Below are 144,179 nucleotides of genomic sequence, written 5' to 3' on the forward strand. Positions count from 1 at the left end.
TTCTGCTGCTGACCGCTTGGTATGAGGCATCCAGTTTTATGCAGAGAGAATGAACCTCATTCTGCGATATGTCCACCTCTGTCCGGATACTGTTTACCTCCTGGCGAGCAACATCCAGCTCTAACTTGAGTGTATGGACTTCTTTCTGGAAGATCTCCTGCTCGGTACCTAGGCTGTGAAACTTTCTGGGAGACTTCCAGCCCGGCACGGAGACTGCGAATCTCTGTTCTAGAGACTTCGAGGTCCGTACTGAGGGGTCAACTTCCTTTCGAGAGCCTCCAGGCTCTGCACCGAGACTGAGAGACACCTTCTGATATAGTCCAAGCTCTACACTGAGACAGAGGGCCTTTTTTTAACCTCCTCCTGTTTCTGCTGCAAGTCAACAATAATTTTGTCCGAGCGGGTGTGTTTCTTGACCATTGCGGAAATAACAGTGTTCGCTGTCTTCATCTCAGTCACCCGGTCCACTAAGTCACTATGTAAGCGACGCTCCAGGTTCATCACTGAGGCTTTATTGCCTGTTCCTTTAAATAATACAGTAAACAACAACATACATAAAACAATAAACACCTATCCCTTCTGGTCTGGTCCCCTTGTGTCTTGCTCTCAGAACACAGCTCTCCTTTTCCTTATGGCAGCTCCTATGTGAGCTAAAGAATCTTTTTCCTGTTTCTCAGACCAGGCTTTTTCTAAAAGTCCTAATCAGCCAGGTGGAGTCTGGTTGATTGCATGTGACCAATTAACCAGCCCACTGCTGGATTTAGAGGCAGTTTCCCTCAGATAGTGATACGTCCCTGTTACAGGATCCCAGCGCACTGTTTGGACCTGCTATGGTTGAGGGATAATGATTTGAGTGAGTAGGTAAAATCTCCAGTTGCACTACACAGGGACAACTGCCCCTCATGGGCTCTACAGGATATGGCTGAGTCCAGGGCCACACCATCTCCCCCCAATTACCCTTAATAGGGGGGCCAGGTGTACTCAATTGCCCTGTGTGGGCTCCGCGAGTGGTCTACACTTGGGTAGTTTGGGTTGCATGGAGAGTAGTTCACCTGCATCAACTAAATCAGGGGTGCTCAAATCCAGTCCTCAACATACCTCCCCCCTCCCCCCAACATGTCAGGTTTCAGGATATCCCAGCTTCAGCACAGATAGCTCAATCAGTGCCTGATTCAGCACAGTGGCTAATCAGACCCTGCTTCAGCACAGGTGGCTCAATCAGTCCCTGTTCAGCACAGGTAACTCAAATAGTTTCTGCTTCAGCACAGGTAGCTCAATCAGTCCCTGCTTCAGCACAGGTAACTCAAACAGTCTCTGATTCAGCACAGGTGGCTCAATCAGTCCCTGCTTCAGCACAGGGGACTCAATCAGAGGGGGGGGGGCTTGAGGACTGAAGTTGAGTTCCCCTAACATAAGTAACCAGTGAGTCTGGCTTTAGTAGAGGATTCTAAAGACGGTGGAAAGTAACTTGGAATCACACCAGCTATTTCCCTCCCTGGCACGTTTTGACCTGGCAGGCTCTCAAGGGGATGACATCTCTGCCTGTGACGAAGCAGCATTGCAGACGTTGCACAGTGATCGCGTTTCCTGCCTCAGCTGACTTTGCTCTTGCATACACTGCATACAGCCACACATTAGGCTGCGGTCCCAGTAACAGCCTGTGCGCACGGCGCGGCGTGCGCTGTGCGTGTGAGCACCGCCCCTGAATGGGGCTGGGCCCAGTACGCACCGTCACGCAGAAGGTGCAGCCGCGCATTGAGTTCAAATCCCAGACCACGCCCCCTCCAGTAGCAAGCTCCCCTCTCCCTGTCAGACCGCAGATCGCGGTTAGCGCTGTGCACGTGCCCCCCCCCCCCCCACACTGGGCGCGCGTGTCAAAGACATTACTGGGACCGCAGCCTTAGTTGTATGGGTCAAGGTCGAATACATTCCAGGTGGCAAAAGAGGTGCCACCGTGCTGTAGCAGTATTATCCTGATCACCTTGCCCTACCTCAATAATACTGGTGTTTTTTTTCTAGCTCTACAAGGGCAGAGTCATCGGTGTGTCAGAACATTCCCTGCTCATTGTTTGACTTTTCCCTGGTTTAGAACTACTACTAATAGTAGCAGCCGAAACAGGCACATCCTGTTGCTCTGCCTCCTCTGACACTGAAGTTACAATTCTAAGAATTATGGTGTCACCATCCCCAGTCTTGCCAGTGAACCTGGGCTATCGTTAGTCAGAGGAAGTCGAGCGCTTGGTGGATTTCTGGGTAGAGGGCGCCTCATGGCTGCATATTGTTATTCTCTTTCCCACTGCGGCTTCTGTGTTTAAATGTCCTTTTTTTGTCACTGCGGCACTCAGAAGCTTAGGCTTCGCTTTGTGGGTGGGCGTCACTTGCAGGAAATGTACTACCAGGAACAGTTTTCTGCTACTTGTCTTTGTAAGGGATCGGGGGACACGTTCCTCACGGTGTGTCCCCTTCGCTCCGGCTCCCTGCACCACCGCACACGCCGTGCGCCCTGCCCGCCGGCTCCTTACCTCCTTCGGTCGGGCGCCGCTCCACTCCTCTGCGGCACTCGCCGTCTCCACCCGCACACTGCCGGGTCGCGCGCGCGGGAGCCTTACAACCGCGCGCGCGCGGGAGCCTTACAACCGCGCGCGCGCGGGAGCCTTACACCCGCGCGCGCACCCGATCCTCTTTTCCTGCCCCCCGCACGCCTGGCTCCGCCCCCCGCCGGCCGCAGGACACCAGGTCTATCTCCTCCACTTACCTGGCTGACCCCCCCTCTAGGTACCTGAGCCTGCTTGGGCACACCTCCGCTCCACCTCTTCCCCCAATTGGTCCACCCAGATATATTACCCCAGTCTGCCCTCTCCTTCCTCGCTCTGCATAGTTTCTTGTGGCTCTTGCTGTTCGGAGTTCTATGCCTGGCCCTCTTGTGTGTTTCAGCTCCGGCTCCAGTACCTACCCTCCCGTATACTACCTTTGGACTTGATCTCGGCTTCCGTTTTGACTACGTGTACCTCTCTACCCCCCGGACCCGGCTTTGGACTCGACTACGCTGTTCTCTCCTATCCTCGACCCACGGCTTCTTGATATCACCACTCGGACCTCTGTCGCCCCGGACTCAGCATGGTAGCCTAATGGTCAAATTCACAAAAACATTGTGGAATGCTCAACACATAGGCAAGTAGCTTAACAAGCATAGAAGTGATAAAGTTCCTTAGCTAGAGTACCCTTACGGTATCAGGTAATAAGGCAAATCTCACATGAAATCAATTCAACTGGTAGTATCCCACATATATGATAATATAGTGTAATGAATGATAATTAGATATTTCTCAAGGACTCACATGTAGTGCAGCATCCTTGGGTGGTGATCCACGTCCTCAGGTACAGGTGTGCTTCCGTCTTTCCTCAGGTACAAAAACAGGAACAAAAAAGACACAGCACTACTTCCCAATAGGATAGATCAAAAAAGGAGAGCGTTCCTCCAAAGTGGAAAAAAGACTAATTTCATGGTAGAATTTAATGGTAGAAAAAAACAGCATACACAGGCAGGAGGCCCACACCTACGCGTTTCAAGCGTTAGCTCTTTACCAAGGTGTCTCAAATACTGCGTTCCACTGGTGCTAGGGTTATCGCACATGTCAGAAGGAATTGGAGGCGCATTACACTGTGTAAAAAAGGATCTGAATGTGCCTTTGAAATGCTGCCTGACCCAGACTATCAACAAATACACAAAATTGTCTTTCAATTATTGCAACACAACTTTTACTGTAGAACTTAAATAAAATACAAAAACGCGAACTCAAGTGTAGCTTGAATACTGCAATCGTAAACTTAATGTTACTGACACTGTGTTAAACTCACTGGCACTGATTGGCTACTATATGTAACGGGTGCTCACCACAAACAGGATGGGGCCGCGAGGCTGAGGAGGAGATGTTAGAATACACCGACCAACAACCGCGTAACCGCGTCCGGATTGCAGAGTCGTAGTCGTGTAGCCTGGTCAGGGTAGGAGAGGTTAGAATGGTCGGGACACTCGCCGTGGTCTGGGGTTGGAGAAGTCGGATAGTCGTGGTACTCGCCATGGTCTGGGGTTGGAGAAGTCGGATGGTCGTGGTACTCGCTGTGGTCTGGGGTTGGAGAAGTCGGATGGTCGTTGTGCGTAGCCGGGGTCCAGGAATGCAGAATGTGGGTGTCCAAATACAAGCCGAGGTCAAGGGTCAGAGAAGGCAGAGGTCCAGGTACAAGCAAAGGTCAGTATCACGAAAAGGCAGCAGGCAGGAATCACAAGCAGCAGCAGGATGCTTGAGGCAAGCACAGTTACAAAACAAAGGTTAGCTCAGCCAACTTGGAGGAGGGCTGGCTGAGCATATTTATTTATTTATTTATTTATAAAATATTTTACCAGGAAGTAAGACCATTGAGAGTTACCTCTCGTTTTCAAGTATGTCCTGGGCACAGAGTAAAACAAATAATACATGGTTACAAATACAGATACATAAATGAACAAGGTATACATTATATACAAGACATTGCATGCACAGTTAAAGAAAATATATATTATGAGCGTATGAAACAGTTACAGACCAGATTAAAATGTGAGACAGCCTTAGTTTTGAAAGAACTTAAACTGGTGGTGGATGTGAGAGGGACGGGCGAGGCTCGCTTCCCGCCGTATAAACACACTATATATAAAACATATATATAACATATATACACGCTCACAGGTCTAGCTGATCACCCGTGGCACTTCCTGCTCAGTGACCTCTAACCCCATCAATGCCCACATAGAGGGGTAACTACCAGCCAACTGACCCCTTACTGACCTGCAGTTAGGGGGCAAGTGTCAGATACGCAGAGGGGGCTGATAAAGCCAGCAGCGCATGCACAGCATCTGCCTCCGCTTGGGAGTGACAGCCAATGGCAGGGCTGCTCCAGACTGTGAGCAATGAATCAGACATATTCTGTCCACTGGTAAACAGGAGCGGAGTGTACCACAGGTGTGGGGTAATTGGAAATTGCATTAACCCCTTGCGTGCCCCATGTGATGCGATGCAGGAGCGTAGGTGCGTGAGCATGAGGGATGTTCCCCGTGGCGTCACGGGACGTGTCACGGGGGCGGGGCCTAAGCCCAATCCGTGCAGTGTCTTCACGCCTGGGTGCACGGCGCAATCCTCACAGTACCCCCCCCTTCAGGGGCGACCTCCGTGTGTCTTAGGGATGGCTTGGAGGGAAACCTGTGATGGAAGGCCCGAATGAGCTTTGGAGCATGAAGTTGGTCCCAGGGGATCCACAAGTGCTCCTCAGAACCAAAGTCACTCCAATGGACCAGGTATTGGAGCTTTCCTCTGGTTAACCTGGAGTCCAGAATGGTCTGGACTTCGAATTCCTGCTGGCCTTCAACCAGGAGAGGCTCAGGAGGTGACGTCAAAGCAGGGAACTGGGAATCCTGGATAAAGGGCTTGAGTAGAGAGGTATGGAAGACCAAAGGAATCCTCATAGATGCTGGCAACCGCATTTGGTAGGCCACCGGATTGACCTTCTCGATGACAGGAAATGGGCCAATAAACCTGGGTGCCAATTTTGCAGTGGGAGCCTTCAATCGAATATTTGTCATGGACAGCTATACCTTTTGCCTTGGAATGTAAATTGGTGTCTCATGACGATGACGGTCATCCTGTTTCTTCAGCAAAGAGACTGCCTTTCTGAGATTTTGCTGAATCCTTCCCCAAGAGACTTGCAAATGCAGAATCCTATTATCTGCTAATGGTACCCCTGATCTAGATCCTGCGGTAGGGAGAGCCAAGGGATGGAAGCCGAAGTTGGTAAAGAATGGTGAGTCCTGAGTCGACTCATTGCAAAGATTGTTATGGAAGAATTCGGCCCAAGGCAAGAGATCAGTCCAGTTGTCCTGGCGATCTGAAATTAAGCAGTGGATGAACTGTTCAAGTGATTAATGGTCAGACAAAGCGGTCGAATCAGTCTGAGGATGATAGCCGGAAGAGAAGTGAAGATAAATCCCCAGTTGTTTGCAAAAGGCCTGCCAAAATTTAGAGATAAATTGAGATCCTCAATCCGACACAATAACTTGGGGAACCACATGAAGACGGAAGACTTCCTTTGATGAAAATTTCAGATCATTTGAGGACGTTGGGTAGACCTTTGAGGGGAATGAAATTGGCCTGCTTGGAAAACCGGTCGACCACCACCAGAATAATATTCCTGCCTTTGGATACGGGTAATTCCACGATGAAATCCATGGAAAGATGAGTCCATGGCCGATCCGGAATCGGGAGGGGTTGCAGTAACCTTGATGGCCTGTTATGGGGAGTCCTTGTTTTGGGCACATGTCGAACATGCAGTGACAAATTCCTTTATGTCCTTATGTATCCCGGGCCACCAAAAGGTCCATTCTAGGAGGTTGATAGTTCTCCTGGTACCTGGGACTCCGGAGCTTTTAAATGGGTGACCCCATTCCAGCACCTTTCTGCGATACGCTGGTGCGGTGTAAAGGCGTCCCTCTGGAACTTCTAGGCCCTACGGAATATCAGACTGACCTTGCGCGATGTCTTCTAAAGTGTCAAAAGTATTGGCGGAGATTATACAAGATGGGGGAAGTATGGCTTCTCAGTTCTCAGCGTTGTCTTTCACGAGAAATTGACGAGAGTGAGCGTCTGCCTTCACGTAAATATGAAATATTTAAATATAAAAGTGACCATCGGGCTTGTCGCGACCCTAAGTGACGTGCGCCTTCAATGTAATCAATGCACAGTCTCAGAGATCCATCCTTTATCTAACAAAAAAAAAACCTGCACCTGCTGGGGACGAGGACTTCCGGATAAGTCGAATGACTAGTGGGGTGGCAACACCTCGGATTGAACCTTGTTGAATACGGTCTGAAATTCAGAGTAAATTGTAGGTAGAAAAGAAGTTACCTGGTTGGGTAGTGAAACCCCGCATAGGCCTTTTTTTGTTTCCAATTTTTTTATTAGGCAATCATACAGTATACATTGTTACACAAAACTCTTAGCCTAATACAGTATTTTTCCCTTTTTGTGATAGGGGAGAAAAAGTCTCCGCACGTCCCCGGCCTGTTCTCATAGGCCAAAGGGACTTGCGAGAGGGGGGGGGGGGAAACAGAAAGAGAAGAGATGAGAGGGGGGGAGGAGGAGGGTGGAGGGAGGGAAGGGGGTGGGTCCCGATCTCCTCAGTTTCTCATTAAGGTTTTAGCCTATATCTCTTCTATGGCCTGTTAGGAGTGGGGTATTTTTAGTCTGCTGTTTGGGTCAGCCATGGCTCCCATATCTTATAGAAGGACACCGTTGTCCTTTTCAGAAATGCTGATAACTTTTCCATCAGCATTACCTCCTGAATTCTTTTCTTGACTGTTTGCTTGGGGGGGGGGGGGAGACACCTTCTTCCATGAGGCGGCCACCGCACACCTTGCCGCCGTGAGTATGAAGGAGATTAATTTTCTTGTTGATCGGTCAATATTCTCTATCGGCCTGGCCAACAAGTAGGTCAGCGGATCAATAGGTATTGTGAGGTCTGTGACCTCTCTAATTATAGAGGAGAGAGGGAGTAAAGACACTGACTGGCACTGAGTGTTTGAAGCAGGGGAGCCTGGTTCAATTCCTGGTGTCGGCTCCTTGTGACCTTGGGCAAGTCACTTTATCTCCTTGTGCCTCGGCACCAACAAATAGATTGTAAGCTCCACGGGGCAGGGACCTCAGCCTGCAAAATGTCTCTGTAAAGCGCTGCGTAAAACTAGCAGCGCTATACAAGAACATGCTATTATTATATTATTATTATAGACTGTATGGTTTCCCAATATTTCTGAATTTCCGGACATGACCACCATATGTGAGCCATGTCTCCCTTTTGTCCGCAGCCTCTCCAGCATAGGTCGGAGGCCAGAGGGTAGATTTGATTTATTCTGACTGGAGTAAGATACCAGCGATACAGTATTTTATAGATATTTTCCTTGATTGTGGTACATATGGAAGTTCCTGAGGCTGATTCCCAAATACTTTCCCAGTCCTCTCGGTCTATAACTATGTTCAATTCTGCTTCCCAATTCAGCATATAATCGTGGGTGGGGGGGGGGGGGTCTGTCGCCCTCTCCAATTCCGCGTAAATTTGTGTTATAAGACCTTTTTGATGGGCCGTCTCTCTGCACAGCCTTTCGAAGCTGGTGAGAGGGGGAAATTCCAATGTTGGGGATAACGATTGGATAAAGTGTCGAATTTGGAGGTACTTGAAAACGTTCAGTCCTGCCATTTCATATTTGTTTTGTAATCTTTGATAACTCAGGAACTGCCCAAAGCTCAGGAGGTCGGCAACTACCCTAATATTCTTAACTGTGAATTGGTCAAATTGTCTTGGCTCACAACCAGGTGGGAATTTGGTGTTTTTGAGGATTGGGATGAGTTGAGATTTAGGGGTCGTGAGCTTGAATTTGAATTTACATTTCGTCCAGATCTCCCATGTATGTCTCATCGGGCCTAATTTAAATTTACAAGTCTGCATGTCTTCCCTGCTCAGGGACCAAAGGCAATCTGACAGTGAAGGCGTGCCGGGGTATTGTGATTCTATGTCCAGGCAGCAATATTGGCCTGGGTCTGCATTCCAGACTATTACTTGTCGCAACTGGGTGGCTTGATAGTATCTAATAATATCCGGGACTCCAAGGCCCCCTCTCCCCCTTGAGGCAAGCAGAACTGCTCTGGCGATTCTAGGTTTTTTACCCTGCCAGGTAAAGTGAAAGATTTGTTTTTGGATGTTCTTTAATTGTGAGCCAGGGATGTGGATCGGGAGCGTCTGGAAGTAGTATAACAATCTGGGGAGTATGTTCATTTTAACCGAGATCATTCTCCTGATCCATGATATTTGATATCCTTCCCATTTATCTAAGTCTTGTTTGATTTTCCGGAATAGGGCCGGATAGTTATGCTGATATAAGGATTGGTAGTTCCTCGATATCTGTACTCCCAAATATTTGATACAAGAGGAACTCCACCTATAGTTAAAATTTAGCTTGAGGAGTTTCACCTCTGGCTCGGGCAGGTTTAAATTCAATGCTTCAGATTTATCACTATTTATTTTGTATCCCGATATTTGTCCGAAGTCTCTGAGTTCTTTTTGAAGGTTGGGGAGGGAAATTTTGGGGTTGGAGAGTGTTAAGATGATATCATCTGCGAACAGTGATATCTTATATTGCTTCTGTCCAATTGCGACTCCTTGAATGTCTACATTGTTCCGAATCGTGGCCGCCAGGGGTTCAATAGTGAGTGCAAAGAGGAGAGGAGACAACGGGCATCCCTGCCTTGTGCCGTTTTTAATGTTAAATCTCTGGAGGCTGCCCCCTGGTAGTTTTACCATTGCTGACGGGTCTTGGTAGAGTCTGCGGACCCCTTCTAGGTATGCGTCTTTGAAGCCAAATTTACGCCTGGTTTGCTCTAGGAAGAGCCAGTCTATTCTATCGAACGCCTTCTCTGCGTCTAGGCTTAGAGGTATTGCTTTGGTGCCTGTGAGGTGGACATGGTCTATAATATTGATTATCTTACGAGTATTGTCTGAGGCTTGCCTGCCTGCGACAAATCCTACTTGATCTATATTTATAATTCTCGGTAAGATAGGGTTTAGCCTATTTGCTAGTATTTTGCTATATAGTTTGAGGTCATTGTTGAGAAGGGAGATCGGACGGTAGCTTCCACATTGCATCGGGTCTCTGCCTTCCTTATGAATAATCGCTAGGTTGGCGAGAGACATTGAGGTTGGGGTTGGGTTCCCTTCCATAAAATGGTTGAACATTTTTAATAGATGCGTGGATAGTATTGGTAAGAATCTCTTGTAGTAAACATTGGTGAAGCCGTCAGGACCAGGGGACTTAGAGAGTTTGAGCACCTTGACCGCCTCTTCCAGTACCTCTTTTGTGATTTCAGCGTTGAGGACTGTGTTTTCCTCCTCTGTTAAAGTTGGGAGGTGGCAACTGTCTAGGTATTTCTTTATGGATTCTGATGCTATTGATTCGGGTCGGCCATTTTTTGATCTTAGGTTGTATAGTTCAGTATAATATTTTGTGAATTCTGCCGCTATTTTGGCATCGCTATATTGTATCTCACCAGATCTATTTTTGATCGCCGTTATTTGGGATCTCTTCTGTACTCCTCTCAGTCTACTAGCCAGAAGTCTATCCACCTTGTTGCCCTTATCATAGTATTGTTGGTTTGTCCACTTAAGGGCCTTTTCTACATCCTCGAGCTGGGCTTGTTTAAGTTTTGATCTGGCTATAGTTAAGGTTTTGTACGCTCTTTTTGAGGGGTTACTTTTATGAGCTTGTTCCAGCGCGATAATGTTATCTGTAAGCTCTTTGATCAATTTTTGCTTGGCTTTTTTCCTATGGGACGCAATAGAGATATATTTGCCTCTTATTGTTGCCTTATGGGCCTCCCAAAGGGTTGCTGGAGAAGAGACTGAGTCTGAGTTAAAGAAGAAATAGTCCTTAAGTGAGGTTCTGATCTCTCTCTCTATCTCAGGATGGTTCAGCAAGGAATCATTTAGTCTCCAGGAGTAGGATGTAGTTTTTTTCGAATGGTACTGATAGGGTCCAGGTAATGGGGGCATGGTCTGACCAGGTGATCGGGCCAATGTCTGAATTAGCAGAGGCCTCTAGGACATTTTTGGTTAGTAGAAAGTAGTCTATACGTGAATAGGTCTGACGAGGCGCAGAGTAGAAAGTTTAGTCCCTCTGGCCCTGGTGTTGGGTTCTCCATACGTCTACCAATGAGAATTCATTCAGTATTCCTCTGAGCCTTTTCCCAATGTGTTGGGGGGGGGGGGGCTGTACGAGGGTGACTGACCCACCGCAGTTGATCTGTCCTCGGTGGGGTTGGAGACCATGTTTAAGTCACCGCCCACTAACATCGACGACAGATATCCAGGGTCAATGCCCTCGAGAACTTTTGTTAGAAACTCTGTTTGATTCTCGTTAGGGGCGTATACGTTAATCAGGGCAATTGCCGAACACATCAGTGAGCCATATACCACCAAAAATCTACCCTCTGGGTCCGCTTCTGTTTTGATATGATTGAATGGGGTGCCTTGTTTAATTAGTATGGCCACTCCCAGCTTTTTACTACTAAATGAAGCGAAAAAGCACGTTGGAAAAACTTTTTTGAGTAAATTTGGGGGGTCTTGTGATGTGAAGTGGGTCTCCTGCAGGAATATGATGTCTCCCCCTGATTTTTTCATATCTTGGAGAGCCAGTCTCCTTTTTCTGTTATTTTGCAGTCCTTTGACATTTAATGATAATATTTTAATTGGGGCCTTAGTAGCCATTTGGTTTGTTTGTATCATGAAACCTTAGGGCCCCTCCTTTCCCTCTGGGGGGGTCTTGATTTTGTAGTCTAGGGATTTGCATAACCCCAGCAAACATTTGGGACTTGTGTCCTTTTTCTGCGAGGTAAACCCAGTATACTGAGGAGGCGGGGGGTGGAGAGGGTGGGGTAAAGATCCGCTGGGACAGGGTCAGCGGATAGTAGATAGTAGTGATTGGGTCCAGTTTGGGACCTAACAACAAGTCGCCAGGTCCATGGGCGACCGGCATTTGGGCAAATGTGCCCTTTGGGGGTATTTCCGGCGTCAACAACCGGAGGGCATCAGAGGGGTTCAGACCCTCTGGTGCCTATGCTAAGCACTTTCCCCCCCTTTGCCCGCATTGTTATCTCCATTTCCCACTATAGGTCCTTTGGGGATAAAGGGGAATAAGAGAAAGGGGGGGGGGGAGGGGCGAGATGATGGGTGGGGGGGGGGTAGAGTAGGGAGGAAAGATTCGAGATTCTTAAACATATCTTTTGAACCTTAGATTCTGCAACAATCAACAATATTTAACCGTTTTGTTCCCTCTATCGCATGGAGTGAATTTTCCAGCTAGGGAAGTTAACATAACATCATCTCGTCCCTTGAGTCTGGGATGACAACATGAATAACAGGGAGGCCAGATTCTATTCAATGAGTTAAGCAGTGCCTTCTATTTAGCCTCATGCCATGTTTTCTGCTGCTGGACCTTATGGTCTAACTTAGGGGCTTGTGGGCTGATTTTGGCGAGTTATGTTGAGCTGGGGGGGGGGGAGAGGGAGGAGGGGGAGGAGAGGCGGGGGGAGAGGGGGGGGGGAAGGAATGGGAAGGGAGGAAAAGGGGGGGGACAGGGAAGGGGGGGAGAGGGGGAGGGAGGGGATGTTTCAGCTGTTGTGACGGGGGGATATGGTGGGAGCTTGCCCCTATTGTTCTTTGGCCTGCAGGGGTGTCTATGTCGAAGCCCTCTGTGAAAGGGTGAAACGCGTTGAGGGGGAGACGTTGGTGCAGCCCTTGTGTGTGCATAATAAAGTTTTTTGAAGAGACATCCGGGAGCTTCATTTCAGACATGCGCAGTTGCGCCGAACTTCCTCCACTTCCCTGACGTTCTTGACGGTGGCACGCAGGAGTAGGCGAGGAGAGTGGGTCCCAGACCGGAGGAGTAGGTGATGTAACACTATTATCCCCCTGCACCGGTCAATTCTGTGGCCCTGCTTAGCTCCCTCATACCTACTCCAGTGTCAGATAATCTTCCATACCTGTGTATTACACCGAAGCGCACGACAGACTCCCTGGTACTTGGTACTTTTAGTAACCAGGGTGGGGGTGGGGGGGGGTCGGGGAGGTGGAGGGGGGAGGGGGGAGTTGGAGGGGGGGAGGCGGAAGGAGGGGGGGGGAAGGGAAGGGGGAGAGGGGATATCTCAGCTGTTGTGACGGGGGATATGGTGGGGGCTTGCCCTTATTGTTATTGGTCTATAGGGGTGTCTATGTCCACTCCTCGGAGCGGGCAGGGCTGCGTACATGGGGGTTTGTGTGACTGCAATCCCCCCTGTTGGGTTTCGTGTTACGAGTAATGTCATATATAGCATTCATGGCATAGTGGATATCACTCTTAGGACTCTTGTAGTAAAAGCATAACATAACAGCAACTCGTGTAAACATTTCAAGCATAGCACACCTTAGCTATCATTATACATTGTTTAGGCCCCGCGGTATCACTCATCTCAATCCCGTCGCTTATTCCTTGATATGGCTGCTTTTAGTAACCAGGGAGGGGGGATGGGGGGGAGGTGGAAGGGGGGGGTGGTGGGTGGGGAGCCGGAGGGGGAGGGGGAGGGGGGTAACGGGGGGGAGGAGGGGGAATGCGGGGGGAGGGGTGGGAAAGGGAGGAGGGGGGGACGGGAGGAAAGGGGGAAAGGGAGGAGGGGGGGAGGGATGGGAGGAGGGGGGGAACGGGGGGATGGGGGGCGCGGGAGGCTTTTGGGGGCAGGGGGGATCAATATTGGTCACATTGATTACATTTACTATAATAACCATGATAGCTGGTAAATCCTCGGCTTTAGGCCAAATGTAGGAGTAATGTTTGTCTGTGAGTATCGCAAGGGTATACCGTCATACACAGTTTGTGGACTTATCGGTTGCCTTGTCTCCTTGGGGCTCAGAGGCTGCTCACGGGGTGCCTTTCGCCTTTAATGTTAGGAGTCCAGCTTAGTGGGTTAAAGTACTCACGGTTAAGGTGGGGTTTTTACCCTGGGTCTCTGCACAAGGCTGCATCCCTCGGTGGCCGTTTGCGGACCCGCCAGCCTATATTCCCGGAGAGTGCCGCGCCAGCGGGGGGGGAGAGGGAAAGAAAAAAGGGGGCAACAGCTCTTTCACAGTCGTTCTCTCCCTCCGCACGCCGAAGGCACTGATCCTTCATTCTCTTGCCTCTCCGCACAGGCAGATCACAGACAACTGCTCCGGGTCCTTGGCTGAAGCTCGGGCGGGTCGGTGACTTTATCCCCTTTCTGCATCTCGGCGGATGTTCCTCGATTGCCGTCCTCTGTGGATCTGGAAGCGTGGGAGTCAGGTCTTTTGTCGACGGCTGTGATGCTTGCTTCTGGGGTTCATCTGTTGTGGATCCTCTGTGGTCTTGGCTTGCTCCTGCTGCTGCTGGGTTTCTCTTGACTCTCAGGACTTCCTCCGTCAACGTGACTGAGTATAACTGTGGAACAACTGTGAACTGGGATGAAAGTAATACAGGTTAGTCAGAGTTCTTTATCTTCTTGGTTGTTGTTTTTGGCCAGCCAGTCTCTGCGAGGCTCTAATCGGTGGTTCTTCCGTTTCTTGGCCTTGGGGCCCGGAGATGTCGGAGTCCCACGTCGGAGGAGGGGTGAGACCCACCGCTTTGGCCAGTCGGGTCATCTCTGCGAGGTGTCTTATAGAGTGGAACTTTCCGTTCCTGTTCACTATTAGTTTGAATGGAAATCCCCATTTATATTTGATCCCATTTTGTCTCATCATTTTAGTTAGCGGTTTTAACTCACGTCTTTTGTCGACTGTGAGCTTTGCAAGATCGTTATAGACTTGTAGGTGGTCGTCCCGGAATGTGATAGGCTCCTTCATTCTGCAGGCCATCATTATTTTTTCCTTGACAGCGTATCTATGGAGGCGATCTATGACGTCCCTTGACTGTTCGGGTCGTCCGACCGTGGTCCCGGGGAGCGATGGGCTCTGTCCATTTCCACGTCTTTAGCCTCCAGGTCCTCACATACTGAGGAGAAGAAGTCGATGAGGTAAGGTTTCAGCTGGTCAGGGAGGATCGATTCAGGTATTCCTCTTAGCCTGATATTCTGCCGCCTATCGCGGTTCTCGTGGTCCTCCAGTGTATCTTTCAGACTGCTGACCTCTAGCCCCAATCTGAATATTTCGTCCTCCGCGGCCATTTGAGCCTTCAGTGTCTCCTCCATTTTAGTTTCCAGAGCGGAGGTGCGTTTTGTCAGGCCTGTGATGTCCTGTCGGAGCTCCGTTACAGCCGCTCGCTGGTCTCTCTGGATCGAGACATGTAGTTTATCCAGCATGGCTGTCATCAGATCCTGCATATATTCCCTTGTAAGGGTTGTTTCAGGGCTCTGTGTTTCGTCTCCTCGCTCTCGCTCTGGGGCCTGCTGTTTTGTGCCGCGTGCGCCTGAGGAGCCGGCGCCATCTTGGATTTTAGAGGCCGCTTCGGTGCCCTTTTGCGAGGGAGTGAAAAACTTTGTTACCACATGAGCAGGCAGCGTTTTTTGCTTGTTCGCCATCTCTGCTTGTTTGGACATCCAAAGTCAGCACCTTGGGGTCCGAAAATTGGGGGAAAAAGTGCTTTTAAATAAGATTATTCACGAGGGTCTGTGGAGCTCTCCTCTCACACGACCATCCTCGTTGACGTCCTGGACACGCCCCCCCGCATAGGCCTTTTTAACGGCACAGAGCAGTTCTCCAGGCAGTGAGGACTCCATTGTGAAGGTTGTGCTTCTGTCCAGTCTACAGATGCAGCGGCCGTTATTCAAACATTTACCTGGGTATATTTTGCGTTGTGCCGCGTGTAGGTTGAGATATATTCACAAGTTTTGCTGGAACAGACTATAATGGCCCATCGGATTAACACAGCAGAGGTCACTGCTGTGTGAGTCCTACCGGGGTCTGCCTCTCTGTAATATATGCACAGTAAGAGATAGGCTGAATCAGTCACTCTAACTGCACTCTAACTGCACGCCTCTCACAGGCGATCGGGGGGGTTAATTTCATTTTAAAAATTACAGTAATGTAGCAGGGTGTCTACGGAGCTGAACCGCATTGATTTCAGGTCCTGGGACCCCAACATCCCAAGATACAGGCCCCGTTATGGGGTGCCGGTATCTCCTATGCATTGAAATGTCCCGATCACGTGACGCGAGACATTTACATAATGGGGCCTGTATCTCGGGAAGCAGGGTGTCCCTGGACCGCAAATCAACAAGATTTTGCTCCGAACCCCCTGCTACAATACACTAGTAATAAAATTAAAATATGTGATAACCACCAAAACACAACCCACCCCTTGTACCCCTACATAAAACCATATTTTATTTTTTTGCACACAGGATTAATACCACAGGCCCTCGGGGGTCCACGGGTGGTCCGTGTGGGTGTCTGGGGTCCCCGGGTCATCCCCACAGGTGTCTGGGGGCCCTCGGGTGGTTTCCATGGGTGTCTGGGGGCCCTCGGGTGGTCCCCACGGGGCCCCCACAGCTGTGGGGCCCCCCAGTTATTCCCAACAGGTGCCCTTGGGTCCTCAGGTGATCCCCATGGGCGTCCAGGGGTCCTCGGTTGTCCCCGTGGGTCCCCGCTGGCCTGCGGTACCATTCCTGTATTTAAAAAAAATAAACATGGCCTACATTTCAATAAATACACCTCCCCCTCCTACATTTCAATAAATACACCTCCCCCCTCCAAACACATACAGTCCAGTAATGGGCAAAAAAACTATTATCCAGATATGTATAATAGATCATTTGCCCATTATAAAACACAACATTAGCCAGGCAGCATAAATAAAGTAAATAAAAACCGTTCTACTTACCCCTGGCAATATGAAGGGCGTCCTCGTCAGCATACTGCAGGTCCATGTCCTCCGTTGCCAGAAAGCATACATAGCAAAATACATTCTAATGGCCCCTAGCTTCTTAATCACCTTAGCGGGTTAATAATATAGGATATCCCCTAAGCCTGAAACCAGACATACACACCTGATTTCACCAATGCCTCCCTGTCATCTCTTCCCCTGTAAAGTGTGTTAAACCTCTCATTTTAATACTGGCTAACCTTAAAACTTGCCCCACAAATCAAACATCCCAATAGCCTGACCTCGTGGTTACCGTCCCACACTCAGTCACTCCTACAACCCATTGTGACCAAGCACTGCCATCTACAGCACTTATTCCCTCACCTGCTGTCTCTGTAAGTTCCCCATCAAACCTCTTAGATTGTAAGCTCTTCGGGCAGGGATTTCCTTTCTTATTGTCTGATTTTGCTGCACTTATTGTATTATTATAATTCCCTGTACTGTATTCTTTGTGAAGCACTGAGTACACTTTTGGCGCTATATAAATAAAGACATACAATACAATAACTGCTATAGTAATTAAGGGGTTAACCCACCCTATCCAGCTACCCACCCGGGAGGCCTAACCACCCTGACCAGACCCACAATACCCACCCCGTAACCATTGATTGTTATAGACGTACATCATACCCATATAATATGGGCATAAGCTACTATAGCAGTCAATGGTCACCCTAATACAAAAGCCCGAATGTCCAAAATACACAATACAGGCATACCCCGCATTAATGTACGCAATGCGTCCAGAGTATGTATGGAAAGCGAAAATGTACTTAAAGTGAAGCATTACCTTTTTTCCACTTGTCGATGCATGTACTGTACTGTAATCGTCATATACGTGCATAACTGATGTAAATAACGCATTTGTAACAGGCTCTATAGTCCCCCCGCTTGTGCACAGCTTCATTACAGGTAGGGAGACGGTATTGCTGTTCAGGAAGCGAGCTTCCGTTTGCTTACTGGGCAATATGTCCTTACTCGCGATTGTACTTAAAGTGAGTGTCCTTAAACCGGGATATGCCTGTAATAAAACGTATACAACAAGCACCTAAACCTCCAGAAACAAAAATTAAAAGCACTAGCCAACCAAGCAATTACCTAAATAAAACCACTAGCCAATCAATTAAAGAAATGAAACCACTAAGCATTCAATAAAATAATTAAAACCACTAGGCAATCAATTACATAAATCATACCACTAGCCAAACAATATATTTAATACATAAAAGCAGTAACCAACACAACAATTCATTAATACAACCACTAGGCAACACATAAATTAAAACCAGTAGCCAATACAATACATCATTAAATAAAAACAAATGTAAATGTAAAAAATAAATAAAGAAACAAGCCATCACAATTCAAAACAATTTTATCTAAATAATAAACAGAAATAGAGAATAGAACAGTCAATAGAAGAAATGCATTTGGCCAAAAATGCATTGGCTAACACTGTATTCATCTGTACCCTGAACAGGGACCAACCGAGGCCCTCCGGATACCCATGTATATATGGACCTTGCAGGTACATATACAATATAGTCATTATCTCATTGGCTATTGGTTGTACATTTTTTAGCAAACCATTTAATTCCCAGGATATAGATTGTGCTCAGTTTTATGTTATTGCATAGAACAGTTTGACCATTAGAACTGTCATCCTGCACACCAAGTGCAATCATTATAATCCTTATCTTAAGGCTCAACTTTTAAAAACACAGGGTTAGATACTGTATTGTATAATACGCATGCATTTCTCAATAAAAGACAAGTTATAAAAAAAAAAACACACACGGGGTGGTCTGCAGAGAGCACAATTCGTTGTATACATTTTGCCTTATACAGTGCTAATCCTGTGTTGAGTCTAGAAACTCACAGGACCTATAGCTACCACCTAGTCTATATTGATGTACATGGTTCATGTCTTTTACTATCTGAGCACACACAGTGGAAAAGTCACAGCCAGTTTCACTGGGCTTAGTGTTGTCTATATCAGTCAACCCCCTTGCAACTCGGTGTACCACCATATACCACCAGTGGTTTGGTAAGCGCACTCTATTTCCTTCCCCCATCCCCCATACTGCTATATACGCCCGTGGGGAACACCTGGGGACCCCCGCCGGCCTATATTATCAATCGTGTGTTTTATGTGTGGGCACAGGGGGGTGGGTTGTGTATTGGTGCTTACTACATATTTTAATTTAAATTTTATTACTAGTGTAGATGTGCAGGGGGTCTCCGGAGCTGAACCTTGTTGATTTGAGGTCCGGGGACCCCCTGCTTCCTGAGATACAGCCCTCCCGGAATCTCCTATGCATGTAAATGTCCCACGTCACCGGGACATTTCAATTTATAGGAGATACCGGCACCCCATAACGGGGCCTGCATCTCGGGAAGCAGGGGGTCCCCGGACCTGAAAACAATGCGGTTCTGCTCCGGAGACCCCTGTGCTCATCTACACTAGTAATAAAATTTTAATTAATTTTTTTTAATTTCGTCCGAGATTTGTGCAGGGAGAGGCGTCTCTCTCTCTCTCTGCAGCAGAATCAACTCGCCGGGTAAGCCCTTTTCAGAGTGGCCGATCATCTCATCGCCGGCTACTCGCCATGTTTGCAAATGTTACTATCACAGGTATTCGGGGCTTTCTGCATACCGTGATAGCAACGCTGCCAAAAGTGGCGATTTAAAAATCGTGGCGATTTTTTCTATCGGACTTTACTGCATGAGGCCCATGGTCTTTTGATATCCAGTGGAATACAATTGAGTACCATCTTTTTCAATTATGGTAATTTCTTCTTGCAATATGTCCGACCCGCTGCCATTTTAATTTCTTCACCCATGTGATGGTGTCACAGACTTTTGTTTGGTTTTAAACGCGTTCATTCTTTTTCCTGTCTCTTAAGGTACTGTATTAACCAGCATACAGTACTGTACATCTCTTTACTTATTTTAGTTGTTTGAATGGATTATATCTAATGTAGTGTGACCTCATGACTGCAGATTATCAGGGACAGTCTCAGACAGTCCTGGGTTTATATCTAATGTGGTGTGACCTCCTGACTGCGGGTTATCAGGGACAGGCTCAGACAGTCCTCGGTTTATATCTAATGTAGTGTGACCTCCTGACAGCAGATTTTCAGGGACAGGCTCAGACAGTCCTCCCAGGTTATACCCGAGGTGGCTGCATGCTCTCGGAACCTGCTTACTATATCCCACATTTCATAGGGTCTACCCATTAGGTAGCTGCACACTGTCAAAAGTATCTGGTACATCACAGGCAGTACCCTAGACATGGCTGCACACTGTCAGAACTAGGCAGTTGTGAATCCCATGCCTCACAGGTTGTACTCCAGAGGTGGCTGCACGCTGTCGTTGCGCACGCAGGGCTGCCACCTTCTGCTGAATGATAACCTGGAGACTTTTTTACAAAAAGGAATTTTATTTATACTGTTTTACCTTCTCCGGCGGCGGCGGCGGCGGCGGCATCTCCCCCGGCATGCTCCCGTCAAAATGGGTTTGTGACATCATATGGCGTCGCGTTGCCATGACGATGGAACATCACGTGCCGTCACGGCGCTATGAGACGTCGCCGAGCCATTTTGACGGGAGCATGCAGGGGGAGATGCCGCCCGAGATGTCAGTGAAGACTTCCGGGTCGGACCGCTGGGGCGTGCTCCTCCCCGGCCGTCCTCCTCTGCCGCTCTGCGCAGCTCCCGTCATCCAACTCCTGTGACTGCCGCCCTGTGGCGCTATGGTGGTCCTCAGACCTCTTCTCCCGCCGCCGCCGCCCCACAGTTTGCTCACCTCGCCCGAAGATTGGTTAGTGAAACCCGTAGTCTCCGGGTCAAACCCCGGCGTGGTGGCAACCCTGTGTGCACGTGACAGCTCACATAGTTTCTTCCTGGCTCTGCACAGCACAGATCCGGACTGTCTGGTTTTTCCCCACTCCCAGTGTGGGATGTTAAATATGCAGCCACTATACTGGAGTTTCAATGAGGCAGTCGGCTAATGCAACACCCTGCTGTTTTACATAAGTATTTCATGTATGTAAAGTATGTTTGACAACTTTCCAAATGTAGACATTACAATAATAAATGTAATATAACGTGCAACACATGCTGCTATTGGTATGGGGCTGCGGCGTTTCCAATGGTGCGGAGATCAGAGCGGGTGTGAAAAATTCCCAACGGCCATCATTAACATGCCCTGGAAACGACACCACATTTTTACTGTCTGCTTATCAGTCTATTGCAAAACACCTACAGTATGAGGATGACACAAGTAAAGGATTCTGGGAGAGGAACTACAGAGTCTGCTCAATACTCTGCTCAATCCGTAGCCCCTTTAAGGACACAGAGGCTTGCAATGTGTCGTTGCAACGCTCACAGGCAGCAAAGGGTTAAAACAAAAGGATGTTTAGAAATCATTTACTTTACAAAAGTAATTGTTTCTTTTTTAAAGAGGGATTGCCCCGTAAAAAGGGTAAAAGAGAGAGAATAATAATGCAAAACAATGATCACGTTGCCTATCCCTTTATATATCCCTATAAAGTACCCGTGGTTAATGGGGTTTTTCATAGGGAAAGATTTATGAATGCATCTACTCTAAATGGGATTAAGGTAATGCTAAAGGATCCCCCCCACCCCCCCGGGATAATGTGTATGACTTTGGGATAATGTTTATGACTGTGCACATCCACAGGTCAAGAGGAAGGGGGCTAGCAGAGACCAAGAGGGTTACAGGGGAGGCAGGTTCCTAATTCATTGTCCTGCTCCTATCTCATGTTAATGTGGCTCTTCCTCATCCCTGCGGGGGATCCCATTTCTATTCCACACTGCAGGAGAAACAGAGCCTCGGACCCCCTGGGCTAGGGGAGATAGTGTGGTTTCACTCACTGTACATCGCAATACCTCCCCACCCCCGAGCGGGCTCTGTATATACCACCCATAGATGCAGATACACACAGGCCCTCCAACATTGGTACATTGGTACACTTCCTGTTTCCTCTTTCCTTGTGGGATACAAGAGCTTCAAAGCAAGTGAGTACCTCCTATGGAGGCTCCATCACACATGCAATGTATTACATGTGTAACCCTTGTTCCCCCACAACTAGAGGGGCTACCGGTACTGCCGTTACCTGTAGGCTCACAGAAGGCCTGATCCTCCGCCACTGGAGCCTGGGGTGATTGTGTGTCCGCCTCGGTGCAGAGCCTCCACCTAAAAGGGATCCTAGCATAGCAGGATAAGCCCCTCCCAGGTACAATCCAAGTAATACACACATACTCAGGTGTATGTGTATATATATATATACTAGCTGAGAGACCCGGCGTTGCCCGGGAGTCACACTGTTACCCCCCCCCCCCCCACACACACTGTCTCCCCCCCCCACACACACACTGTCTCCCCCCCCACACACACTGTCCCCCCCCCCACACACACTGTCCCCCCTCCCCCACACACTGTCCCCCCCTCACACACACACACACACACACACACACTGTCCCCCTCCTCCCCCACACACACACTGTCCCCCCTCCCCCACACACACAGACTGTCCCCCCCTCCCCCACACACACACTGTCCTCCCCCACACACACAGACTGTCCCCCCCTCCTCCACACACACTGTCCCCCCCCCCCCACACAAACACTGTCGTCGTCCCCACACACACACACACACTGTCCCCCCCCCCACACGTAGGCCGCGGCCTGTAGAGGGTCTGCAGTTGTGGAGGGAGATCTGTGGCGTGCGTCCCGGTCCGCGGGTCGTAGAGGGTGTGCGGTAGCGGGAGGGAGATGTGTGGCGTGGTGGGCGGTCCGTGGGCCGTACAGTGTGTGAGGTAGTGGGAGGGCGATCGGTGCCGCGGCCTGTAGAGGGTCTGCGGTTGCGGAGGGAGATCTGTGGCGTGTGTCCCGGTCCGCGGCCCGTAGAGTGTGTGCGGTAGCGGGAGGGAGATGTGTGTCGTGCGCTGGCGTTCGGAAGAGCTCCGTGCGGGCCGCTGTCGAAGTGAGTAGGCTGTGGCGATGTTGTTTAGCGGGAGATGGGAGGGGCGCGGTAGCGGGAGGGAGATCTGTGGCGTGCGTCCCGGTCCGCGGGCCGTAGAGGGTGTGCGGTAGCGGGAGGGAGATCTGTGGCGTGCTGGTCGGTCCGCGGGCCGTACAGTGTGTGAGGTAGCGGGAGGGCGATCGGTGCCGATGGTGTTTGACTGTAGGCCGCGGCCTGTAGAGGGTGTGTGGTTGCGGAGGGAGATCTGTGGCGTGGACCGGGGGGGGGGGGGGAGTTGGGGGTGGGCGAGGGTGGTGTTTTGAAGAGGCAGTCTGCAGTGTTTGGTGTTGTGTGAATGTTGTGTGAATGTGTGTGTGTGAGTGCAGTGTCTGCAGTGTTTGGTGTTGTGTGAATGTTGTGTGAATGTGTGTGCAGTGTCTGCAGTGTTTGGTGTTGTGTGAATGTGTGTGTGTGCAGTGTTTGGTGTTATCGTGCGTTGTGTGTAGGTGTTGTGTGTAGCTGATTCTGTACCTGATTGGGCAGTCTGTGGTAGCAGACGGTGAGGGTTTTGATAGCTGTGAAGCGTGGCATGCAAAGCGTTCCCAAAGCTCAGTGAGGGGTGGGACAGTGTGGAAGTATTAGCTCAGTGAGGGGTGGGACAGTGTGGCATTGGTGTTGGACGCAGGCCAATGAGAGGTGTGCGGGGGCGGGCATTGGACGCAGGCCAATGAGAGTCAGTGAGGGGTGGGACAGTGTGGCATTGGTGTTGGACGCAGGCCAATGAGAGGTGTGCGGGGGCGGGCATGGCCTGAGCCGGAGTGACAGGCCCAAGGTCCTATGCTATTGGCCCTTGGGACGCAGACATACAGTGCTTTCTGAAATATATAGTAGATATATATATATATATAATCAACTTTTACTATACACAATAATATCGGTACCCTGTACCACACAATAATATAGGCCCCAACCTGATACCACCAGTGAGTGTTCCCAAAGTACATAGGGTGTCAGGCACCAATATCCTGATGTCCCTTTTCTCAATGTCAAGGCCCACCCAAAGTGTAAGAGATAGCGCTATCCCTAGGTGCACTTAGTTGAGGTACCTGCCGGGTACTGCAGTACCCGGTGTGGGCGTCTTAGCAGCAGGGATCTGCTTGATCCAGTGACGTCGTCTCCCGAGAAGACGTCCGCTTCTGTGTGGGGTGAATTCCAGCGTGGATAATATCACCTTTTGAGAGTCTCTATACTTAGTGGTGGTCTGGTCCCAGATCACAAGCCGCAATCACCATGCGGCGTCTTAACTGTGTCCCTGACACTAGACAGTAAAATGGGGAAGCGTCCCTATCTAAGGGGGCCTTCCCTGAAGCAACCACAAGCTATTGTGAGTCGGGGCCTAGCTGGTGCCTAAGGGGGATATACTAGGCCACAGGCTCTGAGACACTACCTGCTTGATCCAGCTCCCTCTTCCAATTGGCGTGGCTCGCAGCACGCCAAAAGTATCAATCCCAAAGTGCAGGGGAATCCGGCCGTGTGATTGGCTGCTTCGCACCATGTGGTGTATCGCCCCTATGCATTCTGGGGGCTGTAGTTCCCTGTAGAGCCCTCTGTGTAATGGCCGCCGCTCCTGTACCCTACTGTGGATGCGCCGATTCTCGCGCATGTGCGAGCCTACGCAAGATGGTGGTGCCCTGTGTAGTCGGGCTGCCGCTGAGCCACCGGAGCGCTTCCCCTGCCTGCCGCAACACTTCCCCCTGCCTCACCGAACTCTCTACCTCCCGCTGAGTGTCCGCGTGCCTTGCAGCAGCACCCATGCTAGTCGCAACCTCCCGGCCGCATCGGAGGTAGGTGGGATGGCCAAAGGGAACATAGAGGGAGACTTGGCCACATTCTCCCCCTGGTGAAAAGACCAACGTCCCCGCTTGGAAACATGGTAATAACACATAACATTTATATAACTGAAAATGCAGAATATATAATACAACTTAACGGTGTGCATTGACTCTACACAATATTGTACATTTCTATGAACATACAGTTAGGTCCAGAAATAATTGGACACTGATACAAGTTTTGTTATTTCTGTCTGGAGTTGATTCCAGGTGTGGCATTCGCATTTGGAAGCTGTTGCTGTGAACCCACAACATGCGGTCAAAGGAGATCTCAATGCAAGTGAAACAGGGCATCCTTAGGCTGCAAAAAAAAAGAAAATCCATCAGAGAGATAGCAGGAACATTAGGAGTGGCCAAATCACCAGTTTGGTACATTCTGAGAAAAAAAAGAATGCACTGGTGAGCTCTGCAACACAAAAAGGCCTGGACGTCCACGGAAGACAACAGTAGTGGATGATTGTAGGATCCTTTCCATGGTAAAGAAAAACCCCTTCACAACATCCAGCCAAGTGAAGAACACTCTCCAGGAGGTCGGCATATCATTATCCAAGTCTACCATAAAGAGAAGACTTCACGAGAGCAAATACAGAGGGTTCACCACAAGGTGCAAACCATTCATAAGCCTCAAGAATAGAAAGGCCAGATTAGACTTTGCCAAACAATATCTAAAAAAGCCAGCCCAGTTCTAGAACAGCATTCTCTGGACAGATGAAACTAAGATCAACCTGTACCAGAATGATGGGAATAAAAAAGTATGGAGAAGGCTTGGAAGGCTCATGATCCGAAGCATACCACATCATCTTGTAAAACACTAGTGTTTATTGATGATGTGACAGAAGACAGAAGCAGCCGGGTGAATTCTGAAGTGTATAGGGATATATTGTCGGCTCAGATTCAGCCAAATTCAGCGCAGTTGATTGGACGGCGCTTCACTTTACAGATGGACAATGACCCAAAACATACTGAGAAAGCAACCCAGGAGTTTTTTTAAGGCAAAGAAGTGGAATATTCTACAATGGCCAAGTCAATCACCTGCTCTCAACCCGATCGAGCATGTATTTCACTTGCTGAAGACAAAACTTAATGCAGAAAGACCCATGAACAAACAACAACTGAAGACAGCTGCAGTAAAGGCCTGGCAAAGCATCACAAAGGAGGAAACCCAGCGTTTGGTGATTTCCATGCGTTCCAGACTTCAAGCAGTCATTGCCTGCAAAGGATTCTCGACAAAATATTAAAAATGAATATTTTATTTATGATTGTGTTAATTTGTTCAATTACATTTTAGCCCCTGAAATAAGGGGACTGTGTATGAAAATGGTTGCAATTCCTAAACGTTTCATACGATTGTTTTGTTCAACCCCTTGAATTAAAGCTGAAAGTCTGCACTTCTATTGCATTTCGGTTGTTTAATTTCAAATCCATTGTGGTGGCGTACAGAGACAAAATTATGAAAATTGTGTCAGTGTCCAATTATTTCTGGACCTAACTGTATTTATAACTGAGGCCAGCTTTTCCTTAACCGGCTGCTGATACTCATAGTGGGGTGCCCCTAATTGATCATAAGCCACTCTAGTGGGAGGGCATCTCACTCTCTGAATCCTGCGAGTCTCTGCTGCAGTATCTTCCACTGTGGAAACTCTATCATAGTCCTGAAGTCTTGACCCATCTGTGATTGGCCATGCGGTATCATTAAAGTCTCTATTAGGCACGAATCTTGGGCTGCTTAGGTTCAACGGTCGGCTTGCTGAAGCCACGGGTGACGGTACTTGAGGCCCATTACCTGGTGCTCCTTCGGGAGTTGCCCACCAGCCTCCATTGGAACCAGCGGAGGTTCCTTCCAAAGGATCTTGGCTGGACTCGATTTCTGAAGCAGGAGTCTCAGGGGACTCTTTTGGCTCACTGGCTGATATTAAAGTATCTGGTTCAAAGTCACTGTCTCCCACTTGTAGGATGGGCAACAAATGGTTTCTGTGCCAGACCTTTACCTGGCCATCTGTAACGCCTGTATGCCCGCAGACCTGGCCAGTCCCCAGTACTGAGGTGGGAAGGGTATTACCACGCACCCACAGCAGTGAGGGTGTGCCCGGAGTGTGGTATGGTGTTGCCGGGTCTGTAGAGAGATGGTTAGTAATACTTGCAACGCCTTTGGGGTTCAGAGTAAGAGTAGTGATGTCCGTGTGCCAGAGTCCAGGGATATAGAGATCAGGATCGTAATGTTCGTAAGCCAGAGTCCAGGGATCACAGAAGTCAGCAAAGTCGTGTCCGTAAGCAGGGTTCAAGGGCAATAGCGAGCAGAGTAATCCAGTACAAGCAGAGGTCAAGCCAGGGAAATCCATGGGTAAGCAGGAGCAGGAACAGAAGCTGGAAAACACAGGAGAGCCAAGCATAGGACTGCACACACAGAGGTTACAAAGAACTATGCAGAGTAATGAGAACAGTCACAAAAAGCTGTATGGTGCTCCAACGTGAGCCACTGGCTATATAGCCCAAGGATATGAACACATAATATAGTAACCCTGGAGGTCCCAGACAGTCCAGACCAAACCACTCCAACCCTGCAATAAAACCACTTCCACTAGATACCGAATTGCTGGAAAAAATCCCACTGGAATGATGTGGGACCTTCACTGGCTAGTGACCAGACAAAAACATCGGTTGGGTAAGTATAGGTACATACAGGTAAACAGGTTGGAGTAACTCACATTTGTGGGGTCTTCAATGGAATTTCCTCCGTGGGTGCGTGCTGCCGTTACTCCACAATGACCGGATATCCAAAGGAAGGAGAGATGGAGCACAGCTGGTGACAAATAAACTACTAAGGAGAGTGGGACCCAGATAAAAATTGTTTGTTTAATGGATCAGTGCAAAATTACAAAAAACGGAGCCCTCAGGCCCCCACCAACGCATTTCGAGCTCGTGGCTCTTTCTCAATGTGCATTATCCAGGGGTAAGCAGGAGCAGGAACAAAGCTGGAAAATACAGGAGAGCCAAGCATAGGACTGCACACACAGAGGTTACAAAGAACTATGCAGAGTAATGAGAGAAAGGACAGACAGGGGTTATAAAGGAGGGAACACCAATGGGACAGAGAGGAGGAGCAGAGGGTGAAGTGGGAGACAGCAGGGATAGGTGAGGAGGAGAAGAGGAGGAGACAGGTGAGCCAGTGAGGGAGATAGCCTGCAGAGCATGAGAGGAGGAGCCAGGAGTCTGAGAGAGCCTACAATAGGAGCGTGTGCCCTCTGTAAGGTTAGAGTGCGCGCGCACAGGCTGCGTCATGAGGCGCACGGAGCGCCGCGCCGCGGGAGCACCCGCCGAGGATGAGGGACAGACAGAAGGAGAGACCACAGGAGGTAAGGGGACTGGAGCGGGAACCGAGGGGGGCCGTGAACAGGGGGCACCGCAACGGGGAACGGAAGACCGAGAGGGTGCGCGTGTCTTGCGGGGAGCGCGCGCCGATGCTGGGATGACATCAGAGGCTGCTGCAGAGGGACAGCTGCGGGAGGAGGAAGGGAGAATAGCAGGGGAAGGCAGGGAAGGAACAGAAGAGGCAGGCAGGAGCGAGCGTCAGGGACACATGGAGGGGAAGGAATCCCCTGAACCGTCACAGTATCCCCCCCCTTGAGGATCGATCTCCGAGCGATCCAGCCATGGCTTCTGGGGAAATTTTAGATGGAACTGCTGGAGAAGTTTGGGAGCATGGATGTGACGTGCTGGAACCCATGAACGCTCCTCCGGGCCATACCTCTTCCAGTGGACGAGGAACTGGAGCTTGTTTCTTGACCAACGAGAGTCGATTAACGAGTGAATCGCGTACTCCTGTTGTCCTAGAGTAGACACTGGGTTGGGTATTCGGGAAGGATCCGGGAAGTGCGAGCTCTGGACAAAAGGCTTGAGTAGGGACACATGAAATACGGAAGGGATCCTCATGGTGGGAGGTAGTGCTAGACGGTAGGCGACTGGATTAATCTTTTCTGTTATCTTGAAAGGACCCAGAAATCTTGGGGACAGTTTGGGAGATGGAGTTTTAAGCCTAATGTTCTTTGAGGACAGCAACACTCTGTCACCAGGCTTAAATGAAGGACCTGGTTGGCGACGACGATCTGCTTTAGTTTTTTGTCTAGAGCCGGCAGATTGTAGGGACTTAAGGATCCTTTTCCAAGAATTCTGCAGGGTCGTAACATGGGAGTCTGCTGCGGGAACGCCAGAAGGGGGGGAGGAGAGGGGAAGACTGCTAGGGTGAAAACCGAAATTGATGAAGAAAGGAGACTCTTGTGTAGACTCATTCTTAAGAGAGTTGATCGCTAATTCGGCCCATGGTAACAGGTCCACCCAGTTGTCTTGTGACTCAGAGACGAAACATCTGAGATATTGCTTTAAGGTTTGATTCATCCTTTCAGTCTGACCATTGGTCTGAGGATGGTATCCGGAAGAAAAAAGAAGAGAAATTCTGAGTCTCTGGGAAAACGCCCGCCAGAACTTAGAGATGAATTGAGACCCTCTGTCAGAGACAATTGAAATGGGAACGCCATGTAATCTGAAAATTTCCTTGGAAAAAATATCGGCCAAAGTAGCAGAATTAGGAAGACCCTTGAGGGGAATAAAGTGTGAGTGTTTAGAAAATCTGTCTACTACAACAAGAATGGTATTCATTCCTTTGGAATTGGGAAGTTCGACAATGAAATCCATAGAGATGTGTTTCCAGGGTTGCTCCGGGATGGAGAGAGGCATGAGAAGGCCAGAAGGTTTGTGATGGGCCGTCTTACTCTGGGCTCATACCGGACAAGCACTAGTGAAATCAAAAATGTCTTTGTTCATCTTAGGCCACCAAAATGTCCGTTTAATAAGGTCCCAGTCCTCTTGAAGCCTGGATGACCGGCAGATCTAGAAGAATGTCCCCAAAGTAAAATCTTGTGGCGAAACCGTGGAGCTGCGTATAAGCGTCCCTCTGGTACCCTGAACCTGCTGGGAATGTGAACCTGAGCTTTGTTGATTTCATCCAACACATCAAAATTATTGGCAGAGATTATGCACTTGGCAGGAAGGATTGGTTCCGTGGATTCATTAGATTCGTTTTCTGTGGCGAACTGGTGAGAAAGAGCGTCCGCTTTGATATTTTTGGTACCAGGAATATACGAGATTGTATAGTTAAAACGGGGAAAAAAAAGAGACCAACGGGCCTGACGAGATCCCAACCGTCGGGCCCCCTCGATATACAGCAAATTTTTGTGATCAGTGAGGATGGCAACAGGTTCCTTGCTGCCTTCTAGAAGATGCCTCCACTCTTGAAGAGCCAATTTAATGGCCAAAAGCTCACGATTACCAACATCATCATTTCTTTCGGCAGACGAAAATTTCCGAGAAAAAAAATCACAGGGATGGAGTCTTTCTTGGGGAGAGGATCTCTGAGAAAGGACTGCACCGGCTCCCACGTCCGAAGCTTCAACTTCCAATGTGAAAGGAAGAGAGGTATCCGGGTGACGTAGGATGGGTGCAGAGACGAAGGCTTTTTTGAGAAACTCAAATGCATCAATGGCTTCAGGGGACCAAGACGTGGGATCGGCACCTTTTTTGGTCAAGGCAGTGATGGCGAGAGCAATGGAAGAAAAATTTCTGATGAATTTCCTGTAATAATTGGCAAAGCCGAGAAAACGCTGCACGGCCTTGAGAGAATTAGGCAGCGGCCAGTCGAGGACAGACTTCAATTTCTCTGGGTCCATAGAGAAACCTTGGTTAGAGATAATATAGCCTAGGAAGGCAGTAGAAGTCTGGTGGAACAAACATTTCTCCATCTTGGCGTATAGGCAGTTAGCACGGAGCCTAGACAGCACCAGTTTAGTATGGTGAATGTGTTCATCTAAGTTTTTAGAAAAAATGAGAATGTCATCCAAGTATACGATAACAAATGTTCCTAATACATCCCGGAAGATGTTGTTCATGAACTCTTGAAAGACGGCAGGAGCATTGCATAAACCAAAGGGCATTACTAGATACTCATAATGTCCAGATCGCGTATTAAACGCGGTTTTCCATTCGTCCCCTTCCCTTATGCGAATGAGATTATAGGCCCCTCTTAAATCAAGCTTGGATAGAGGCTCCCTGGAGACGATTGAAAAGTTCAGAGATTAAGGGAAGGGGGGTACCGATTCTTTACCGTGATTTTGTTGAGTCCGCGAAAGTCGATACAAGGTCTTAACGATCCATCCTTCTTCTTCACGAAGAAGAAGCCTGCCCCAGCGGGGGAGGTCGAATTGCGGATGAATCCTTTCTCCAAGTTTTCTTGTAGGACTTCGACTTTGGGAGAATGGTCCCTGGAATTAAATCGATAGGACAATCGTATGGACGATGAGGAGGTAGAACCTCAGCCTGTACATTGTTGAACACGTCCAGGAACTCATGGTACACGGTCAGAAGAATTGAGAGATTGGAAGGGACGGAATCCAGGCCGGCAAGCACCACAACAGGAGAAGCTGTGGAAGCAGACTCAGCGGAGGAAGGCCACTGGATAGGCATGGTGCCGGTCCAATCAATGCGCGGATTGTGGAGTTGAAGCCAAGGCAATCCTAAAATAAGTTGAACGGTAGGAGAATGGAAGATATCAAACACTATTACCTCTTTATGACCGTCGGCCAAGGTCAGTGTGAGAGGAATGGACTCCCAGATGATAAATACTGGCTGGGGCGGGCGACCGTCAATGGCCTCGAGACCAATAGGTGCTTTTCTCTTGACCATAGGAATTTGTTTCTCGGAGGCGAAGATTTGGTCCAGAAAGTTACCGCCAGATTCAGAGTCAATGAAAGCCTTTACTTCCAATAGGAGGTCAGGGCCCTCCAGAGTAGCAGGAAGCATAAACTTCTTCGGGAGATCCTCAGGGAGAGAAGGGCAAGGAGAGACAGTACCCAGTAGAAGCCCCTCTACCTTTACTGGATGTTCCCGTTTCCCGGCTTCAGGGAACAGTTCTGGAGGCAATGTTCCAAAGAACCACAGTAGAAACAGAGTCCCTTCTGACGGCGTCACATTCTCTCCACGGCCCGAAGTTGTTGGCTACCGATTTGCATCGGATCCGGGGCGTCCAACGCCAGGAGAGGCAAAGAGGGCGACCTGTGTGAGACAACAAGGGAAGAAACAGAAAGAGAACAGTGTCTCTCGTGCCGTCGTTCCTGGGTGCGCTGGTCCATACGTACACTGAGAGTAATCAACTCCTCCAGGGAAGAAGGCCGGGCATGAGTAGCAAGATCATCCTTTAAGGTGTCAGAGAGACCATGCCAGTATGCGGCGGTGAGTGCTTCATCATTCCATTGCGTCTCCACGGCGAGGGTACAGAATTCTATCACGTACTTGGCAGCAGATCTTCAAGCCTGTGAAATATGGAAGAGAGTGAATGCGGCCGTCTCGCGCCGTGCGGGAGTATCAAATACTTGCTGGAATTCACGCCTAAATTTGGGGTAATCCTGGGTTAATTCACTCTTATGTTCCCAGAGAGGAGAGGCCCAAGCGAGGGCATCGCCGGTGAGCAAAGCGTAGATGTATGCCACCTTAGAACGGCCAGAAGGAAACTGAGAGGGAGACATTTCGAATTGCATCTCGCATTGGTTTAGGAACCCGCGACAAGCGAGGGGTCCCCATCATAGCGGTTAGGCGGTGGAATACGGGGTCCAGCGTTAGCATAAGTCATAGCAACGGGAGGTGACAGAGCCATTGGCGTCTCCTGAAGGGAGAGGTTAGCAAGTTGATGGGAAACTGTGGTCAGCTGATTGCTCACAAATTGTAAGTGCTCAAGAGAAACACCTGTACCCACCTCAGGGGGGTCTGCATTTGTTGGGCTCTGCATAATGTAACGCCTGTATGCCCGCAGACCTGGCCAGTCCCCAGTACTGAGGTGGGAAGGGTATTACCACGCACCCACAGCAGTGAGGGCGTGCCCGGAGTGTGGTATGCTGTTGCCGGGCCTGTAGAGAGATGGTTAGTAATACTTGCAACGCCTTTGGGGTTCAGAGTAAGAGTAGTGATGTCCGTGTGCCAGAGTCCAGGGATATAGAGATCAGGATCGTAATGTTCGTAAGCCAGAGTCCAGGGATCACAGAAGTCAGCAAAGTCGTGTCCGTAAGCAGGGTTCAAGGGCAATAGCGAGCAGAGTAATCCAGTACAAGCAAAGGTCAAGCCAGGGAAATCCAGGGGTAAGCAGGAGCAGGAACAAAGCTGGAAAATACAGGAGAGCCAAGCATAGGACTGCACACACAGAGGTTACATAGAACTATGCAGAGTAATGAGAGAAAGGACAGACAGGGGTTATAAAGGAGGGAACACCAATGGGACAGAGAGGAGGAGCAGAGGGTGAAGTGGGAGACAGCAGGGATAGGTGAGGAGAAGAGGAGACAGGTGAGCCAGTGAGGGAGATAGCCTGCAGACCATGAGAGGAGGAGCCAGGAGTCTGAGAGAGCCTACAAGAGGAGCGTGTGCGCGCGCCCTCTGTAAGGTTAGAGTGCGCGTGCACAGGCTGCGTCACGAGGCGCGCGGAGCGCCGCGCCGCGGGAGCACCCGCCGAGGATGAGGGACAGACAGAAGGAGAGACCACAGGAGGTAAGGGGACTGGAGCGGGAGCCGAGGGGGGCCATGAGCAGGGGGCACCGCAACGGGGAATGGAAGACCGAGAGGGTGCGCGCGCCGATGTCGGGATGATGTCAGAGGCTGCCGCAGAGGGTCAGCTGCGGGCGGAGGAAGGGAGAATAGCAGGGGAAGGCAGGGAAGGAACAGAAGAGGCACGCAGGAGCCGAGGGTCAGGGACACATGGAGGGGAAGGAATCCCCTGAACCGTCAGACCATCTACGTCTACTATGCGGTAGACCGGGAGGCCTGGCATCTGGGACTCGACTTCAAATTCCCCGTTGCACCAGCGGTCAGCCAGCTTGTGTTTTCCGGGGATTCCTAGGTTAGGTAGGAGAACGGCATCCCCGGGCCTTAGCTCCCGATATCGGACCTTGTGATCATACCGTTGCTTATTGTTGGCGTTCAGATGAGCTGAGGCCTTTTCTGCTAATTGGTACACACGTTGCAGTCTAGCTTGAAGTCACTGGGCGTATATGAAATGCGCTGTGTTGGGTACCCCATCGGTAGATACCCGAAGATGGATGTCCACAGGCAGCCGTGCTTCTCGTCTGAACATCATAAAGTACAGAGTGTACCCCGTGGATTCCTGTCGGGTGCAATTGTATGCATGTACCAGCGCTTCCACGTGCTTGCTCCATTCAGTCTTTTGCAAGCCTTTTAGGGTGCCTAGCATGAGTTCGATTGAACCTCTCTGGCAGAGCATCTCCCTCTGGATGATATGGAGTGGTTTTAGACTTCTGAATGTTGAGCAACTTAAGCAGCTCCTTGAAGAGCTTACTCTCGCAGTCTCTGCCTTGGTCAGATTGCATCCGATTTGGAAGGCTGTAGTGGATGAAGTATTTCTCCCACAGCACTTTAGCTACTGTTGTCACCTTCTGATTTTTGGTGGGTAACCTATAGTGGTCGGTTACCACCAGCACGTTCCCGATGCCTTTTGAATCGGGCTCGATGCACAAAAAGTCCATTCAGACCGGATCTAAGGGGCTGGAGCTTTTTAGGTAGCCCATTAAGGCTGCACGGATGGACAGTGTCTTCCGCTGGTCGCACCGCAGACACTTCCGGCAGTACCGCTCTACTGACTCCCGCATTTATGGCCATAAAAAACGATCTCTCACTAGGCCGAAGGTCTTGTCTATGCCCAGATGCCCATGCTCATCATGCAGCGATCGTAGAACCTGGCCCTCCAGATATCGGGGCAGTACTAATTGTCTTCAGTCAGGATGGTTATGGTACTGGACAATCCTGTAGAGAAGACCACGATATGGAACTTGTCCCACTCTCTCCCACCCAGCATCTCCCACCTCTCTCTCTCCCACCCAGCATGTCCCATCTCTCTCTCTCCCACCCATCATCTCCCATCTCTCTCTCTCTCCCACCCAGCATCTCCCATCTCTCTCTCCCATCCAGCATCTCCCATCTCTCTCTCTCCCACCCAGCATCTCCCATCTCTCTCTCTCTCTCCCACCCAGCATCTCCCATCTCTCTCTCTCTCTCCCACCCAGCATCTCCCATCTCTCTCTCTCTCCCACCCAGCATCTCCCATCTCTCTCTCTCTCTCCCACCCAGCATCTCCCATCTCTCTCTCTCCCACCCAGCATCTCCCATCTCTCTCTCTCTCTCTCCCACCCAGCATCTCCCATCTCTCTCTCTCTCTCCCACCCAGCATCTCCCATCTCTCTCTCTCCCACCCAGCATCTCCCATCTCTCTCTCTCTCCCACCCAGCATTTCCCATCTCTCTCTCTCCCACCCAGCATCTCCCATCTCTCTCTCTCCCACCCAGCATCTCCCATCGCTCTCTCTCTCCCACCCATCATCTCCCATCTCTCTCCCCACCTGCATCTCCCATGTCTCTCCCCTCTGCATCTCCCATGTGTCTCCCATGTCTCTCCCCCCCTGCATCTCCCATGTGTCTCCCCCCCTGCATCTCCCATGTGTCTCCCCCCCCTGCATCTCCCATGTGTCTCCCCCCACCCTGCATCTCCCATGTATCTCCCCCCCCTGCATCTCCCATGTCTCTCCCCCCTGCATCTCCCATGTCTCTCCCCCCCTGCATCTCCCATGTCTCTCCCCCCCTGCATCTCCCCCCATATGTCTACCTCAGGCGGCTGGGGTTCGGCGGAGGTGGCTGCGGAGGCGGGTTCAGGTAGGAGGCGGTAAACTCTGGCACGCGCTCACTAACAGTAGGCACCGGAGGTGCCGCACTGCTAGCGAGCGGCTGGGGTGCCGGTCCGGAGGGAGGGACAGCCAGGGACCGGGGGGACTGCCGGAGTGCTGGGGGGAGTGCCGGGACCATAGGGAGAGCTGGGGACTGGGGGTGAGGGCCGAGGGGGAGGGCCGGAGTGCGGGCCGGAGTGCCGGGACTGGAACGAGGGCCGAGGGGGAGGGCCGGAGTGCCGGGACCGGAAGGAGGACCGAGGGGGAGGACCGGAGTGCGGGCCGGAGTGCCGGGACTGGATCGAGGGCCGAGGGGGAGGGCCGGAGTGCCGGGACCGGAAGGAGGACTGAGGGGGAGGGCCGGAGTGCCGGGACCAGAAGGAGGACCGAGGGGGGAGGGCCGGAGTGCCAGGACTGGAAGGAGGGCCGGAGTGCGGGCCGGAGGGCCGGCACCGGAAGGAAGACCGAGGGGGAGGGCCGGAGTGCCGGGACCTGAGGGAGAGCCGGAGACCAGGAGGAGTGCCGTGACCAAAGGGAGAACCGGTGACCGAGGGCTGGAGTGCTGGGGGGAGGGAGAGCCGGGGAAGGGCCGAAGGGGCTGGAGTGCCGGGGGGGGGGAGGGAGAGCCGGGGAGAGCGGGCAGCCAGGCGGTCGCCCCTGAGACTGCTTTTTTTGGCAAAGTCCCGCATCCTCTTACCTTCAGCCAATCCCCTGCGGGCCGGCATTCAAAGCCCCGCCCCCGCATCCTCCATCCAATCCCCTGCGGCCCGGCGGCATTCTAAGTCCCGCCCCCGGCATTCTCCTTCATGCAATCCCCCCGGCAGCATTCATTCATACATACACACACACAGAAAATACTTACCGACCGCCGCATTCTCCTCACCGCCACTGCCCCGCAATACCGGGACCCGGGACAAAAACCGGGACAAAACCGGGACGGACATGAAACTGGGACAGGGCAGAAAAAAACGGGACTGTCCTGGCAAAAACAGGACAAATGGTCACCCTACTAGGGTATCTTGTTATGTCAGTTACCTCCCCCTATTATGCTCCCAATAGCAGGCTTATACGATCTCTTCTATTATTTATTAAGTTGTGTGAAAAAGAAAGTACACCCTCTTTGAATTCCATGGTTTTACATATCAGGACATAATAACAATCATCTGTTCCTTAGCAGGTCTAAAAATTAGGTAAATACAACCTCAGATGAACAACAACACAGGACATATTACACCGTGTCATGATTTATTTAACAAAAATAAAGCCAAAATGGAGAAGCTATGTGTGAAAAACTAAGTACACCTTATGATTTAATAGCTTGTAGATCCACCTTTAGCAGCAATAACTTGTAGTAATTATAGAATTCTCCCGACATCCCACCTGGTCCTGGGGCTTTACAAGTTTTTTAAGTGGATATTGCCCCTTCTACATATTCAATTGTTATGGGTGAGTTTAGTGTGTCCGAATGCTTTTTGTTTAGCGTGGGGAGTTGTATGTGGGACCAGAAGGACCAGAAGGCTGTTTGGCTCATGGTATGGTTTCTCTGCGTATAATTTTTTATAGAATTCCTCAAACACTTCCAATATCTCTTTGTTTTTTGTTGACCTTTTCCCTGTGTTATCTTTAATTGCCGTGATTATTGTTGCTGTATAGCTTTCTCCCGATAATACTGCAAGAGGTTTACCTGCTTTGTTTCCGTGTTTGTGGTATTTAAGTTTGCTTAGGGATGCAGTAAATTCGAATTTTTTTCTGTATAATCAGTTCATGCTCTCTTTGCTAGCAGAAATGTATCTTTGTTCCCTTTTGAGGGGTATGTTTTGAAGGTTTTAAGGGCCTTTGTGAGTGTCGTTGCAGCTGCTAATATTGATTAATTTGCCTTCTTTTTATTGAAACGCACATAGCTTATAATGTTCCCTCTTAATACTGCTTTGGCGGTTTCCCAGAATAGATTTCCCTGCTCTGCATGTTGTTTGTTATTAGTAGCAAAGTCCTTCCATGCTGTCTGCAAAAAGGACTTCAATTGTTTGTTTGCTGCCAAAGTAGCTGGAAATCTCCCTCCGCCCTGGGAGGTAAGTTCTTTATTCCATCTTATCATACAGAGCACTGGGGCATGGTCCGAGAGGGTTAGGATTCCTATTTCCGCTCTGCTGACCTAATTTACTAAATTGTTATAGATCAAAAAATGGCCTATCCTAGAAAAGGACATGTGTGGATGGGAGTAAAAGGTAACATCCCGCTCTGTGGGATGCAAATGCCTCCATATATCTGTGGTGCTGAGCGTATGACTAAAAAATGTTAGGACTGTGTTTTTCTGGTATTTGATTTTGTCATCATTTTTGTTACTCTTTCTGTATTGTATTGTATGTCTTTATTTATATAGCGCCATTAATGTACATAGCGCTTCACAGTAGTAATACATGTGGTAATCAAATAATTAACAGATAATATAAATAACAGGTCATGGGAATAAGTGCTTCAGACATAATGTTACTGTTAAGGAAGAGGATTCCCTGCCCCGAGGAGCTTACAGTCTAATTGGTAGGTAGGGAGAACGTACACAGACAGTAGGAGGGAGTTCTGGTGAGTGCGTCTGCAGGGGGCCAAGCTTTATGTATCATGTGTTCAGAATATCCACAGTGCTATTCATATGTTTCTTTAAGCGAGTGTGTCTTAAGGTGGGTCTTAAAGGTGGATAGAGAGGGTGCTAGTCGGGTACCGAGGGGAAGGGCATTCCAGAGGTGTGGGGCAGTCAGTGAAAAAGGTTTAAGGCGGGAGAGGGCTTTAGATACAAAGGGGGTAGAAAGAAGACTTCCTTGAGAAGAACGCAAGAGTCTGGATGGTGCATAACGAGAAATTAGGGCTGAGATGTAAGGAGGGGCAGAAGAGTGTAAAGCTGTAAAAGTGAGTAGAAGAATGGAGTGTGAGATGCGGGATTTGATCGGAAGCCAGGAGAGGGATTTCAGGAGGGGAGATGCTGAGACAGATCTAGGAAAGAGTAGAGTGCTTCTGGCAGCAGCATTTAGGATAGATTGTAGGGGAGACAGGTGAGAGGCAGGAAGGCCGGACAGCAGGAGGTTACAGTAATCAAGACGGGAGAGAATGAGGGCCTGAGTCAGAGTTTTAGCAGTCGAGCAACAGAGGAAAGGGCGTATCTTTGTTATATTGCGGAGGAAAAAGCGACAGGTTTTAGAAATGTTTTGAATGTGAGAGGAGAATGTGAGAGAGGAGTCGAGTGTGTCTATTCTATTCTGTCTATTTTTTCATCAAAAAACAGATTAAAATCCCCTCCCACAAATAGAGGAACCTGGTCTGTAGTTTGGTTCAATATAGTTATTTTCATCAATATTTCAGAAAAGAAACTTGCGTTGAGGTTGTTCGGGGCATATATGTTAGCCACGATGACCCTCTTTCCTGCCAGCGTAACATCCACTATAACATATCTACCCTGACAGTCGCTGTCTACCTTATTTACACTGTAGTGCAACCCTTTCCTGGTTACAATAGCAACTCCCTCTTCTTCCCATCGAAGGCGGCCAACCAGCATTCCTGCACCCATTGTCTTTTTAATTTTTTGTGTTATGATTCGTCTAAGTGGGTTTCTTGCAGAAACGCCACATCTGCCTATAAATGTTTTAAATGTTGTAGTATCTTTGCTCTTTTTATACAGTAGGTGAGTGCACCCCCTTCACATTCCATGTTATAAATTTAAGTTTACTCATAATACCGGTGTACTATGTGATTGGGTATTGTTATGGTGTGTGCTTTGCGAGTTTTATACGTAAATGTCTGCATGCGCGCCGTCAGCCTCCTTCTTCTGGGGTTTCGTCCTCCGTACATTTTCTCATTCTGCCACTTTAAAGTCATAAATTCTCTGGGATTCCTCGTTTTCTCAGGACCGCCTGAATTGTATTGTCGAGATCGTCTGTAACAAATCAACGTTAATAAACAGTAACAAATAACAAACAAACATGGCAATTTCTTAATTCTTGTGATACTGTATATAATCACAAATCCTGATTCATCTATTTGCTTTTAGATGTTTTGGTTCCTCACAGCCCAGAGGGGGGGGGGAGGAGAGAGGAGGAGGAAGAAAGGAGGTAGGGGGAAAAGGGGGGAGGGGGGTGGAGGGAAAGGGAGGGGGAAAGGGGGGGAAGAAAGAGGGGGCGGGGCACTGGCTCATCCATAGTCCCAATGTTCCTCTATTTTGAGCCTTCAGGGTAGCAATTAAGGACTTCTCAAACTTGGTAGCTCTAATTCTTTTGTCTTTTAGGTATCTTCCGTGTCTTTGCCATTCTTAAGCTTAAGTACAAACTCTTTTGCTTCTGCTGGACTGTTCATAAATACACTTCCTCTGTCGGTTTGGATCCGTAGCTTGGCTGGATATAGGAGTGCAAATGTGATCCGTTTCTACTATAGTTCGGTGCATACTTCTGAAAATTATTTTCGTTGTTGTGACCCCTGTGTAGAGAAATCTTGGAAGATCAGGATTCTAGTCCCATCTACATCAATTGACCCTTTGGATTTAAAGGCTGTAAATATTTTGTTCCTCTCTGCCCAGTCCAAAAAGCGAGCGATCACAGGTCTCGGTCTGCTCCCCTGTTCCATTCTGGGGGGTCCTATTTGGTGGAACCTTTCCATTTTGAAAAGTGTCTCCTCTATATTCAAACCTAAATGTTCCGGGATCGTTTTGGCTAGCAGTGTAGCTAACTGATTTCCCCCAATTTTTTCTGGGATTCCGATAAACTTCACATTGTTCCTCCTGGACCTGTTTTCTTGATCTTCCATTTTGTCTTTGAGTGTCTTTTGTGCTTCTTCTAATTGTTGGATGTTGTGTTGTACTGTAGTTGTGTAATGGTGTCCTCCGAATTCCTAATTCTTTGTTCCGCTTCCTTGATCCTCTTTTTCTGCGAGGTTAGTTGTCCCTGTATACTTTGTAGTGATTTTTGAATGGGTTCTAGTTTTGCCTCCAGTATTGGCGTGATACTCTTAATCGCTTGTCTTGCGATTGCTTCAATTTGGTTGACGTCAAGGTCTTGCTCCGTCACTTTATCTTGCTTGGGGTGTTTTGGAGCCATATTTTTTGCCGCTTTGGTAATGAATTTATCCATGTATATATGTTGGGTTTTTTTTCTGCAGATTGTGTTTAAAAGTTTTTCAAGCGGTGAGTGTTTTGCTTACGGACAACCAGTTCTTCAGCTATTGGGCTTAGACAGGAGCCTCATGTCCCCCTCTGCATCATTTTAATAATGACCAGGATTCATATTGGTGTGGGGTGTGTTCTCATTCTCCCATCTTTGCTGTGCCTGGTGTAGTGTGGGAGGGCATATGGTTCTTCAGTGAGGGAAAGCTGTTACTTGGGCTCCTTTTGTAGTTACCCCATACTGAAGGGCCTCTTATTCCTCTTATGTCTCCTATGTCACTCACCCCACCATGACAACGGGTGCTGTATCCTCAGCAATGTTTTAGTGTGTTTGCCTGTGGTTCACCTTTTCTTTTGTGCAGGGGGGGCTCTCAAGCAAGTTTTCTTTATTTTTTTGTATGTTTAAAGCTTAATGTTTAATGAGGGCTCCTCTGGTTCTCCCTAGGCTTCCCCCTGCTATTCCCGCCTACCGCAGCTCACACTCCACTTTCTGTATGAGTCCTGTCCCCCAAGCCCTTCTCCGTGAGCTTTTATGCTGACCTGGCGGCCATCTTGGATTTGTAGGGAGAGATATGGGGAGCTGAGCTGGTGCATGAGCCAGGCGGCCCCCTCAACCCTCTCCCCCCCGCTTGTCGCTCTCACAGGCAAGGGGCCCGCTCAACTCCCTAGACACTCGGAGGATCTAATCTGCGGTCGGAGGGGGGGTAAACTCACCCGACTCACAAGCGCTCCGTTTCAAGATGGCCGCCGTCTGATCCTTCCTGGGCACAGGAGCTCCGTATCTCCTCAATCCGGCGCTCTCCTTCCTTCCCCCTCAGACGAGATTGAGAGGGGGGTGCTCCCGAGGTTGTTCTAATGGGGGAGCGCTCGTTTTGGGGGGCCAGATGGGTCCACTCCCTTGCTGCTTGGACGGAGCTCGCTCTGCACACGTCTGCCCTGCTCCACATCCCCAACAGACCATGAGGAAGTGTTTTGAAAGACACAAGAAGCTGCTAAGCATAGAGACTGTTTTCCCCAGAGAAGGGGTTGATAGAAGTGGTCCCCAGCTGCGGAAGCTGGTACAGAGGAGGTCTCTGGGCTAAAGGTGGGGCTGAATTCCCCTGGGAAGAAAGGACGCAAGGCCATGCAGAAGCAGTGACGCCTACTCCAAAGCACTGACAGATAACCATAAACACTTTGGGCCTTATTCAGTAAAGGTTGATTAAAAATGATCTCCATGGCATTTAAATCGCCGTTTTTTTTAGCGTTGCTATCACGGTATTCAGCAAGCCTTCATTACCATTCATAGCAAAATTCCCAAAACGAGCGATTTGCTGCCAGCGATAGCATCGACCCTCTGAAAAGGCCTAAACCGGCGATACATGTCTGCTGCAGAGAGAGCGGCTCTGAGAGAGCCGCCTCTCACAGCGAAAATGTCGCCCACAAATTATGTTTTTTAATATACATTTCTTTCATAGTGTAGATGTGCAGGGGGTCTTCGGAGCTGAACCGCATTAGTTTTATGTCCAGGGACCCCCTGCTTCCCGAGATACAGGCCTCTTTATGGGGTGCTGGTATCTCCTATGCTTTGAAATGTCCCGGTCACGTGACACGGGACATTTAAATGCATAGGAGATATCAGCACCCCATAATTTGGCCAGTATCTTGGTAAGCAGGGGGTCCCCGGACATAAAACTAACGCGGTTCAGCTCCGGAGACCCCCTGTACATCTAAACTATGAAAGAAATGTATATTAAAAAATATTTAATAAACATCAATACACGCCCCCGTGTCCCTCCATAATGTAAAACCATGATTTATTTTTTAACATACAGGATTCATACCCCAGACCTACGGTAGTCCCCGGTGGTCCCGACGGGTGTCCGCAGGCCCCACAGTGCACCAGAGGAGGGGGGCCCACAGGGTATGGAGGCCTACGGGTTGTCCCCGGTCAGGCGCCATGGTCCTCCAGGTGGTCTCTGCGGGTCACTGTGGGCCCCAAATGGGGTCTCCACGGGTGGGCCCGTGGGTGTCTGGGGGCCCTCAGGTGGTCTCTATGGGTCCGCGGGGCACCCACAGCTGTGGGGCCCCCAGTTCTTCCCCACAGGTGCCTCCCGTGGGTCCACAGCCTTGTACCCGTGGGCATCCGGGGAGTCCTCAGGTGTGCTCGAGAGGTCCCCGCAGACCTAAGGTACCAACCCTGTATGTTATGGCACACCTCTATGGCACTCAATGGGCACCCTAATCACAATACATTAATACACCAAACACACAATAATAAAACATTTAAAAAAACTCCAAAAAACTCCAAAAAAAACACACTTCACTAAATAGAAACAGTAGCAAGCTAATCCAATGAATACGAGCAATAACAAGATCACCAATTAATTAATTAAACCATTAGCAAATCACAACAATTAATTCATAAAACAACTTGGAATTATTTCAAACAGTAACCAATCAAACAACTCGAAATTAATAGTAACAATAACCAATGAAACCAATTAATTAATACAAAATTAATGAATTAATTGAAACATTAAACTACAAAAGAAATCAAATAAAAACATATAAGAAACAACCATTAAACGCATTAGCCAACACAATACATCCTTCATTAAAAAAGAAAAACAATCGCCAACATTTTATTTCAATCAAGCTGATAAATATCAAACAATTACATCCACATAATAAACTAACATTGCAAAAAACAGCAGCAATACAAAGCGACAAATGCCCCCCAAATATTGTCCTAATAATGTATTGATCTGTACCCTAAAGTGGTACCGTTTAATATATTATCAGTCAATGATTCCCCCCCCCCCAAAAAAACCCACATCCAATGAAGAAACCTGTAAAAAGAGACATTTACAAACATTCAATATATTACTTACCATTAGAAGCGTTGGCCCTCCGACTCCCGGGGAAACAGGAAGCTCACGTACCTTGAAGGCCTCCAACAGCATCCGATGCCATCCGCCATGAAGATCCGGATCAGGTACCCAAATCTTCTTTTTTCTTTCTTTAATCACCTTCTTCTATCTTCATCTGTCACCATTTCATGATCTTCTTTATCTTCTATCTTCATCTGTCAATCCAAAAGGCCCCACGGTAGATCCCAACTGATGTTGTCTCGTCGTCTTCTTGGGCTCCAATGAGGCGTCACTGCCTTAAATAGGACTTGTGGCGTCACATTTTGTCTCCAAATGATTTAACAACCACCTGATTGGCTGTTAAAACCATGTGCCGACTTTAATTTTTTTTTTAAATGACGTCACTTAAAGGGAATGATGCCAGCCAGTCAGAATGGCTGTGCTTCATTTGCCTTTAAGATGACACCACGAAACCGGCGTCACGTGTTATTTCAGCAAATCAGATCATGGGAACCAATTCCACAATCTGAGTGGCTGAAATACCATGGGACGCCGGCCATCTTGGATTTAGTGACGTCCTCTTAAAGGCAAATGAAGCACAGCCATTCTGATTGGCTGGCATCATTCCCTTTAAGTGACGTTCCCCTGGTACCCCGCGCTCCCTTACCTCCCGGCGCGGTCGCGCCTAGTAGCGGAGGCAAGGACAGGTGTGGGCGGCACTGCTGGAGGCTCAGGCAGCTTCCTCCGCAGGGTGCCGCCATCTTGGGCTATGTTGCGCATGCGCGAGGTGCTGCGAGGCGCGTGAGGCGCAATGGTCATATTAGGCTCCGTGGGGTACTACTATCCCCAGCAGCCCCTGGGGCTGCTAACCACATGGGCAGCAGCAGCCAATAGCGCAACCGGATTCCCCTGCTCACCCTTGGATACATTTTGCATGCTCAGACCACGCTAGGCAGTCGGTGCTGGGACAGGATAGGGGTAGGAGCTACGTGCAGGGGTCTGTGACCCTCTGCACTAGGCCAGATATGCCCCTACGCCCCAGCTAAACCCCGACTCCTATATCCAGATTGTGGCTGCTACAGGGACAGGCCCTTAGGTAGGGACACTGCCCCATTAGTTGCTTGAGATTAGGGACACAGCCACAACGCTGCGCAACCCTGAGGATTGTGATCTGGGATTAGATCATCCTGCTCAGTATAGAGACTATCTGTATGTGGGACACTCCAGCTGGACACCACCCATGCAGAACCAGACTCATCGTGGATGACATCGTGGGATCGGCGGATTCAAATGTTCCTCCAGTCAGCGCGCCCGGGTGCAGGAGCACCAAGCAGGTATCTATACACCAAGTGCACCAACCATTGCTACACTTCATCTAGTGGGCCGCGCAGTCTCACACATTGGGGTTGGGTGTGGGACTCTTGGGACACAGTGTGGGTTACAGGGTGGTGGATTACAGCCGTGTGAGGCGTGTGGGTAGTTGTACCTCTTAGTCATTATAGAACTAATAAGATATCTATGTGTTGCAGTAAAGGTTATTGTTATAATCTGTGTGTTACCATTATTTGTTCCTGCACGGGGTTATCCCACTTAGTTAGGATCTCGTACAGGTGGAGGCGCTGTCACCTATCGAATCAGGTACACCCCAGGCTCCCAGCGATGGAGGTTCAGGCCTCCTGTGAGCCACAGGTAAAGCACCACATACACCGTAGATGCCTTATCTCCCAGGGGGTGGGGAAAAGTGTGCAACATTTGGAGGCGTTGCTGAGATTTCAGACCTGGAGTGCCCAATTTAAATTAAAAGCAGTTCGCTCGGTCTAGGACCATGTCCATACCATTCCGCAAGAGCGTCCATGAGTGAGCCCTGCGGTGCCACACGTCTCCTCACCACGTGGTCGCTGTCAGTTAAGTCCCAGTCTCCCTGCCTTTACCCAGCTTACAAACTGCCCTGAGACAGATACCAGGGTTCTCAAATGCCCGTGTGGTAGATGCTAAATGGGACACCGACATCCAGTGGAGTACCCTCCTGGTTGATTGTCGCAGTGACATTATGAGGGACAATGCCCCGCAGTTCTTACAGCTTCCTGACGCCCGCCTGGTGGGAGTCCACTTATCTACCCTAGAATAAGCACCAGAGCAGAAGCCTGCAGAGCGGCCCCTAGCATGGAGGAGTACCAGATGCCCCTAGCCATCTCTCCCCCAGGGAGCGATGCCAGCAGCTGCCGATCCCTACTAAGCCATTACTGGGCCAGCGACTCAGGTGAAGCTCAGTTATTCCCGTGGAGGCCTTGCACAAACTTACTGAGAAGATAAGTCAGCTGGCTTCAACCCCAGCCTAGCGCAAGTTGAAGGCTTTCTCTGGTACTCAACCCACACCCATAGGAGAAGAAGCGTTCGAAGAATGGTGGAACCATGCAGTTCAAGTTTTGTGGACGTGCACGAACGCGGTTAAGAGACAGAGAATTATGGCATGTCTGCGGCCACCAGCTTCCCATCTCTTACAGCTGTATCGCGACGACCATGAAGAGGCTGAGGTTAATGAACTGATACATGCGCTGACCAAGGCCTATGGGCAGAAGCATGACCCAGGCGCATTGTGGATGCAATTCTATGCCCTCAAACAGAAGGAGGGAGAAGACTTATCTGACTTCCTGCGCCGGCTACAATTGATGTTGTGGACCTTGACCCGCAAGAAGGTCATCTCAAAGGCCGAAATCGATACACATAGAACCAAGCAATTCTTGCGTGGAGCGTCACTCATTCGCCCCCTTGTGTCTAGGGTCTGCTGCAACATCTCTATCACTAGACCTCCCAATTTTGAGGATCTAATGGAACAGATCAATGAACAGGAGGCTATTCTGAGGTTCCAGGCCCCCAAGGCCTCCCGAGATTCCCCAATGGGGAGAACAAGGAAACTCCAGGCAAACTGTCTAGGACTAAAGCGAAGACTGAAGATCCTACTCCTCAGTGGCAGTATCAATCAAATTCTCTGCCGCCTTGAAGATTAGCGCTTCCCTCCACCGCAGGCGAAGGTCAAACCAACCGTTGCTATAGATGTGGTCAGCCGGGACACTTCGCAAATGAATGCTCAGAAGAAGGAAGCAGAACACCAAAAACAACTTCAACTAGGCGAAACTTTTATCAATCCATGATCTGCAACGTACAGACTACTGAAACCACATCCCTCGAACCTTCCCCTGAACCAAGGTCCAACGATGGAACTCCACCCTTGGATGCTGATCTCCGGGTAGGACCCGTGGCCATCATACGTGTCATCATGGACGGTGTTTATTCATCCACCTTGTTGGATACTGGGTCACAGGTGACCATCGCATACCGAAAGTTCCATGATCAACACCTCAAACAAGACCCCTTGCAATCAGCGGAGCACATGAAGGTGAGGGGGCTAAGCAATGAGGATTATCCCATTGATGGGATCGTGAAGGAGATTGGAGATACTCCAGTTGAATACAGGCAAGTCGCACCCCATGGATGTGGAAGCCGTGGTATGCCCCGAACCCCAAGAGCAGCGCAAGTACCCAATTATCCTGGGAACCAACACCGACATAGTGCGGGCCATAATCAGGGCCTACCTACAAAAGACCGGTGAACTGCATCTATCCAGCCTAAAACTCCATCGTATTCTGCGGGAGGAGTGCAACAAGATATCTGCCTTAGACCGTCACAGGGATCTCTACTACCGCCGAGCCGGGTTGGCGGAGATTCCACCAGGTTGAGTGCAGCGCCTGGCCGCATGGTGCTACCCTGACCGAGACGAGGCCGACCATCTCTTCTCTCTGGAGAGCACGCCAGAAGAAGATGCTCAGCGAGGATACAAGCTGATACCAGAGGTTCGAGAATGGCCTTCCAAGATCCCTAATCAAATTAACGTGTTTGTACAAAATATCTCTCCGTACACCATGGCCTTCGATCAAGGGCGAAGATTGGGGCGAATAAACCCTGTCACCCCCATGGAGACTATGCCACATGTGAGTACAGCTGCGGTTGCAGAGCACCCAGCGGAGCTACCTTTCAATTTCGGGGACTTGACCCTATCGGCCGAATGGAAAGACCGATTGACGTCCAGATTGGAAGAACGCCAGGCTGTATTCTCCACAGGCTAGATGGATGTGGGCTGCAGCCGGAGTGCCCAGCACACTATCAGGCTCACGGATGCCACTCCCTTCCGAGAACGTTCTCGTCGCATCGCCCCTCGGGATGTAGACGATGTAAGGGATGTTTTAAAAGAAATGGAGACAACGGGGATTTTGACCGAATCCCGGATTCCTTTTGCCTCGCCCATTGTGGTGGTGGTGAGGAAGAAACAATATCCAGGATCACTCCTAAGAAAAACTGATGCTACTAAATGATAACTAATCAGTCCTGCACAGAAAAGCCAAATCCATAAACCATAGGTTATTAGTCCATAAGCTTCTCCTCCGTTCACTGCACCACACGTGTAATGATAATGATTGTGACACCCCCTAGGAGTACGTGGCTGCTGACTATCACGGATAGGGGCTAGTTGTAGTAAGGAGGAATAAATAGCAGTGATACCTCCGTGTCTCCTAACAAGGAAGCACCGGCTAAGTACACCGCTACCCTCCGCTACTGCCCTCCTACACCCGGTGTCGGCCACGCACTCATAAATCCTCACACGGAGGTAGGGGAAAGGAGATTACTCACGGGCTTGACTCGCCGAGCTCCGATCTGCGATGACGTCACTGGTTGAATGAACCGGAAGAGGAAACAGCGTGCTCCAGCCCAAAGGTAAATAATTCAAAAATAGAAAGTTGCGAGGCGGTTCACTGCTGCCGCCGGGGTATGAATGTAGACACGCAGTAAATAATAAAAGGTATTTATTGGTGCATAATACACAGGGATGCGCTGCAGAGCCAAACTCTGACGCGTTTCGTTCCCAGCAGGAACTTTGACAAAGTTCCTGCTGGGAACGAAACGCGTCAGAGTTTGGCTCTGCAGCGCATCCCTGTGTATTATGCACCAATAAATACCTTTTATTATTTACTGCGTGTCTACATTCATACCCCGGCGGCAGCAGTGAACCGCCTCGCAACTTTCTATTTTTGTGGTGAGGAAGAATAATGGGTCGGTCCTATTGTGTGTCGACTACCGGACATTGAACAATCATACAATACCAGACCAGTACACTCTCCCTCGCATTGAAGAGATACTCAACGCGCTAAATGGGAGTCAGTGGTTCAGTGTCCTGGACTTACGGTCCGGGTACTGTCAAGTACCGATGAATGCAGAAAATTAGGAGAAGACTGCCTTCATCTGTCCCTTGGGCTTTTATCAAGTCACGCGTATGCCCCAAGGCATCTGCGGAGCTCCCGCGACATTTCAGCGCCTAATGGAGAAGACCATCGGTGACATGAATCCACGGGAAGGCTTGGTCTACCTGGACGATATTATCGTTTTTGGCAAGACTCTGGACGAACATGAAGAAAGGCTACTGAAAGTACTGGACCATCTGAGTCAAGAAGGCTTGAAATTGTCCCTTGACAAGTGCCGGTTCTGCCACACCTCTGTGACCTATGTGGGACACATTGTGTCCGCTGATGGGATCACTACAGATCCGGCCAAAGTGGAAGCTGTGGTGAATTGGCCGCGACCTGGGAATGTTGTGGAATTACGCTCTTTCCTTGGGTTCTGCAGCTACTATCAACACTTTTTGGAAGGGTATTCAAGCAAGCCCAAGCCTCTCCACAATCTCCTCAAAATATACCCTGAAGACACAGGGCGCAGGGCCTCCGCTCAGCAACCGTTCGAGGATAAGTGGACAACCGATTGTGAGCGGGCCTTCCGGGACCTGAAGAGGAGCTTAACAAAGGCCCCTGTCCTCGCTTATGCCGACCCAGAGCAGCCCTATTTCCTCCATATAGACGCGAGTCTCAGCGGTCTAGGTGCAGTCTTACACCAGAAGCACCCCGGAGGGCTCCGACCAGTAGTCGACCTGAGCCGCAGTCTGACTCCCAGCGAGCAGAATTATCCTGTACACAAGCTGGAGTTTCTCGCTCTCAAATGGGCAATCGTAGATAAACTCCATGATTACCTGTATGGGGTTACTTTCGAAGTAAGAACGGATAACAACCCGCTGACATACATTTTGACCTCAGCCAAGTTGGATGCTACCGGCCACTGATGGCTGGCTCTATCAAATTAACAGTTTACTCTCAAATATAAACCAGGGCCTATGAATATCGGAGTGTGTGCCCTATCCCGAAGACCTGGACTGAGCACCCCTCCAAATGAGGATCTCTGGGAGGAGATCCCTGGACCCGGGATACGAGCTATGTGCAGCACTGCAGCTATCTTGGGCACTAATGTGGTCTTTTCAGAATTAAGAGTCGTGGACTCCTTAGGATGTCAATCGAAAGCCATCCCCACCACTTACTGTGACCCAGAAGGGATGAATATCACACACGACAAGATCATAATGTGGAAGTATATGATCCGATAACAGACCTGGGATCCCATAGCTGGAATCATTTGCCAAGCCATCCTGAAGAAAAAGCCTGGCCTTCTAAAAGTGCTCCCGGGACATGGTCGCCATTCTCATGTGGGAGGTGGATAAGTTCGAGATTGACAATGAGTTAGTCTATCGGGTGGTGCAATACCATAATCACCCAGATAGAAGACAACTGGTTCTTCCCAGGAACCTACAACATATGGTCCTGAAAGCCTTGCATGACGAGCATGGACATCTTGGTGTGGAGAAGACCCTTGGCCTCATCAGAGACCGGTTCTTCTGGCCAAAAATGCACGTGGCGGTGGATCGACACTGTAGGCGGTGCTCCAGGTGTATTCAGTGCAAGACTCTCCCTACTCGAGCCGTACCAATGGCTCACCTGAAGAGCTCGGGCCCCATGGACTTGGTATGCATGGACTTCCTGTGTATTGAGCAAGACAGCCGAGGTATCGGTAACGTACTTGTCATCATGGACCATTGCACAAGATATGCCCAAGCTTTCCCGACCAAAGATCAGAAGGCCATCACAGTGGCAAAAATACTGTGGGAAAAGTACTTCATGCACTATGGCTTGCCCACTCGCCTTCATTTCGACCAAGGCTGGGATTTTGAAAGCAAACTGATCCGGGAGCTACTCAAAATCCTGAACATTACTGTAACAGGGGACTTATCCAGCAGTGTGGTGGTTAACTGCTGGTAGGCAATTAACTAACCCCACCTACCTGATTGCTTAGAAAAGCCTGTCTTCTGAGACAGGAAGTGACTCCTTAGCTCACTTGTGAGCTGAACTTTGGAGACAGAGCAGTGGTTCTTGAGTCTCCCAGGAGAGACTGACCAAGAGAACACAGATCTCTGGAGCTGACAAATAAGACTTCTAAACCTGGATGCTGACATTTTCTGTGCACACACGGGTGCGGTTCCAGGAGACCAGAGAAGCTTACTCTACAGCAGCTAACAGATAAGGCTAAGGCCCCGCTCCCAGAGTCAGCGCGCCCGCACTGCAGACAGGCGGGGCGCTGACATACACAGACCGCGATATGCGGTCTGTAGGGAGTGGGAGCCGGAGCAGGAGGTGGACGGGAGTGGGAGGCTTGAGCGGGAGGGGGGGCATGGCTTTAGCGGAGGGACCCGCTACTCTCCCCCCCTCCCTCCATGGCTCGGGTAAGTAAAGCAACACACACACACAGACAGAGGCAGGCACTCATGCACTCAGGCACACACATACACACACACACAGACAGGCACGCACGCACTCAGACACACACACAGAGGCAGGCACTCACGCACTCAGGCACACACATACACACACACACACAGACAGGCACGCACTCAGACACACACACAGACAGGCACTCAAGCTGCTGTCACTCCACACTCCTCCCCGCTCCCCGAAGCCTCTCCTCCTCCCGAAGCCTCCCCTCCCCATTGGCTCACAGCCACACCACGTGACGCGTCAACGCTAGGGAACACCATTCTCTTGTATCCCATAGCGGCTGACGCGCCACAGCGTGTAGTAAGCTGTGCAGCTAGGGGGGACTGGGACCGGCTCCGCAGGATTCCCCTGCTGGTGGGGATCTCGCGTGTGGCTGCCCGCGCCACCGAGCGCAGCGGGACCGAGGCCTAAGACTTTCATTCTTAAGAGACTTCTTATATCTGCTTATTTCATGCTATGTTGGGGCTGGGAGAAATGCTTAACTAAGGGAGATGTGAATTAATTGCATAGGATTTCACTAGAAATACTCCCAAGTGAATAGAAGCTTTGTTCCCCCCCCCCCCCCCTCCCCTGTGTTTGGATGGTTTCCTGATGAAAAGGAAAAGGCACAATAAAGCCTTGTTATAATTTCACCTTACAAAAAGTCTCCAATTGTGTACCTCTGTGAACGTCCGTCTACATATGGTGTCCGAAGTGAGATGAGAGGTGTCTTTGAAGTTAAAAAGGACCGGAGATTTTTATGTGAAATTTTTTTTTATGCTTTTTGCCTACAAACAAGTCTGAGCAACTTAGAAAAAAAAACCTCATGCAGCAGAGATCAGAGTTAAAGGGATATTCACCACTGAAACTTACAAAACCACAGATGGACTCTTTGCCCCAATCCCAAGAGGAGAGAGACTGCTGAAACAGCTAAAACTTATTTGCCTATCACAAAGTGTAATATGGTCATTGAAATAGGGGTTTTGCCTTCCAGCCATAGTCAGGGTTCAAGAAGTGAGTCAGCCATTAAAAAGGGATAGGTGTTTGTTGTTTTCAAAAAGATTCGCTGAAACAGTGAATACAGATGGTGACCCATGAGTGGTACTTATTTTCCAAATAAAGGTTGCCACACCGCATAGGGCTATCAGCTGTGAATGGAGTATATGCAGAAAAGTGTGAAAATTGATACAAGACTGTGCTGAAGCAGGGGAATTTTTAGCAAACAAATGCTGAGTGTAAAATTGCCCTATAGGGGGAAAAGGGATTACTGAACTGTGTAAAAGGTATTTCAAAAGCCAATTGCTGAGTGTTGAGTCACCCTGCCGGGAATGAAAGAAATAGTCCACTGCAAAGAATGTTTTTTTTTTCTGCAAGTAAAAAAGTCTGCCTATATATATATCTTGGGAGCAAAACCCAAAGTGTGAAGTGTGAATGCCATAATACCCAAAGATGAGACTGAAAATTACTGAACTCAGGCAGAAAACCAAATTCTGTTGCTGAAGTGGAGAGATTGCACCTAGCAAGTAAATGGTGTAAAGCAAACAGAAGTTTTTTCCTAGCAACTACACATTCAGCATACCTAATGAGAGATTACTCCTAGCAAGTAAATGGTGTAAAGCAAATAGACTTTTTTTTACCTAGCAACTGCACATCTTGTATACCTGATAAGAGAAAATGCATGCACAGTACTGCTGATATTGAAATAAAAAAATTATCCAAGAAAGAAAAGTCTACAGAGATGCCTGTGAGAGCTACGACCTCTACCAGCAAAATATGCCCATCTGTAGGACTACCACAATTGGTTGTTCTAGCAAATACAGTAGCAACAGCTGCAATAGCGCCCCCTGAGGTCAGGAAGAAAATTACACCTGATAGCCTAAAAATGGAGGACAAGATGCAGCGTTCCTGTAATGAACCCTACCCCACGGAAGAGTGGCCCTTCCAGTCCAATAAAGAGGAAGACATCTCTTACGGGGAACCCGAACCGAGTCATACCCACAAAATACCCCAAGAATGGTGGGGGTGCCTGAACTCGGCACGAACAGAAAAGACCGCTCCCTTTGATGACGAATATGAACAGCAGGAGACAGAGCGGGAGCAGTGGATCACCGAATATTTCCGTCAGCTATTACAGTTGCAAGAAAAGCCGGGTGGATCCAGTGACGCTGCTAAAATTTCAAATGAAGATGGAGACCCCAATATCCTTGAAGGGACGGTGTCATCCAAATCAAAAAGGCGGAAAAAGAAAAGCGGTTCTTCACTTACCGTAGAAGGAACAGACACGTCCGCAGATCCTGTGGAGAAAAAGGGGGACCGAGTTGCCCTGTAGCCTAGAGAAAATGGAAAATTCGTTCCGCGGATAACCGAATATCCAGAGGGCCCAAGGCAGAAATCGTGTACCCCAAAGAAGTGTCTGTCCGGTGCCAACAGTGAGGAACCCTCAACCAACCATCCCAGGGAAGTGGAGCCGGAACCAGTGAGTGACGATCCCTTGACCAGCCCTGAAGATGCCCTGAAAAATGCCAGGCATGACTGTGATATACTCCGTGAACAATTGAAACAAAAGGAAGATGGTTACACAGATCTACAGAAAAATAACGTGAAGCTACAGGAATATGTGCTCGCAATGTACTCTTTAGCCAGGACAGCCATTGGACGATCTCAAGACTGAGCTAGAAACTGCAAAGGCTACTATTTCCGCCATGGATGAAAAGCAGAGCCCATCTGATGAAATGGTGGCTACGCTAAAATGGAAGTATGAGGAGGCACTGAAGCAGATGACAGTCTTCCAGAAAGAGGTTCAGACACTCCGCAGAGCACTGGATGCCTCACATCATGAGACCAACAGCTGCCGCACAGACCTGGAAGTTTCCAGAAAAGAACTACACAGTCTCACTGAGGAGCTGGACATTGCTAAAGAAACTACTGTCAATCTTGATACAGATCTCAAAGTCTCTCAGAAGGAGCTTCAGACCCTCAACCTAGAGAAGGAAGTCTCACGCCAGGAGATTGTCATTCTCAAAGCGGATGTGCGTAAATGGAAGGAGGACTGCAAAGAGGCCCTGAAGAATACAGAGACTGAAAAAGGAGAAAATTCAAGATTAAAAAGAGAAAACTTAAAACTGAAAGAAGAAAATTTTCAGTTGACAGAAGAAGTCAAGGAAAAGTTTGAAGCAGAGCACCGACTGCAGAACCAACTGCAAGGTCTGCGTACACACCTCCAGTATGCTGAGGAAAAGCAGCACACGCTGCAGGAACGTCTGAATACCCAGTACGTCCCCACAGAGCAGTATGAGGAGCTAAAGGCCACGCTGCATGTCTTCAGAGCATCATTGGAGGCGGAGCTTCGATACCAGGTGACTCTGTCTGAGAGGGAGCGTGAGAAGGCTCAGAAACTGGAGCAAGAGCTGGAGAGACAGAGAGACTGTTCCATTCCCTTGAGTCAGTATACCAAGGAGAAAACAGACGCAGCGGCAACCTTAACAACAAAAATTACAGAGCTCCAGAATATGAAGGAGACACTGATACAGACTCAGAGAAAGCAAACTGCGCAGAAAAATTCCCTGAGAAGAGACTTGCAAGACGCACTCAAACGCACTCAAACAGGTTGAGACTCTGCAGACCAGTAACTTACAGATTCCTCCAATACGGAAAAAGGTATTGGCTCTGCCCAAGCACCAGTATCCCACAGTAACTAATGCCGTGAGGACAAGGGTACAGTAAGAGTTGGGGACTATACGCATCTTCAAAACAAGATTATGAAGTTTGAGCCACCTAAGAAAGCACTAGCCAAATCTACAGCTGCCCAACAGGCAACAAACAGAGGTAGGAGTGCAGAATCAAAGCCAGAGGAATCCTTAGCTGAGGAAGCTGAAAAGATAGGACGTTCTCTGAAAAGGGCGGTGGAGGTGCAACTCAGTCCCAAAGAAGCTGAACTGGCGACTCCGTTGTGTGGAGGAGGTGCAGAAAGACCGCTTCAAAAGCGGAAAACTCTAAGGGCTAGTCCTAACTGCTCTACAACTGTTGCCATACAGACTTTACTTGGGAAAAGTCCTCCTCGAGCGACTGAGGAGTGCTGATCTCAAGCACCTTCGGGAGGAGACAAAAATAAACTGGAGAAAGGGCTCCAATCCCAGCGGGACAGAGGGTTCTCTTCCTCCATCCACTCTCATTCAAGTCACAGAAAGATCTCGAATGAGAGTGGAAGGATGGGCTTTGGCCGTGGTAAGCCCAAGCTTCCCACAAACAGGGGAGGTATGTAACAGGGGACTTATCCCTGTTCACAAATGTGCCTCTAATCCAGCAGTGTGGTGGTTAACTGCTGGTAAGCAATTAACTAACCCCACCTACCTGATTGCTTAGAAAAGTCTGTCTTGTGAGACAGGAAGTGACTCCTTAGCTCACTTGTGAGCTGAACTTTGGAGACAGAGCAGTGGTTCTTGAGTCTCCCAGGAGAGACTGACCAAGAGAACACAGATCTCTGGAGCTGACAAATAAGACTTCTAAACCTGGATGCTGACATTTTCTGTACACACACGGGTGCGGTTCCAGGAGAGCAGAGAAGCTTACTCTACAGCAGCTAACAGATAAGACTTTCATTCTTAAGAGACTTCTTATATCTGCTTATTTCATGCTATGTGTTTGGGGCTGGGAGAAATGCTTAACTAAGGGAGATGTGAATTAATTGCATAGGATTTCACTAGAAATATTCACAAGTGAATAGAAGCTTTGTTCCCCCCCCTGTGTTTGGATGGTTTCCTGATGAAAAGGAAAAGGCACAGTAAAGCCTTGTTATAATTTCATCTTACAAAAAGTCTCCAATTGTGTACCTCTGTGAACGTCCGTATACAATTACCAAGTCTCGAATCACTCCGTACCATCCGGAGGGGGACGCTCTGCCAGAGAGATTCAACAGAACATTATTGGACATGCTCAGAACGTTGCAAGGTGCGGAGAAGACAAAGTGGAGCCAGCATGTGGAAGCTTTGGTACATGCGTATAACTGTACCCGACATGAGTCCACAGGATTCTCACCCTACTTTCTTATGTTTGGACGAGAAGCCCGGCTGCCTGTGGATGTACGGCTGCATATCAATCGATGGGATACACAACACGACGTACTTCAAATACGTGCAAAGACTCCAGGAAAGCCTGCAACAGGCTTACCAGCCAGCTGAGAAGTCTGCGGCTCGACTCAACGCCAGCAACAAAAGGTGCTATGACCACAAGGTCAGATACCGGGAAATCCGTCCGGGAGATGCAGGACTTCTCCGCAATTTAGGAATTCCCGGGAAACATAAACTCCCTGACCGTTGGCGTGACAGTGTTTATGAAGTAGAGTCACAGATGCCGGGCCTCCAGGTCTACTGTATAAAAGACACGGATGGTCGGGTAAGGGTCTGGCACCGTAACCGTCTTCTCCCCATTCCAGAAGTGGGGGATGATGAAGCAGAAATACCGGCTACACCCCTGGATGGTGAGCCGGATCAAGTAAACGATGGCCCCGAAACTATCTCTGAGACCACTAATGATCACCCAGAGTGTGAAGAGACTATTAATGATTCAACTGAGAATCCTATGGAGTGACCCACTCAAAGGGGACCCCAAAATCCTGGAGCACCTCCCGGAGGAGCTATGGGTAAGGGGCCCCGATGACAAACGCCTTCTAGGGTGGCTCCAACGAGTCAGCCTCTGGATCCACAAAGCTTTGTACCCCAAAGAGACTGTTCAGAGACATTATTCCCCTCAAGGGAAGAGGCTGAGCCTCAGGACTTTACTTATTACTCCCCCGAGGGAGTTGCTGAAGAACAGCTCAGATGGAGCCAAAGATACAGGCCTCCCCCAACAAAGATAACCTATGATCAAATTGGGGCACCCCACTATGAGGCTCAGCAGTGGTCTCGGAGCAAAATCCAATTTGTGATTGTGATCCTCCCAGAATTCTGCAACATTGTTTAGAGTCAATTCAATGTGATAAGTTGAACATATTATGTCTTGCATTTTTATTGTGTAACTTATGTATATAGTTATACTGCTGTGCGATGCTGTTCCCAAGCGGGTATGTTGGTATTTTCATCAGGGGAGAGTATAGCAGGGTTCCCCTTGTGCCCTGCGCTCCTTTACCTCCCAGCGCGGTCGCGCCTAGCAGTGGAGGCAGGGACAGGTGTGGGCGCCACTGCAGGGGAGTAGGGAGCGTCGAATGGCTCGCCAGAGGCTCCGGCGGCTTCCTTCGCAGGGTGCCGCGATCTTGGGCTATGTTGCGCATGCGCGAGGTGCCGCGCATGCGCAGTACAGGTGCGCGAGACGCAATGGTCATAGTAGGCTCTTTGGGGAACTACAATCCCCAGCAGCCCCTGGGGCTGCTAACCACATGGGCTGCAGCAGCAAATAGCGCGACCGGATTCCCCTGCTCACCCTTGGATACATTTCGCGCGCTGAGACCACGCTAGGCAGTCGGTGCTGGGACAGGATAGGGGTAGGAGGTACATGCAGGGGTCTGTGACCCTCTGCACTGGGCCAGATATCCCGCTAGGCCCCAACTAAGCCACGACTCCTATATCCAGATTGTGGCTGCTACAGGAACAGGCCCTTAGGTAGGGACACTGCCCCATTAGCTGCTTGAGATTAGGGACACAGCCACGACGCTGCGCAACCCTGAGGATTGTGATCTGGGACCAGATAATCCTGCTCGGTATAGAGACTATGTGGGACACTCCAGCTGGACACCACCCACATGGAGGCGGACTCATCATGGATGACATCGCGGGATCGGCGGATCCCATCGTTCCTCCAGTCAGCGCGCCCGGGTGCAGGAGCACCCGGCAGGTACCTATACACCAAGTGCACCAACCATTGCTACACTTCATCTAGTGGGCCGCGCGGTCTCACACATTGGGGTTGGGTGTGGGACTCTTGGGACACGGTGTGGGTTACACGGTGGTGGATTACAGCCGTGTGAGGCGTGTGGGTAGTTGTACCTCTTAGTCATTATAGAAGTGATAAGATATCTATGTGTCGCAGTAAAGGTTATTGTTATAATCTGTGTGTTACCATTATTTGTTCCTGAACGGGGTTATCCCACTTAGTTAGGATCTCGTACAGGTGGAGGCGCTGTCACCTATCGAATCAGGTACACCCCAGGCTCCCAGCGGCGGAGGTTCATGCCTCCTGTGAGCCACAGGTAAAGCACCACATACACCGAAGATGCCTTATCTACCATGGGGTGGAGGAAAGTGTGCTACATACAGATACATACATTGCTCTGTGTATAATACAGATACATACATTGCTCTGTGTATAATACAGATACATACATTGCTCTGTGTATAATACAGATACATACATTGCTCTGTGTATAATACAGATACATACATTGCTCTGTGTATAATACAGATACACGCTGCTCTGTGTGTAATACAGATACACACACTGCTCTGTGTATAATACTACAGATACATATATTGCTCTGTGTATAATACAGATACACACGCTGCTCTGTGTATAATACAGATACACACAATGCTCTGTGTATAATACAGATACACACACGGCTTTGTGTATAATACAGATACACACTGTATAATACATATACACACTGTGTATAATACAGATAGTGCTGTGTATAATACAGTATACAGATACACTGTGTATAAGACAGATACTGCTGTGTATAATACAGATAGTGCTGTGTATAATACAGTATACAGATACACTGTGTATAAGACAGATACTGCTGTGTATAATACAGATAGTGCTGTGTATAATACAGTATACAGATACACTGTGTATAAGACAGATACCGCTGTGTATAATAAAGATACCGCTGTGTATAATACAGATATCGCTGTGTATAATACAGATACTGCTGTGTATAATACAGATACTGCTGTGTATAATACAGATAATGCTGTGTATAATACAGATACAAACTGTGTATAATACAGATACACTGTGTATAATACAGATACTGCTGTGAATAATACAGATACTGCTGTGTATAATACAGATACTGCTGTGTATAATACAGATACACTGTGTATAATGCAGATACAAACTTTATAATACACTAGCTGATAAACCCGGCGTTGCCCGTGATTGCTGGGGCGGGGGGCGTGGAGAGGCGGGGAAGGGCAGGGAGGGGGGCGAAGGGCAGGGAGGGGAGCGAAGGGCAGGGAAGGGGGCGAAGGGCAGGGAGGGGGGCGAGGGGGCGAAGGGCAGGGAGGGGGGCGAAGGGCAGGGAGGGGGGCGAGGGGGCAAAGGGCAGGGAGGGGGGCGAGGGGGCAAAGGGCAGGGAGGGGGGCGAGGGGGCAAAGGGCAGGGAGGGGGGCGAGGGGGCAAAGGGCAGGGAGGGGGGCGAGGGGGCGAAGGGCAGGGAGGGGGCGAGGGGGCAAAGGGCAGGGAGGGGGGCAAGGGGGCAAAGGGCAGGGAGGGGGCGAGGGGGAAAAGGGCAGGAAGGGGGGCGAGGGGGCAAAGGGCAGGGAGGGGGTCGAGGGGGCAAAGGGCAGGGAGGGGGGCGAGGGGGCAAAGGGCAGGGAGGGGGGGCGAGGGGGCAAAGGGCAGGGAGGGGGGCGAGGGGGCAAAGGGCAGGGAGGGGGGCGAGGGGGCAAAGGGCAGGGAGGGGGGCGAGGGGGCAAAGGGCAGGGAGGGGGGGGGGCGAAGGGCAGGGAGGGTGGGGGTGAAGGGCAGGGCCGGAGGGGGTGAAGGGCAGGGCCAGGGGGGATGAAGGGCATGGCCGGGGGGGGAGGGCTGAAGGGCATGGCCGGGGGGGGGTGAAGGGCATGGCCGGGGGGGGGGTGAAGGGCATGGCATGGGGGGGTGAAGGGCAGGGCCGGGGGGGGAGGGTGAAGGGCCGGGCCGGGGGGGTGAAGGGCCGGGCCGGGGGGGGGTGAAAGATCCCTTCCCCTGCGGTTACTTACCTCACACCGGGCCGCGCTCCTCCTCGGGTTCCTCGGCGGTCTCCGTTCCCCCCGGCAATGCGGAGCTGAGACGCTCAGGTGAGGAGGTAGTGTGGGCAGCCGGCCCGTACAGCTCCCGACTGAGAGAGCCGGAGCAGCGCTCGCGGGGATGGGGGGCGCGGCCTCTAGGTCTGAAGGTGAGAGCGGCGAGAGCGTGCTCTTGGGGGGGGGGGGGAGCGGTCTGTGGGAGGGAGCACAGGGAGAGAGGGTGAGCACCGGGAGAGAGGGTGAGCACCGGGAGAGAGGGTGAGCACCAGGAGAGAGGGTGAGCACCGGGAGAGAGGGTGAGCACCGGGAGAGAGGGTGAGCACCGGGAGAGAGGGTGAGCACCGGGAGAGAGGGTAAGCACCAGGAGAGAGGGTGAGCACCGGGAGAGAGGGTGATGTTGAGGTCCCGCGGAGTGGTGATAGGGGGGGTTCCGTTGTTGCGGGCCAGCCGCCGGGAAGGGCGGGGGGGGGGGTCAAGGCCGGGCAGCCGTTAAGGAGGGTGAAGTGTGTGTGTGTGTGTTGAGGAGGGTGGAGTGTGTGTGTGTTGAGGAGGGTGGAGTGTGTGTGTGTTGAGGAGGGTGGAGTGTGTGTGTGTGTGTGTGTGTGTGTGTGTGTGTGTGTGTGTGTGTGTGTGTGTGTGTGTGTGTGTGTGTGTGTGTGTGTGTGTGTGTGTGTGTGTGTGTGTGTGTGTGTGGCCCGTCACTCCGCCTCAGGCCAATGAGAGGTGTGCGGGGGCGGGCGGCCCAAGGGACCAATGAGATTTCCCCTAGGGACACCGGACATCCAGACAGGCAGGCAGGCATACAGTGCTTTCACTAATATAGTATAAGATATACTGCTGTGTATTATACAGATACTGTATTATACACAGTGTATCTGTATTATACACAGTGTATCTATATTATACATAGCAGTATCTGTATTATACACAGTGTATCTGTATTATACACAGCGTGTATCTGTATTATACACAGCGTGTATCTGTATTATACACAGCGTGTATCTGTATTATACACAGCGTGTATCTGTATTATACACAGTGTATCTGTATTATACACAGTGTGTATCTGTATTATACACAGCGTGTATCTGTATTATACACAGCAGTATCTGCATTACACACAGCAGTATCTGTATTATACACAGTGTATCTGTATTATAAACAGCGTGTATCTGTATTATACACAGCGTGTATCTGTATTATACACAGCGTGTATCTGTATTATACACAGTGTGTATCTGTATTATACACAGTGTATCTGTATTATACACAGTGTATCTGTATTATACACAGCGTGTATCTGTATTATACACAGCGTGTATCTGTATTATACACAGCGTGTATCTGTATTATACACAGCGTGTATCTGTATTATACACAGTGTATCTGTATTATACACAGTGTGTATCTGTATTATACGCAGCGTGTATCTGTATTATACACAGCAGTATCTGCATTACACACAGCAGTATCTGTATTATACACAGTGTGTATCTGTATTATACACAGTGTATCTGTATTATACACAGCGTGTATCTGTATTATACACAGCGTGTATCTGTATTATACACAGCGTGTATCTGTATTATACACAGTGTGTATCTGTATTATACTGTACACAGCAGTATCTGCATTATACACAGCAGTATCTGTATTATACAAAGTGTGTATCTGTATTATACACAGTGTACAGTATCTGTATTATACACAGCATGTATCTGTATTATACACAGCAGTATCTGTATTATACACAGTAGTATCTGTATTATACACAGCAGTATCTGCATTATACACAGCAGTATCTGTATTATACACAGTGTGTATCTGTATTATACACAGCAGTATCTGTATTATATACAATAGTATCTGTGTTATACACAGCAGGATCTGTATTATACACAGCAGGATCTGTATTATACACAGCAGGATCTGTATTATACACAGTGTATCTGTATCATACACAGTGTGTATCTGTATTATACACAGCAGTATCTGTATTATATACAATAGTATCTGTGTTATACACAGCAGGATCTGTATTATACACAGCAGGATCTGTATTATACACAGCAGTATCTGTATTATACACAGTGTATCTGTATCATACACAGTGTATCTGTATTATACACAGGTTTATCTGTATTATACACAGTGTATCTGTATTATACACAGTGTGTATCTGTATTATACACAGTGTATCTGTATTATACACAGCGTGTATCTGTATTATACACAGCGTGTATCTGTATTATACACAGCGTGTATCTGTATTATACACAGTGTGTATCTGTATTATACTGTACACAGCAGTATCTGCATTATACACAGCAGTATCTGTATTATACAAAGTGTGTATCTGTATTATACACAGTGTACAGTATCTGTATTATACACAGCGTGTATCTGTATTATACACAGCAGTATCTGTATTATACACAGTAGTATCTGTATTATACACAGCAGTATCTGCATTATACACAGCAGTATCTGTATTATACACAGTGTGTATCTGTATTATACACAGTGTGTATCTGTATTATACACAGTGTGTATCTGTATTATACACAGCAGTATCTGTATTATATACAATAGTATCTGTGTTATACACAGCAGGATCTGTATTATACACAGCAGGATCTGTATTATACACAGCAGGATCTGTATTATACACAGAGTATCTGTATCATACACAGTGTGTATCTGTATTATACACAGCAGTATCTGTATTATATACAATAGTATCTGTGTTATACACAGCAGGATCTGTATTATACACAGCAGGATCTGTATTATACACAGCAGTATCTGTATTATACACAGTGTATCTGTATCATACACAGTGTATCTGTATTATACACAGCAGTATCTGTATTATACACAGTGTATCTGTATTATACATAGTGTATCTGTATTATACACAGTGTATCTGTAGTATACACAGCAGTATCTGTATTATACATAGTGTGTATCTGTATTATACACAGCAGTATCTGTAATATACAAAGTGTGTATCTGTATTATACACAGTGTGTATCTGTATTACACACAGCAGTATCTGTATTATACACAGCAGTATCTGCATTATACACAGCAGTATCTGTATTATACACAGTGTTTCTGTATTATACACAGTGTGTATCTGTATTATACACAGCAGTATCTGTATTATACACAGTGTATCTGTATTATTCACAGCAGTATCTGTATTATACACAGCGGTATCTGTATTATACACAGCGGTATCTGTATTATCTGTATTACATGCTTTTCCTGGTAATGTACAGGTTAATAAGAGCTTCAATCAGACTTAGAACTATGCAACGAATTTTGACAGATTTATTATAAATCATTCTTCCTGGTAATGCACAGGTTATTAAGAATTTATATTATTGTTAGGTACCCTTGAGATGTGGTCTGCCTTGTAGTGGCTCAAGGGCTGACAACACTTTGGCCAAAATGTTAAACTATTTTATTTAATAGATGTCTATACATATATATTTAGGCACTGTACCGTGTATAAGTTTCACTGGATGTGCACTGAACTCTGTCTGTATTTCATGTTCTGTCTCTGGTTTTAAATATATATTGCCATGCTCAGTAGCACTCCTCTGTGACACTTATATGCTTATATATATGTTGTGGTTATTTTGGGGGTTCAATATGAGCTTGTAGGTGTCCTGTATGTTTTATAATTCTTGTTCAGCTGGTCTTAGCTGATTGAAGGGTGGCAACCTGCTACCTAATTGTAGCTCACCCCCTCCCACATTTAAATGGTTAAAAGCTCACTCAATTGCATCTCCCACTCTCAGGGGAACTTGCTTGCTTGAAGTTTGATTGTGACAAATCTGATACAGAGTGCTTTTCCTGGTAATGTACAGATTAATAAGAGCTTCAATCAGACTTAGAACTATGCAACTAATTTTGACAGATTTATTATAAATCATTCTTCCTGGTAATGCACAGGTTATTAAGAATTTATATTAGTGTTAGGTATCCTTGAGATGTGGTCTGCCGTGTAGTGGCTCAAGAGCTTACAACACTTTGGCCAAAATGTTAAACTAAAAGACCATTTTATTTAATAGATGTCTATACATATATATTTAGGCACTGTTACCGTGTATGAGTTTCACTGGATGTGCACTGAGCTCTGTCTGTGTTTCATGTTCTGTCTCTGGTTTTAAATATATATTGCCATGCCCAGTAGCAGTCCTCTGTGACACTTATATGCTTATATATATGTTGTGGTTATTTTGGGGGTTCAATATGAGCTTGTAGGTGTCCTGTATGTTTTACAGTTCTATAATGATTAAGAGGTACAACTACCCACACGCCTCACACGGCTGTAATCCACCACCGTGTAACCCACACCGTGTCCCAAGAGTCCCACACCCAACCCCAATGTGTGAGACCGCGCGGCCCACTAGATGAAGTGTAGCAATGGTTGGTGCACTTGGTGTATAGGTACCTGCCGGGTGCTCCTGCACCCGGGCGCGCTGACTGGAGGAACGATGGGATCCGCCGATCCCACGATGTCATCCATGATGAGTCCGCCTCCATGTGGGTGGTGTCCAGCTGGAGTGTCCCACATAGTCTCTATACCGAGCAGGATTATCTGGTCCCAGATCACAATCCTCAGGGTTGCGCAGCGTCGTGGCTGTGTCCCTAATCTCAAGCAGCTAATGGAGTGGTGTCCCTACCTAAGGGCCTGTCCCTGTAGCAGCCACAATCTGGATATAGGAGTCGTGGCCTAGCTGGGGCCTAGGGGGATATCTGGCCCAGTGCAGAGGGTCACAGACCCCTGCACGAACCTCCGACCCCTATCCTGTCCCAGCACCGACTACCTAGCGTGGTCTCAACGCGCAAAATGTATCCAAGAGTGAGCAGGGGAATCCGGTTTGCTATTGGCTGCTGCAGCCCATGTGGTTAGCAGCCCCAGGGGCTGCTGGGGATTGTAGTTCCCCAAAGAGCCTACTATGACCATTGCGTCTTGCGCACCTGTACTGCACATGCGCGGCACCTCGCGCCTGCGCAACATAGCCCAAGATCGCGGCACCCTGCGAAGGAAGCCGCCAGAGCCTCTGGCGAGCCGCTCGACACTCCCTACTCCCCTACAGTGCCGCCCACACCTGTCCCTTCCTCCGCTGCTAGGCGCGACCGCGCCGGGAGGTAAAGGAGCGCAGGGCACAAGGGGAACTCTGCTATACTCTCCCCCTGGTGAAAATACCAACATACCCGCTTGGGAACAGCGTCGCACAGCAATATAACTATATACATAAGTTACACAATAAAAATGGAAGACATAATATGCACAACTTATCACATTGAATTGACTCTAAACAATGTTGCACAATTCTGTGAGCATTACAATCACAGATTGGATTTTGCTCCGAGACCACTGCTGAGCCTCATAGTGGGGTGCCCCAATTTGATCATAGGTCATCTTTGTTGGGGGAGGCCTGTATCTTTGGCTCCGTCGGAGCTGTTCTTCAGCAACTCCCTCGGGGGAGTAATAAGTGTAGTCCTGAAGCTCAGCCTCTTCCCTTGAGGGGAAAAATGTCTCTGAACAGTCTCTTTGGGGTACAAAGCTTTGTGGATCCAGAGACTGACTCGTTGGAGCCACCCTAGAAGGCATTTGTCATTGGGGCCCCTTACCCATAGCTCCTCCGGGAGGTGCTCCAGGATTTTGGGGTCCCCTTTGAGTGGGTCCCTCCATAGGATCCTCAATTGACTCATTAATAGTCTCTTCACCCTCTGGGTGATCATTAGTGGTCTCAGAGATAGTTTCGGGGCCATCATTTACTTGATCCGGCTCACTGTCCAGGGGTGTAGCCGGTATTTCTGCTTCGTCATTCCCCACTTCTGGAATGGGGAGAAGACGGTTACGGTGCCAGACCCTTACCTGACCATCCGTGTCTTTTATACAGAAGACCGGGAGGCCCGGCATCTGTGACTCTACTTCATAAACACCGTCACGCCAACGGTCAGGAAGTTTATGTTTCCCGGGAATTCCTAAATTGCGGAGAAGTCCTGCATCTCCCGGACGGATTTCCCGGTATCTGACCTTGTGGTCATAGCACCTTTTGTTGCTGGCGTTGAGTCGAGCCGCAGACTTCTCAGCTGGCTGGTAAGCCTGTTGCAGGCTTTCCTGGAGTCTTTGCACGAATTTGAAGTGCGTCATGTGGTGTATCCCATCGGTTGATACGCAGCCGCACATCCACAGGCAGCCGGGCTTCTCGTCCAAACATAAGAAAGTAGGGTGAGAATCCTGTGGACTCATGTCGGGTACAGTTATACGCATGTACCAAAGCTTCCACATGCTGGCTCCACTCTGTCTTCTGCGCACCTTGCAACGTTCTGAGCATGTCCAATAATGATCTGTTGAATCTCTCCGGCAGAGCGTCCCCCTCCGGATGGTACCGTGTGATTCGAGACTTGGTAATGTTCAGAATTTTAAGTAGCTCCCGGATCAGTTTGCTTTCAAAATCCCAGCCTTGGTCGGAATGAAGGCGAGTGGGCAAGCCATAGTGCATGAAGTACCTTTCCCACAGTATTTTTGCCACTGTGATGGCCGTCTGGTCTTTGGTCGGGAAAGCTTGGGCATATCTTGTGTAATGGTCCGTGATAGTGGATAGGAGAAGAACTCAGGCGGTGCATCTGCTCCCGAGAAGAAATGCTGCAGACCGGGACTCCTTACTGGTCAAATAACTTTAGTAAGGAGTCCCGCATGGGCGCCTGCAGGGGGGGGATCCTCGCATTAATTTAATAAAATATGCTGGGCCGCGGCCCGGGATTGGATGGGAGGCGGGGCTTTAGCGAAAGTAGACAGCAGCAGTCACGCAGGGGTGGGGGCCGCCACGCTCTCCCGCGCTTTTGCACACCAGCCAGCACCTCGATCGAACCGTCTGTTTCATTCCAGCCTCACCGTCCGTCTGAACCCGTGGCCGCATACGGTAGGGACCCGTGGGACCAGGGAGAGATGGAGATGCGGGGGAGAGAGGGAGATTGGGGATGGGGAGGTTGGGGGGGGCAGGGGTGGGGGCCGCCACGTGCCCTCCCGCTCTCCCGCGCTGTAACTCCCCATCCAGCACCCAGACTCTCCCTCTGGCCCTCCCTCCTGCACCCCGGCACCCCTAATCACTCTCACCGTGAGATGGGAGATGTAGAGGGGGGAGAGATGGGAGATGCAGGGGGGGGGGGTGAGATGGGAGATGCAGGGGGGGGAGTGAGATGGGAGATGCAGGGGGGGAGAGAGATGGGAGATGCAGGGGGGGAAGAGAGATGGGAGATGCAGGGGGGGAGTGAGATGGGAGATGCAGGGGGGGAGTGAGATGGGAGATGCAGGGGGGGAGAGAGATGGGAGATGCAGGGGGGGAGAGATGGGAGATGCAGGGGGGGGAAAGATGGGAGATGCAGGGGGGGAGAGAGATGGGAGATGCAGGGGGGGAGAGATGGGAGTTGCAGGGGGGGAGTGAGATGGGAGATGCAGGGGGGGGTAGAGAGATGGGAGATGCAGGGGGGGGGAGATGGGAGATGCAGGGGGGGAGAGATGGGAGATGCAGGGGGGGAGTGAGATGGGAGATGCAGGGGGGTGAGAGAGATGGGAGATGCAGGGGGGGGAGAGAGATGGGAGATGCAGGGGGGGGCGAGAGATGGGAGATGCAGGGGGGGGAGAGAGATGGGAGATGCAGGGGGGGGGAGAGATGGGAGATGCAGGGGGGGAGAGAGATGGGAGATGCAGAGGGGGGAGAGATGGGAGATGCAGGGGGGGGAGAGATGGGAGATGCAGGGGGGGGGGAGAGATGGGAGATGCAGAGGGGGGGAGAGATGGGAGATGCAGGGGGGGGAGAGATGGGAGATGCAGGGGGGGGAGAGAGATGGGAGATGCAAAGGGGGGGAGAGTGTGTGTATGAATAATGTGGTGCAACTGCATGCAATGGTGTTTTTTTAATATTTAATATTGCTTTATTAACCTTCAAGCTTTCTCAAATTTGCTTGAAAATGCACCATTTGCCCACTTTCTTTTCAAAATTTTCCCGGGGGGGGGGGGAGGGGGAACCCCCCTTATGCTGGTCGGGCTCGCTCGCCACGGTGCACTCACCACCACTTTCACGCCGGGCACTGGTCATTAAAATTATGCCCCCCCCAGAAAAAATTTCTGTGGACGCCCATGGAGTCCCGGTCTGCAGCATTTCTTCTCCGGAGCAGATGCACCGCCTGAGTTCTTCTCCTATCTTCTATCCACGTTTATCCTGGTTGGAGCACGCTGACGTCCAGGAGCCCTTCCTCTCAAACAGTGAGTTTATTTCATTCATAAGTTTACCCCATGCAAGATATTCCTCGGGCCAGAGGCTATTGGGGAGACTTTAACACTGTATTATTTATTTGTGAGACAACATGGGGTTAAAATCCACATATGGGACGTCCCTGAGAAGTACTATAAAGAAACAATTACAATTGTATTTCTGCTGGATTCGGCTGAAGTGCGCCGCTAGGGAGTTTGATACTCCAATATTTCTTATAATGGTCCGTGATGACAAGTACACAGCGTGTATCTGTATTATACACAGTATTATCTGTATTATACACAGTGTATCTGTATTATACACAGTGTATCTGTATTATACACAGTGTATCTGTATTATACACAGTGTATCTGTATTATACACAGTGTATCTGTATTATACACAGCGTGTATCTGTATTATACACAGTGTATCTGTATTATACACAGCAGTATCTGTATTATACACAGCGTGTATCTGTATTATACACAGCGTGTATCTGTATTATACACAGTGTATCTGTATTATACACAGCGTGTATCTGTATTATACACAGTGTATCTGTATTATACACAGCAGTATCTGTATTATACACAGTGTGTATCTGTAGTATACACAGCAGTATCTGTATTATACACAGCGTGTATCTGTATTATACACAGCGTGTATCTGTATTATACACAGCGTGTATCTGTATTATACACAGCGTGTATCTGTATTATACACAGCGTGTATCTGTATTATACACAGCGTGTATCTGTATTATACACAGTGTATCTGTATTATACACAGCAGTATCTGTATTATACACAGCGTGTATCTGTATTATACACAGCGTGTATCTGTATTATACACAGCAGTATCTGTATTATACACAGCGTGTATCTGTATTATACACAGCAGTATCTGCATTATACACAGCAGTATCTGCATTATACACAGCAGTATCTGCATTATACACAGCAGTATCTGTATTATACACAGCGTGTATCTGTATTATACACAGCGTGTATCTGTATTATACACAGCGTGTATCTGTATTATACACAGCAGTATCTGTATTATACACAGCGTGTATCTGTATTATACACAGCGTGTATCTGTATTATACACAGCGTGTATCTGTATTATACACAGCGTATATCTGTATTATACACAGCGTGTATCTGTATTATACACAGCGTGTATCTGTATTATACACAGCGTGTATCTGTATTATACACAGCGTGTATCTGTATTATACACAGTGTGTATCTGTATTATACACATCAGTATCTCTATGATACACAGCGTGTATCTGTATTATACACAGCGTGTATCTGTATTATACACAGCAGTATCTGTATTATACACAGCGTGTATCTGTATTATACACAGCGTGTATCTGTATTATGCACAGCGTGTATCTGTATTATACACAGCGTGTATCTGTATTATACACAGTGTGTATCTGTATTATACACATCAGTATCTCTATGATACACAGCGTGTATCTGTATTATACACAGCGTGTATCTGTATTATACACAGCGTGTATCTGTATTATACACAGCGTGTATCTGTATTATACACAGCAGTATCTGTATTATACACAGCGTGTATCTGTATTATACACAGCAGTATCTGCATTATACACAGCAGTATCTGCATTATACACAGCAGTATCTGCATTATACACAGCAGTATCTGTATTATACACAGCGTGTATCTGTATTATACACAGCGTGTATCTGTATTATACACAGCGTGTATCTGTATTATACACAGCAGTATCTGTATTATACACAGCGTGTATCTGTATTATACACAGCGTGTATCTGTATTATACACAGCGTGTATCTGTATTATACACAGCGTATATCTGTATTATACACAGCGTGTATCTGTATTATACACAGCGTGTATCTGTATTATACACAGCGTGTATCTGTATTATACACAGCGTGTATCTGTATTATACACAGTGTGTATCTGTATTATACACATCAGTATCTCTATGATACACAGCGTGTATCTGTATTATACACAGCGTGTATCTGTATTATACACAGCAGTATCTGTATTATACACAGCGTGTATCTGTATTATACACAGCGTGTATCTGTATTATGCACAGCGTGTATCTGTATTATACACAGCGTGTATCTGTATTATACACAGTGTGTATCTGTATTATACACATCAGTATCTCTATGATACACAGCGTGTATCTGTATTATACACAGCGTGTATCTGTATTATACACAGCAGTATCTGTATTATACACAGCGTGTATCTGTATTATACACAGCGTGTATCTGTATTATGCACAGCGTGTATCTGTATTATGCACAGCGTGTATCTGTATTATACACAGTGTGTATCTGTATTATACACATCAGTATCTGTATGATACACAGCGTGTATCTGTATTATACACAGCGTGTATCTGTATTATATACAGCAGGATCTGTATTATACACAGCAGTATCTGTATTATACACAGTGTGTATCTGTAGTATACACAGCTGTATCTGTATTATATACAGTGTGTATCTGTATTACACACAGTGTATCTGTATTATACACAGTGTATCTGTATTATACACAGCAGTATCTGTATTATACACATCAGTATCTGTATTATACACAGCAGTATCTGCATTATACACAGCAGTATCTGCATTATACACAGCAGTATCTGTATTATACACAGTGTATCTGTATTATACACAGTGTGTATCTGTATTATACACAGCAGTATCTGTATTATACACATCAGTATCTGCATTATACACAGCAGTATCTGCATTATACACAGCAGTATCTGTATTATACACAGTGTGTATCTGTATTATACACAGCAGTATCTGTATTATACACAGCATTATCTGTATTATACACAGCAGTATCTGTATTATACACAGTGTATCTGTATTGCTGTGTATAATGCAGATACTGCTGTGTATAATACAGATACACGCTGTGTATAATACAGATACTGCTGTGTATAATACAGATACTGCTGTGTGTAATACAGATACACACTGTGTATAATACAGATACTACTGTGTATAGTGCAGATACACACTGTGTATAGTGCAGATACACACTGTGTATAGTGCAGATACTGCTCTGTGAATAGGCAGGCGTAAGGCTGTGCATGTGCATTAAGAGACTCTTCCTGAGACTGGACATGCGAAATTACATAAGAATCCCCCTCTCCCCCCTATAGTTTGGAGACAAAGAGGCTTTCACAGGACATTAGGTGACATCTACCCTGGGGAGAGACAGAGAATAGAGACTGGGAGAGAGCATGTGACAGAGAGAGGGAGGGACAGGGATACACAGGATGAGAGTGAGACACACAGGAGACAGCATGTGGAAGACATAGAGAGACAGTATGAGATAGATAAGTTGTATGTATATATGTATACGTATGTATATGTATGTGTATATATATATACACACACACAACAAAATGATATGTACATACTGTATAATTATGATATGTATGCATTATATACATTCATTGACATTCTTTGATATATTTGCCGGTGGTGTGGGGGGGTTGAGGGCAGTTACATGCATTTATTTGGGGCTCTAATATAAAGTGGTAAATTACAGTCAATTCTTCTCCCTGTATTGTATCTGTATTAGAGTGTCAGCTCTTCACCCCGTATCTGTATTAGAGTGTCAGCTCTTCACACCGTATCTGTATTAGTGTCAGCTCTTCACTCCGTATCTGTATTAGAGTGTCAGCTCTTCACTCTGTATCTGTATTAGAGTGTCAGCTCTTCAATCTGTATCTGTATTAGTGTCAGCTCTTCACTCTGTATCTGTATTAGTGTCAGCTCTTCACTCTGTATCTGTATTAGAGTGTCAGCTCTTCACTCTGTATCTGTATTAGAGTGTCAGCTCTTCACTCTGTATCTGTATTAGAGTGTCAGCTCTTCACTCTGTATCTGTATTAGAGTGTCAGCTCTTCACTCTGTATCAGAGTGTCAACTCTTCACTCTGTATTGTATCTGTAAGTGTCAGGTCTTCTCCTTGTGTATCTGTATTAGCATCCGCTCTTCTCTCTGTATTGTATCTGTATTAGAGTGTCAGCTCTTCACTCTGCATTGTATCTGTATTAGTGTCAGCTCTTCACCCCGTATCTGTATTAGAGTGTCAGCTCTTCTCCCTGTATTATACCTGTATTAGTGTCACACATTCTTTCTGTATTGTATCTGTATTATAGTGTCAGCTCTTCTCCCTGTATTGTATCTGTATTAGTGTAATCTCTTCTCTCTGTATTGTATCATTATTAGAGTGTCATCTCTTCTCTGTATTGTATCTGTATTAGCATCCCCTCTTCTCCCTGTATTGTATCTGTATTAGAGTGTCAGGTCTTCTCCCAGTATTGTATCTGTATTAGCATCCCCTCTTCTCCCTGTATTGTATCTGTATTAGAGTGTCAGCTCTGCAGTTCCCAGCCATGAGACATATAGCAGTAGCTGTAATATGACAAAGATCAGAGCTGTGTGGTGTTTTGTTTTTTTCCCCTTTAGGGCGGGGGTCTAAAAAGACAAAAGATTTCCCAAGGAATGAGATCCCATTAACAGCTTAACACCCCCGTAATACCTCCCACCCCAGCCAGCTGATATGACAGACCCCTCCCAGAGACACACACAGAGGGGCTTTTATTCGGAGTCTTCCACACTCTCACACAGCCTGAGCTCTCTCTCACACACACAGCCTGAGCTCTCTCTCTCTCACACACAGCCTGAGCTCTCTCTCTCTCTCACACACAGCCTGAGCTCGCTCTCTCTCTCACACACAGCCTGAGCTCGCTCTCTCTCTCACACACAGCCTGAGCTCTCTCTCTCACACACACAGCCTGAGCTCGCTCTCTCTCTCACACACAGCCTGAGCTCTCTCTCTCTCTCACACACAGCCTGAGCTCTCTCTCTCTCTCACACACAGCCTGAGCTCTCTCTCTCTCACACACACAGCCTGAGCTCGCTCTCTCTCACACACACAGCCTGAGCTCTCTCTCTCTCTCTCTCTCTCACACACTGGGAGACTCTGTGTACAGGACACATCCACCAGCCACCTGCTTGGAAGATGCTGAGCAGGCACAGGAAGCTGACACTGGGGACGCTATGGAACGGAGGTGAGGGGTTCATGGAGCGATATGCTGCAGGTCTCTGGCAGGGAAGGGGTTCATGGGGTGCCCCTCTGCAGGTCTGGCCAGGGTTAATGGAGTGCTGCTATGTATTTTATTTATTTATAAAATGTTTTATCAGGAAGTAAGTACAGGATCCAGGGCACTTCGGATTTGCAAAGAAGAATTTATTCTCTTAGTGGCACACTCAATTCTTTTTTGCAAATCCCGGAGTGCCCTGGATCCTCTACTTACTTACATGTATCCTGAGAATACACCAGACAGCTTTTTTCCTGAACCAAGGAGCACCGGTGCTTTAAACGCAAGTATATTGCTAATATTATAGCATTTATGGTGTGCAAGACTAAAACCTCTGACCATATTACCAGGAAGTAATACATTTGAGAGTTACCTCTCGTTTTCAAGTATGTCCTGGGCATAGAGCGTGTATATCTCTCTGGCAGGCAAGGGGTTAGTGGTGCGATGCTCTGCAGGTCTCTGGCAGGGAACAGGTATTGTTCAGATATTGCTCTGCATATTTCTGCCAGAAGAGAGGTCACTCATGGGATTTACCAATCCATTGTCAGAGGTTTAGGCCAGAATCAAAGTCACTCGTCTATGTATTTAGGGCCAACACCTTAACCACTACACCTGTGTCTACATTAGCATGTGTAAAAGTCTGCGTTTCGGCCGGGGATAATACTCTGTGTTTAGTACAGTCGCTGTACTAATCTGTAACGTCTGCCTCAGTCAGCGCGCCCGCACTGCATGCAGGCGGTGCGTTGAGAGGCAATTGACCGCTACCTTCACTCTGTAGGGAGCGGGAGCTGTAGCGGGGGGGGGGGGGTTGAGCGGAGGGCTGCAGCGGGGGTCTCCCGGGCTGCAAGAGGGTGCAGCGAGCCCCCACATATGCCCTCTGCCGCTTGCTCTCCATGCTGCCTCCCCCCCCCCCGGTCCATCCGTCTGTGCGCACGCGGCCGTCCGCAGCGGGTCCTCAGCCTACGTCCCCGCGAGCGCTGATCGGGCTGATCAGGCAGCGCTTGCGGAGGAGACTTACATATATTGATATATGTAAAACAAATATAATCACTGCGCTTCTCCATGTAAAGAGCATGCAGCTAGTGAAGGAAATGGCCATACAAATGTGCAAAACAGAAAGTGAATCCCTGCGCTTCTCCCATAGGGATAGCAATCAATGGGGAATATATATATATATATATATATATATATATATATATATATGTGTAAATAACTATAAGAAAAAAGGAGACTTTTGGTATACATCCTTTGATCAAAGGATGTATACCAAAAGTCTCCTTTTTTCTTATAGGTATTTACACTATATATATATATATATATATATATATATATATATATATTCCCCATTGATTGCTATCCCTATGGGAGAAGCGCAGGGATTCACTTTCTGTTTTGCATATATTGATATATGTAAGTACCCGCTCACGCGGTGCGCGCGGCGCTCGTGCGCGTGCACACACGCTCAGCCGTGATCGGCGCTTAGGTAAACAAAAAATCTATACTTACCCACGCGCTGAACTACCCGCAATGCACACCCCCTCTCCTCCGCGCGCGTACAAGCCGGACACCCGGCGCTCACGCTTGGAGCGCTCTCCAAGCATGAGCGCGCTCAGCGTCAGCGGGGACTCAGCCTTATAAGATACTTACTGGGTATTCAGCTTTCACCTGAAAAAATGGGGCAAAAAAAGAGCTATGACAAATCCCACAGAATATTCCATGTAGTAACACGGGAGGGAGAAGGGGGCACCATGCTTTTTCTTGGACCAACAAGTACTTCATGCAGCTTTGCAACCTCTCGGCTCCTTTATCAGGTCTGAGAGGTTCGAAAGCTTCTAACATATCAACTGCTTGTTGGTCCAATAAAAGGTCTCATACCCCCTACTCCCTCCCCCTCCCGTGTTACTACATGGAAGAAAGGACCAACACGGCCACCCCCGCCCTTCTTTACAGAAGATACTATGCATGCTTAGGCCTAGGACAAAGTAAGCACTTATGTGCTGCTGCTCGCTCTCGCTTGCTGCCGCTCGCTCTACCGGGAGTGTGTGTGTGTCACTTGGTAGCTGTCAGTGTGTGTGTGTGTCACTTTGAAGTGGTGTGTGTGTGTGTGTGTGTGTGTGTGTGTGTGTGTGTGTGTGTGTGTGTGTGTGTGTGTTATATAATATTTGTAAATTTAAAAAAAAAAAGACGTGAGAATAAATTATTTATTAACATTGTGCAACTTTGATAAATATATTCATGCACGCACCACACAGACATACACATACATACACGCACACACACACCACACAGACATACACACACCACACAACACACAGACATATACACACACACACATACACATACATACACACACACACCTCCGTGCTGCCTCTGTCTTGTCTGGTAGTTACAATGCCGGACCGGCTGCAGACCCATTGGATGTGAGCGGTCACGTGACCGCTCCTCCGCTTCCCCGAGCGGCAAATTTCAAACTTGCCTGTCTCGGGGAAGTTTCTCAGCCTCCGCACGCACCAGCACGCATGCGGAGGGAGAAACTATAGCCGCGCTGATTACAGATGCAGGGGCTTTGTGCATCTGTTCAGCGCGGCTCAGCCACGCTGAGTGCACTATGTCCTGGGCCTTAGGCTTTGTCCCCGCTAGTGCTGAGCGCGCTCATGCTAGGAGAGCTCTCCAAGCATGAGCACCGGGTGGCCTTTAAATTTTTTCAAGCGCTTGCGGGGGGTGGGGGGGGGCTCTGCAGGGGAAGCTGAGTGCGCTGGTAAGTATGAAAATGTTATTTACCTGAGCGCCGGTGAGTGTGTGTGCACGCACATATCGCGTGAGCAGGGACTTGCATATATATGCAAGTCCCCTCACCAAGGGGACGCAGCCTAAGGGTCTTCTTAAGGGGTCAGCTGTACATATGGTAGTCTGACTGCAGTGATCTCGAACCTGGGCTTACTTATTGTGGGGAATGCTCAAAGACGGCCATATTTAAAAGCCCCTGCAGATATATGATTGTGATTTGACTCCGGGGATAGAACTTTAAGGTTTAGGATGAAAAAGGGAGAAGGTCGCGGGTATTTGTCAGAATGTAAATGCATTGTAAGGTGTGTAAGTGAGCGTATGTTGATACATTTCCTAACTTTTTAAGGTTAACAGCAGCGATATTTAGGAAGTCCAAGCAGGGGGGGGGGGGGGGAAATGGACATCGATATTTCTCTGTGTTTGGAAACCGGGCGAAGGGTTTGAGTGGGGAGTTTGGGTTTAGGGAAAGTGGATTTTGAAAGGGTGTGTATATGGAAGAATGTGAGTGTATTGGGGGGGAGTGTAACCTAACCTTGTTGCTGCCAGAGGGGACTGCATTAGATTGCTTTGTGGCAGTGAAGGAGTTATCCGGTGGTCCCTGCTGCGGGGGGGGGGGGGCGGGGGGGATGTGTTTCAGACTAAAACATTGGGTGTGTGAGGGTCAGCTCTTTGTCTGTCTGCTAGCAGACAAGCTGCCTGAAAGAGACTGTCCTGCTCTGGTGCAGACGTCTCAGACTATGGGTGGGGTACAGGTGCCGAAAAGTGATACACACAGAGACACTGCCTGTGCTAAGGTTTCCTGGCTGCACAATCAGTGCAAATGTGATTGTGTTTATTTGATGCATCTGATGCTGGTCTCTGCACTGTCGTTACAGCCAGAAGCCTTTATTAATTGCACCGCACAGGGTCTGTATGTCAGAGAATACGTGAAATAAAGCGCGCAACTGAAATCAAACTCAATAATGACCACTATAAAACCAAGTGAAATAACATGATAAATAAAACGATAGCAATATTACGTGATCCTACAATGTAATTGGAAGAGAGCGTCTGCAGCCGTGGAAACGGGTGGCTCAAACACCCCCTGGAACTAAAACAGAGCAAAACACAAAACACAGCGCACAACGCTCATAGTGCATTAAAGATATATTAATCAGTTACATAATACAAGGTAAGTATTAAGCGTACATCAAAGGTGAATTATAACAGCATTTCAAGGGTTAATGGACAATGTCTGCAGTGTGTTTGGGGTTCTGTCGCCAGTCCTGTTAATGCAGGTGGAAATGTCCCAACAAAGTTGCTATTGGATAATTGTAAGAATCCCGTTGGCTGGCGGTGGTTCACTGTATGCCTGCACCCACCCGTCTCTGCGTCTCACAGTCAGTGACGTCACTCGGCCGCGACAACAGGTATCGCGCGCCTCCATCTCCTCAACGGTCAGGAATTCACACCAACAGCAGATTTTTGGATGTGCTAGTTCACTTAAGTCTCGTATCGCAATATATTCCAACGCGTTTCGAAACCACAGGGTTTCTTCATCAGGGAATGTGAGACGCAGAGACGGGTGGATGCAGGCATACAGTGAACCACCGCCAGCTGTCACTGCCACCAACGGAATTCTTACAATTAACAGGACTGGCGACGGAACCCCAAACCCACTGCAGACATTGCCCAAGGGTATTAGAGGTATACCCCAAGATCCGGAGGCACAAACCTGTGGTAACACCAGATGACACCTTGCTGGAGACACCTGGCTGGCGCTTGGGTAACATTAACCCTTGAAATGCTGTTATAATTCACCTTTGATGTACGCTTAATACTCACCTTGTATTATGTAACTGATTAATATATCTTTAATGCACTATGAGCGTTGTGCGCTGTGTTTTGTGTTTTTCTATGTATGTCAGGGCTGCAAAATGTGGGTAACACACAGTACGGGGGGCGCAGTCCGCAGGTAGCTGTTCGCGTCCCGCGCCCCCGTAACATTAACGTCTGTGGAATGTGCCTCTGTGATTCTGTGATTTGGTACATTCCACAGAGTGGAAATCATCCAAAGCACATAGCACACCTACACACAGTAGTGTGTGTGTGTGTGTGTGTGTAATATATATATATATATATATATCACTGTCTGTGTATGTAGTGTGTCTTATCTGACCGTTTGGCAACTGACTGATGGGAGTTATGGAATGTGGCTATTCCAGTTTTGCCGCATTTCCCCGTATCCCGGAAGCATTGTGTCAGTGTGTGAGCTACAAAAAGAATCCCTCTTATAACAATGCCACCTTTTTATAAGGGAGGGGGCAAGGCCAGGTGACAGGGGGCAGGAACAGGACGGTTCTGTCTGGGAAGATACAGGCACAGCATAGGGTATAGTGTGGGAGGGGTGGTTCTCTAATACCCGGATAGACCTGTCCTGTGTGCTCAGTACTCACACACTGAAAGGTATGTGTATATGTTACCTCTGTGTCTCTATATGTGCGTCTGTTACCACCTCTATATATGTGCCTGTTACCTCTCCGTATCTCTATATGTGCCTGTTACCTCTCCGTATCTCTATATGTGCCTGTTACCTCTCCGTATCTCTATATGTGCCTGTTACCTCTCCGTATCTCTATATGTGCCTGTTACCTCTCCGTGTCTCTATATGTGCCTGTTACCTCTCCGTATCTCTATATGTGCCTGTTACCTCTCCGTATCTCTATATATGTGCCTGTTACCTCTCTGTATCTCTATATGTTCCTGTTACCTCTCTGTATCTCTATATGTTCCTGTTATCTCTCTGTATCTCTATATGTTCCTGTTACCTCTCCGTATCTCTATATGTGCCTGTTACCTCTCCGTATCTCTATATGTGTGCCTGTTACCACCTCTATATATCTATATGCGCCTGTTACCTCTCTGTATCTCTATATATGCGCCTGTTACCTCTCTGTATCTCTATATATGCGCCTGTTACCTCTCTGTATCTCTATATATGTGCCTGTTACCTCTCTGTATCTCTATATATGTGCCTGTTACCCCTCTGTATCTCTATATATGTGCCTGTTACCCCTCTGTATCTCTATATATGTGCCTGTTACCTCTCTGTATCTCTATATATGCCACTGTTACCTCTCTCTATCGCTATATTTGAGTGTGTGTGTGTATCTAGGATTGGATTTGTAACAATTTTATTCATGCAGTTTTAATATTTTTGTTATCTGTGTATTTTTTGTTTCATAATTTTGTGATTAGCGCTGTTTTTTCTGATATATAGATATATATATATATATATATATATAGCAACTGTAAATATTCCTGTATATTCATTTGCATGTCTTAGACAGGTCTGCAACCCTGTCTTTCACGATTATCACCCAGCACACAGCACTTCCACTGCAGCAAGGGATTCTGGGAAATGACATGCAAATGAGCACACAGTGCCACCTTTTATCTCTTCCTCACATTACATGAGCAACCCTTAGCCAATGCGTGCTGCTTTAAACACAGCTTTTAAGCAAGGGCTTGGGAGATGCAAAGCCAGTAAACCCACTCACAGACATGTTTCAACCTTGATGGGTATCATCAGACTCCTGTTGAGGTGAACGGCCGAGCCTCCCACACTGAGCTGTATCTCGGTGCCCCCGAGCGTTATTATCACTGTGTGTCTCGCTGCCGCTGAGCGTTGTTATCACTGTGCATTGTGTGACACATGCTGTGTTGTGTTTTCGCAGAGCGCTCCGAGGGCTGTCTGTTTCTGGGCAGCACTGCAGTGTACCGGCGGCTTATGGACCCCGTCTCAGAATGCGGTGGCCCTGTGGTCTCTGGGTTTGCTGATGATGAGGATGGTGATGGGGGGGACAGAGACCCTGCTCTGCCACGGGGCCGTTTCGAGAAGTCGGAGTCAGAGGATTCGGGAATAGAGCTGCCCCCTTCTTCGCCATTTGGATCTGAGAGCAGCTACACCCCTGAGGAGCCAGAGAGCCTAGAAGTCTCCACCCCTGAGGAGCCGGAGAGCCTGGAAATCTCCACCCCTGAGGAGCCAGAGAGCCTGGAAATCTCCATCCCTGAGGAGCCAGAGAGCCTGGAAATCTCCATCCCTGAGGAGCCAGAGAGCCTGGAAAGCTCCACCCCTGAGGAGCCAGAGAGCCTGGAAAGCTCTGCCCCTGTGAAACAATGGAGTATGAAAGAACCTTTCCCTGAGGGGACAGATAGTCTGGAGGTCCACATCCCTGAAAAGCCAGAGCGCTCACATGGCCCAACCCCCAATGAGACATCTAGATTGGAAGTCTCTGCCCCCAATGAATGGGAAAGACACAGGCCAGGGCTCCCTCATAAGCTGGAGCAGGCAGTGCTGAGGAGCAGGAGGCAGAGGGCCAGCAGCCGGGGCACCCCACTGTACCCGGGCTCCCTGAAGGGACAATGTAGGGTGAAACCACCTGCCCGCTGGTCAAGGAGTCCACCCCGACCACTGCAAGAGGAGGAGGTGAGTTGGGCACTGCAGGGACGAACGTTAATGTAAATCACAGAGAGGTGTGTGTGTCCACTCTATGAACAGATACAGACCATAGAAATGTCCTATTGTATAAATGAGATATATGATGGAGGTACCGTCCTATAAACTAAGATACAGACCAGAGAAAAACCTTATTGTATTAATGGGATACACTGTGGAGGCTCCATCCTATACACTGACACAGACCAGAGAAAAGTCCTATTGTATAAATAGAATAGACACTGTTCTATTTCTTTTGAGAGACCGTCCCTGGTCTGCCCTGTTCTCACTATGTCTCTTCTTCCTAGGAGAAGGACCCTCTGCCTCTCCCCGGGGATGGCCTGCGGTACCTGGACAGTCTGTGTCACATGCTGGAGCAGATAGCGGAGCTGCAGCAGAGAAATCAGAGGCTCCAGTGTGAGAAGAGAGAGGCCGAGGAGAGACTGTGCAACCGAGAGGGCAGAGTAAGTGTCGCCCTGCGCTAGGAGAGACAGACTGCATAGGTCACATCTCTTCTGCCTGGATTGGGAGGCACAGACTCCTTGTCTGTGTGATTGTACCACCTTGGAGGTGGGAAGGACGGCGCAGGTCACAGGTTCCTTCCCTGTGTGTCACCGTCACCCTGCATTGAGTCAGACAGGCTTGCTTGTTTAGAAAGTGCTCACCTATCCATTGCTGTCTCCCATAGGTGCTGTTTATGGACGCCTGTGTGTGTGGCAGCTCTCGCCCCCGTGGGTCGTCAGACCTGGAGCCTGCTGGGGTCTCCCTGCCTGAGGTGAAGCCCTGGGTGCCCCCATCTCTTCGAAAGAGGTCAAGCTCCCACACAGAGGTGCTGCTGAGCCTGACCAGGCATCCAGGTGAGAGGACCCCAAGATCTTACTTCTAACACACTCAATATAAGGGTGATAACCAGTGGCTGGGAGTCACCTCTGACCCGCAGAGCTTACACTCTTATACAGACACCATGGAGGATTAGACAGAAAAAAGTTTTTCTGGCAGGGGAGGTGATAATGGAGCGATGCTCTGCAGGTCTCTGGCAGGGGAGGTGATAATGGAGCAATGCTCTGCCGTTCTGGCAGGGGAGGTGATAATGGAGCGATGCTCTGCAGGTCTCTGGCAGGGGAGGTGATAATGGAGCGATGCTCTGCAGGTCTCTGGCAGGGGAGGTGATAATGAAGCGATGCTCTGCGGGTCTCTTGCAGGGGAGGTGATAATGGAGCAATGCTCTGCAGGTCTGGCAGGGGAGGTGATAATGGAGCGATGCTCTGCAAGTTTCTGGCAGGGGAGGTGATAATGGAGCGATGCTTTGCAGGTCTCTGGCAGGGGAGGTGATAATGAAGCGATGCTCTGCAGGTCTCTGGCAGGGGAGGTGATAACGGAGCGATGCTCTGCAGGTCTCTGGCAGGGGAGGTGATAATGGAGCGATGCTCTGCAGGTCTCTGGCAGGGGAGGTGATAATGGAGCAATGCTCTGCAGGTCTGGCAGGGGAGGTGATAATGGAGTGATGCTCTGCAGGTCTCTGGCAGGGGAGGTGATAACGGAGCGATGCTCTGCAGGTCTCTGGCAGGGGAGGTGATAATGGAGCGATGCTCTGCAGGTCTCTGGCAGGGGAGGTGATAACGGAGCGATGCTCTGCAGGTCTCTGGCAGGGGAGGTGATAATGGAGCGATGCTCTGCAGATCTCTGGAATAACTGAAGGTTTTATCTTCATAGAGCATGTCCTGACGGGCGCAGAAAAGAGGCAGCCTCAGTTTGCGAGTGTCCCAAACCTCCAGGATGAGGGAGACAGGTCAAGTCGGGCCCAAAACAGCAAGGTGAGGCCTCGTAACACACACACACACACAGCCACCTGTCACCGTGCTATCTGTCACTCACACACAGCTATCTCTGTCCCCGCAGGGCAAAGCCTCCCAGTGGAATAAGGTGAAGTTGCTGATCTCCAGACTGGCACGGAAAGCTGCATGGACCTCAGAGGTGCAGGGCTCCCCCTGCAGAGGGACGCAGAGCAGCAACTACAGGTAACCACCGGGGAGACAAGCGCAGGCAGTGGGCCAGGAGAGGGTGGCAGGGCCGAGGAGAGAGGGTAACATGAGAGGTGGGAAGGGGGCACAAGAAAGATCAGGGGAACCATTAACAGAGCAATACTCTGCAAGTCTCAGTGTGTGGGTTAAAGCAGGTTCCTTTAGTATGTCCCTCTCCTCCCGCAGGACTCAGACTCTCCTGGGCAGCTCCTCTCACCCTCCCAAGAGACTGTTCCTGCCCACGTTGGTCATCAGACCTCACAGTCAGAGCCGGGCGTTCCACTGAAGGGATAACGGAGCGGCTCTCTGCAGGGAAAAGGCTCAGAGAAGGATGCTCTGCGGGGAACAAAAATAACGGCGCAATGCTGTGAGCGAGAAGGGTTTCATGCCGTGATCCGATCCGGGCCTTCCACCGACTGGTTACTGGAGGGATCCCCTGCACTGAAAAGGATAAACCGTACGCTCAGAGCCAGGTGTTTGTGTTAATGGAGAGACGCTGGGTGGAGGAAGAGAACAGCAATGCTCTGCAGTGGAGGTGAAGACCGAACTGATGCTCTGCAGAGGAAGGGGTGTTAACTCCCTAAAAACCCCTGTCTAACCTCTGCACCCACGGGGTTCAGACAACAGTGACGCTCTGCAGGGAAAGGGTTCATGGAGCAATGTGCTGCAGGGGAGGTGTTAAAGGAACAATGCTCTGCAGTGGACGTAAGAGAAATGTGCTGCAGTGGAGGATTTAACAGAGCAATGCTCTGCAGGGCAAGGAGTTAACAGTAAGGATAGTGTCTGCAGCGCGGTCAGAAGAGCAAAGCCTGAAAAGCAAAATGTATAGAGGTACTCGCCCTCACTACAGTATATACACTTTTGCTTCCGGAAGTGGTCCCATAGCATTGTGTTTATTCACTCACTGAAGATGTAAAGACATACTTGGTCTCATTATACAGTGCAGCATAATGAGGAGATTCAGCTACAGTAAGCTGTATGTGTATTTATATGCTTTATTATATATGTGTACAAATAATATATATGAGAATTAAAACCGTCTTCAACCACTGGGTCTAAATCAGGGGTGGGGAACGTCAGGCCCGAGGGCCGTATAAGGCCCTCGAAATCATTTGGTCTGGCCCTGCTAAGGCAACTGCTATAACCGGGGTCACGCTAAAAAAAAAAAAATTAAATGGCCGGCGCCCGATCGGGAGGAGGTGGTGTGAGGCGCCGGCAGCCATACACGATCCCCAGCAGCCACCGTACTTCCCCCGCAGCATTCCTCGCACTTCCCCCATGCTTCTCCAGCAGTTCCCCCCGCACTTACACCAGCATCCGCCCTACACAATCCCCCCCAGCAGCAGCAACTACCAGAGGTAGGGGGGCGGGGTTCTGTGTGCCTGCATTCCTGCTGTGTGCCTGTCTGTCTGTGTCTGTATGGCCCGCGAACGATGTTATAAATATCCAAATGGCCCTTGGCAGAAAAAAGATTCCCCACCCCTGGTCTAAAGGCTAAATCATCATACACAGCTCTCTCACCACATCCTATAACTGTCCTGTACCTATCACTCATTTACAGGCGCCCCCCCCCCCCCCCACCCCCACCCTGTAACTGTCTATCTCCTATCACAGGGACACCTCACCCTACAGGTTATAAGTAACGGTTCTGTACCTATCACAGAGAACTGTTGCCCTATAGCGGTCCTGTACCTATCGCTCCTCTAATACAGGACCTCTCACCCTATAACTATCCTGTCCGTGTGTTTGGCCAAGGGAGGAGGGGTGTATTGAGGGAGCGGGATTGAGTGATAGCAGGGGGGAGGGGGTAAGAGGAAGAGTGAGACGGGGGGGGGGGGGGTGGGGGAGAAATACAGGTATGAAAGAGGGGGCTCACAAGGAGAGGGGTAATCTGCTGCCGCCCCGTGTCTCTGTCCTCCATCAGCCCCCTGCTATCACTTGAGCTCCCAGAGGAATATCTGCCAGGGTCACAAGATAAAGAGTCATCACATGTCTGAAGATCTCTCCGTCCCTCCCTTTTTATCCCTGCTCCCACAATATCCCAATTCTCTTCACCACTTGCTATTATACCCATAATTGAGGTGGAGATTAAGATATTGGCAATTCTCTTGGCGGAGGATAGTATTGAACACGGGGGGGGGGGGGGGAACTGTTCATTATTGAAACTCAGCCGTGGTCAATAGAAGCCTGTCCTGCCATACTGTGAGACTTAGCGGAGGATCAATGCTGGGGGATAGGACAGGACTGGACTACCACTTTCAATCATTTTCAGTATTTATTTTCTAGATTGGTTACTAATAAAAACTAGGTTTTATTTGACTTGCTCCCTTCATGCTTTTGCTAGAAGTCCCAGGGGATCTTTTTGTGGGTGCATTGTCCCAACTGATTTCTTTTCTCTCTGCAATTGGTATTGGCTATAACCCAAAATCCTACCCTTGCACAACTCCAATACAGGCATACCCCGCATTAACGTACGCAATGGGACCAGAGCATGTATGTAAAGCGAAAATGTACTTAAAGTGAAGCACTGCCTTTTCCCCACTTATTGATGCATGTACTGTGCTGCAATCACATATACGTGCATAACTGATGTAAATAACGCATGTGTAACAGGCTCTATAGTCTCCCCGCTTGCGTACAGCTCGGTACAGGTAGGGAGCCGGTATTGCTGTTCAGGACGTGCTGACAGGCGCATGCGCGAGCTGTTCCAAAAAAGGAGGCTGCGCTTGTCCGCTGTCTTCAGGGGAAATCCTTGAAACGAAAAACTTGCTCCCGCTGCTCCTTCACTCTCCGGTGATCAGCCGGGCCAACATGCACTCCAAATAAAGGGAAAAAAAGGATAGGAGCGCAGAGAAGAAGAAATTCCAGAGTTAAAGCAAGATCAGATTATTTATTGGTACACTATATACTATACCTTACAATAAGGTACAACAGCAAGCACGATGGAGCTCCCACAAATGTCTATAATCAGCACCGTCAACCACCTCGACCCAGACCGTGATCTCCTACTTCAGATCCCCACAGGGTTCCCGACCCGGCACCGGAAGTCTATCCTCTTTAGAGTGGTGGGAGGGCTCGCGCCAGCTAGGGCAAAGGCAATGCCAATAACTGACGTGATAATGCAGGATCAGGACAAAAAAGGGGGTGCCCGCTACCGTGCTGCTATAACACTCATAAACGGTCATGCGCGAGCTGCCCTTTGCAATTGGGCGATATGTCCTTCCTCGCGAGTGTACTTAAAGTGAGTGTCCTTAAACGGGGGTATGCCTGTACATAGAAACAAAAAGAAAACAGCGCACAACGCTCGTAGTGAAGTAAATCAAGGATAAAAATGTATTAAATATCCAAGGATAGGTAATGTGCGTACATCAGGGAAATAGTAAAACAGCATTTCATGGGACAAGTTAACCATACACCACACCAACATGAAGATCTGGACAATCACGGATCATCAGTCATCAGGCTCCACAGGTAAGGACAATCACAGGTCACCACAGTGATGAAGCTGATCCACAGGTGGGGTGCGGTGAGGGCAGCAATCAAGTCCCAAAAATCAAAGTCCCCCAGAGGCAAGTCTCGGTCCATCTCTACCACGGCAAACTGACTCCACGTGTAGCTCTGGGGCTTCGGTCGGCGCTCGAGTGACGTCACTAAGGGGCGTTGCGCCGAAATTGGCGGATCCGCAAGGGGGAGCAGGGTGAAATGATAGGAGCTTGGGGAACTAGATGTAAACTCAGTATCTTGAATAAAAAGCTGATTCCTAACTCATTTGCAGGGCCTCACACTATATAAATGTCCTGTAAGCACTGCTCTATAACTAGTCCCCCTCACCCTATAACTGGCCTGTACCCATCACTGCTATTGTAGCTCTCCTTGCCCGGCTCCGGGAGAGTTGATATCATTGTGCAATGCTTGGCTACTCAGTATGGATTCAGGCGGCTGGCGATGCGGTTGCAATAATAATGGGCGCCAGGAACTTTTGTAGTACAACCAGGGTTGCCAGTGCTATTGAAGGCTAAACCCGGAGACATTTTGCAATAAATATGTTTGCATTCATCTTATTTATTTCTCTTACCGGTGGCATCTCCTGGCATCATCTCCCCCTGCAATGTCCAGGCAGCATGGCTCTGCGGCAACAAATAGCGTGCGTTGCCATGACAATGTGACATCACGCGGCATCAAGTTGCCATGACAACGGAACGCCTTACGGTGCAGACGTGTCACGTGATGCCCCTTTATCATGGCAACAGAACCCCGCGTGACATGTAGCATCCCGTTATGGCAACGGAACGCCATTTGACGTCGCGCAGCCATGTTGATGGGATTTGCAGGTGGAGATGCTTCCGCCGCCCAGAGGTTTTTTGGGTAAGCCCGTAGCCCGGAGATACATGGCCGAAATCCGTAGTCACTGGGTCAAATCCGGAGTAGTGGCAACCCTGAGTACAAGTGCCATTTATTCATGTCCCCAAATATAGGGACCACATACATATTGACAATGTTGTACGGTGTTTTTATTGTAGACGTATATGAATACGATGCTTTCACTAGTGCCCGCAACACTCAAATGGAGGTACTTTGACTTGGTTGCTCTGTATGGGATCATCATCAATATTATCCCAGTTACACTAGGCCCATACAGAAGTCCTGGCTGGTCCTTCTCAAGTGACCCAATACCTTTGGCCTGTTTAGGAACTGCCACTTCCATACAGACTGAGAGGAATATTAATGCAGATCCGTGGTTAGAGCTGATCCACCGACACCCGGCAGCCCTCATTCCTAGGGCCCTCTGTGGCATGCCATTTTCCTATCCCATAGATATTCAGCACTCCATTAGCCTCCTTCTGGGACCCTAATTTAAAGGGGCACTGTCCCTCTCTATAACATAAAAAAACAGGGGGCCTGGTCTGTGCTATTACTTTAGGATCATCCCTATCAACTCTTCCCGAGACTCTTGTCCTCCGAGAACCTAACCTTCTCAAACCTTCCCCTCCTTTGTTTACTCTCCGTGATGTCATGATCCCATGGCAGCACAGGATGGGGCCTGATTCACTCCAACCCTCTAGTAACCCCTTAGGAGAGGGGTTACACAATATTACAGGATCTGTCACAAGAACATATGTCTCTCTCCCCTCCCCTGATCACTGGGCCTTGTTCGTATAAAGGGATGGGCGTGATCTAACATTTGTGGGACAGAAAGGGCCTGCTAACCTTAAACTTCCTTACACCCCCATCCTCCTCCAACATATTACTAATGATCTAATCAGCAGATTCTGAGTGATAAAACATTAACTCTTTGTAGGGACGCTCTGCAAGATTATGAAGAGGTATTTATAGATGTATTAAAAGATATACAGGAGAGGTGGGTGCAGCGTGAATGAACAATCTATCTTAATATCTCCCCAGTAACCTCTGATAAAAGTGGTGGACCAAGTTGCTCAGTTTAAATGATTATTTATCCGATTGAAACAATAACAGGACTTTTCTATGGTCTGTATCTCCATTCAATAGTCTCCGTATATCCCATAGATAAAATTGCACCTTTCTACAGTCTGTATCTCAGTGTATAGGACAAGGCCTCCATCATATATCCCGTTTATACTATAGGACTTTTCTCTGATCTGAGTCTCGGGTTATCAGACCGTCTGTATTGTATATTACATTTTTATAAGAGACTTCCAAGTGCAGTAAACAGAGTAGATGAGGTTGAAAAAAAAGACATGCGTCCATCAAGTTCAAACTATGCTAAATTTAAACGACAGATACTTTATCCTATATCCGTACTTACCATATATTGATCCAGAGAAAGGCAAACAAAAAACCCCAGTGACATATCATCCAATGATATCTCACAAGCGGGAAAATAAATTCCTTCCTGACTCCAAGAATTGGCAATCAGATTACTCCCTGGATCAACATTCTTCCCATGTTTACTTATTTGGTATATCCCTGTGTAGCCCTGTTTCCTAGTGAACACAGACCGCTACCATATGCTGTATAACCTGTAGGCTGACAGGGCCTAAGCCTCCGCCACAGAGAGCCTGGGGCACGCGTAATAATAGATAATACCTTATACTTGGTGCAGCGCCTCCACCTGCGATGGCTCCCACCAGACGGAGTGGTTCCTCGCAGGACAATTAGATATCAATACGCATATAAACAACCGAATGACTTTACTTGTCTGCAAGGCTTAAACATATATATACAGTGGTTGACAAATCACCAAAAAATCTACTCGCCACACAAAAAAATCTACTCGCCACCTAGTACCAAACGTGTGCTGCTTGGGCCAATATTTACTCGCCCGGGGGTTAAATCCACTCGCCCGGGGCGAGCAAATGTATAGGTTTGTCGAACACTGTATATATATATATATATATATATATATATATATATATATATATATATATATATATATATATATATATATATATATATATATATATATATATATATCAACAGGTGTCCCTCCCTAGAGGAGACACTATCTACTGCGTCTCGCAGGACGCTTCCTTCCCCTCCTTCACCGGGTGATCCCACCCCGTGTCCAATACCCCAAACACAATATGTCCCTCCACCCTCAAGTGAGATAACGAATATGTATGGGTGACAGCGCAGCCACTATGTCCTGTATGAATGGTGATATAGTTGGTGCACTTGTTGGTTACCTGCTGGGCACTCCAGTACCCGGGCCTGCCAAGGATCTTCACAAAGGGTCAGATGCGAGGTGGCTCCAGCAATTAGGCGTCCGGGGCGATCCCACCCAGACGAACTGCAGCAACAGTAACAGGGTCTGCGCCCAGACCTCCTGCTAGATACACACTGTCTCTTTAAGCGATTACTGAATGGCACAATAAGGGAACCGGAACCTGTCTAGGGCCAGTCCCTATCTCTGCTCCACACTACCGGGACTCAGGGCCTAACTGGGCCTGGGGTATACGGCCTAGGTAGGGGCTGAATGCCTCCCTACACCTGGAGCTCCGTCTCCTTCCTCCTCCCGCTAGCTCTGAGCAATGTGCGCGCCCTCCGACCCCTATATCCTTCTTCCTTCCTTCCAACCACCCGATCGGTCCCCTGGCGTCACATGGTCCCACGGGGGCTGCTGGGACTCGTAGTTCCCTATGCTCCACCCTATGGGAGCTACTCCTCCTTCGCGGGCTTTGGCTGCTAAGCCCGCGCATGCGCGACCACCTGCTCCACCCCTTCTGCGCCTGCGCCAACTCCCAACATGGCGGCGCCCTGATAACGTGGAACCTCCGATATACCGGAGCGTTCCCTGCTCTGCTGCAACCCTCCCACCCGACAACAACAAATGCGGGTGAGCGGAGCCCGGCTACATTCTCCCCCCTGTGGATTCCAACATCCCCGCTTGGACGATACCTTTGAACTGGTACAACATTTATATAATGAAAAATGCATAACATACGACATCCTCTAGATAAGATTATACATCTCACTGAACATCACGATTACTGACTTTACTCGGTTGCGAGCCCACTGCTGAGCCTCATAGTGGGGTGCCCCGAACTGATTATAGGTCATCCTCATTGGAGGTTGCCTATTTCTTTGACTTCGCCTAAACTGCTCTTCAATCATTCCCTCGGGAGAATGACTATCCTGGTCGTGAGGTTCAGCCTATTCCCTTGTGGGGGTTACAGTCTCTATATGATCATTACACGGTACAAAAAATGGACTCTGTGGGTCCAATGTAGAATTTTCCGGAGCCACCCCATTGGGCGTGTGCTCCCCGAGCCCTTTACACGTAGCTCCACCGGGAGATGCTCGCTGTTGAGGGCCCCTTTGAGAGGTTCCCTCTTGGGGGTCTTCATGATGAATTGCAGTCGGTCTCTGGATCATTCTCACCCTGTGTCATTTCACCATCCAATGAGGTTGCAGGCCATTCCACTTCCCCCTCCTCTACTTGTGGGATAGGAAGTAAATTATTTCGGTGGCATACCGTCACCCGACCCTCCGAGTCCTTGATGCGATAGACTGGAAGACCAGGCATTTGTGACGCTACCTCATACACTCCTCTCCACCTGTCAGCCAACTTATGTTTCCCAGGTACTCCCAAATTGCGAAGGAGTACTGCATCTCCCGGCTGAATGTCTCTATGTTTGACCTTGTGATCATAACGCCTCTTGTTTCCTGCGTTCAGTTTTTCTGTAGATTTTTCTGCCTGCTGATAGGCCCGTTGCAGGTTCTCTTGTAACCGCTGCACATATTTGAAGTGAGTGGCATTATGAACTCCGTCAGTGGAGACTCTCAGACGTATGTCCACGGGCAGTCGAGCTTCTCTCCCAAACATCAGAAAGTATGGAGAAAATCCGGTGGAATCGTGTCTAGTGCAGTTGTAAGCGTGCACTAATGTTTCCACATGTCGGCTCTACTCAGCCTTTTTCACTCCCGTCAACGTACCCAGCATGTCCAGTAATGTGCGATTGAATCGTTCGGGCAATGCATCCCCTTCCGGGTGGTAAGGAGTGGTTCGGGACTTAGTAATGTGTAAGATTTTTAGTAATTCTCTTATCCATTTGCTTTCAAAGTCTCTGCCCTGGTCAGAATCTAGTCGTTGAGGGAGCCCATAATGTATGAAGTATTTTTCCCAGAGTACTGTGGCAACCATGATGACTTTTTGGTCTTTCGTCGGGAAGGCCTGGGCATATCTCGTGTAATGGTCAGTGATGACCAGCACATTGCCGATGCCCCGGCTATCTGGTTCAATACATAGGAAGTCCATGCATACTAGGTCCATGGGCCCAGTGGTTTTCAAGTGACCCATTGGGGCGGCCCTGGTGGGCAGTGTCTTCGTTGAACACACCACCGACAGTGATGCTCTACGGCTTCTCTCATCTTTGGCCAGAAGAACCGATCCCTCACCAATCCAAAAGTCTTGTCGACACCCAGATGGCCATGTTCATCATGTAGGGACCGCAACACCAGGTATTGTAATATTTTAGGTAGTACTAGCTGTCTCCTATTCGGGTGGTTATGGTACTCTACAACTCGGTATAGTAAATTGTCCCGTATTTCAAATTTATCGGCTTCCCGCATCAGTATGCCTCCCACATCGCATGGGGCATGTTTGAGGAGATCTGGGCGTTTTTTCCGGATAGCGTAGCGGATGGCTCCCGCTACCGGGTCACGTACCTGATAGCGCACCATATCCTTCCAGGCTATGATCTTGTCAGGGGTAACGTCCATACCACTGGGGTCCCTATATGCTTCCGGGATGGCTTTGGACGTGCACCCTAGGGAGTCGGCCACTCTTAATTCGGAGAAGGCCACTTGATCATTGACAATGGCGGTGGTGCAACACAGGGCCCGGATCCCAGTATTTCTTCCCATTGGTCGTCGTCGGGGTTTGCGGCCAGCCCCGGTTGTCTAGACAAGGCGTCTCCCCCAACGTTCAAGGGACCCGGTTTATATTTCAATGTGAAGTTGTAGTTGAAGAGGGCTGCTAGCCAGCGGTGTCCTGCCGCATCGAGTTTAGCTGGTCATGATATAGGTGAGCGGATTGTTGTCTGTACGCACCTCGAACGTGACCCCATAGAGATAATCATGAAGTTTGTCCACGATGGCCCATTTCAGGGCAAGGAACTCGAGCTTGTGCACTAGGTAATTTTGCTCACTGGCTGTCAGGCTGCGACTGATGTAGGCCATGGGTCGTAATCCTTCTGGATACTTTTGATGCAACACCGCCCCTAATCCACCTAGGCTAGCGTCCACATGTAGTATATACGGTTGTTCGGGGTCGGCATAGGCTAACACTGGGGCCGCGATCAAACTCTGCTTCAAGTCCACAAAGGCTTGATCGCACTTTGCGGTCCATTTGTCCCCAAAGGGTTGTCGGACAGGGGTGGCCTTCCGGCCTGTGTCTTCGGGATATATTTTGAGGAGGCAGTTGAGGGCTTTGGCCCGACGGGAATATCCCTCCACAAACCTGCGGTAGTACCCGCAGAACCCCAAGAATGAGCACAACTCCACCACATTGTCAGGTCGGGGCCAGCTTACTACGGCTTCTATTTTAGCGGGATCAGTGGCAATCCCTTCCGCGGACACTATGTGTCCCACGTAGGTCACAGCCGTCCTACAGAATCGGCATTTATCCAGAGAGAGCTTGAGCCCCTCTCGAGCTAACCGGTCAAGCACCTTCAGGAGTCGAGTTTCGTGTTCTTCTAATGTTCGCCCGAAGACGATGATGTCCTCCAAATACACTAGGCATTCTCGGGGGTTTAAGTCACCTAAGGTCTTCTCCATTAGCCGTTGGAAGGTGGCGGGGGCCCCACATATACGTTGGGGCATGCGAGTGAATTGATAGAACCCCAGTGGACAAATGAACGCCGTTTTTACTTGATCCTCTGGGCTCATGGGTACCTGGTAGTACCCAGACCGGAGATCCAACACACTGAACAATTTACTTCCATGGAGGGCGTTCAGGATTTCCTCTATGCGGGGAAGATTATACTGGTCCGGCACCGTCCGATTGTTCAGTGTCCTGTAATCCACACATAGCCTCACTGTCCCATTCTTCTTTCTCACCATCACTATGGGTGAGGCGTAAGGGCTTCGTGACTCCGTGACGATCCCGGCTTCTTCCAGCTCTTGGAGGACGACCCGTACATCATCTACGTCTCTAGGAGCGAGCCGGCGGGAACGTTCCCTAAACGGCTTCGTATCATTCATCCGAATAGTGTGTTGGGCACTGCGGCTGCACCCCACATCCATCTCTCGGGTAGAGAATACATCTCGCCTCTCTTCCAATTGCACTCGCAGTCTCTCCTTCCATTCCTCTGGTAACCCAGACGAGCCAAAATCGAAGTCCAGCCTCGCGCCGGGGTGTTCCACTCGGGTAGCATTGACTTGCACAGCTTCATCCACAGAGCTGAAGGGATAAATTCTCCCTATTCTTTGTCCCGCGTCGATGGCCATGGGGAATGGGGATAGATTCTGGACCATCACATAGATGCGGCGAGGGATGGTGGCCGGCCAATCCCGGAATTCGAGTACTAGCCGGTATCCTCTGCTGGTGTCTTCCGGCGTACTTTCTAGGGAAAAGAGCTGCTTCATGTCTTCCCGTTCAGCGTATGCGCACCAGGTGGGCATGCTCTGTATCTCCCCGGGCAAAATTTTGGTCAGACCCGCTCAGCCACAGAACAACAGCCCATAGTCTTCCGAGGCTGAAGGAGGGGGACCCGGACTCGTCTGGACAAGCTGCAGCTGGAGACTGGACATGGGCAATTCATTGGTTTCTTGTAGATAGGCCCTGATAACTGCTTGTACAATGTCCGCATTAGTGCTCAGAATGTTTCGGTATTTAGGTAGGTCTTTGGGTTTCGGACACACCAGAGCATCTACGTTCATGGGGTGAGACTTCCCGGTGTTGAGCTGCTGGATTTCCAGAGACATTGTCACTATGCCATCAATGGGGTAGTCTTCGTTGCTTAGCCCTCTTACTTTGATATGCTCGGCCGACTTCAGTGGCCGATTCTGGAGGTGTTGATCATAGAACCCTCGATATATGATGGTCACTTGAGATCCCGTGTCCAATAGGGCGGAGGAATAGATGCCGTCTACTAGCACCTGTATAAGGGCTACCGGCCCCACGCGGTTATTCTCATCCTTGGGATCTTCGCCACTTGGGTTGGGGACTGGGTCTTCTCCGCTGGCCGCGTAGACACCACATACCATAGCGTAGGCGTGAACGTCTTGGGCGAGGGGCTGCGGTCACGGGACTCTCCCATCCGGCAATCATAGGAGATATGCCCCTTCTTCCCGCACTTGTAGCAGGACAGATCCCTCGGCGGAGTGCGGCGATTGTACGGAGGCGAGGTTCATCCGGTGTATTTCGGTCGCTCGGGCCGGGTTTATCCGGGGTCTTCCTTTTTCTCATTACCCCCTTTGTTTTTGGAGTTGACGGTTACTTTAGCTTTCTGGGGAGAATGAAGCATTAGATGTGCCTCATGTTCTTTGACTTGCTGTAATAGCTTGGTGAACGAGGGGGGGCTCCCTCGAGTGAGATTATCGCGGATCATGTTCGCAATTAGGTGGTTGGGACTGGATCCCCGCAGGTATTGCTTGCGAAGGTATTCGTCCATTTGCGAGGCTGTTACATACTTATGGTGGAGCAAGGGCCCTAACGCAATTTGCACTTGGTGGATGTAGGCAGATAAGTCTTCTCCATCTTTTTGGTTGATTGCATAGTATTTGGCCCACAGGGCCCCATCATCCTCGGTCACGCCGTAGGCTACGGTTAAGAATTCGACCATCATCCGAGAGGCCAGATCAGGATGCTGTTCTCGGTGAATACTGATCAGAGTGGACGCCGGGGTCCTCAAGCACTCCATGAGGCGTTGACGTTTCACGGCGTCTGTACAGGACCATTCTTTCATCACACCCCGGATGTGCTCCTTCCAGGGGTCTATCCCATCTTCTCTCGTCGGGAAGGGTAAAGTCCCGGAGAAGGCCTTCAACTTCCGGTAATTCTGAGAATGCGTGGCCAGAGTGAGGGCTTCTACTAACGGAGGTAAACTGGGTGGGGCGGTTAACTGGCCTACCTTGTCATTGAGTTTCTGCAACATCTCACTACACAAGCCAGCTTCTTCTGATACGCTTGACCCTTGATAGCTAAATCCTGACCGACAGCTGCCCGATTCACTAGCCGGGTAGGGAGCGGAGGTTAGGGTAGGGCAGTCGTCACCCAGTCCCTCAAAGGGGGGGTCTCGAAGTGGGTAGACAAAGGGGCTTCCGTCGGGCGGGGAGTTGGGAAGCTGCAGGTATTGAGGGACGGCGGGCTCGAGAACCACCAGATCTCGGCGACAATCAACTAGCAAGGTGTTCCACTTAGCGTCTTGGTCTATGAGGACATCTACCAGACGGGCTTTGGCAAAACCAGGTAGTTGTCGTAGGGCCGTTTGCAATGTCTCTAAGGGTAAGGCCATAGGTACTTGGGTCACGGCCACCACGCGGCGGGCGTTTGCATTTGCCGCGCCCAATCGCGCACTCTCTGACGCGAGGGGAGGGCCATGGTGGGCAGGTGGCTGTGTGTGTATAGTCGTGGGGCACCCCAGGTCTAAGATCTCAGCAGCGCCTCCAAATGTAGCCCTGTTTACTAGTGAACACAGACCACTACCATATGCTGTATAACCTGTAGGCTCACAGGGCCTAAGCCTCCGCCACGGAGAGCCTGGGGCACACGTAATAATAGATAATACCTTATACTTGGTGCAGCGCCTCCACCTGCGATGGCTCCCACCAGAGGGGCAGTGGTTCCTCGCAGGACAATTAGATATCAATACACACACACACACAGCATATAAACAACCGAATGACTTTACTTGTCTGCAAGGCGTATACATATACATACATATATATATATATATCAACAGTCGTCCCTCCCTAGAGGAGACACTATCTACTGCGTCTCGCAGGACGCTTCCTTCCCCTCCTTCACCGGGTGATCCCACCCCGTGTCCAATACCCCAACACAATATGTCCCCCCACCCTCAAGTGAGATAACGAATATGCCACTATGTCCTGTATGAATGGTGATATAGTTGGTGCACTTGTTGATTACCTACCGGGCACTCCAGTACCCGGGCCTGCAAGGATCTTCACAAAGGGTCAGATGCGAGGTGGCTCCAGCAATTAGGCGTCCGGGGCGATCCCACCCAGACGAACTGCAGCAACAGTAACAGGGTCTGAGCCCAGACCTCCTGCTAGATACACACTGTCTCTTTAAGCGATTACTGAATGGCACAATAAGGGAACCGGAACCTGTCTAGGGCCAATCCCTATCTCTGCTCCACACTACGAGGACTCAGGGCCTAACTGGGCCTGGGGTATACGGCCTAGGTAGGGGCTGAATGCCTCCCTACACCTGGAGCTCCGTCTCCTTCCTCCTCCCGCTAGCTCTGAGCAATGTGCGCGCCCTCCGACCCCTATATCCTCCTTCCTTCCTTCCAACCACCCGATTGGTCCCCTGGCGTCACATAGTCCCGCGGGGGCTGCTGGGACTCGTAGTTCCCTATGCTCCACCCTATGGGAGCTACTCCTCCTTCGCGGGCTTTGGCTGCTATGCCCGCGCATGCGCGACCTCCTGCTCCACACCTTCTGCGCCTGCACCAACTCCCAACATGGCGTCGCCCTGATAACGCGAAACCTCCGATATACCGGAGCGTTCCCTGCTCTGCTGCAACCCTCCCACCCGACAACAACAAATGCGGGCGAGGGGAGCCCGGCTACACCTGTATACCATTCTAAAAAGATGTCCAACCTTTTTTTGAACATATCAATTGTATCTGACATCACAGTCTCCCTGGGTAATGAATTCCACATTTTAACTGCCCTTACTGTAAAGAACCCTTTCCTTTGTTGCTCGTGAAATCTCCTTTCCTCCAAACTTAAGGGAGGCCCCCTAGTCCTTTGTACTGCCTGTGGGATGAATAGTTCTTTTGAAAGCTCCCTGTACTGTCCCCGAATATATTTATATATAGTTATCATATCCTCTTAGACTTTGTTTCTTGTGGTCAACGTAGGTGTGAAATTGTCACTGCCCCTGGGAGTGAAGAACAAGGTATTGCCCTCTTGTGATTAACAGGCGGAGCAGGAACGAGGTGTATCCAGACCAGCACACAGCACAGCACCTTCATTTTACACACCCAGCACGGAGCACGAGCTCCCTCCTGTGGTCACAGACAGAACTGCACAGCAGGTAGTCTGCTTGCTGCGGTGTGAAGAATGCAAAAATATTCCGATTTCTACTGCCCAGGATCCTACCGAAAACCCAACACAGACGTTCGTTAAAGCACGATTACAAATTACTTAGTAGAGAACGAACACTAAATCTGTTACTAACAAAGGGTTTGGCTGTTGTCCTTTCTAAGAAAAAATTGTTGATCCGTTTCGATTTTTACATTCACTTAAAACGTTAAATATTTTCCTCAACCGGAAATCCACAGCAATTAAGATCAGTGGTGAAGTAACCGATACCGCTGATCAGGTGGTGCAGAGGTCGCTTACACTGAGGAATAACAGTAGGTTCTGTCCGCAAATGAAAAATCCCACATTTGACATTTTTCAAAATATGGTATTAAGGGATATTAATAGACTGCGTTTTCAAAAGCCTAAAAACAATAATCTCACTGCACGAGAGCGACGTTGCCTTAGAGATCATTCTGTCATTATAAAACTAGCAGACAAAGGGGGTGGGGAGGGGGGTTTCAATAGTGCCTTGCGATATACAGAAAACGTGTAGCTGAAGCAATACAACACACTAAGAGGTTAGGGTTTCCAGGTGGCTTCTCCAAAAATACTGGACTCAAATGGTGAAAGGTCCGTCAGGTCACTATGTCCAGGGAGGAAAATACCGGACACACACATGTCCAGTATTACAGTACCTCTCATTTTTCACTGGACAGAGAATCCAAATACAGGACAGTCCGGTTCAATACCGGACACCTGGCAACCCTATAAGAGGTCCTCCCATCGGACCCTACGGCCAAACCTAAACAAGAAACAGATAAAGACAGACCGGGATTTAATCACTAAAAATATGAATGATTTCCCGAAGACAGAACGTTCACTTGTTCCTTACACTATAACCGTTGCCAAAAGATACACAAAGATCTGAACAATTATCTCTGATCGCACTTCTCCATTACACAACCTTTATATACATTGATAGCTCCCTTCGCCCTTTAGCTAAACAGACACCGTTAGTCTTCCTCAATAAGATAAACTCTCTGGAATGTGATAATAAACAGATACTGTTGTGTACACTTTATGTTTAATCCCACACAATGAGACGGTCGGCTCTTTAATACTGGACACCATACCTTGAAACTGAACAACCTGGGTTTCTTCAAAATATAATTGCAATTAGTTCTTCTGACAATACAGTTTACGTACAGAAACAAGAGGCTGCCATGGGCTCTAATATGGCCCCGTCCAATGTCAATTTGTTCATGGTTAGGTTTGAAGAGACACACGTCTTCAGGAGTGCCAGTGTCCTGGAACAGGATTGTCTAATTTCCTGTGTCATTTTTCAGCTCATAGGATTTATGTCTCCCTAGTTCAGATGCCTGTAATTTTCCCGTCCCAGCAGCTAGCTACATGTGAAAAGCAACATTATCGATACATATGTTGTTTACACAGCCCTAGTCACTGTTGGTTGCCTTAGCAACCTCCTATTCTCCTAAACTGAGAGTGGGCGATTCCAACCCCCCTTGTCTCTGTTCACAATTGGTCTGTTCCTGAGACTATTCCTGTTTCCCAGATTCCCTTACACTTCCTTTCTAATCCAGCTGCTGAGCAAGTACATCTCACGCTATTCACCTTTTGGCAACTATCACCGTTTTTTTCCTTTCCCCACTATCAAGCACCCTCACTATAGAGAAGTCGATGCTTTTTCCCAATAAAGTGAACAAAAGACAAATAACTTGTTGTGCTTGTTAAAAGAACGAGTTAAGCTATCTGGCCATACTTTACCCAGCTTATTCCCTGTGGCTCCAGAATAGCCAGTCTAATGCAAAAACATGTTTTTGGGGGGGCATAGTCATTGATGACATCTTCTTAAAATATCTCAATGAGGTACCCACGACTATCACTACTGATGCTAGGGCAGTGCATTTCCTTGACACTAGTTACATTGACTGATCACTTAGCACAGACATCTCCATTAAGCCTACAGATAAAAAAAATGTATGTTACATCCCTAGAATTTCCATCCTCCCCATACCATCAAGAGTCTTCCTTACAGTCAAGCCTTCGGAGTGACATTAAAATGTGATATGTTACGGTCTCAACAGTCCAGAACCACCAATAAAACAAAACATAATCCCTTTCATTACCATGGCTGCCGACAGGGGGGGACAGCCGGGACAAGTGTCCCGGTGATTACGGGGCCTGGCGGCTAGACATAGCAGTTGCCGCCGGGCCCCGGCCCTCCCCCAGCTGCAGGTCTCACCCTTACTCTGTCCCAGGTGGAGCTTCCGACGTTGGTGGGCCACTCTGACATCAATGCGGCCGGAAGCTTGGCCGAGCTTCCGGCATGCGCCGGCATGAGAGGGAGGCCAGGCACGCCTTGATGTTGGAAGCTCGGCTAAGCTTACTTCTGGAGCGGTGATGTCAGAGTGGCCCGTTGCCCACCAACATCAGAAGCTCCACGTGGGACAGAGTGAGGGAGGCCTGCAGCTGGGGGAGGGCCGGGGCCCGGCGGCAACTGCTTTGTCCGGTCGCTGGATTCCCCGCAGCCACTGGGCCCAGCCAGAAACCATCCCCAAGGTAAGTCTGTTTTTTTATATGTATTGGGGAGGGGGGTGTATTTTTATTTTATATTGGGGAGGGGGGTGTATTTTTATTTTATATTGGGGAGGGGGGTGTATTTTTATTTTATATTGGGGAGGGGGGGTGTATTTTTATTATGTATTGAGGAGGGGGGGTGTATTTTTATATGTATTGGTGAGCAGGGCTGCCACCTTCAACTGAAGGCCAACCCAGAGAAAATGTTAAAAAATTGGTGTGGCGGCATCTCCCGGCATCCTCCTGCATCTCCCTCTACAATTCCTATGAACGTGGCTGTGCAGCGGCACGTAACACGGTGTTGCTATGACAATGGAACGTGACGTCATGATGTTGGAGGTGACGATTGGATGAAGATCTCGACTCTGCATTACAACTTTGCCACTGTGAGACATTCTCTTTTAACATCTGTGATTATTTGTTCACTTTTATCCTCCATTACCTGTTAAGTCTCTCCTCCTGCATCTTACTATGCCCTCCCTACTGCTTTTTCTGTTTACTGTCTCCTCACTCCTTTGTGAATGTCTCTGTTCTCTCCAACATCCCCACTCCACCATTATTTATACACCCCTCTCCCAACAACTTCTATACCCCTCAATAAAAAATACCCACACAAATCCTCTATTCACACCCTCTATCTACTCCTTTCCACTGCCGGGGATCTCCCAATAGCCTGAAGTCAGACATACACGCCTGATCTCACTCATGGGTCCCTGCCATCTCTTCCCCTGTAAATGGTGTTAACCTTTTCATTTAATACTGACCAGCCTTAAATCTCACCCCACAAATCAAGTATCCCAATAGCCTGCACTCATGGCTATTGTCCCACACTCAGTCACTCCTACCACCCATTGTGACCAAGCACTGCCATCTACAGCACTTACTCCCTCACCTACTGTATCTGTAAGTTTCCCATTAAACATCTTAGATTGTAAGCTCTTCGGGGGAGGGATTTCCTTTCCTATTGTCTGATTTTGCTGCACTTATTGTATAATTATAATTCTCTGTACTGTATTCTTTGTGAAGCGCTGAGTACAATATTGGCGCTAGATAAATAAAGACATACAATACAATGTGTCAAGTTGCCATGGTAACGGGACACCACCTAGCATCCCGTTACCAGATTAATAATAGCATTGTGAAACACTGGAAAATGTGGATTTGTGCTGACGTATGGGACACGGAAGTACAGACTGATTTTGCTATAGACACTTGCTGCTCTGAGCCCGTCTGACACAGGGTTTCGCGACCTAGAAATGTTACGAGCGGATACTCACCATGATGGCCCACATAGGGTTGCCAGGTGTCCGGTATTGAACTAGAAAGCCCGGTATAAAATGAGAGATGATATCAGACATGTATGTGACCGGTATTACCTCTCCGGACTTAGTAACCAATCGCAGGATTTCCCCTGAGAAGGGATAGAGCAGGGCTGCTGCTGCTAGGGGGCTGGGCAGCTTCCTCCATCCTGATTGGCTGCTGCTGTGTAATGCAGCCAATCAGGAGGAGGTGGCAGGATCCTGGGGTGTGGGGCCAAAGAGCGGTGGAAAAGCGTGGATCAGAGAGGTGAGGCTGTGTCTTCTGTGTGTCCTGCCTGTATTTATTCTGTTTTGTCCTGGTGTGTATGTTTTTTTTCCCCTCCGGCTGGCAGTGAGAGAGAATGAAGGGAGAATGAAGGGAGGGGGGGGGGTGAGAGAATGAAGGGAGGGGTGAGAGGATGAAGGGAGGGGAGAGAATGGAGGGGGGGAAGAAGTGAGAGAATGGAGGGGGGGAGAGGATGAAGGGATGGGGAGATGAGAGAGGATGAAGGAAGGGGGGTGAGAGGATGAAGGGAGGGGGGTGAGAGGATGAAGGGAGGGGGGTGAGAGGATGAAGGGAGGGGGGTGAGAGGATGAAGGGAGGAGGGATGAGAGGATGATGGGGGCGTGAGAGGATAAGGGGAGAGAGAGGATGAGGAGGTTGCAACAATCTTGGAATTTGTGGGAGGAGCAGTAAGATCAGTATTGCTCGCCATGTACAGTATGACTGCAGGTCAGTTATTTATACATTATCTGACCATTACGTCATATGTTCTAAATTTCACTCCAAGCATGCACCAATTTCATATTCTATTTCCTCAAAAAAATCATCGGAAGGGCTCTCCCTTCCAAGACTCCTCCCCAGATTTATTACGAAACAGAATATAAATAGGTGAATACTTGGGAGTGAAATTTAGAAAAAATTACGTGTCAGGTCATTTATAAATAACATTCTTCCTCATTCTCGAGCGCGTCGCACCTTTCACCATTTTGTCCAGTATTTTTGGACAAGCCATCTGGCAACCCAACCCACAAATGCATCCGCTCTACTCTGTGATAGTACTTTGGAGCAAAGTGATTGTATGCATACCTAAGCCATGACTGTGCTATGTTGCAAAAAATATTTTGCTACTCTAAATGTTTTCACTTCCCTTTTTTGATGAATAATAAAGGATATGATTGTTTTTGAGTGTGCCTATATTTGCCTCTGTGCATTCTACAGTTTCAGCAATATACACATAGCTGTAGAATGCGTCAGCAGAAACTTCCATTACAAGGGATTGGAATACATGAGGATAACAGAAGCAAACACTACGGACTCCTTCCCACAAAAGCTTCTAATCGAAGATGTCAAATGAACATTCAGGATCCAAACCCCAAGCTAAAAAACCCTCAGCCCCCCTACTCTGCCTATTCTCCTATCCATGGTGACTTTATAGAGGGGGCTCACCTGTGCAGCATAGTTCGGTGTGGGCCAGGCCTTGGAAGCTGTCCCGATCATAGAACTTGCGGCTGACTTCTGGGGTCCTGCACATGCGCGCGGTGCTGGGAGGGCCTGCACGCATGCGGCGCCAGTCGCACCTGCTTGACATGCCGGCCACACTGTTACTGCACATGTCCGCCGCATCGCTGGCTCCAAACTCTGCATGCGCTGGAAGTGAGGGGAGCACTTTGGAGGTGTGTGGGCTGAAAGTCTGAGGGAAGAGCTTTGAGGTCTGCGTATGCGCGGGTGTGGCGTGCGCGCAGTAGTAGCGTGACGTCACTTCCGACATGGAATTGTGTTACAACACGGGATTTTTCCTATCAAAGCTCTGTAGGTGCCAGCACAGAAGTTTCACTTCCAATAAATATTTGTTCAGAATTGATGACGACCTGATGTCCATCAAGTGCACAGTTACAGAATGGTGATTAAGGAAGGAGAGAAGCACGTTATAAAGTGCTCGAGTCAGCAACAATTATGGTCCAACACATTTACATAAAATGTGTCCTGATAAAGGAGGGTTACTAGGACTGAAAAATTCAAAATTCGTAAAACATATCGTTCAGGAGTTGGAGCTGTTGGATCAACGTGTTATCGATTGTACAATCAGATAGTGGCGTTCTCGTCTTCCAGGCGTGCGTTTCAGCATGAGGACATTTTGAACACATTACTAGTAATCTTATAATCTTAGTGTATCTATTAAGAACAGTTTAACACATTTACGAGTTATGAAGGAAAAACTCCTATTTCTCGTTTAATGAACATAAACCTCCCGCGGTGTATCTGGTACTCGTTGACATAATACAGTGACATCAATTTAGTTAACATCAGTTGATTCTCTACATTGTACTTCTTACATAGATTAACACTATCTTCAAATTTGAATGGCAATTGAGCGAGAAAGTGTGTGTGCGAGTGATTGTGTGATTATAAAAAAAAAAAAAGGGGGTCTCTTATCCTGATCACAGTAGACATACAGACAATAGGACTATATTCGGATGTGCTTAAAATACTGGTGTGAAATGTGGACAGAATCAGTGCTGGCACTGAACTTGATTCCTAGGCAAATCTAAAGACTAAGATGACAAATAAGATGAGAGGATGAGATCGGAAAAATGCTTGGAGCGACATGGAGATCAGTTTGCAACCGCAGCACCTGGAAGATTATTGGGCAGTATTTAATCAAGCAGTGGTTCAAAAATGGATAGCTATGTATATATATTTATTTTTTCTTCTAGCACACGATAGAATAGTGTTCCGTATTGTGATGAAGCCTGCTTGTATTACCTAATAATAAAAGCAAATAAGGAAATTCTGCTCAGTTATTAATCACCCAGGATTTAAATGCTTCCTTTAAAAATAAATAAATAAAGTGAAACAGAAATTAAAAACACTGTATATTTTACGCTTCCATCTTATAATTTTATCCTTTTCTCTCTCAATTTTAATTTTTAATTTGACTCTTTTCTATATTTTAACTTTGTCTTTCCATGATTTCCTTCAAATTTTCTCTTTCATTTTCTCTATTTTTTGTGTTCTTTTGGTGTATTTTTCTCTTCATTTCCCTCATGTTTTTAACTTCTCCATTTCTGTATTTCTGTCCTCTCCCTTTCTCCCCCCCCCCCCCATACCTTTTTTTACGTCCTTCTTTCCTCTCCAGTCTAATATACAAACCTCTACTTGCTTCTCCTTTTCCTCACAGCTGCCCAGACAAACAACTTCCACCATTTGTTAATAAAATGTTCCACCAATGTTAAAATAAGAAAATAAATACATGTTAACGTTGCCTATTCTGCATCTGATGCCACCTTTACAGTGTCGGGGATCTGGCAGCACCAGAGTGAAACCAGAACTTCCACTCATGTTATTGCTCCAGGAGTGATCACATGACAGCGACTGGCGCCCAGATGCTGGAAACAATCGGGCTTTCCTTACGTTTTAAATCTTGCTCATCGGTTACCCCTTAGAAAACAGGCGTCTATTATGTACCTGGTACGTCATAAGGGCCTCTAGAGTACCAGGGCTCATTCCGCACCAGGTACATAATTGGGCCATTGTAAAAGGCTAATTATAGATAAGGACTACTTTATCCTATTTGCTCCTCAATTTACAGGAATGGTTTCATGAAACATTGACGGAAAGAACATCGTAACAAAAATCCTCAACCAACATTTCTCAGCAAGCATTAAAACAAACAAAAAAAAGGCCTTTAAAATACACAAAGTAATCTATCTTCTATCTATATATAAAAGTCAAAAATTGTTTGTTGGTTTGTGGGATTGTGACCAGCTGGGCGGTTACATTGCAACACACTAACCGCGCCCCCAGTGACATCACGCGATAGCAAACTACCCACCCCCAATGACATCACGCGATGGCAAAGAACTACATTTCCCATAATACTATGCGCCTCAAAAGTGTAACAATGGCGGATCTCGCAACTTGGAAAGCTGCATTAAGAGACTGCAGCCAGGTGTGTGCGTGTGTTGTGCCCCCCGTCTGCCGTGTGTGCGTATATATACATATATGTTCCCATAATGCTATGCACCTCGTGAGGTATGGGAGTGTAAAAATGGCAGCTCACAACTTGGAAATCTGCATTGAGAGACTGCAGACAGGTGTGTGCCGTGTGTGACTGTGCTGTGTGTCACAGTTGTGTGCGCGCATTGAAGGTAAAGCCAGGTATCATTCCACAAGTTTCAAAATTGTTGCTATATAAAGACGTACAACAGGTATTTCTGTTACTCTCTTACGAATACTGCTAAAGTGTTATTAGAGCCTCTGTTGAAAATGTAAATAGTGCTTAGAGATTCAGTATGGAGTATATTGTAGCACTGCTTACTGATTCAGGTCCTTGGTGTTTGCCACCGTCGGCAGCGTGTCACCCATCATGCTGCTCAGGAATCTCCATGTTGTTCTCACGTACAGTTATACGTTTCAGAATCAGTTATTAACAAGAACAACAAATTGTGTTCTGTAGTCTTTATAAGAAAAACTTTTTTAAATCATAAATAAATTGAAACATGTAGTGCATTCTTCTTTTCCCCTTTCTTATGGAGCCTTTCTGAAAACCGTAAAGATATTTCTAACAAATAGTACCTATGAGAAAATGAAATCCCGGGCAACGCCGTGTATGTAAGCTCGTAATAAATAAAAGTAACCTATAATAGTAATAATCCCCTTATATAATAATAAGCATGTTCTTGTATAGCGCTGCTAGTTTTACATAGCGCTTTAGAGACATTTTGCAGGCACAGGTCCCTGCCCCGTGGAGCTTACAATCTATGTGTTTTGGTGCCTGAGGCACAGGGAGATAAAGTGACTTGCCCAAGGTCACAAGGAGCCGACACCGGGAACTGAACCAGGTTCCCCTGCTTCAAACTCTCAGTGCCAGTCAGTGTCTTTACTCACTGAGCCATTCCTTCTCCCTGCCCTTGGGACAGGGCATTCATATCCTGGCTATTAATGCCCAGGGTGGGTTAAAGGAATAACTTCTCTAAACGCTGCATTAATGGACAGGTAATGCCCTGTCATGGGGGCATTATTACTTCATAAACACATACTAAACCACTTCCACAGCATTCAGCTATCAGGCCTTCACCTGAAATGCTTCACGGTACGTACACTACGGCACAGACATGTCCCAATCCTGTGAACTAGGAGAGGAGAGGGTTCCACAGAGAAGCGCCAGAACCTGCAACACTGCACATTTAACCCATTCAGTGATGGGTGGAAGCACACGGAAGGGGAGAATAATACAGGACAGATTTAAATGTTTTATTAAAATAGTGTTCCAATCCTTCCCCCCCCCCCCCCCCAAAGACTCAAAGATTCCCTAGTAATAAAATAAGGACATTTCTGTATACAGATTAATTACATAAAAAACAACATAGACGCAGGTTTATATGTGGCTGAAAAATGGTGGCGAGATAGACACAACAAATTAGGGCTGGAGTAAGAGAGAGAGGGGGAAAAAATACAGAAAGTGAAAAATAAGGGGAAAAAGAAAAGGAACAGAGCAAAATAGAGAGCGAGAGCAGAAGAGAGGAAGGTAGGAAGAAAACAAAAGTAGACAGATATAAAGGCAGAAATCAGGAGAGGGAGAAAGGGAAAATAAGATACATGGAGAGTTATGTGAGCAAATAGCATGTGTATTAGTGAGTCAAGTACAATCTCTGTAGGTACGTGCGGTTGGAGTATTAATGGACGGATTTGGAGTATGGCGTTATCTCCCTGTTAATATAGGGCCTGGGTGGTGAGGTAGTATATTAGGTGGGGAAGGCCAGTTCGCCCTATGTTATTATCAATCCGGGCTGTGATTCTGTAAAGGTTTACACATACCTTCCTATTTCACGTAACAGGGGCCTTTGATTGGCGTTGCCAATAACTCTATAAAAACCCATGCACTAAATGCCCTCTTATAACATGGGGGAGGGGCTACTGACCCTATTGACCTATAGGAATGCTGTGCGCAAAATGCCCTCATCACATAGGAGACAGGGGCCTCCGATCATATTAACTTTCAGGAATCAGTGAGAGATACCCTCTTACCACATAAGTGGAGGGATTAACTTTGCTAATATACAAGCGACAACGGCACTTCAGGAGATAGTTAGCTCCCTTCAGGAATCTGTGTTGAGCATTTGAGCAGTTTTTCCTGCTCTTCCCTATTCCCTTCTCTCAATATTTACAAAGACGAGCGGCCACAGAGGCAAACGACGCGTGCTAGCCTCCTCCTGCAGTCCCCCTTCTGCAGGCTTTCGTGTAGAGCTGCCCAAGTCAGGGGAATAAGGCACACGTCAGAAGGAACAATTAGCCGCGGCCGTTCAGCCGCCGAGGGACAGTTAGCTGCGGCCGGATCGCACCTGAGGTAGAACAATTAGCGTTGGGATTAGGGGTTAAGGATTTTAGGGTAAGTGATTACGGTTAGGGTAACGGGTTAGGGGACACATTACCTGCGGCGCTGAACTTGTCTTGGCGGCCAAATGTTCATGCAGTGAAACGCCTGCAACTGAATGTTCGCGGCTAAGCAGCTAATTGTCCTAGATGCCACAGAAGTGGGGTTACCCTCTGGTAATATCCTTGAGCAGTCACAAAGGTGTCACGGCAAAAAAAAAAAAAAAAAAAAAAAAAAAATCGATGAAATATCACCTCCCAGCAAGGACACTGGATATTTTCTCACGGTGATATGACCTGAGGGTAAACCAACTTCTGAGTGCCTTGTTGTCCCGATGGTGACACTACATTAGCACTCAGGTTGAGATCACAACTTTTGAATGACTTATTACCCCGATTTCACCGCTTTAATTGTAGGCAAAGGTCGTGCGGCTAGATCAGTCGTCGGCCACTATAGAGAGCGCGCGGAGCTCTGCCAGCCTGGCCTCGTTCTCCCGCTCTCGCTCAGAATCTGTCAGCTGTACTTCGTCCACCTGCTCAGCCAGATCCCCAAACACGCGGGACATCTCCGTGTAATACACTACCTGTGGGACACGAGGAGAGATGGGAAAGGGGGCTGAGCACAGGGTGACAAGGAGAGATAGGGAGAGATAGGGAGGGGGCCAGTCACGGGGCGACACGAGGAGAGATAGGGAGGGAGCCAGTCACGGGGCGACACGAGGAGAGATAGGGAGGGAGCCAGTCACGGGGCGACACGAGGAGAGATAGGGAGGGGGACAGTCACGGGGCGACACAGGGAGAGATAGGGAGGGGGCCAGTCACGGGGCGACACAAGGAGAGATAGGGAGGGGGGCAGTCACGGGGCGACACAAGGAGAGATAGGGAGGGAGCCAGTCACGGGGCGACACAGGGAGAGATGGGGAGGGGGCCAGTCACGGGGCGACACAAGGAGAGATGGGGAGGGGGCCAGTCACGGGGCGACACAAGGAGAGATAGGGAGGGGGCCAGTCACGGGGCGACACAAGGAGAGATAGGGAGGGGGCCAGTCACGGGGCGACACGAGGAGAGATAGGGAGGGGGCCAGTCACGGGGCGACACGAGGAGAGATAGGGAGGGAGACAGTCACGGGGCGACACGAGGAGAGATAGGGAGGGGGACAGTCACGGGGCGACACAAGGAGAGATAGGGAGGGGGCCAGTCACGGGGCGACACAAGGAGAGATAGGGAGGGGGCCAGTCACGGGGCGACACAAGGAGAGATAGGGAGGGGGCTAGTCACGGGGCGACACAAGGAGAGATGGGGAGGGAGCCAGTCACGGGGCGACACAGGGAGAGATAGGGAGGGGGCCAGTCACAGGGCGACACAGGGAGAGATGGGGAGGGGGCCAGTCACAGGGCGACACAAGGAGAGATGGGGAGGGTGACAGTCACGGGGTGACACAGGGAGAGATAGGGAGGGGGCCAGTCACGGGGCGACACAGGGAGAGATGGGGAGGGGGCCAGTCACGGGGCGACACAAGGAGAGATGGGGAGGGGGCCAGTCACGGGGCGACACAGGGAGAGATGGGGAGGGGGCCAGTCACGGGGCGACACAGGGAGAGATAGGGAGGGGGCCAGTCACGGGGCGACACAGGGAGAGATAGGGAGGGGGCCAGTCACGGGGCGACACAAGGAGAGATAGGGAGGGAGCCAGTCACGGGGCGACACAGGGAGAGATAGGGAGGGGGACAGTCACGGGGCGACACAAGGAGAGATAGGGAGGGGGACAGTCACGGGGCGACACAAGGAGAGATAGGGAGGGGGACAGTCACGGGGCGACACGAGGAGAGATAGGGAGGGAGCCAGTCACGGGGCGACACAAGGAGAGATAGGGAGGGGGTCAGTCACGGGGCGACACAAGGAGAGATAGGGAGGGGGACAGTCACGGGGCGACACAGGGAGAGATAGGGAGGGGGCCAGTCACGGGGCGGCACAAGGAGAGATAGGGAGGGGGCCAGTCACGGGGCGACACAGGGAGAGATAGGGAGGGGGCCAGTCACGGGGCGACACAAGGAGAGATGGGGAGGGGGCCAATCACGGGGCGACACAAGGAGAGATGGGGAGGGGTCCAGTCACGGGGCGACACAGGGAGAGATAGGGAGGGGGCCAGTCACGGGGCGACACAAGGAGAGATGGGGAGGGAGCCAGTCACGGGGCGACACAGGGAGAGATAGGGAGGGGGCCAGTCACGGGGCGACACAGGGAGAGATAGGGAGGGGGCCAGTCACGGGGTGACACAAGGAGAGATAGGGAGGGGGCCAGTCACGGGGCGACACAGGGAGAGATAGGGAGGGAGACAGTCACGGGGCGACACAAGGAGAGATAGGGAGGGGGCCAGTCACCGGGCGACACAAGGAGAGATAGGGAGGGGGTCAGTCACGGGGCGACACAAGGAGAGATAGGGAGGGGGCCAGTCACGGGGCGACACAAGGAGAGATGGGGAGGGGGCCAGTCACGGGGCGACACGGGGAGAGATAGGGAGGGGGCCAGTCACGGGGCGACACAAGGAGAGATAGGGAGGGGGCCAGTCACGGGGCGACACAGGGAGAGATAGGGAGGGGGCCAGTCACGGGGCGACACAAGGAGAGATGGGGAGGGAGCAGTCACGGGGCGACACAAGGAGAGATAGGGAGGGAGCCAGTCACGGGGCGACACGAGGAGAGATGGGGAGGGCGACACGAGGAGAGATGGGGAGGGAGACAGTCACGTGGCGACACGAGGAGAGATAGGGAGGGAGCCAGTCACGGGGCGACACGAGGAGAGATGGGGAGGGAGACAGTCACGGGGCGACACAAGGAGAGATGGGGAGGGGGCCAGTCACGGGGCGACACAAGGAGAGATGGGGAGGGGGCCAGTCACGGGCGACACAAGGAGAGATAGGGAGGGAGCCAGTCACGGGGCGACACAAGGAGAGATAGGGAGGGAGCCAGTCACGGGGCGACACAAGGAGAGATGGGGAGGGGGCCAATCACGGGGCGACACAAGGAGAGATAGGGAGGGAGCCAGTCACGGGGTGACACAAGGAGAGATAGGGAGGGAGCCAGTCACGGGGCGACACGAGGAGAGATAGGGAGGGAGCCAGTCACCGGGCGACACAGGGAGAGATAGGGAGGGGGCCAGTCACGGGGCGACACAGGGAGAGATAGGGAGGGGGCCAGTCACGGGGCGACACAGGGAGAGATAGGGAGGGAGCCAGTCACGGGGCGACACAAGGAGAGATGGGAAGGGAGCCAGTCACGGGGCGACACAGGGAGAGATGGGAAGGGAGCCAGTCACGGGGCGACACAGGGAGAGATGGGGAGGGGGCCAGTCACGGGGTGACACAAGGAGAGATAGGGAGGGGGCCAGTCACGGGGCGACACAAGGAGAGATAGGGAGGGGGACAGTCACGGGGCGACACGAGGAGAGATAGGGAGGGGGCCAGTCACGGGGCGACACGAGGAGAGATAGGGAGGGGGCCAGTCACGGGGCGACACGAGGAGAGATAGGGAGGGGGCCAGTCACGGGGCGACACGAGGAGAGTTAGGGAGGGGGCCAGTCACGGGGCGACACAGGGAGAGATAGGGAGGGGGCCAGTCACGGGGCGACACAGGGAGAGATAGGGAGGGGGCCAGTCACAGGCCAACACGGAGAAATAGGGAGTAGACCAATCATGGGCCGAGGACCAGGTTAAGGGTGTCACATAGACTCTGATCAGGACCCAGACCTGGTTAAGGGTTAGGGTGGGGGACCCACATCCGGCTAAGGGTCACGGTCTCACCTGGGCTCTGATCAGCGCCTGGAAGCTGGGTTTGAAGAAATCTATGCGGCTGTTGTAGAATTTCGGCATCTCATCCAACAGCTGGTGATTCTTGGCCTCAAAGTCCTCCCTGACCGGACGCAGCTCATCCCGGGCCTGGGGAAGGGGACATGTGTGACATTACACATACATATACACAGCTTGAAACGAGCCCGAGGGAGGGGACACCTGTAATATGCTCTGACCTGGTGGAGTTTTGCAATTATTGCTCCAGTTCTTTCCTTCTCCTCATACTTCTCCACCTTGGATTGAAGCCGCTTGTATTCCTGCAGAGCCTGCTCCCTGCGCTTCACCGCCATGTTCAGGGAGGGAAAGACACTGCCAAACCTGTGTGGCAGGATATATTATATACACACACACCTACACAGTGCTATTATACACGTGTGATGGAATAATATATACACCCACACACAAAAACATGTCTCATATTACATACACACATTGCTGAATATTTTCTATAGTCTATACATACTGCTTAACCTGCGATAGATATAATCATAATATATATACATACACAAACGATTAAAGTGGCAAAAATACTTGTTTTATTTGTACAACATACTGTAGATCGACATGTCTCAAGATCACATACATACATATATATATATATACACATACACACACAGTGTGTGTGTGTGTGTGTGTCTGTGTGTGTGTGGTGTACACAGGCACACGCACACACGCCTCTTTCTGACCCCCAATCCTCTGTGGGAAGCATATATCAGTATATAATATACTATAATAAGTATTCAGAAAAGACACAAAATGACATCAATGAGAAAGGAGCCCTCAGGCCCATGTGTTGGGATGTGTGTGTACACTACAATAGGGCTTCTGTGCTGAATGTCAAACAAGCACAGGCTGGGGGAAACACAGACGTCACACACAGACTATATCCACCCGTTGCAAACACTTATAACAGATCCCATACAGATGCACAGAAAAGCACATAAACCCTCCCCCACAAATGAGCATGTATACAGATGTAGCAGGTCTTACCTTCTCCGGTAATTTGCAACCCAGCTGCTCTGGTGCCAGAGGATTAATCACTGTGGGGGGTCCGATCCCAAAGCATGGACCCCCATCAGCAAGACCGCAGCAGACACCGTCTCCGGAGCTGCGTCTTTTAGCTTTGTCAGTCACTGCTCCGGAAACAGTATGTCCTGCTACATCAGCATACACATACCATGCATCAGTCAGTGTCAGTGTATGAGCCTGGCAACACTCACCGTTTCAAAGGGTCCATAACAGTCTTCTGAATCTGGTTCACCTGAGGGAGAAAACACAGCTATTTTTGTGTATATGTATATATACATATAGTCGCAAGAAAATATTTGTGAACCCCAATGATAATTACGGAAAGTCCATATAGTTTTTCCACAATAACCCTCTTGCATCAAAACCAGTCTTTTCTTAAATATCCAATAGGGTTTATATTAACCAATTCCATGCGTTTTGAAAGAAAATGATGTATGAATTAGACAAAATTGAGGTTTCATCAGCTAAATTGAAGGGGATAATTAGAATCGGGTGTTTAAATAATCAGGTAGATCTTCAGGTGAAAGTTTGGGAGGCCCCACCTTATACAAAGATCAGAAACTTTGCAAGTTTGTTCTTTACCATACACGTGTGTGGAAACATGTCATGCCACGATCCAAATAAACCCGAGGACCTCAGAAAAGCTGTTATTGATGCTTATTAGTCTGGAAAGGGTTACAAAACTATTTCTAAGGATTTGGGGCTCCACCAATCTACTGTCAGACACAGTCTACAAATGGAGAAAGTGAGAGACCACAGTCACTCTACCCAGGAGCGGTCATCCTACCGAAATCTCACCAAGAACAAGCCTGCAAATCATCCAGGAAGCCACGAAGAAGTAACATTAAAGAATCTGCAGGCTACTATCGTCTTGGCTAATATGAGTGTTCATGACAACTATCAGAAAAAGACTAAACAAGAATGTTGTTCATGGAAGGATAGCCAGGAGGAAACCACTGCTCTCTAAAAAGAACATTGATGTTCGTCTGAAGTTCACCAAAGAGCAAATACATGATCTTCCAGGACAATTTTCTCTGGATAGACGACTCAAAAGGTAGAACTTTTTGGCCTCCTTGAGAAAAATTATATGTTTGCCAGAGACTAAACACTGCGTTCGACAAGAAGAACATCATCCCAACCATCAAGCATGGTGGTGCAAGTGTGATGGTTTGGGGCTACTTTGCTCCTTCAGGAACTGGATGGCTTGCCATCATTGACACAACCAAAAATAATGCATTGTATCAGAAGATTCTAGAGGAGAATGTCAGGTCATCCGTCCGTGAGCTGAAGCAAAAGTGGGTCATGCAGCAAGACAATGATCTTAAACATCCAAGTGGATCTACCAAAGAATAGCTGCAGAAGTTTTAGAATGAAGAGATATAGTGTGTGACAGAGCACAGCCAAACAGCAGCCAAACTTGGAAAAAATGAAAATAAATCCAAGGCAAACTCCAAATAAGCAGATCAATTAATTGCAGGCTCAGCAATAGTTGGACTAAACGAACGTACCTACGCGTTTCATGCCGGAGCACTTTATCAAGGTGTAAAGGAAAACAAACCTCTTGCATTTTTATACATACCAGCCTGTTCCATTACGAAGCCGAGGATGATGTCATCGGCGTGCGACCGCGTGGAGAGTCGCACCGACGCCACGTTCATGCTCATTGGCTGAATGGATCAGGTGGTATTACTTTTCAATAAAACAAACTTTAATAATAAAAGAATTGATGAAGAATTGATGAAGAACAAAAAAGTAAAAAGCAAATATAAAAACAATTGTATCAGTAATATGCAAACCCGTTTCCTTTACACCTTGATAAAGTGCTCCGGCATGAAACGCGTAGGTACGTTCATTTAGTCCAACTACTGCTGAGCCTGCAATAAATTATCTGCTTATTTGGAGTTTGCCTTGGATTTTTTTCATTTTTTCCAAGTTTGGCTGCTGTTTGGCTGTGCTCTGTCACACACTATATCTTTGGATCTCCTTATACCGCAGACAGCACGCCTTGGATGTTACCGGATGGTCATGGAAGCTGGCAGGTAACGGGCCACCGTGCCCCGTTATATATCCTGTTAACAGCTTTAAAATGGTTCTATATATTGCCTGTATGTGACTGGGTGTTTATTGGTGTGTCTCAATTTGTGGTTGTCAGGTGGACACCACTAGGCATATATCCCTTTCAGGCCAACACTAATTATTATATATACTGGACATTTTTATAGCATCTGGACATTTATATATTATATCAGCAAGTTGCTTATAGAGCCACATGTGATTTTTTGGAGCACTCTTCACATTATACATCCGCGTTTTAGAATGGCCTAGTCAAACTCCGGGCTTAAACCCCACCTAAATGTTGTGGCAGGACCTGAAGTGAGCTGTCCATGCAAGAAATCCCGCAAATGTCACGGAGTTGAAGCAGTTCTGCAAGGAGAAATGGGCCAAAATTCCTCAAAACCGATGTGAGAGACTCACCAGCAGTTACAGGAAACGCTTAGTTGAAGTCATTGCTGCTCAAGGGGGCGCCACCAGGTACTGAATCTAAAGGCTCACATACTTTTTCACACGTGGATATTGAATATTGAATCATTTGTGGATAAATAAATGTTGAAAAAAAATATAATGTGTGTGTGTCATTTGTTTGATCAGGTTATCCTTATCTATTATTAGGACTCACATTAAGATCTAAAAATATTTTAGATTTGCAATATGCAAAAATCCTAAGGGGTTTACAAACTTTTTCCCGTCATTACTGTATATACATATATACACAGTGCAATTAAATATTTATATGTATGTATACAGCTTCCTCTGATGGAAGGCGTCCATATGTTTCATGGTACGGTGTATGTGCGTATGTGTATATACCTTCTACTGGTTCAAAGGGTCCATGTGTCCCATTGCACTGTGTGCAAGTGTTTATATACCTTTTCCTGGTTGAAGGCATCCATGCGTTTCATGGCTGTGTCAAGCGCAGTCACCATTTCCAAGAAGGCTGTGTCCTGCTCACACAGAGGGTTCGCCAACAGGTCTGATGAGATCCTCACTGCAGACTTTGACATTGCTGGGGGGTGAAAAAAGGGCAGAATTAGAGGTGAGGGGGGGGGGGGGTGAGAGAGAAGGAGGGAGAAAGAAGGAAGTGAAGAAACAAAGGAAGAGGGGGAGAGAGAGGGATCAAGAGAGAAAGGGCAAAAAAAAAAAGGAAAAATAGAATGGTAGAGAAAAATAAGAAATAGGTGGAGAAGAGGAGGAATGAGAGAGGGAGATGGAGGAAAAAAGGGGGGCGGAGGAGAGGAAGTAGACAGAGGAATACAATAGAAAGATAGATCAGGGAGAGTGTAACTTCTGCTAATCCCCCGTCCCTTTCCCAGCCTCTCATACACAGATCGGCCTCTATGCTCTTCTTCATTTCTTTTTGGAGTTTCTTGGTCTGATCTTCCAGCCTGTGGGAGACAGAGGGGAATACCGGTGAGGTATCAGAAAGGGGAGAAGAGAGAGGGAGAAACAATGAGGGGGGCCACGTGTTGGGAGGGAAAGGAGGAACATCGGACAGGAGAAACAGGAGGTGGATAGGGGACATGGGTCAGGGTTAGGACCCTTGCTATCTCTTCACACTTACTGCTGCAGCTTCCCATTCTCTCGCTCAAAATCCCTCTCCACCTGTGAGTAAAGAGGACAGTGTCAGCTTCAGGGTCCCCCGTGAGTGACACAGGGGCAAGTAAAGAGGACATCATGGCTCATACTAGTGATGTCAGAAATGAGGGCACAGCTCACTGCTCAAATCATATACACTGATATTTCAGGTTGGCATCCAGGTGCTTATTGGCTGTGACTGGAAACCTACAGGTAATACAAGCAGCCGGGGAACTGATGAAACAAGGTCACCTGGAACCAATAAGATATCTGCACCTCCCAGTCAGGGACAACCCCAGAGAAGAAGGCTGGATGAAAGCAAGAGCGGGATAAACACAGTAAATACTACTCAATATTCCGGGATATGAACCTTTCCACAAGAAGCCCCTTAAAACAAAAATGAGTCTTAAGAATTTGCAACTAATATTTAAATATACAAATCACCAAGATGTGGCCAACTAGACGTGTCACTAACATTTGGTCTTGAGTGGGACAGAACTTTTAATAGCACAAATGTCCTATTAAAAAGGGCATGGAGTCACGGTCAACGCAGTGAAATTCTGCAGATGTCAGGATGTTTGCGGAGATCGTGAGAGTACCAGGATTTTTAGAAGTCTGCCTGGAACTCTGGGCCTGTGGGATAGAGTCCCTGATTGGCACGTCATCGCCCGCCCTCACCTCAGTGCATAGTGGAATATATGCCAATGATGTGGGCGCAGGGCAGCAACAGCTCAGACAATGAATCCTTTGTAAGGTATGGGAGGGAGATCCCAACACACAGAGCCCCTGACTTCCCCACACCCTCCATGCGAGGGACACAGCCAGAACACATACTGTAGCATTGCTACTGGCATCCTCCCAAACAATGTGGGGTGAGGGGGGTGGGGGGAAGATAAAGTGGACGGGGGAAGTTGGGACGGGTTGAGGTCTTTGTGCATTATAGCAGTGCCATCTACCATCCTACCAAAAGCCACACAGCTCAATCCTAGGTGCCCACTTACCATACTTACGTGGATGTGCCACTCACACCGCTGTCTCATCCCACTGATGACCGCTCCTTTGACAGTGAGACACTTGCCCAGTCATCGACCCGCTCTCCGACAGCCACTCACAGTTGCTGAATGTCTGACACTCACACGCACACTCCAACTGTTACTCATAGCAGCGAGTCTCACTTCTAGCTGTCTTCTGACACTCAGACACACGCACTTTTCTGACAGCAGTGACGGTCTACCTCCCAGTCAAACTATTTCTGACACTTATTCACTCACTCCGACAGTCACTCACAGCAGTCTCTCTGCCTACAAATCTAATACTTACAGTTTTGGAGACAACTAGCTTTTTTGGCCCAGCCTTGAATGGGTTCCTGCAACAACAACAAAAAGGGACGAGTTCTGTAACGGACTAAGCAGCCATATTTAAATCTCCCACCCAAAGTTGTATGACCCTACAACCAGCGTGGCAGTACAATGAGCTCTCCTCAATAATAGGAAAATGGTTATTTCTGTTACTTACACGGCACTGAGTAGAGATGACAAACAACTTTTATACACAGCACAGGTTCTGTCTGATGCACACAGCCAAACATGAGAGTTCTACACTGTGGGCAACAGCAGTGCCGACATCGCACATTTGGCTAAGGCTGGGGCAATGCCTGACACACACACACACACACACACACAATTTATGCAGAGTGCAGGTACAGAGTTGTGCCAGCTTCACACTTCCAAACGCTCCCTTAAGTCAATGCCAGCATCAAAAAGATGGTTGTACCCTCATTGGGGGAAATCCCGATCAGTATGCGAGAGGCTGGCACAGCCCGCTCTATACCTGTGCTGTGCATAAATGCTAGGTCTGGCAGTATGTGTGTGTAAATATATATCTACCCAGCCAGAAGATTAACAGCACCAATTCTACGTTTAAACAATGCTGCACATATCATAACAGATGTAGGGGGTGCATTCTGGCCCGGAGGTCACCGCCAAGGCATCCACACGCTTGACAAAGGGCTGTTGCTGTCAGGAACATTGCTCCTTCTGAACACCGGCTTTCAGTTGTGATACAATAAAGGGGTCTTCTGTTTTTGCATCAGAGTGTGTTGTTGACAGCTTTATTCATAATGTGAGTAAATGTGTGTGCTAGGCTGGCACTGCCGTTGCCCATGCTATACGTGTGCTGTGTATTCATGTCATGGCGTTGCAGTGTGTTGTGCAGGTGAGGCTGGCACTGCCGCTGTAGCCGTGTATACGTCATGGTACAGCAGTGTGTGCGCGAAGGAGAGGTTGGTATTGCCGCTGCATGTCCGATTTGGCAGTGTGTGTAAATATTTGTATGTGTATTTGAGAAGCTGGCACTGCAGTGCTCTCCGGTAGCATAACAACTGTAGGTGCCTCAGCTCCCTCCCTGCACACAGAGCCCGTGCCAGACCTGAAGCCGGAAACTTCCGATTGTTTTATTCCTGGCTTCCTCTCCCCCTCCTTCCGTTTGTGCACGCAGCTCCTGGCATGGCCGGACACCCTGTAATTATAACCGGGTAATCGCTGCCCCTCTGACTGCGGCCTGGATGCCTTCCTGTCTATTGTCACAGCAGCTGAAGCCATGCCATACACAGGGGCCGTCACCCAGAGTCAACACTTTCCCTGCCAGAGACCTGCAGAGTTTTGCATCATTAAACCCTTCCTTGTCAGAGCAACAGCTCCATTAACTCCTCCCCTGCCAGGAGAAGCCTGGCGCGCTGGCCCTTTCCCCCACTCCAGTAGATGTTTTCCTTTTAAGTTCAGCGTTCAAAGGGCAGCGGTCTCCCAGCTCCTACAGACAGAATATGGTGTGAAGGCACAAATATACACACAGGCTGGTACTGCCCACCCGTTACTAAACACATTGTGACCATGGAGGTCCACACATCTATAGTATATAACACACACACACACACACACACACAGGGGGGGAGAGTTCAGGGAGGAGAGCAGGAAGAGGTGAGGGGGCTGGACACACAGAGGTCTGACCACTAATGAATGGTTACAAACCTCATCAAGTCTGAACCGCAGTGTGTCTGAGACTACTCTACTCTGCATGGCACCTGAGAGGAACCAGCGCCCGAGTGCCTTTTTGTCCCAGCAGTTATGCTGTGCGGCTCCTCTGCATTTATTATTCAACCCCTTCAGTGCCAGAAAGGACTGCAACACATTGCGCAGCCAACTCCTGAGCACTTCACCGCCTTGGGAGAGAGACTGTGTGACTTTGCAGGGTGATACGATCCAAGGGTAGCCCAAATCAACAGCCTTTTTGCAATGGAAGAAGGGGGGGACATGATGTACAGATAAAGGCATTTAATAGTTGGCTTATTGCAGTGGCAGGTATGAGCGTTTAACTCAGAATATCACATGGCAGCAGCAAAGGAGGTGGGGGAGGGTGGGTGGGTTCATGAGCTGGTACCCACTGGAAGAAATGATGCAGTAACCATAGCAACAGCACATTGAAGAAAGAAAGAACAAAAAATAATGGATAAAACAGAGTGAGACTGGCTAAAAAATTAAATAAAGATGGAATAAGGATTTAAAAGAAACGAGAGAGAAGGATGTAGACGGAGTGAAAGGAGGTAGAAAAAAAACCTGAATAAAAGCGTGAGAAAATGAATTAAGATAGAAAGAAGGAACCAGAGAGGGTGGGGTAGAGGGGATTCACAGGATATTCTCGTCTCGGAGTAGTCATGTCACTCAGTGTCCCCTGGGTGAGCGGGCGGATCACATGACTGCTGCACAACTTGTCACAAGGTTTGTCACCTACAGAGTGAGTCATTTTGGAGGTGACGGTGACGCACCCAGTTGGCGTGACAGTCGTTTTGGACCCAGGAACACAAAATCCACCAATAGCAGATGGTCCAGCAAACATGTCACGGTCATGAGGTCACTTTGCTGCCACATAGAACTGACCCTTCAACCTGTTAAACACATCACGGTCATTGGGTGTACAAGAAGTGTGCCCAGCGGTGGCGGTGCAGGATCTGAACACCAGGCAACTAAGTCTTCCAAAACAGGCGAGTGCACTTTTAATTGAAACGCTGGCACGCACATCTTCTCTTTGCTGTTGTATTGATAACACATTAACACATTTGAGACCAGAACTGGTTTGCCAGGGGGGAAGGGTGGTGGTGGGGTGTGTGTACGTGTATATATTATATACATATATTTTTTATATATATATATATATATATATATATATATATATATATATATACACACACACACACACACACACACACACACACACACACACACACACACACACACACACACACACACACACACACACACACACACACACACACACACACACACACACGTGATCCCTTTCCCCGTCATCTTAAGACAAACGGTTCACGACTCGTGAATAACCCCCCCTTTCAAAGTTTCATTTCTCAGGCGGGATGTGCCAATACTGGCACGGGGAGACTCTGGCAGCAGAAGATAATTAAAAAGAAACATTAATTTTTTATTTTTTATAAAAAAAAGGTCGCACATGGCAACCGGCTTCTTGTCAGCCAATCGGAGAGAAGACGCGGCTGGACCGATTTTATGAGAGGGGTATATTTAGCAGGCCTGACTCACAGCTTGTTTACAGTACAGAACTCCAGATGGACTCGTGGAAAGCACAAACCACCTCAGGGAGTATATACTATTTTTTTAAGATATAAATTTCAGAGGATCGCTCCATAAACCACTTCGCTGCCAGATGGGCCCGATTGGTTCACGTGAAAGAGTTAAAAAGTGCCAATCCAGACAACAACCTCAAATATATGATACATATACACAGACATAAAAATACAAAACGGGATGTACTGTAATAAAACCTACTTCTCCCACAAAGGCAGAGATTGAACATGGAATAAAGAAACTATACATTCAGCGTTCACAACAACACATCTACACATATTCAACAACCTGCACATAAGTGAATTAAAAAACAAACAAAGCAACAAGTGGGGAATAAGCAAGGTCACCAAAATGAGGCTGGTCATTGGTATAATATTAAATGACTTTAATGGGCATGACAGCCAAGATAAAAACAGCACAAGAATCCCCTGACACGTTTCCCACCTCTTAAGGTTTTCTAACCATTATATACAACCACGTCCACCACAGTTATTTGGAGCACACTTTTGGGAGCTTCTCTCCCTACTTTGTCAATGTACCTGGATGCGCAGGGGTTTGTATTTTTGGCAGATGTTTTGGGGTTGGGATTACAGTGTTCGACAAACCTATACATTTGCTCGCCCCGGGCGAGTGGATTTAACCCCCGGGCGAGTAAATATTGGCCCAAGCAGCACACGTTTGGTACTAGGTGGCGAGTAGATTTTTTTGTGTGGCGAGTAGATTTTTTGGTGATTTGTCAACCACTGGATATAGATATACAAATATTTTCGCAATTTTTCTTTCCAAGACTGTTTTTTTGCTATTTTGTTTATACAGTTGTGTGAAAAAGAAAGTACACCCTCTTTGAATTCTATGGTTTTACACATCAGGACATAATAACAATCATCTGTTCCTTAGCAGGTGTTAAAATTAGGTAAATACAACCTCAGATGAACAACAACACATGACGTATTACACCGTGTCATAATTTAACAAAAATAAAGCCAAAATGGAAAAGCCATGTGTGAAAAACTCAGTACACCCTTACTGCTTCCATATGAATTAAGATGCTAAATAGCAGACAGGTGCTGCTAATCAAATGCCCTTGATTAATTGATCATCAGCAAGTGTGACGACCTCTATAAAAGCCGAAGTTTTAGCAGTTTGCTGGTCTGGAGCATTCAGCTGTGTTAACACAATGCCAAGGAGGAAAGACATCAGCAATGATCTTAGAGAAGCCATTGTTGCTGCCCATCAATCTGGGGAGGGTTATAAGGCCATTTCCAAACAATTTAAAAGTCCATCATTCTACAGTGACAAAGATTATTCAAAAGTGGAAAACATTCAAGACAGTTGCCAATCTTCCCAGGAGTGGACGTCCCAGCAAATTCACCCCAAGGCCAGACCGTGCAATGCTCAGAGAAATTGCACAAAACCCAAGAGTTACATCTCAGACTCTACAGGTCTCAGTTAGCATGTTAAATGTTAAAGTTCATGACAGTACAATTAGAAAAAGACTGAACAAGTATAGTTTGTTTGGAAGGGTTGCCAGGAGGAAGCCTCTTCTCTCTAAAAAGAACATGGCATCACGGCTTAGGTTTGCAAAGTTGCATCTGAAAAAACCACAAGACTTCTGGAACAATGTCCTTTGGACAGACGAGACCAAAGTGGAGATGTTTGGCCATAATGCACAGTGCCACGTTTGGCGAAAACCAAACAGAGCATATCAGCACAAACACCTCATACCAACTGTCAAGCACGGTGGTAAAGGGGTGATGATTTGGGATTGTTTTGCAGCCACAGGACCTGGGAACCTTGCAGTCATTGAGTCGACCATGAACTCCTCTGTATACCAAAGTATTCTAGAGTCAAATGTGAGGCCATCTGTCCGACAGCTAAAGCTTGGCCGAAATTGGGTCATGCAACAGGACAATGATCCCAAGCCCACCAGCAAATCTACAACAGAATGGCTGAAAAAGAAAAGAATCAAGGTGTTGCAATGGCCCAGTCAAAGTCCAGACCTCAACCTGATTCAAATGCTGTGGCTGGACCTTAAGAGAGCTGTGCATAAACAAATGCCCACAAACCTCAATGAAGCAACGTTGTAAAGAAGAGTGGGCCAAAATTCCTCCACAACGATGTGAGAGAGTGATAAAGTCATAGAGAAAACGATTACTTCAAGTTATTGCTGCTAAAGGTGGTTCTACAAGCTATTAACTCATAAGGTATAATTAATTTTTCACACATGGCTTCTCCACTTTGGCTTTATTTTTGTTAAATAAATCATGACACGGTGTAATACGTCATGTGTTGTTGTTCATCTGAGGTTGTATTTACCTAATTTTAAGACCTGCTAAGGAACAGATGATTGTTATGTCCTGATATGTAAAACCATAGAATTCAAAGAGGGTGTACTTTCTTTTTCACACAACTGTATAATGTATAACCCTGTTCTACTGTACTATGTATCCATGTATCTATCATAACTTTGTGTCCAGGACATACTTGAAAACGAAAGGTAACTCTTAATGTATTACTTCCTGGTAAAACATTTTATAAAAAATAATAATTTTGCCACACGTCCTGAAAACACATCCAACAAAACAAGACAGACCTAAGTAAGAAGGTGGGACTCCATATGAATCTCATCAAAATCCAAAAAAAAGTGTTAAAAAAAAGTCAAAAGATCAAAATAAATAGAATAAAACTAGAAGTTAAATACTGACTACATTGGCCAGCAATTATCAATGAATGGGAACCTTTCGAATGAAAAATCAATAGGAGAATGAAGACCCTAAATACGCTAATTCAGAAGCTTCAGACAATTCAATGGCTGGGGCCATGGTGCCTTTGCCCGCGCGGAGGCTGTGAAGTGACCCACGTGAAGCAGATGCTTTCCCTGGCCATGGTGGACGGGCCTTGGGGGGAGTTCCTAGGGGCGTCACGGAGCTGGTGCGCCCTCATTGGACGAACCGCTCACGTGATCGCCCTGTCGCACAAATAAATCAGTTTCAACTTTCTTGCGCAACGCGCGCCCCCTCCCATATCATGGACACGATCACTGCCTTAAGGCAGTCTGATCACTCAGCGTGCGGACGCCTCCGCACGGTCTGCGGCATCATGGCCCCAGCCAAAGAAGTATGCTGGGTATTGCCAGAAGAGACAGGAAAAAGAATACATTGGTTTGGATGCAAACAAACAAGTCTGACCTCATCACAAGGGTGAAGTTGACCGGACATATCACAAGAAGAAAAGACCAACTTGACTTGATTCCAAGAGTTATCAAAAGAGAAAAATGTACGACCAAAAGAAAGATGAAATTAGGAAATTTGTTGAAGCAATATGAGGAAAAGAGAGGCTTTCAACCTCTGTACCTAGAAGTTCAGCAGTAAATCGACAAGGGCTGAAGATGATATAAATAGATATATGCACAAACACATGGGAATACAATTACTGTAATGATCGTGAGAAGGGGGGGGGGGGATTTATGCCCCTTCTACTGCAGGGTAGGAACACCTTTTGCTAAAAATGTAAAAAGGCTCTTCCTTGCTGAGACACCCAGGTATAGATTCAGCCAAGCTCTATAGTCTTTCCAGAAACTATATTAAGTCGGAGCATAAAAAAAAATCTCCTTAGTAAAATCTCTTAGGGACGGGAAATTGTGCGCGGTCATGGTGGAACGCCAACAAAATTACAGTAAGAAATCCCTTCATTTCTCCATCGTCCACACGATCGTGATGTCCCATAGCAGTCCCTTATTTAGGGTGGGAAGTATATGGAATGATTGCTTGTAGCACCTTCCTCCCAAATCTAGCCTCTTCAGAGGCCGGTTGTAAGGAATCGGGGAACACGTCCTTTGCGGCGTGTTCCCTCGTTACCTGCTGCTGCTGCTGCTGCCGCGGCCACTGTTCCTACCCATGCGCTCCCCCGCTCTCATTACAGAGCGCGCGCACACCCGCAGCTCTTCTAGCTGCCGCACGGAACCTGGTCCCGCCTCCCGCACACGTCGTGCATCTCTCCCGCGCAGCACAATGACGTGCGACGATCCCCAGGTGCGTGGCAAGTCTCTCCTCCCTGCCTTGTTGCCTGCAGCCTATCCCAGCTCAGCTGGGGCCGCGCCTCTGCCCTGCCCCCCGTCCCCATTGGTCTGCCCTGTCTGTAAATACTTCCTGCTTCCTCCCATGCTTTGCTCAGCATAATCCTATGTAGCCTCGTGAAGCTCACTTCTGTTGTGCAGTGTTCTGTTTCCATTTGCAGTTAACCTCTTGTGTACCGACTCTGCTTGTTTGTGGACCCTTCTGGATTTTGGACATAGAGGTTGCTATGGCCGTTGTGAAATGTGCCTTAACCACCATTGGACATTGCAGATGTTTTATCTGTACAGGCTAGTTGGATACACAGCTTAAGCCATCTTGCAGTAGAAGAAATTGAAACATAACCTGTTCTGTTTCCATAGAAAAAGTATATATGTCTGATTTTCTGTAATTCTGACTTAAAAGTATGAGCCCAAAGCCTGTGGGCAAAATAAAGGGACAACAATGTTTTGGTTCATGGCCATAATTTGAACCTTAAAAATGGAGTTAAGGCCAAAGCTAAGACCCCCTGTCATATCCCCTTTGTAAAAGCTCTAACACATTAGTAGACTTGATTTTTGCTGGATCTAGGCCTTGCGTGTTACAAAAGTTGAAAACAAATGCCCAGTCTTTATGATATATCCTTGAATGTTGATTGCTTCATTAGCACAGAGTATCATTTGGACTACGCAATTTCAGAAACCACTTGTTAATATATCAACTCTCAAAATGGGGTTGTAATTATAGCTTCTACTCTTTCAAACCTGATCTTTGATGGAACCCTCAAATTCATGAGTACAGAGAAAAATATACACCAGTGGAAATCCAACTGACATTGCTTCTGTATATGTTATTTATTTATTAAATATTTTACCAGGAAGTAATACATTGAGAGTTACCTCTCGTTTTCAAGTATGTCCTGGGCACAGAGTTAAGACAAATAATACATGTTTACAAATACAGTTACATAATGAGCAGGGTATACATTATATACAAGACATAGCATGCACAGTTAAAGATAATTTGTATTATGGGCGTATGAAACAATTACAGACCACATTAAAATCTGAGACAGCCTTAGATTTGAAAGAACTTAAACTGGTGGTGGCTGTAAGAGTCTCCGGTAGGTTGTTCCAGTTTTGGGATGCACGGTAAGAGAAGGAGGAGCGGCCGGATACTTTGTTGAGCCATGGGGCCATGAACAGTCTTTTGGCCTTCAGGTTGAAATTTAGGGAGCACAGACTTTGAGTTTTGCATTTGCCCTTGTTGCCATGTCTATTGCAGATAACCCCCATCTGGAGATCACGTGGAGATCTTTAGAAACCATTCAAGGATGAATTCTGCAACGGCTTAAGGAATCTGCAGAGATATTCGATTTCCCTGCGACTTGAAGAGCTATAATGTCTGGAATAGAAACCTCTGGATTCTTGACACTTCTCTCAACGCCTGTGAACTCTGTGTACTGCCTTGTTTGTTCAAGTAAGTCACTGCTGTGGCATTGACTGAAATAATTTGGAGGACCGTCGCTTTTAGGAGAGAAGAAAAGAGAGTTATTGCCCTAATCGCCAAGAAGTTTACTGGGAGACAGATCTCTGTTGCAGACCACTTTCCTTGGACAACGGATTCCTCGCAGAAGAGCACGCCATCCTTGAAAACTGACATCGGTTCACCGTGTTCTATGTCACAATCGTTAGATCTCTGCCTCTTCTGAGATTCCCACCATCTTAAACTTTCCCGAAACAAGATACATTAATCCACTTGCGAATGATTGAGGATTCTTGTTCCAAGCTTTTAGAAAATTGGTTCGGAGCAGCACGAGATGAAATGCTTCCATGGACGAAGTGAATAGGCCTTGTAACCTTAAACACTGACCTGCTGAAGCTCAATAGCATAATCAGTCTCTTCGTTGCAGCAGCAATCCAGAGGGCTTTATCGAAGGGAAAAAATAGCTTGCCTACTTTTGAATCTAATTGTATTCCCAGGAACCACAGCCTCACCGAAGGGTGCAGTTAACCGTTTTTTTTATATTTATGAGCCATCCGTGGTTTTGTAGTGTAAACAAAACAACTTTCACATGTAGCCTTGTCTCTGAAAAAAATGGCGCTTGGGTGGCTGTGTAACATTTTAAGTATCACAGATTAAGCGTCTTTGGAGTTAAAATTGTAGTTCTCTGGATGTTTTCTATATCTTCAAGCACAGATGCATACTGAATATCTGGACTAACATTCAGATTCATTTCTTCAAACAGGTATATCTCTTTGAGTTGAATTCTTCAATCAATTTAACCCCAATTGCAACATAACTTATCAAATTAACATCTCCTTGGTATGTCTAAATAGATTAGGCAAACCCCTCAATTATTACTCATGTGAACCTGTTTAGAGTATTTAAATCAGTCTATCTTGGCTGTGTAACATCTTAAGTGTCACATATGAAGTGTCTGCGGAGCTAAAATTGGAGGTGAAGATTACAAGAGGATTTTCACTTCACGAACAACCCTGCAATTGTGAGAACTTGGCGTTCTAAATGGTCGGACAATTTTGACACATCTAGAGACACTTTCTAACCTGCGGTTTAATCTTCTGTGCTACACTGCCCTCTCAGGCCTCATTTATACACATGCTCTTTCAACGCATACGCTTCATATTCTTCAGTACCTGGGAACTCTTCTCCTACATCTCTATCCCTGCATCTCATTATGCCCTTCCTATTGCTTTTCCTGTTTGCCGTTTCTTCACTCCTTTGTAAACATTTCTTTTCTCTCCAACTTCCCCACTCTCCTATTCACATTTCTTCATCTCTCCTCCCCTCCACAATGCACCACTATTTACACACCTCTTTCCCAACAACTTCTACACCCCTCAATAAAAAGCACCCCCACAAATCTTCTATTCATCTCTCTCTACTACTCCTCCTTGCGGCTGGGGATCTCTCCCCTAAATCATGGACCCAGCCATATAAACAACTGCTCTCACCCACCTCTTTCCCTTATAATGGTGCTAACTCATCTAAATTTTACTACCGACCAATCTTAAAAAAAAAAAAAAAAAAAAACACCTCACCTCTTAAATGAAGCATCCCAATAGCCTGGACTTGTGGCTACTGTGCCACACCCACAGACACGCCTAATAACCAATGTTGCCAAGCACTGCCATCTGCTGCACTTATTCCCTCCCCTGCGGTCTCTAAGTCTCCCAACATTCCACTTAGAATCTAAGTCTTACATTGTAAGCTCTCCAGGGCAGCGATTTACTTTCCTATTGTCGGACTTTGCTGCGCTTATTGTATTATAATTCCCTGTACTGTATCGGCTTTGTAAAGCGGGGAGTAGTACACTGTCAGCACTATAAATAAAGATACACATATCAATAAGATATGGAAGTTAATAGCCAATTTTCTGACATGAGCAACACAACTGCCAGAACTTTGGTTAACGTCCTTGAAGCGGTGCAAACTGGTAGCGCTTACTCATTATACAGACTCTTAAATACTACTGATGGGAAGGCCGAATAGGAATATGCAGCTATGCGCCCTCGAGAGCGACTGATGGTAGGACATCTCCGAACTGAAGGGTATTACATAGATGGTTACATTTTTAAAAAGAGAATATCCATTGAGTTCAACCTATGTTAAATTTAGACAACATACTTATCCTATAGTTGTATTTACAGTATATTTATCCAGAGGAAGGCAAAAAAAAAAACCCCCAGTGAAATATTATCCAATGAGGTCTCATAAGGAAACAATAAATTCCTTCCTGACTCCAATAATTCTGGTGAATGGCTCCCAACAAAGCTAGCCTCTTGCTGTGCTGCATGGGAACTCTTGATACCAAAAACTGACGATGCTTACCTAATCGCGTTTTGTGTGTCCCCCAGACTTTGCAAAGGATCTTTGTGAGTGAGAAAATATATCCATTGCCGTTCTGTTATTCTTGGGACTTTGATTCATGTATTGCAGTCAGTGCAATGCTTTGTGACTGCACCTTGGGCATCGAGTTAGTCTCGTTTATTGAGACCAACGTGTTCTGGACTTTATCTTCTCATGTATGGATCCCGGAGGACATTGAGGGTAAACTCGCTTCGGCAGCACCCTCTCCCTAGGAGTTTTCCCCGTACCCTGTAATGGTAAAGTATTGCTTGTACCTGTTGTACTGTGTGTGTTTTGCCGTTAGCTCCGGTTTATTAAACCACTTGCGTTCTGTCTAGTGCTTGTACAATCACTGGTAGTCTAATCAACCCTGATTGTGACAGACCGTTTCTGGTGGTAGCTGTGGGATCACTAGGCTCAGGGCTGAAATACTTCTACGCAGTAGAGAAATGCCCGGGTTTCATACTTTGAGACCACAGAACCAAGATTTACAGCAAACCCGTAATGGGTACATGCAATGCCTTTTGATGTCCCAATTCAGTTAGCTTAGTCGACTGAACGAAGGAGAAGATGGCTACCCGGTTCTGTGGTAGGATAAGCCGACAAGAGTTAGGTAAACCCTTAACAAGGATGGAGGGTACATGGTCACCAGATTTACTCATACTCATTTGCACACATTTTGTATCTGGACCGCATCCCCCATCTCATATGATTCAGCATAGATATTTTTATTGCATCGGTTCTGCTTCAGCTGTGTGGCACTAATTCGGGACTTTCAGTTTCGTGACTCTTTAAACCCATAACCAATTGAGCGGCAAACCAGAGCAGAGCAGTTACGGTCCCTACAGCAGACCCACAAGACTCGCGTTGAGCAAGCAGCCCAGTTTACCCACTACCTACGCCACTGGGTAGATGGCAGTATTGTCAGCACGTTAAAAAAAAAAAAAAAAACCTCATGGACCTCATTGTGAAGGATCAATTCCTGTTCCGATGCCTGCCAGAAATCAGTGTGTGTTGTGGACCACAGGCCGGAGAATGCCAAAAAATCTGCAAAGGATGGCAGATGAGCTTGTCCACATTTCAGACATACGAGGTAACTGCCCAGAGGAGACGAGACGGTCGGACTCCCCCGCCCACATTAAGAAACCCCCTGCCACCCACAGCACCTTATCCCCAGCAGTATATCCATGAACGGAAATGTTATCTCCGCAACCGGACCCATTATATGAGGGCCGATTGCCCCAATGCAAGTAGACCTATCCCACGCAAAGGGCCACGTCCCCGAGCTTCCCGCTCCATCAACTATATTGGAGTTGCATCCACAGAGAGAGGGATCTTGTGATCCAGAAGGTGCAGCAAACAACCACCTATTCTGATCCAGAGCCCGTGTACAACATCTCTGCAATCGGAATGGAGCACCAGAAGAAGACCTGTCTTCGCCCTGTAACTGTGGGTACACAAAGGCTGCCGGGTTGTTAAGACTCCAGAGCCTCTCTCAACGTAGTCCGCCCATCACCCGGAGGATATCCTCCAAGGGGAAGAATGGAGGGTGAAAATGGTCAATGGTGCTCCTTTTCACATCCCAGTAGCCCGTGTCACATCCCAGTAGCCCGTGTCTTTCTGGAATGGGAAGCGGACAGAATAAACTGAGATATGGGTATTTTACCAGGACTGGAGAAGGATGTGCTTATTGGCAACAACCTGGGGCAGCTTGTTTGTCATTTTGACTCCGGTCACATCGCCCCAGTCACATGCAGCCCAAAATAGACTGCTAACAGCCAGGCTGGACATTGTTACCCCCGACCCAGGAGCTGTTACCCACTTCGCTCCATCACTTACTGAGCTAAACACAAACTCAGAGATACAGATGGCACCACCCTAGCAGAAATCTGCCCGACGGTCTCAGAGATCCGGGGTAACCGCAATACCAGACCTAAGGAGTTCCTGAAACCAAAACTCTGCAACAGCCAGCGCAAAAACCACCACAGCGAACTTTGCAACCATGGAAGAGGTAGCTACGGGTCCAGAGGGAGTGTACCTCTAAGTGAAATGTGTGCCGGACGAGGGAACAGGGTATAGCTCAGTGAGAGCCGAGATCGCCACGAACTCTGTACCGGTGGAGAAGTCAGAGGAGAGCGAAACATGCAGCACTACCATCATTTTACTTAGGAGCAACTCAGCTTTGCAGATCTTCCCCCGTATTGCTCCAGAAGCAGCACCTTTACTGCTTGGGATCAACCAATCCTATCGGGCATCATCATTTGTCCTTTACCAAGGATTGACCCCGAGATTCCAGACAGAGCTTCCCAGGCCCCTGCGAAGTCTCCAGCTGTTGCATAGCAAACCCTTGGTTCTACACCGCCTGCATACAGGAGTGCTCCGGGTATTGAGCGGATCCCCTAGGTTTTGTGCCTCTACCCAGTCGCCCTTACAGCAGGCCTGCCAGGAAGAGAGGATTTTGTCCGTTTGGGTAAGGGGCAGAGGTCCAGGGACTTGTACCCAGTGTATTCAGGGATACCGTTTCTCAATGTGGGGGCTGCTCTGCGGAACTCTGTGATGGAGTTGCTAGCCCATCAGGGACAGCATTCAGGTCCCAATCTTAAAAAAGGGGAGGTGCGATGAAATAGGCACACAGGCTTCCAGAAATCCTGTGAAGCTAGGCCAGTTGTCTATTCCTATCAGTGTCAAGACTTGTGTACATTGGCTCTTTGACAGTTCTGCCCTCTGTATTGCCTTGTGTCCGGAGCCTGGATCCGGTAGCCTATGTTACAGATGGGGAGACATGTCCAAATATGGTCAAGCCTATGTTTCCGGGTCCAGGGCGCCCCGGTAATTACATTAAAGTACCAGGGTCATGTGCAGAGCTCCGGACAATAGTCCCCCCCTGCCCCCCATCTTGAGACGATGCTTCCCCAATCGTGTCTTTTGTTTCCTCCAGACTTTGCGGCGGCTCCTTGTGAGTGAGAACAATATACGCACTGCCGTCATACATAGCCTGTCCGTTATTCTTGGGACTTTGATTCATGTGTTGCTGTCAGTGCAGTGGTCGGTGACTACACCCTGTGCAGTGACTTAGTCTTGGTTATTGAGACTAACATGTTCTGGACTTTACCTTCTCTCGTACGGATCCCAGAGGACATAGAGGGTAAGGTCGCTTGAGCAGCGCCCTCCACCTCCCCGTACCCATTGTACAGTTTGTGTTTTGCTGTCAGCTAAATAAACACTTGCGCTCTGTCTAGTGCTTGTACGATCTCTAGTAGTCTGATAAACCCTGATCGTGACAGGGATCCTATCGAATATGCATAGTTGTTCATCTCCAATAGCCATAAATCTGTAATGTTGGCCCACTGATCCCTGAAAAGTGAAATGTTTCCACCCACAGGTGACCATATCAAGGATGGGACCAGTTGACCATATCAAGGATGGGACCAGTTGACCTTCAGAAAGAGGAGTTCTTAGGAAACATTGGTCGATTTGAAGGAAATTAAACATCTGTGATATCCACTTCCAGGCTCTTGCATCTCGCAAGGACTGCCTATCCGGACGAAAACCTCTGGACACTTTTGGTCTTCTCTCAAGGTGAGAAAATGTGGGTTTCCTGCAGATACCTTAAAAATAACTGTAGTATGTAGTATCTAGCGCCTCTTTCTGTCACCGGTAAAAGGGAGTGAGACCAACTTATTCTTTGAAGAAGCATCAGTAGCCCACAATCTTATCCATAAGGATCTTCTTGCCGAGACCGCCAGTGCCGTTTATCTGCCCATAAGCCTAATGGCATTAAACTAAGCACAGAAAGCAAAATTATGCTTAGTTTTGGCCATAGCTTTTATAGGCTTTATGGCCACTGGTACAGATGTCCCAGACTCCAGTTTATAATCACGTGAGGCAAATGGAGCTAACATAATAGCGGTTCTGGAAGCAGAGTACACTGACTAACAATGGGATCCAGGGGGCCTGGATTCTCTCAGCGCTCACTCCTGTGCTGGAGGTACTTTCCGGATGTGACGCAATCCGCATTCACCCGGCTTGCAGCTGTGTGAGCGGTATAACAAGAGCACCCGAGAGGGACATCCACCCCAAACCCAGGTAGGACAAAAAATAAATAACAGAGTGTCTCAGGAAGGAGCTGTTTAACATTTTTGGCAAAAGGCGATCTTACCTCGCAGTAGGAGTGTCATAAATCCCCATCATTTGCCCAGTCATGGGGCATTAAATGAAGATAGAATATGAGAATTTGGCACAGTTAAGTAACACTGCAAAAGGAAGTTATTCAGGAATAGCAATAAGGCACTGATGTGTTGGATTCATGACCAGAGGATGGAAGTGTATAGAGATACTCGGCATCAGAATACAGTGCAGCATGCTCATTATTAACAGGTTACTCCTCTCTCTCCCTCCACACTGAAAGACTTAACAGGGTGAGTCAGGATCAGGGTGAAGGAGGGAGTTATGTGCGGATGAATTTTGTTTTCTGGATATCTTTGGCTGTATTTTATATTTTTCAGCTTGCGTTGGAGACTGGCCAGAAAAATATCCCAAGAATTGTCTGTGTGTGCTGGGCTTAATAACCCCTGCATTGCCAAGGAAGCACACAGCAAACTGCGAGTGTGTGTATACATATACGAATTACATTTACACAGCAAGATATACATTTGCCAGATTATGATGTCAACCATGAGCACATGCCTTCACAATAGTTGTGTGTGTAAATCAGAAGAGACAGAAGAAGAGACAGACGACGAGACAGAAGAAGAGACAAAGAGACAGACAAAGAGACAGGCAGACAGACAGAGAAAGAGACAGGCAGACAGACAGACAGAGAAAGGCCTCGGGCATGGTCAGCCCGTGCTGAAGCGTGCTGCTGCTCGGAACGGAGCACCTGCAGGCGCAATGAGAGCGGCTTTAGCAGGGGCTCGCGCACGCTTCCGTACGCTTGCGAAAGCGTGTGTCTCACACAGTTTTCAAATTTGGTGCTCGCCGGAGCGCAGGGCCGGTCACGTGAGCGGTTCGCCCATTGAGGGCGAACCAGCTCCGTGACGTCACTGGCCCGCCCCCAGACCCGCCCACGACACGCCCACGGATGGCTCGCTGTGTAAGGCCCGGGAAAGCACCGCTTTCCCTGAGCCTCAGCGCGCCTCCGCACTGTTTTGGGCACTATGTCCCAGGCCAAAGAGACAGGCAGACAGACAGACAGACAAAGGGACAGGCAGACAGAGACAGACACAGCTAGACACAGCTAGGGATGGAGGAGGGGGAGAGAGGGAGAGAGAGACGGACACAGCTATGGATGGAGGAGAGAGAGACACACAGAGAGAGACAGATGGACACAGCTAGGGATGGAGGGAGAGAGACGGACACAGCTAGGGATAGAGGAGGGAGGGAGAGGGACAGACACATCTAGGGATGGAGGAGAGAGAGAGAGAGACAGAGAGAGACCTAGAAAACGGGGACCGGAGAGACAAAGCGCTAAAGACAGGACCCAAGAAACACACAAGTGTAAAAGTAAAATACATAAAGTGAGGACAGATAGAAAGAACAGGAAGGGAATAAGAAAGTAGGAAATAGAAATAGATGCAAGGAAGAGTTTTTTTTGTTTTTTTTAAAGTGACGTTGTAACAGGGACTTATCACTGTTAGAAAAACTTGCCTCTAATCCAGCAGTGTGCTGGTTAATTGCACACCAGCAATTAACCAGACTCCACCTGGCTGATTAGGACTGTCAGAAAAAGCCTGTTCTGAGAAACAGGAAGGAGATTCCTTAGCTCACAAGGGAGCTGACCAAGGAAAAGAAAGACGGCAGAGATTTCCTTAGCCCACAACGGGGCTGACCTAAGGAAAAGAGGGTCTAGATTGCATTCGCAAGACTAGGGGACAAGACTTCTATACCAGGACACAGAGTGTCATAGCACTCAAGAATGCTAACCCAGGAGAACAGAAAGGCCTTCCCCTACAGAAACCCCAGATACAGATAAAGAGACTTTCTTTTTGGAGAGGAGAGAGAGAAAAGAGCGAAAGAGAGAAATTTGGGGTGGTAAGCAGCTTAGCTACCCACCCAGTTAGATAGGGCTGAAGTAAAATGTGTAGTGATTTCTCCAAAGTGGAGTAAGTTTTTCTTTTATGTTTTGGGTTTACCGTGTTTAAAGGAACAGGTGCAATAAAGCCTTATTTTAATTTCATCTTAAAAACGGTCTCCATTGCATACCTCTGCACACATTTCTTACAGACGTCATGATATTAATATACACACATAATTAAAACTAATAGGTTATCATTCCAAACCACTAAATGCCACAGCAATGACAGGATACAATCCTACAGGCCAATACTGATGTACTTCTAGGGCTCACATCCCTTCCTATTCTCAGACGTGTACAATTTGTTATCTGTTCAACTGCTTGGTCATAAACTACACATATGGGGCGGTTGGGATGTTTGCGAAGCTTGGTGAGGGGACATGTGCGGGAAGTCGGCTCTTACCTTCTCTGACGTTATCTCCTCAGCGTCCCGCCATCATGGCTCCGCGACGTCAAATGGTGTCACAATGCAATGACAACGTTACGTCCCGTTGTCATAGCAACATGACACCGCATTGCGACGTCGTCGAGCCATGGATGATGGAGCCCTGCAAGAGGATATGCCGTTAGAGAAGGTAAGAAACTGTTACAGAGGCCCAGCGCTCTCCTCTGGCAATTAGTCTAATTGTTGTGGGGGAAGAGTACGGGGCTTCTGTAAGCGTGGGGCTCGGTGAACAGGCACAGACATGAGAGAGAGAGATGGCAGGCATGTAACAGTCATTAAATGCCTGGGGTCTCTGTACAAGATAGACCACACACACTCCTATTTTTGTGCAGTCACACAAGGAGAACGAATTTCAGACCTTTTTTTTGTAGGGGGGGGAGCTAAGAAAGTTCATGGACAGTATAAAATGATTAGGATCAGATACTAATAGGGAGAGATCAGCACTTCTCCTGTCCTTTATGTAATGCTGTATTTAATGTCATTTAGATATAAATTATGTCTTGGCATAAGGTCATGACACCTTATGCCCTAAAAATATATACACACATTGTGTGTGTGTGTGTGTATGTATGTATGTATGTATGTATGTATGTATATATATATATATATATATATATATATATATATATACATACATAGTAATTTTGGTGCACTGCCATATAATATTAATATATATATAGACAACAATAAATATAACTAGCATAATATGAAATGCTATTATATACAGGAGGGTCAATATAAGCTATTTACGAGCATTGAAGGCACTTGTTCAATTTTATTTAAACGGTAGCAGAATAAACATGCAGCTTTACCCTAATATGCCTAATAATCTGGTAGAAAATCATTGACGAGAGAGATGGAAGAGGTTATAAAGCCGCTGCCAAGTAAATACAATGTATTTTATATCATAATGAGATATATATATATATCGTAGAAATGTATAAAACTAATAATAATTATTATACTGAACAGAAACTCCAGGTCTCCTCACCAGCTCATCTTCCCCCCGGTCGTATTGCAGGTTTCCCTCCGGTTCTCCTTTCAGAGTATTTTCTCGTCCCTCACACTTCCGGGTTCTATCGGTCTCCAGGATGTCCTGGCGCATAGCAACGCCCAAGCCGGCAGTGACGGCCCAAGTGGCTCTTTTCCCACCAATGGCGAGAAGCGGCGCTAGGCGCGAGCAGAACCGCGTTTCCATAGCAACACAGCAAGCTCTCGACGGCTCTAAATTCATGTTGCGCATGCGCTGTGATAGTAGCCCTTCCGTAACCAGGCTCATGGTCCTTTGACGTCATCTCCGTGTCCTTTAAACCTGCAGTCATGATAAAGTTATTCTGATTAATGATGAAATTGGAATAACACTCAATATGAGTGCACATTATTCTAAGGAATATTGCATACTGTCCAATATATTTTTTTTCTAACTAACAGTACAGCTTTTCACACGATAACCCGTATTATAGAGAGGTTAATAATAATAATATGTTCTCATATAGCGCTGCTAGTTTATGTAGCGCTTTACAGAGACTTTGGAGCTTACAATCTATGCTTTTGGTGCCTGAGGCGGAGAGATAAAGTGACTTGCCCGAGGACACAAGGAGTCAACAGCCAGAATTGAACCAGGTTCCCCTGCTTCAAACTCAGTGCTAGTCAGTGTCTTTACTCACTGAGCTACTCCTTCTCCTTCACAAATATATTTATTTTAATGATATGTAACACCTTCCCCCCTCCCCCCCTATCGCAGATGGGGACCATGTGAGGAAATCTACACTTATGTTACCTGGTGTGGTGCGTTACCTGATAGGCTCACAGAAGACCTGAACCTCCGCCACTGGGAGCCTGGGGTTACCTGATTCGTTGAACACAGCGCCTCCACCTGTAAGGGTTCCCACCTGAGTGGGATGGTCCTCTTACAGGAACCACAATAATAAGACATGCACACAGTGTATGCTAATAACTGTTTACTATTGCCTATACTAATAACTTTGGTACCTGTACCACACAGAATAATGCATATAGCCGTACACATAGAAGTGCACCGGGTGCACACATCAACATAAGTATTCCCCAGAGTACCTTATATCCAAACCCACCCACGTGTGATGGAGATAGCGCTAACCCTGGACGTGTTGGTGCACTATTTATAGATACCTGCCCGGGGCTCCAGCCCGCGGGTACCGCTATACAACCGGTATGGATCCGTCTGATCCGACGTGATGTCCTCCTACGCGTGGGGTGACTTCCAGCGTGGATAATATCACCACAGCTCCACACCGTCTGTACCTTGACGGGGATCCGCCTGTAGCCGTCAGGCCACAGTCACTGCTTGGCTGGGCCTCCACGAAGATAGTCTCTATGTAACTGAGGGGTCTGAGCCCAGACCCAACAATCAGGCTGCTCGACACTGAGGGTGTCCTAACTTAACCAAATAGCTAAAGGGGCAGATCTCCTTACGTAGGGCCTGTCCCAGAAGCAACCACAAACTGGGTAATGGTAACTTATCTGGGACCTCTGGGGGTAACTAGGCCTAGTGCTAGGGGCTACTGCTCCCTGCACACACACCCTAACTCCCCCAGCTCCAAGCTCCAACTGACACTCCTTTTTTTAAAAGCTGTCTAAACTGTCATCTCTCACAGCTTCACTGGTTGCCTAGCAACATGTAACTGCAGCCTCTCTTACTTGTCCCTATTCAGAACTGCCAACGCAGGCTCCCTTGCACTGAAAAGGCCTTAATTGCAAATGCAGCCGCCCTATTGACTAAGCCGCAGCATGTGACAATCCCCTGAGGGATACGGGGGCTATACATATATAGTTATTATTATATTAAAATGACTATTATTCTACGTTATTAGATTTATTATTAAGATTGCAGGATCCAGGGCTATTGCTAATAGTATCTATGATACGTTATGACACATTACTTCATGAATAATTGCTATATAAAATATATATAGATGTATTATCTGACTCAAAATAATTTATTACTAATAGTTTCCAGACACAAAGAGGTAATATTCTGTAATTTATTATGTTACGTTGACATCTGAAGCACGTTGTAACGTTCTAACCGCTGGCATTCCCACGTTTGTGTGCTTGCTCTGGAGTGGGACGTCTTGCAGCAGGATACCTGTGGAAGGTTCTTCATACTATTCAACCTTTGTTCCGGACAGATATCAACTTTGCCTCCGAGTGCAGGACATGGTTGCCACCAGTCCGGGTTTGACCCGGAGGCTACGGGTTTTGGGCACTTACCTCCAGGCTACAGCTTCAGCTTCTTAATCTCCGGGTGATGGCGGGGTGCGGCGTGATGCGACAGCGTCTCCGGCATTCTCCTGCACGTCCCCCTCCAACTCTAGTGAACATGGCTGTGCGCGCGTCAAATGATGCTGCGTTGCCATGACAATAGGAAGCTACGTGATGTCACAGTGCTACAGACGTCACTGGCCTTCAGTAGCAGGTGGCAACCTTGGTGCAGGACGATGCATTCACCTTTGCCTACTCGTAATTTTAGATGTGTTTCTAATGACTACTTTAAGATTGCTTTTATACTTACACATTTCCCCATTGCGCACCTTTCTTGTTTTTATGTTGTCCAAGTTTGCCCCGGGGAACTCTAGAGCATACAGAGCAGCAGGGATTACTGTTTACAAGTCTGTGATTACGGAAGTCATCTCTTCGACTGGCCCCTTTTGGCTCTCTTCACTGCAGCGGGTTAGGACATTCTCCACCGGCACGATTGTATTGATGAACTTTATCATCCTTCTAGAAGTACTTTTTAGATTCCTCACTGGGATTTATATATTTACCCTTTCCACTGTGTTGTGGGTACGAAATGGGACATTTGGTCGCGACCGTTTTACCGCGACCAAATGACCACCAGCTTTCGGCCGCAGACGTACCCTCCACTGCAGCTGATCCTCTTCCGGCATCTCCGCTGCCGGCCATTTCTTTTTTTTAAACTTATCTTTTTATTGAGAGTTTTCAAATATAAATGGGGAGGAGAGGGGTACAGAAGGGAAAAAAGGGTGGGGGGGAAGGAGGGGTGGAAACAACCATTTTGTAACAAAATTCTTACAGTCATCAACAGTCACGTTACATCGTTTTATAAACCACATATCATATTCTCCTCACTCCCAAATCCTCCTTTCTATTACAATCATATCTTTATCCCACATCCCAAGGTTCCCATACTCTATCAAACTTTCTTGTGGTATGGTTCAGAAATGAAGTGTGTCTCCATTAGTTGGACATCATTAACCCTTCTAATAATCTCTCTTCTGGAGGGCGGAAGCGTTCTCTTCCACGCTGCTGCTACAGCGCATCTAGCCGCCGTTAGAATATGCAGAATCAGTTTGAGTGTATAGTGGTTCACATCCTCTATGGGCTTAGCCAGGATAATTAAGACTGGGTCTGGCGGCATCTTAATCCCTGACACATCTTCTATCAATTTCAGAACTGTCCTCCAATATGTCTGCATAACTGGACAGAACCACCAAATATGCGCTAGATCCCCTACCTGCCCACAACCCCTCCAGAATCAGTAGACTCCGGGAACATTTGCTTTAACCTCTTGGGGGTGTAATACCGATGTAGCCAGGTTCCCCCCTGTCATGGCTGACCCCCTCCTCCCTTTCGGCAGACGCTGTGTACGAGGGAGTGAGGGGGGGGGCCGTGTGCGCGAAGGAGCGATCCCTGGTAGCTAGGGACGCGAGCGGCGAGCAGGCCGGTTGCCGGGGACGCGATCGGGCCGTCGCTAAGGCCGCGATCGCGTTGCTACCGGCCCGGCGGCTCGGGAAGCAGGGCGCCGCCATGTTAGGGCTGTTGCGCATGCGCAGTGCCCCAACCCAGCGCGGGAGGACCAGATAGTTCGCGCATGCGTGAGATGAGCATGTCAGCCCCCAGGGTGCATAGGGGCAGAGACACCTGATGCCAGGGAGCCTATCAGAAGGCCAGATTCCCCTGCTAGCAAAGAGATACATTTCGCGGGGTTTTGCAGCCACGCATTCACTCAGGATCCGGACCAGCTAGGGGTAGGAGGTAGATGCAGGGGTGAGTGACCCTCTGCATTAGGCCAGCAGCCCCCAAGGTCCCAGTTAGGTCCTGAGCCATCTATTAGCTTGTGGAGCTTAGGGACAGGCCCTAGATAGGGACACTGCCCCATTTATTGGTTGAATAGACAGGGACACAGTGTTGAAGCCGTGCGGCCCTGTGAGGTGGGTTCTGGGCTCAGAACACCACCCAAGACCCTGCGACAAGGAGTGACATTGTTGCGCTGGACTTTCAACCCACGCGGTGTGGAGGACCCCGTCGGATCGTGTGGATTTATATCGCGGTACCCGTGGCTGGAGCCCGGGCAGGTAACCTGCATCTCACGTGCACCAACCAGGCCTATCACCAAACATAGTGGCTGCGCAGTCACACACACACCTGTACAGTGGTATTTGACTTCGAGAACACGAGACATTTGGGTGGGGGTTACTGGACACAGGGTGGGGTCACACTGTGGGTGGTTAGCGTCCGCCGTGACGCCTAGAGGTGGTTAGCGTCCGCCGTGATGCCTAGAGGTGGTTAGCGTCCGCCGTGACGCCTAGAGGTGATAGCGTCCGCTGTGACGCATAGTGTGGTTAGCGTCCGCCGTGGCGCAATATGCTGTTATGCTGTTTTGATGTTATGCTGTTTTGATGTTATGCTGTTACGTGATTTGTGTGTTTCCATGCAGTAAAGCCCGTCCTGTTTTATATTCTGTAGTGTTGTGTGGTTGTTCCTGTGAGGGCCTCCTCCCACTCCGTTGGGATCCCTCCCAGGTGGAGGCGTTGCACCTAGAGATGTATGATAAAGATGTACCCCAGGTTCCCCAAGCGGAGGCTTAGGCTCCTGAGAGCCACACAGGTTGCACAGCACGTAGTAGCGGCGGTAGTCATAGGGAAGACCCGTTACATTTGGAGGCGCTGCTGAGATTGAGACCTGGGGTGCCCGAACTCAGCAAAAATGTCGTTAGGTTACACGTTACCTTCCCGCCAAGAGGTGTACACGTGGGCGGTAAAAAGGCAAGTCCCGCCCTCACAAACCCTTGCTGTAGGACAAGTTCCCGCCAATGCCTCATCCTATGAACTATGTTTAATCCTAATGCAGTACCCAGGCTTAGAAGATGCCAGAATCTTGGGTCGCCGCTCCGACCCCGACGGGTCATGGTGCACCGTATTAATCACTGGGGGATGTGAATTGTCGCCACAGCAAGGCCCATCCAACTTGCGTTTCCACGGGGCCCTCAGCTCCGGGTGTCCTGTTATATATCCTGAAATGCCGATAAAACCCGAACCCTGTAGCCCCAGAACAGACCTGCTAGAGACTAGTATGCGCATGTCCCTGTCCCCACCAGAAAGTGTATGCGGGGATGAGGCCAGTGTATTATCCTGTGCTAATTGTCGCTCAAGCAGACGGAGCTCCAGCCCCAGTAGAATGGGAGAAATCCAATTACTAGCCCAGGCCATCCAACAACTGGGTAGGCCCAAGCACGAATCCCCTTCCCCTCAGCCATACCGCAAGTTAAAGCTCTTTTCAGGGGTAAACCCTACTCCCACTGGTGAAGAGGCTTTTGATGTTTGGAAGGAATATGCTTCACAGGTACTGGAAGAGTGGACCTGTCCTGATGAGGTGAAAAGACAACGAATCATGGAGTGCCTGCGGCCGCCTGCGTCCACTACCATCAAGATGTATAAAGATCAGCATACGGGGGTTACCGCACATCAGATGATGGAGTCGCTTACCCGGGCATATGGTAAGGAAGATGATGTGAGTGAACTATGGACTAAGTATTACAATCTCCGCCAGAAAGAGGGGGAAGACCTATCCGAGTTCATACAACGGATCCAATTGCTCTTGTGGGAGCTACGTTCCCGCCAAGTCATCAAGGCCTCAGAAGTAAATGAGTATAGGCGCACTCAATTCCTGCGGGGAGCCATACCCACGCACCATATCGTGATAATGCTCAGACGCACGCTACAGAAGGGAGACCCCCCTACTCTAGAAGACCTACTGGATGAGGTGAAGGGTCATGAGGCCTATACTAGGTTGCATACGCCCAAGAAGGCCAAAGACCCGCGCAAGGATGAGACCAAGGAAGCAACAGTGCCCAAAGCAAAGGGGAGCAAGAGCGGTAAGGATACGGCCACCCCGGAGGTGCCTAGGTCCGCTCCCAGGTCACTTGACGGTCCGGGTCCCCGCCCAGACTTCCGTTGCTTCAACTGTGGCGAGCAGGGCCATGTTGCAAGGAACTGTTCAAACCCCACTAAGGCCCAGACCTACACCGTGACCGTGCGGAAGGCAAGCTCGTCCCTATCAACCATACCCGAAGATGTTGCCGAGGAGTCGGGGGGGCCTTCCACGGAGGAGACGCCCCCGGCCGATGCTTACTGCCGAGTAGGGCCCACCGCTGTAATAAGAGTCGTCGTGGAGGGGATATACTCTTCAGCACTTCTGGACACTGGATCACAGGTGACCATCATCTACCGTCCATTCTACGACCAGCACCTCAGCCATCTTCCCTTGCAGTCAGCCGAAAAGATGAAGTTATGGGGACTGAGTAAAGATGATTATCCCATAGACGGAATAGTAGCGGTCAAGCTGGATATCTTGCAGTTGAACACTAACAAGTCGCATCCCATGCTGGTGGAAGCTTTGGTCTGTCCAGAGGCTCGAGAACATCCCAGTGCCCCCATCATACTAGGCACGAATGCCGATATTGTGAGGTCGGTGATTCGCTCATTCCTACAAGAAGCCGGTGAGCTACCGTTGTCATCTCTGAATATAGCCCCTGCGGGAAGAATGCTATAGGGTGGCGTATGAGGAACAGTATGGTGAAATCTTTAATCAAGAGCGAGGGTTATTGCAGATTCCACCAGGGGGAGTGAGGCACGTGACAGCGCTGATCAAGTACCCCAGTCGGCACGAACACGACCGATACTTCTCGCTAGAGACCCTCCCCGAGTCTGAGAATCAGTGGGGATACCGAATGATACCTGAAGTACGGGATTGGCCATCTACTGTCCCTAGGAAGATTACCGTGTCTATCCAGAACATGTCTCTCCATACCGTGCCGCTGGAAGTAGGACAAAGGTTGGGTAGAATTTATCCTGTGGATCCTGTAGACGATCCAGTGACCGTTCACACTGCCCGTGTGGGAGAAGAGGCCGAGGCACTACAATTCGACTTCGGAGAGTCTCCCCTGGGAGAAGCATGGAAAGAGAAGCTATGTGCTCAGTTGAGAGAGAGACGAGATGTGTTCTCTACTAGTGAGATGGACGTGGGATGCAGCAGAAGCGCTCAGCACACGATTCGTCTGAATGATGACACGCCATTTAGGGAAAGGTCGCGCCGCTTAGCTCCCAGAGATGTGGAGGATGTGCGGGGTGTCCTGAACGAGATGGAAACGGCCGGCATAGTGACCGGATCTCGGAGTCCCTATGCCTCACCGATTGTGGTGGTACGAAAGAAGAATGGGTCTGTTCGATTGTGCGTGGACTACAGAACATTGAACAGACGTACTGTGCCTGACCAATACACGCTACCCCGAATAGAGGAGATTCTCAGCGCACTGTCCGGAAGCCAGTGGTTTAGCGTGTTGGACCTTCGATCTGGGTATTACCAGGTTCCGATGAGCCCTACTGATCAAGAAAAGACGGCGTTCGTCTGTCCCCTGGGATTTTATCAGTTCACTCGGATGCCCCAAGGTATCTGTGGCGCTCCAGCCACTTTCCAACGGCTTATGGAAAAGACGATTGGAGATATGTGTCCGCGTGAGTGTTTGGTCTATCTAGACGACATAATCGTGTTCGGAGCCACCCTTGAAGAACACGAGACTAGGCTGATGAAAGTATTGGATCGCTTAGGGAAAGAAGGCCTGAAGCTCTCATTGGATAAGTGCCGCTTCTGTCGAACATCGGTCACTTATGTGGGTCATATCGTGTCCGCAGACGGAGTGGCCACCGACCCGGCCAAGGTGGAGGCGGTGGTGAATTGGCCAAGACCCGAGAATGTGCTGGAGCTGAGGTCATTTCTCGGGTTCTGTGGATATTATAGAAGATTCGTGGATGGATACTCCAAGAAGGCAGCTGTGCTGAACGATCTGCTGAAGGTCTATCCA

The 144,179-nt window shown here is 48.4% G+C and overlaps 3 protein-coding genes across 7 annotated transcripts in view; 1 reads left to right on the top strand and 2 right to left on the bottom strand.

Annotated features, from left to right (window-relative positions):
• Positions 1–14,507: 14,507 nt before the first annotated feature.
• C5H8orf58 (chromosome 5 C8orf58 homolog) lies at positions 14,508–83,656 on the top strand. Of its 3 annotated transcripts, none has more exons than XM_075601474.1 (7): positions 14,508–14,627; positions 79,684–80,435; positions 80,753–80,908; positions 81,133–81,301; positions 82,158–82,258; positions 82,344–82,462; positions 82,652–83,656. In XM_075601474.1, the coding sequence occupies exons 2-7, from the start codon at positions 79,737–79,739 to the stop codon at positions 82,749–82,751; spliced, it is 1,344 nt and encodes a 447-aa protein (XP_075457589.1). In that variant the 5' UTR covers positions 14,508–14,627; positions 79,684–79,736; the 3' UTR covers positions 82,752–83,656. The 3 variants fall into 3 exon arrangements, with proteins under 3 accessions (XP_075457589.1, XP_075457587.1, XP_075457588.1); XM_075601472.1 differs by lacking the exon at positions 14,508–14,627 and adding an exon at positions 72,968–73,150; XM_075601473.1 differs by lacking the exon at positions 14,508–14,627 and adding an exon at positions 78,281–78,412.
• Positions 83,657–106,353: 22,697 nt separating this feature from the next.
• On the bottom strand, positions 106,354–136,173 carry BIN3 (bridging integrator 3). 2 transcript variants are annotated; one of them, XM_075601509.1, is made up of 9 exons: positions 136,029–136,173; positions 117,266–117,311; positions 115,932–115,972; positions 115,694–115,755; positions 115,240–115,376; positions 112,504–112,544; positions 111,460–111,601; positions 111,236–111,370; positions 106,354–108,021 (listed from the first exon to the last, which is right to left on the bottom strand). In XM_075601509.1, exons 1-9 carry the CDS (start codon positions 136,034–136,036, stop codon positions 107,875–107,877), a joined length of 759 nt encoding a protein of 252 aa, XP_075457624.1. In that variant the 5' UTR covers positions 136,037–136,173; the 3' UTR covers positions 106,354–107,874. The 2 variants fall into 2 exon arrangements, with proteins under 2 accessions (XP_075457624.1, XP_075457623.1); XM_075601508.1 differs by lacking the exon at positions 136,029–136,173 and adding an exon at positions 118,373–118,570.
• The window catches only part of LOC142495691 (ankyrin-1-like), a 538,760-nt gene continuing 511,077 nt past the window's right edge, over positions 116,497–144,179 (bottom strand). For both annotated transcript variants that reach the window (XM_075601505.1, XM_075601503.1), the window contains one exon: positions 116,497–116,508. The gene's annotated coding sequence lies outside the window, so the exon portion shown is untranslated. The remainder of the gene's footprint in view (positions 116,509–144,179) is intronic.

Source organism: Ascaphus truei, chromosome 5, assembly GCF_040206685.1.
Source record: "Ascaphus truei isolate aAscTru1 chromosome 5, aAscTru1.hap1, whole genome shotgun sequence".
Lineage (NCBI taxonomy): Eukaryota > Metazoa > Chordata > Amphibia > Anura > Ascaphidae > Ascaphus > Ascaphus truei.

Excerpts from the sequence above, each read along its gene's own strand:
- C5H8orf58 (XM_075601472.1), top strand. The coding sequence starts at position 73,102 with ATGCTGAGCAGGCACAGGAAGCTGACACTGGGGACGCTATGGAACGGA. Across the intron at positions 80,436-80,752 it reads GACCACTGCAAGAGGAGGAG|GAGAAGGACCCTCTGCCTCT; the intron begins GTGAGTTGGGCA and ends TCTTCTTCCTAG. Across the intron at positions 81,302-82,157 it reads GAGCCTGACCAGGCATCCAG|AGCATGTCCTGACGGGCGCA; the intron begins GTGAGAGGACCC and ends TTATCTTCATAG.
- BIN3 (XM_075601508.1), bottom strand. The coding sequence starts at position 118,545 with ATGGCTTCAGCTGCTGTGACAATAGACAGGAAGGCATCCAGGCCGCAG. Across the intron at positions 115,377-115,693 it reads GAGCATAGAGGCCGATCTGT|CAATGTCAAAGTCTGCAGTG; the intron begins GTATGAGAGGCT and ends TTCACCCCCCAG. Across the intron at positions 108,022-111,235 it reads AGGCGCTGATCAGAGCCCAG|GTAGTGTATTACACGGAGAT; the intron begins GTGAGACCGTGA and ends CGTGTCCCACAG.